Source organism: Coptis chinensis, chromosome 2, assembly GCF_015680905.1.
Source record: "Coptis chinensis isolate HL-2020 chromosome 2, ASM1568090v1, whole genome shotgun sequence".
In the NCBI taxonomy this organism is placed as follows: Eukaryota; Viridiplantae; Streptophyta; class Magnoliopsida; order Ranunculales; family Ranunculaceae; genus Coptis; species Coptis chinensis.
In genome coordinates, this window is record NC_141457.1 from 98,916,276 (window position 1) to 99,060,454 (window position 144,179).

General features: G+C 39.0%; 3 protein-coding genes and 7 long non-coding RNA genes across 17 annotated transcripts; 2 read left to right on the top strand and 8 right to left on the bottom strand.

The window, feature by feature from the left end:
• Positions 1-2,874: 2,874 nt before the first annotated feature.
• Positions 2,875-3,915, top strand: LOC147519502 (uncharacterized). Its single transcript, XM_086594139.1, has 2 exons — positions 2,875-3,322; positions 3,803-3,915. The coding sequence occupies exons 1-2, from the start codon at positions 2,875-2,877 to the stop codon at positions 3,913-3,915; spliced, it is 561 nt and encodes a 186-aa protein (XP_086450265.1).
• A 1,317-nt stretch (positions 3,916-5,232) lies between these two features.
• Positions 5,233-6,318, bottom strand: LOC147519503 (uncharacterized). The gene is made up of 3 exons (XR_015214241.1): positions 5,923-6,318; positions 5,762-5,836; positions 5,233-5,537 (listed from the first exon to the last, which is right to left on the bottom strand). It is a non-coding gene; the product is annotated as an uncharacterized LOC147519503 (long non-coding RNA).
• A 5,915-nt stretch (positions 6,319-12,233) lies between these two features.
• LOC147519504 (uncharacterized) lies at positions 12,234-12,667 on the bottom strand. The gene is made up of 3 exons (XR_015212238.1): positions 12,604-12,667; positions 12,336-12,425; positions 12,234-12,263 (listed from the first exon to the last, which is right to left on the bottom strand). It is a non-coding gene; the product is annotated as an uncharacterized LOC147519504 (long non-coding RNA).
• Positions 12,668-16,851: 4,184 nt separating this feature from the next.
• Positions 16,852-99,236, bottom strand: LOC147519505 (uncharacterized). The gene is made up of 4 exons (XR_015212239.1): positions 98,999-99,236; positions 98,113-98,202; positions 16,995-17,342; positions 16,852-16,905 (listed from the first exon to the last, which is right to left on the bottom strand). It is a non-coding gene; the product is annotated as an uncharacterized LOC147519505 (long non-coding RNA).
• Positions 39,124-41,572, bottom strand: LOC147519506 (uncharacterized). Its single transcript, XR_015212235.1, has 2 exons — positions 40,889-41,572; positions 39,124-40,785 (listed from the first exon to the last, which is right to left on the bottom strand). It is a non-coding gene; the product is annotated as an uncharacterized LOC147519506 (long non-coding RNA).
• On the bottom strand, positions 53,764-64,246 carry LOC147519507 (uncharacterized). 3 transcript variants are annotated; one of them, XR_015212236.1, is made up of 7 exons: positions 63,937-64,246; positions 63,700-63,755; positions 62,809-62,856; positions 62,161-62,194; positions 61,949-62,083; positions 61,713-61,846; positions 53,764-54,032 (listed from the first exon to the last, which is right to left on the bottom strand). XR_015212236.1 is itself a non-coding variant. In XM_086591093.1 (6 exons), the coding sequence occupies exons 1-6, from the start codon at positions 63,973-63,975 to the stop codon at positions 54,029-54,031; spliced, it is 402 nt and encodes a 133-aa protein (XP_086447219.1). In that variant the 5' UTR covers positions 63,976-64,246; the 3' UTR covers positions 53,764-54,028. The 3 variants fall into 3 exon arrangements, 1 of the variants encoding a protein (XP_086447219.1); XR_015212237.1 differs by lacking the exons at positions 63,700-63,755; positions 63,937-64,246 and adding an exon at positions 62,940-63,080; XM_086591093.1 differs by lacking the exon at positions 62,809-62,856.
• LOC147519508 (uncharacterized) lies at positions 55,482-56,756 on the bottom strand. Of its 2 annotated transcripts, none has more exons than XR_015212241.1 (3): positions 56,326-56,756; positions 55,734-56,208; positions 55,482-55,657 (listed from the first exon to the last, which is right to left on the bottom strand). It is a non-coding gene; the product is annotated as an uncharacterized LOC147519508 (long non-coding RNA). The 2 variants fall into 2 exon arrangements; XR_015212240.1 differs by having other exon boundaries at positions 55,482-55,661.
• Positions 92,437-93,054, bottom strand: LOC147519509 (uncharacterized). The gene is made up of 3 exons (XR_015214242.1): positions 92,959-93,054; positions 92,559-92,868; positions 92,437-92,472 (listed from the first exon to the last, which is right to left on the bottom strand). It is a non-coding gene; the product is annotated as an uncharacterized LOC147519509 (long non-coding RNA).
• Positions 99,237-128,197: 28,961 nt separating the features above from the next.
• On the top strand, positions 128,198-130,218 carry LOC147519510 (mitochondrial fission 1 protein A-like). 3 transcript variants are annotated; one of them, XM_086591095.1, is made up of 6 exons: positions 128,201-128,411; positions 129,066-129,100; positions 129,291-129,429; positions 129,546-129,642; positions 129,819-129,880; positions 129,947-130,218. In XM_086591095.1, exons 3-6 carry the CDS (start codon positions 129,357-129,359, stop codon positions 130,030-130,032), a joined length of 318 nt encoding a protein of 105 aa, XP_086447221.1. In that variant the 5' UTR covers positions 128,201-128,411; positions 129,066-129,100; positions 129,291-129,356; the 3' UTR covers positions 130,033-130,218. The 3 variants fall into 3 exon arrangements, with proteins under 3 accessions (XP_086447222.1, XP_086447221.1, XP_086447220.1); XM_086591096.1 differs by lacking the exon at positions 129,066-129,100 and having other exon boundaries at positions 128,198-128,411; positions 129,313-129,429; XM_086591094.1 differs by lacking the exon at positions 129,066-129,100 and having other exon boundaries at positions 128,207-128,411.
• A 521-nt stretch (positions 130,219-130,739) lies between these two features.
• Positions 130,740-132,442, bottom strand: LOC147519511 (uncharacterized). Of its 3 annotated transcripts, none has more exons than XR_015212244.1 (3): positions 132,220-132,442; positions 131,475-131,567; positions 130,740-131,386 (listed from the first exon to the last, which is right to left on the bottom strand). It is a non-coding gene; the product is annotated as an uncharacterized LOC147519511 (long non-coding RNA). The 3 variants fall into 3 exon arrangements; XR_015212243.1 differs by having other exon boundaries at positions 131,475-131,554; positions 132,220-132,432; XR_015212242.1 differs by lacking the exon at positions 132,220-132,442 and having other exon boundaries at positions 131,475-132,213.
• Positions 132,443-144,179: the final 11,737 nt, after the last annotated feature.

Genomic DNA, 144,179 nt, shown 5'->3' on the forward strand with positions numbered 1-144,179 from the left:
TGATTCAAGTATTTTTGGTTTACGCGTTATTAATTTCATGGATGTATAAGTGTCATAACGTTGTGTATCGTAAAAGACTGAAAAATCACAAAGCAGTAAATACACGTACACAAGTATATTTATAAAGGTCCTAGCCTAAGTCAAACATGCTAAAAGTCCTAGACTTATCCTAATAGACCGAATCATAATTTTAGGAAAAAGTCAAATTTTTGGGTCAACTGGTCAAAGTCAACCCTGGTCAAAGTCAAAGTCAACTATGGTCAACAGTCACAATCAACTCTGGTCAACTGTCAAAGTCAACCATGGTCAAACTCTTCTAACCCCAAAAGCCCAAAGCCTAAAGCCCATAGTCTAAACTTAAGCCAAAAATGAAAATCCAAAAGTTAAAAGATATTAGCCCACCACGATTTTGGCCCAAGCCCAAAGTCGTTTTTGCTACTGTTCATCTCCTTCCTCTCAAATTTCCACCAACGCCTCCACCACCGATGCAGCCACCACCGGCCATCGATGACTAAAACAAACCCAGCGGTTTTCATCCCCACAAAAACCCCTACACACCTATTCTAACAATTCATGATTTCGTTATACTGCAAAAATCGCATCCCACGCCATTAACAAACCTTTGGAGCTTCGATAGCTCCTCTCCAGCACCCAATCCACCACCAACACATTCAACTCAACCCAACAACAATGTCCCAACAAAATCCAAACAACAACACATTCAAACAACACATTAAAAATCGGAACGGTTTGGGTCTTGGTTGAACACCATTAATGGCTGTTTCAAGGCTTCCCCTCACCCAATCAACCCAAACACCAATTCAATACCCAACTCTTCACTACCACAACCAAACATCATCAATAAACATTCAAAGTTAACAATTCAACATTACCACAAATCAAATAAAAACCATAAAAAAAACAAATAACGGTTTGGTGCTGATGATGGCGACGCCATTAGCCACCGGTGTCCAGACTTCAACAGCTAAATGCTAGAAGTCGTCCTAGTTTATCTACTGCAGTGGTTCAAAATGGTATCTAACCATTAACAGAGTTGACAATATCGCCATTAGAGAAAACGGCATTATTGATATGATTAATCGAAACCAATAAAAGAAATATAACATATTATGACTACTCACCGTTTTAAAACCGAACAACTTCCCGAAAGCGAAACCCCGAAAGCCCGACGCTTGTCAAGCACGAAAAAGATAATCTTCCTCGTTCAAAACTTTTCAAGAAAACTCTCCCTTTTTTTTTAACCCTCATTGTGTTTTTCCCATAAACTCTCGTGAGAAAACTCTATTTTTTCTAGTTTTTTAAAACCTCCCCGAAAACAAGGGTTTTAGACTTATCTACTTACTTACGGGCTTTTATCCAAAACTACTGGATATCCTATATCTGTTTTATTTATTTATATTATTTATTATTATTATTATTAATATTATTATAGGAAAAGCAATTAAAAGACGGGGTGTTATAGTGTAGCTGCAAAAAGTTTGAGTCCTTTTGCCTTATTTGTCGTCACATATTGAAGGTATTTTATCATAATAATATACATACGATTCCTAATCAATATATACTACAGAGGTGGACTAAAGCAGTGAAGGTCGAAGTTGTAAGAGACAATGGTAGCAAACCAAATTTGTCAAATTGCAATGCAGTTCAATCAGTTCAATCTTTGCGGTACAATGAGCTATGTCATTTGGCAATGAAGCTTGTGACAAAGGGTGCAGTCAATGAAAATGGATATCTAAAAGCTAAAGATGCACTCCAAAAGGGGTTGGAAGAAGTTGAGCAGGTTGTACCAATGAAAGAAATATATCCAAGACAATGTTCGAAGTCCAAAAGATCTGGTGTTGCCACAAATGTTGAAGAAAATGATGACGAAGTATTGGTTGTTGCATCCGGATCTGAAAAAGGGAGACCAACGAACGGGACCCAACTAAAAGGCGTACTGGAACTTAAAAAGAAAAAGAAGCAAACGAGAGACAACACAAGTGCCTTCAAAAAAGATAAAGAGAAACAAGAAAGGTTTGTCATAATTCACGTACATTTTTATTTTGCCCATGTGATCGCATATATTGTATCATTTATTTCTTATCTAACATTTGTCTAACATTTTAACTTGTCTCATCTTATTTTTTTTAAGAACAAGGTGATATAAATATTGCTCAAGGACTACCTGATTTAAATGAAAGTGTTCATCCTGAAGAGAATACTATTGGAACTCAATACAGTCAAGTATGTTTATCTTTATATTATTTTATTTATTGTTGCTTAAATGTTTTACGTGCCAATACTTATATTTTGGTTTTGTATCAATGTAGTTTATACCAAATTGGAGGGCAATCACAATCAACCAACATGTGGGGACTACCTGATTAAATGAATGTGTTCATCCTGAAGATAATACTATTGGAACTCAATACAGTCAGGTATGTTTATCCCGATATCATTTTATTTGTTGTTGGGATACCTCTTTTACGTGCCAATATTTAGATTTTCATTTTGTAGCAATGTAGCTTATATCAATCTCTTTACTAATACAGACTTTCAAATTTGAGGAATATAAATTACCGCCACATAGAAGGTTGGAGTTCAGCAATAATGAATCCGTGTATTACTGGGGTTGAGTGGATCGCCTGATGACCTTGACTCATTTAGCTTTCAAGAACTTCTTGACGGAAAATTTGATTTGGAAGACTTTCAAATTGTCAGCAATAATGATGACAAGAAAAGAGAAGAGGGCAAAAGAAAATTGAAGAGAAACAGAAAAAAAAAAATATTGGGCCGGAGATAATTCTAAAAAATGAAGACCTCAAGCATAAGTGAGAAAATATTTTGAGTGACTTTAATCCTTTGATATGCGATATGATTAAAGATTTGGCTGAGGTAACCCCGGATGGGCATTGTGGTTATAGATCCATAGCTACACTGCTAGGATATACAGATGATTTAGCATGGCGGACAGTAAGGGGTCTTATGCTGGAAGAGTTGATGCAGTATGTAGATTACTATACAGAGTTGTACGATAATGACGAGTTTGAAAACCACAAAAGAAACTTAGAGTGTACCAAGTCTTCTATAATGAATGAGAAAGAATGGCTTGATCTCCCGGACATGGGTTCCTTAGTTGCAAGTGTTTTTAATGTTGTTTTTGTCACTATATCGCCACCAAAATTATGTGTTACGTACTTCCCGTTGAGGACAGGTCCAGGAGAAATGTTCCGGATAATCGTTGTTTGCCACATAAATGAAGGAACACATTTTGTGCCAATTGTGCTAAAGGATACTACTCCTCTACCTCTGGTTTGCCCAGGTTGGTAGTCTGTTAGATGGCCAGAAGCAACAATGTGGGAAACTGTTTTAAAAGGAAAGTTGGACAAGTGGGCTGGATCAGTTCCGACCAATATGCAGAAGCTACAATATGTTTATCTAGATTAGTTTTAGTTGTTGGAAAGAAAAAAAAAAATAATGCTTGCTTTATATTTCATTTATGTAGGAAGTCTTGATTTGTAGTTAAATGAGAAAACTTACGTACTTACATTTTGTTTTTATTTGTTGTTTGTTTAAAATTCAGTGAATTTGTAAATTGAGTGTTTTCACTCTAACTCTTGTATTCTTGAATTATAACGATGGTATTTTGGACAAATATGACTTGCCGATGACGTTATTATACTGTCTTGGGATGCTACTAGCTAATTAGTGTTTCTTAGCTAAAAGTGGAGGGCAAGACAACTGGAGTATCAAATGCAAACGTAATTTTCCACTTACAGTGTCTATTTGGTGTTCTCTCCAGCTCATAAGTCTGCAGGCCCTAAAATGGACATTGTTTTGGAAGAAGATGGGCAGCAGACGGGTTTCCTTGCTTCAGATGCCGATGAGTATGCTAATGCCATCCCCAACTTCTGAGGTTCCCAGTAGCAGAGAGACTTAAGATGGCAACAGCTGCAAGGAAACGTGCCAATCGGTTTTCTGAGCAAAGATTTTATGAAGATTTCAAGGATGCAATCTACCCAATAGTGTCCTCTTCCAAGTGAACAGTGGGAAAATTTTCCCATAACCTCTGAAGAGAGAAGGGGAATGCCTATCTTCCTAATAATATGAAGTCTTGTTAACCATACATAGAATGACAAAGTGAAATTTAGTTTGAAAGAAGCTGTACACATGTGACCTTAGTGTTTTACAAGAATCATATCAAAATTATCAATTCCAATAAGGATACTGCAATCTACCTAATGAGTCGGTATAGGGGGCCTTTCATTGCTAGATATCATATTTTCTGTCAGAATTATAGTTCATCTCCACAATTCATGTTATAATAACTTGAAGAAAAAAGAAAATCTCAACCTCACCTTTTAATAGTTTTTAACTACTCAGAAATGTCAAGGAAAGTTTTAACTAATGAAAAAATGGACTTAGGAAGCAGATCTGAGTGCTAGAAGAACAAGAAGATCTAAAACGGACAGTATAACTCTTAAGGAGGTGTCTAGGGCGGAAGGTCCTACTCCTAAAATCATGGAGTTGAGTGGCATAAACAACACATTGTGCTACAAATGAAAGTTAAAAGTGAAATACTGAACTCATATTTGCAAAAGAATTACACTCTTGAGAGTTCACCCCAATCACAGAGCAAAACAGTTAAACTTAAGAAGAGGAAGCTTATTATATACAGCTAGAGTAAAATCATAAGCAATTGCAGACATACTACCCCTCAAAATTTGACAGCCACTTTAAGTAAGCAGCTCCAAAATACACCCTTATTAAAGGTCTGTACAACATCGTTGGATCCCCTTTTATTTCATATTCCCCGTAGCCCATCTCAATGCAAATATTTTTAAAATTTGATGTAGTGAAAAACACATATGGAAGTATGAACATTTTGAACAGTTTCACATATCCAAATTGGGGTCAGTTCATCCATGTTCTACCTGACAAGCCATATACAGTGTGCATGGATGTATAACTCAGATTTGGAATATCAAAGAATCTATACTAGATCAAGCCAATGCAAAATTCAGACAGTCCTATGATACATGAAAGTAATACAAGATTGGAAGAAGCAAGGAAATAGATCTATTGTTATATCAAAACACAAAAAGTATGCTGTGTTTGGTTAATGGAGTCAATAAGGGGTGATGGGAAAGAAATGCATTAAAGAGAAAACATAACCACTAACAATTCAAGAAGCACAATCCCTACCTCCACGCCTTGGCTAATTAGACAATCTTTCTACAAATCATTGAAGGATCTTGGTGGACTTGAACCACCATCTCTTGAGATACATTGGAGACATAGTCCAATTCTCAAGCGCTTTTTCCATTTAAGCTAAAGATCCATTACACATAGTTGTTAAGTACATAATTGAAAGTGGCACTGAGGATACTCGGAAACAGTTATACTTTGAGAGAGGAATTGTGAGCAAGGTTCTGTGCAAGCTATAATACCTGTCGTTCCAGACAAGCCAAGTTTGAGCATTGAGGGTTTGGCTTCATTGCCATGGTTGGGAAGAAGTCCTTTAGAGCATTATATCCCTACAAATTAAACAATAACATATCGAAAATCAACTATAGAACTTCGAGAATAGTTGGAAAGTCGACTTTAACAGCTCAAACAAAAGCAATGTTAAACTTTACATTCACGATATAAGAAGACTTTGAGTAGAAATGAATCTCTACAACAATCATGAATGAAACTCAAATAAGGCATTTACCAACATTACCAGCTAGAATACAGAGCAAAAGAATAAAATGCTCACCAGGTAAGAAGATACTTGTCCAAACTGAAGCAAGTATTTTAGCGTGTTTTGGACTAGCAAGCCAGCAACAACCCCCTACAAAATCGATAATTAAACTGTGTGCCCTTATATTATAATTGCTTAGAATGCCGCAAGAAGAATAGCCAATGTCTGCATAGAACCTTGCTCACAATTCCTCTCTCAAAGTACTAATCCGAAAGTGGCGAACACTGAGTAGTATAAGCCACCCAAGCTCCACAACTAAGCAGTACAAGTCCCAATATTGCAATAACTTTACTCAAATCATAACTAGTCTTCATTAAACCTTCCAAAAAACTTGTCTCATTTCATTTGCAAGTGCCAATTCATCTCATTCCACTGTCAGCCCCTCGATTTCTTGGTGTTTAAATTGTTAGGCTTCCTCCCCCTTCTCATTAGAAGATGAAAATTTTCTCAATTGAAGAAGTGGGGTTGGTTAAAAGAGTTGAGTAATAAGATTTGAGATTGGGTTTTTGTTGGGGTGGAAAGATGAATTTGAATATTGTTCTATGTTTGAAGGAGAGAGAGAGAATGTGGAGATAAACCACACACTGAATCTTCCTAATTTGTAGCCGATTTTTTTTTGTTTTTGGATTTTATCTAACACTGTTAGTTGCCGTAAACTTTTGGGGTTAAATGAGTGGATAGGTGTCAATATAATTTTGTTAGGTGTAAAAGGCTCCTTTTTACACCCGGGCGGAGAAGATCCGGCCTCAATGAAAAATATGGTTTGGGTCTACCCTCAAACCCTCAAACCCAACCATTAATGAGGCGATGTGGTTACTATCATAAATAAAGTTGCCTTAATTGTTACTTTTACAAGTATACAGTCCTAATTAGTTGGAATTCCAAAAAATTCAGTATGGGACGGGGCGACGGGTGATAAAAATGACTAGAAATGACAATGGGTGACAATGTAAGCGTTAGTTTTAGTAGTCTTCCTACTACATTGAGGCACAACTAGGAAACCGATGTATCTGACTAAACCGATTGACCCGACCCGACCCGAGCCATACGGGTCAGTTATCCATTTAAGACAGTTTGGGTCAATTTGTGAATTTGCAAAACCGACAGTATCGGTTCGGTACTCGGTTTAGATTTGGGATAACCGAACATAACCGACCCGATCCGCAATATCTCAACGTATCATACCAATTACCAAACTACCAATTAGTAATGTATCGCAATTAGAAAAAAACTAGGGCAGAGCCGCCACCTCCCCCCACCAGTCTTCATTTCTTGCTTTCTCACCACCATTCCTCCACCACTCTTCCACAATGAAACTGTGATTTTCTTTCATCTCTTTCTTCGTTCAGAACAAGGTAAGAAGTTTAAATGGTTTTCATTGATTATGTGATTTTTTGCTTAACTGTGATTGTTGCGGTTTTGTTGTTTTGTTTGTTTGTTTGGTTTGCTTATTAGTTTTTCTTAACTGTGATTGTTTGGTTTCATTGGCTTGTTTGTTTGTTTGGTTTGCCATCACCCATTTATTTCTCTCAAAACTTCTTCTCTCCTCTAAAACTATGTTTCTTTACAAATGAATGAGAGAGTGTGTGTTGATTGGAGGGGAGTGTGTGTTATTGTGTTAGAGTGATTGGGTGGTGGTATGGTGTGAAGTTTTATGGCGGGAATACAGCACAGCTTTAATGTTGTACTATTTTTTTTCTCTTTCTCGTTGTTGCACAAATCAAATTAGCCATACTTCAATTTCTGGAAAAGAAAACATTAAGTTTTTCTGTACGTAGTGCTTTTATTTTGTCCTGTCCTGTCCTTTAAAGCTTGCCACTAGAGTTCAAATTAAATCAATCACATTACCTAATTGGCCTGTTTAAGTTTGATTATTTCGGCTAGTATAGTGAAGTAGAGAACTCATCATCATCATTCTTATCATCATTGGTCGAAAAGTTTTTGAAAATAATTGTAATGTTGGTAACATAGTGGTGGTTTTAATCAATCTCCTGAGTGTTCTTTTTTTTTGTCTCTTCAGGAAAACAATCTCATTAGAGATGGCTTCTACTGAGGTTCCTAGTGATATGGTCGATTATACTATGGCAGGTAATAAAAGAAAATCCTTCTCTTCCCCTGCTTGGGATCATTTTCATAAGATGGAGGGTTGTGATCCCAAAAATCCAAGAGTCAAATGAAATTATTGCCCTGTTAGTTATGCTTGTGCTTCGAAAGGTAGTGGAACTTCTAATATGTTGAGTCATATGAAAGTATGTAAGAAGAATCCTAACAATAAGGTGGTGGCTGATAAATCACAACAAACATTGTCTTTCAAAGATAAAGAGCTTGTTGTTGTTAGTTTTAGCTTAAAAGCTTGTAGAGATGTTTTGTCTAGAATGATTATTGTTGATGAGTTGCCGTTTAGTTTTGTGGAGGGTGAAGGATTTTGACATTTTGTGAAGGTTATACAGCCCAAGTTCACAAATTTGCCCTATCGGACTCAAGTTGGTAGGGATTGCATCGAACTTTCACTACAACAGAACAACACTTTTGTGACGGCTGGGAGGCGTCAGAATTAATATTTGTGACGCCTGGGAGGCGTTGGAATTTAGGCGTCTGTGTTGGTGTCAGAATTATTTGTGACGCCCAGGTGCCGTCACAATTTCTAATTTACTGACGCCTGTACGCCATCACTAAATATGCATTACTAACGCCTGTACGCCGTCACTAAATATGAATTACTAACGCCTGTACGCCGTCACTAAACATGCATTACTAACGCCTATACGCCGTCACTATTGAACTTTCGAATCTCCCCAAAAACTGGCGCTATAACTTGGCGCCAAAACAATTTAACGCCTCAGTACCGTCAGTAATTATAAATTTGTATTTTTTTTAAAAGGCTTACTGACGCCTGTCAGGCGTCACAAATTATTATATATTTGAAAAAAAATAATATTTGTTTTTGGTTTCCATCCTAATATTTACCTTATCCCACCTTCCCCTCCAATTTAAATGTACAAGAGAGGAATCTCATCATCTAAAACACAGACCAATACGTACGCAACAACATTTCTTCATTTACATTAAGCCACAATTAGCTGGAGCGACCACTACAAATTTCCCATAACAGCTTTACTTAATCGGTGGTCATCTACCCTCTGGGCCACCAAAGAGTCCATAGCTTAATCAGCCTTCCATATCACAATGTAGCTCGGTAACCCCAAACAACCCTTCTCTTAAAAGCTCCACTTGATGCAAATTGTTAACCAGAATAGCAAGGCTTGAGCTTTTATTGTTGTAGGACTGATGAAAAGTCAAACCACAGCAAGTGCCAAGTATCATCTGCCATTTCTCCCGAGTAAAGTAAGCGCGGATTGGATGCCATCACCAATATTCTTCTTGGTCTTGACCTTATCGAGACGAGCTTCTGGGACAACTTTGTTGAATTTTCCTCTCATGCTCTTTAAGCATTTCGTCGAGATTCCCCGGGGAGGCATTAAAGGTCGAGTAACAATTATATGAAGACATGGACATACTTGTAATGAGATTTGTAACTTCGGCATTCACATTTGGATCTCGCTGCGGCGTTGGAGTTTCTCGAATCCCTCCTCCCATATTCAGATTCACGGCCTTTAATAGAAGTAAGCTCTTTGCCTGCATAAATATCGTCCGGATTCGATGCGATGATAGAAAATAATTGCATGATAGAAAAAAATAGTAACACTTTGTGCCTTTTGTGGAAGAGGTTGCGATCCCTCCAGTTAGTGTTACGGATCTTCCTTTTCATTTTCATATTCAAAACAGGGCAGAAGAGCTTCTAGCTACCATCTAAAACCATCTATAGGGACTCTAGGAGATGCTACAAAAGCCTCACATTACATAAATGGCCTCAAATACAAGAAAAACATTTTGAAAAATGGTTTGCCACCTAAAACAAAGAGCATGAGGGAGTCTCACTTTCGACACATTAAACCCGATAGGGCTGAATAGCATTTTCGAACAAAAGAATGACATAAGCTGAAATAAATTAATTATTACATACCTTCTAGCTTCCTCATCCCGGAGTTTAGTATCAAACTCCTTGCTCGGTGGATACTTGGGCAAAGTTGATGGATCCGCAGGGGTATGGCTTTGTTGTAAAGAACTCCGACCAAACAAATGATCTTGAAGTTAGGAAAAGGAAATAGCAGAAGTATATATATTAAAACATTACTTCTCAAACCAGATGCTCCACATAGGACATAACTAAGAATTCAGTCGCAGTAGATGATCCCCGGCTTCGTGTTCTATAGCAAGTAGATTAAGGAATATTGTTGTCCATTGGCCTCAACCCAAGCATCTCCATTTGGAGCCTTTACTATCTTGTATGGAACCATTTTCATTTCTTTTTGTGTCGTGGGTCATCAAACCTTACGCCAATCGGGCAGCTTAGTCCCGGAGACCGTGTTTGTGTCGGGTTTGTTCTGGTGGCGGCTTGGCGGGAGTGCCAACGAAGTTCCCCTTTTGGTTGAAGGCTACCAGCGATGGAGTGGTTCGAGCACCTTCTGAATTTTCAATCACCTTTGCAGACTGCATACATGACAAGAACAAATAAGAAACAACCTTAACTAAGTAAACTCTTGGAGAATTGACAAGTCTCATACCTTCCCTTCCATGACAGAAACACACCTAATTGGTGGTACCCAAATCGATACCGATAATATCATTTCCAGCCAGGGCTTTGAACTGCATAAAGTCAGAAACTTAGTTATTTTATCAAAGAAACAATATAGAAATTAAAGAATAGTTGTAGTGGATATCATAACAACTCTCTCTTGTGTACTGAATGGTCTTGCTAGGCTCGCCCATTTTTGGCGAAAGTCGAATGGCCAATGAGTTCTTAACATTGCCAGCGAGGTGCAATGTTATATCTTATATCTTATATTAGATGCAAATAGAACTGTTAAACGAATGAACTGAAAGATTAAGATCTACCAAATGGTGAACGAGAGATAATGTACACGCTTCATAGGCTTCCGTGCTTTATTCCTTATTCCAACATTTGCAAGTGGCAATATTAAGTGCTCCCTCCGGTTCGCTACATTTCCTTTTTTCATCCAGACATTTCAAGACAACACACAGAGAAAATGAAGTAAGTTAGAGCAACCTCCTGGCCGGAGAGAGGCAGCCATGGCTGATGAAAGAGAGTCAACTTACCCCCTTCTGCTTCACTTGAGCTTCTTCTTACTTTGGTTGAGTTACCTACCATTACCAAGCAATCGCCTTTCCTTTGCAGCCAAGGCAGCTTTCTTGCAAATGAATCTCCCCTTCTCATCGCTCTCCCTACCTACCACGAGAAAAAGAGGTAGAAACAACGAATTATTTCTTTTTATTTGAACCTAATTCCTTCCCGGGTGGGACAATAAAATTCCTTCCTTTCTCGATCGCATCCGATCAAGAAATTGAATTTGTTATCACGCAGCGATTACAGCGAGCAATAAATGAAATAGAAGAATTGTATGCCCACCGCCCTCTCTTTCAATTGAGTGATTAGATGCGCTTTAGAGCTGTGTTGATGGAGCTACTTCTTCTTTGTGTGCCGGTGCCCACCAAAGCACAGACTCTACTCTCCCACCACCGGACTATTATACGGGCTAGTGAGACTATTCCACTTCTGATTGATGGACTTACTACTTTGGCCGATGAAAAGGAGTTAAGACCGACTCAATATCGGGATAGACAGAGGTGGCTTGATGGCTTTACCCCTTTATTGAAGGATGAAAAACCCCTTCTATTACTAAAGCATTTATGTACTTTCAGGATAGGTGGCTAAAAAGATTGGTTGAGAATAGGAAATAGCAACCTATGAACTAACAACCTATTATTATAAAATCGGTTGCTACAAAGATAGGTTGTGGAAAGGACTGGGCTTGATTGCGGTGAAAACACGCTTCACTAGTAAACCTTGCTTTTTGAAACAAAATAAGTTTTCCGGGATTCAAAATAGGAATCGGGGTTGTAGTAAGTTGGGAGTTTGACTTGCCTTTAGGCCGCCCACTATCAACTCTTATCCTCTTACGGGGAAAGAATCCGTTGTGGACATAGTAAACTGCTACTAGGAGTCGCCGCCCTTAGCCCATTCTCGACTTTAAGAAGGCCATCGAGGGTTGACCAATTCCTTATCAAGCTAAAAGCAAAAAGCGGGCTTAAGGGAATATGGATCCATTATATAATGCGGGATTAAGGGAATATCAAGAAATTATAATATACTTTCGAGATCAAAAGCTAGTTCTTGAAATAATAATGGAATCATCTGCTCAGATTTCTCACCTAAAGCCGGAGCAGGCGGTGGTACTTCAACCTCCTGCTAAGCGATTCCAACCGCCTAACTTTCTGTCTAAGTCCACCACCTGCAAAGGAGTAATAAACATTAATAACCCAAGTAACAATGAGAAGCGTTTAACAAGATGGAATGAAACCCACCAATCTCGCCAAAGCGTGCGAGCTCGGCACTGAACTTGGGCACATGCGCGTGTGTCTAGGGGACTTCTCGAAACTAAGAAGAAAACCAAAATGAGTCAATCCATAAAACCCAATTCGCAATAAGAAGGACTATTGTGAATTTTACCTCTCTTTGAGCTTGGGATCATGAATTTTAGGGCAAGGTCCTGACACACCAGATTCGGATTCACGGCCTTTAACAGAAGCTGCTCTTTGCCTGCGTAAATATCGTCCGATTCGACGCTAACATCTGTAAATGCATCATCTCTGCATAAACTTAGCCGTTCACACCTTTTCTTCAATGTAAATTTGTAATGTGTGTCAGACAGATTGAGCATACACTGGAACATAAATACATAATAATAATAATAACAAAAAGTCGACCATAGACAAACCAAGTGAACAAGAAGATTTGTCGAAGACACCGCTTTAGCTCATTCATAGTCGTGACCTCGGGATCGCGCTTGAGCATTTGTAGAGCTTGCTTGCTTAGAAAATTCAAATGCAAAATAGCATAAAGTAAATGTAAAAAACAGTTGTAGTCGCGAGTAACTTTCTAGTATAGAGAAAACGAGAGATTACGTCAAAAGTAAATTGGTAAAATATAATGGAGTGAATATAATCAACCTGAAAAGCAAATAGGTTCCATGCAATCAATCTAAACTTGTATCAAACATCTCCTTCTCTAGCTTAATTAATCTAGTCCAACGAAACTAAGCAAAATTCCTATACATTCTTCCAACAATGCCATTAATCGGTATAGTCATATAAACAGGTTCTACATCTCCATAAAAGTGTAATGCCTCCCTGTTCTTCTTTTTAACTAACTAACCAAAAGTCCAAATAAAACCACACATAATTCAAGTTCAAGTCTATAAATTCTCTTTGTATTATAATATTTTCCGTTGTGCCCTCTAATGGGTGGGCTGCTCTCATGTTGTCTTTGACACAAGCATACCAACTAAAACTTGATAAGAATATGATGGGGAATGATGATAAACCATATGGACCGATCTCAAAATTTCCACTTCGATATATACTTTAAGCTATCTTTGTTATTGTTTACAATATTTTCCACAAAGCGATCATTTCAGCGGAACCTCATACTTGAGAATAGTCTTGAGAGAAATGGAACTTTGACATTGAAAGTAAGTTCATTAACCAATTTATTCCACGTCCACAAAGATGATGTATCAAATTGAGGTCCATTTGATTTGAAAACTATAAATGGAATCCATGAGAGTTACATGAGATTCATGGTTAACCAAAAATAATTATTTCCACGTCGATACAAACATACTTGGCGCTTAAATTAGAAATTCATAGCTAACCGATACTGAGGATCGACTAGCAACCAGGTCTACTTCTTCCGGCGATTAATTGGACCAATTAAGAGTTTTCTGCGAATGATTTTCATGTCCAAAGACCGACTAACTACACCAAAGAGAAACCATCGAAGCTCTAGATTTTGAACATTGGGAGGAAAAAAAAATGTTACCTTGGTAGCTTCTTTCACTTTGAATAAATTATATAACCACCGATACTATCGGAAGTCACCAACCAATAATACACTCATCTTGAATGTCACTTAAATGCTAAAAGATATCATCTACCACTACTTAAATACCGGTTTACATTAATCCTACAATCAATGACAAGCAAATAACTTCTCAATTAATTCAATCAGAAAAAAAAGTATTTAAGACGGAATTTGGCGAGAGAATACTTACAGATTCCAAATGAGAGTAAGGAACTTGACGAGTTAACATCTCCAAGACAGTCGCGACCAAGACTCCATATATCACCGCAGCCCATAGCCATGACTCTTCCTATTGACAACCTACATTTCACAAAATGTATTATGACTTAACAAAACATTACATACATTATTCATGAATTCAAAAGGCAGATCATCCATGCATTGATTGGTATTGAACAATTAAACCCTGACTTCCCAATCAGATTGAAGTCATGACACAATTCCCGCCTAATGCAGAGTGTAAAATGGCATAAAAAAAATGCTCACCTCAAAGCCATCGAATGGAGTCCCTTTGCTAGACTTCACATCATTGAATTTGGTTGCCCTGCGAAGGTGAACAAAAAGCAATATAAGGTGACAAAGAACTACAATTGCTTAACAAGTTACAGGAAGCTAAGAAAGAAAGAAACCTTTGCCAATCCAAAATCTGCAAAGTTTCAGCGATCCACGGCATCCACCAATATATTAGCACATTTAATATCCCCGAGATGACATAAAAAGAAAAGTGTGTTAGATAGAACTTAGAAGTAGAAGGGAACGTATGACCGAAAATATTCCGGGACAAAAAATTAGTCAAATCTAAAAGAGAACTCCGGTGCTAAATAACCAAAACACTAAGGCAAGCTTAGAAATCACTTGAGAAACTGAAACCATCCCATCCTAACCATCTTTGAATGTTTAAAATGTTTAAAATATCGGTGGAAATTTCCACTTCGATATATAATATTCTTTTCCTTCACGGAGATTTACTCTAGGCGAGCATCAATGAGATTGAGTTTCTCGATTTCTCACCTAAAAAGGCTTGGAGCGGTGGTGGTACTTCAACCTCTGCTAGGCGATTCCGACCACGCCCTAACTTTCTGTCTAAGTCCATCACCTGCAAAGGAGTAATAAGCATTAATAACCCAAGTAACAATGAGAAGTTAAAACAAGATTGAATGAAACCCACCAATCTCTCGCCATGAAGCATGCGGCTTCGAACTTCGAACTTGGGCATCATGCTCGTGTCTAGGGGACTTCGAAACTAAGAAGAAAACCAAAATGAGTCAATCCATAAAACCCATTTCGCAATAAGAAGGAATATTGTGAATTTTACCTCTCTTTGAGCATGGGATCATGAATTTTAGGGCAAAGGTCCCGACACACGGATGAAATTAATTAAACACAATTATAATTCAAGAAAAAGTAATAAAATGAGTGTAACTGACCTAGATCAGTTAAATGTTGACGAACAATCAATCAATCAATCCATGGTAGTAATACCGGTAGTCACCTTTCTCTCTCCTCCTTTATCCGGCTTGAGACCCGTGAATGCAAATTTTTATGAGTTGCATTGGCGGAGTTAAAAAGGGTTAGTAAACTTCTCTAAACCTGCAAAAGTAACCACAATACATATGAACAATCAATGGCAAAGGAGCATACATACATATATAAACAAAAAGAGTCCATTCACTACTAAACATATCCATGAACAAAAGGTCCATATAAGATGCGCCAAACTAACAATAGATAAACCGTGCGTCCCTCGTACTTGAGTTCCAAATTAAAAGCGAACAAAAACAAAGCGAAATTAATCTTCATATTGCAGCTGCCTCCAAACCCAAATCAAGAAGCCTCCATCGGCTATATCTAAGTAGATACAAAATATCATCCACAGGGACCATCATACAAAGGAGCATCACCAACCAAGACATTGGTAATATAGACAACCTTTTCATCTCCCATAATATCTCTAAAATGACATTTTTGGCCGTCGGTCTTAACATACCCATTAGCCACGTGTTCACCTTTCCTCCCCATATCTTCACATTCGGGTAAGAAGTCCTAGAAGGAGGGTTCAAAGATCCATTTCGATTAATCAAATTTGGAACTTCTTTGAGTCACGAGGGACGAGGACATAAGTAGAATCAACTTGGTTGTAGGTGTAGATGGTTGGCCATTTGCGATCCATTAAGTTTCACATGTTCAAGAATACCCTATACACAGTGAACAACAACAATTACATAAATAAAAAGAAGTTACAATTATGGGAAAACAAGAAATAGCACACAAGTCATAACTTACCGCCATCATAGTCTCCATATATTCTCGTTTGGCTAGCCAAGAGGTTTCCCACTGTAGACTTCACCTCAGCTAATTCATCCTCGAGCTTCGATTTACTTGAGCTCTCTTGTTCAACTAAGCTCCTCTGCGATAGCAAGCGTTTTTGCAATTGTTTGTTGGACATGCAAGAGCTCAATCCACGAAGTCTGACTCCCTTTATCCTTCCCAAAAACTTGAGCCAATGGATCACATGTGATGTCGTAAACCACTTCACCCCATGTTCACTTGCTTCTTCACCATCTGTTCTTCAACACTTGTAACTTCGATCCTGAAATTTTTGGGGCATATACTTGAGTATGGACTGCAAGACTTAATTAAGATAAATTTTTTACAAACTCACATAGTATTCTTGGGCACGCTCCAAAACAGTCCCATCTCGATGTTTATGACCATATTTCCAACTATCCGTGCGTCTATGCTTCTTCTCTGGATTAAGCTTCATCCTACATAAACAAGTATACATAGAAAGTTATTAAGTAGTAACATAGCAAATGAAAGGAAGAGATCTGATAGTGATAATGATACATACAAGTTCCTCCAATATTCTTCCATAAGGTTTCACGCCACAAGTATGGCCAATTAAGTTCATACTTCTATTCTCGATTCTTAAAGCACATATCCTTTACTTCTTATGCATTTCTCATGGATTGCAAATGCTTCCCAATGAATTGGATCAAACCCGTTGGACATGATGAAATAGCTTCTTGCTCAGATTCACAATTCTTCAATATTTTACCTCATAAAGCATATTTCCAATATCGAAACTTAGGAGTGAACCATTTCTCTATATTTTTCCGAGCCCCATTGTTGGGTTCACATTGAGTTGGAACTCCTCCTACAAATCACATATATACATTTATATATATGCTATGACTAGTATGGTTATGGAAACAAAAATAATAATAAAATAAAATAAATAGTTACCATTAACTTTAACCAAACTTCATCTTTGAAAGAACCATCTACTTTATCCCAACTTGCATAAGAAATTGGGACAATAGCTCGTATCCAATAGCCGACTCTACTGCTCCACTTGGCACTATAAACTCCTGTGACCCTACCGTCGGCGTGCGCTATGATTGGCAGCTTACCATTACTAGATGGCAAAGTATTGTCTCCCGCTGATTTAGATGGTTGGGACACATTAGGTTGATGTGAACCTGAAGGAGACGACTGGGGCATTGTACGGTGTTGTGGGTGTTGTGAACCTGAAGGAGACGACCGGGACGCGCCACGACGTTGTGAACTTGAAGCCATTATATTAAAAACAACCTAATGATTGAAGAAAATAAAGTAAGTTCATCAAAAACTAATATAGCACAAACTTGTTACATGATAAGAGATATTGGCACAACATATAATTAATCAACCAAAACGAAAAAATAATAATAGAAAAATAGAGGTCGTTGAAGTGTACATTACCAACAACAAAAATAAAGTACATATTACAACTACTATCATTTCGCGAACTTTCTGCATCGGGGTAGCAAATTAGGCAGTCATCAAAAATAGACGGACTTCCAGGTTGGCGCTTCTAGATCATCTACGTTACTACTCAATCGAGGAGGAGGATGTATGACCACCCACCAATCAAGATTTTTCAAATCATTTGAATAGAACACTTGACTAGCCTCGGAAGCAAGAATGGTAGCTCATCAAGTTGATGATGGACACTCTTGAGCCTATTAAAGTTGACCATCACCAAATTAGAATCGGGACAAAGTTTACAACCATTAGTTTTGTCCTCAACCCTCACCCAATCGCAATAAAGACCACTTCATGGAAAGTTGTGTAGTCCAACTCTAAAATTTGCTTGATAACCCCATACCACATGGTTTTCGAATTGACCGGATTTTTGTCTTTCCTACTTGCCATAAATGATGTAATAGCCTTCATACAAACACCACTTGTTTTGAGTGACAACAATATCATCATGAGACTTGGTAGAAAAAGACAAATCCATTAATCGATACTTCTTATATGATTTAGCCTTGTGCATTGGCCCTTTAACAAACTGCCACAAGTCACCTTATGTATCTTTAGCCTTCAACAACTATACAACAAAGAAAAGAAAATTAACAAAATACAAACAAAACTAAAAGGCTCACCCTAGCTACTAGAAATGTAAAGTAAAAAATACCTTATTGTATAACCCGACAATGAATTAAATGCGAATCTCCACTTCCGACTTTGCTATTCCTCTTCCTCTACCACGGTAGTGGACCAAGTTACGATACTCACTGCAATTCATTCATGGAAGTCCATATATCGTGATTATTCATAAATTACCAAAACTAGTCAAATTCAAAGCCAGAATGAACAACCCACTTTAGAATTCATCAAGTCTTTCAACTTGTAATCGAAAAATAAGCCATCTCCGTATTTGTATCCATTGTGCGTTTCTAGCATCACAACTTTGAAGTCGAAAGCAAAGGCCCTTCATCAATGATCTCACCATTTTAAATCAAGGTAAAACTTACGAGTCAATTTTTATTTCCTCCACGTGGCATGTACTCCATGGCATATCGGATGGATTCCGGAACTATATAGGACTCTACAATTGACCCTTCAACATATCGTTTATTGCTAGGTATGTTTTACACTCTTTCATCATACGTTAGTATTGAGAAATGCAATAAGTATAAGTGTGTTGTTAATGCCTATCTTTATAAAAGAAATTGAACTAAAATATATGACATTGTTGACTTCTTTGCTCAAAAGGATACATCCACCTAGGCCACACAGTCCACAAATCAACGCTTCATCGGCTAGATGCAATTCCATAAGATGGATACTAATATCAAAAAAGATGGTGGAAGATGCTTTTCCAGGACACTGGCGCCTCTACAATCATGACTTTGGCACCTTCCATATCCCTACGACATAAAACCTTCAACACAAGATTCTAAAGAATAAGGCGATCCGTGAAAGGCTCTTCGCAAAGTCAGGGTTTTTGGAAAAGCATGTTGAAACAACCGCAAAGACATATTGCATTATAACATGATGGTCATGAGACTTCATCATGAGCAAAGAAGGTGGTTTGAACCGACAATGTTGCTTTCGGAGTTAGACGAAAAGCCGAAGGAAGTTTCAAAGTCTTTCAAAATTTGGAAAAAATGTTTTTCTCATCTGCATCTAAGACATAGGAGGCCTTTGGTTTTTCTGCTACGGGTATTTAAGTCCTCTTGCATCCACAAACTATCATGGATGCCCTTCATCTTCAAATCCTCTCTAGCAGCCTTTGTATCAGATCCTTTGTTTTTTTTCAATCTAGGATCGGATACAATATATGCTTTCGAAACATTCTTCTCATCATGCATCACATCAACACAATGTCGAACTTTATGACTTGGCCAATATAATAGCTTAAACAAAATGGACCTCCTATAAAAGCCTTTGTAACTTCAACACTATCATTAATTGCCGTGAAGTAAGTCATCATCATCACTATCATCATCATCATCTCTATCAACAACATTTACACTCCCATCAACCTTTGACCGCTTGGAACCTTTTTAGATCTTACCAAACATATTTAACGCGGTTCAACAATTTATCAACATCCGCTTTCCTTTAAGACGGACGGAGGAAGGTTAAGCTCTTGATTTTGAGAACCGTTTCCACGAAAAGTGGCGCTTCGCCCTTTGGTATATGTAGAAGCTGGTAACCGACCGGATTTTTCGGGTAGACCCGCCAGGTCGGGTGCTCGGAGCTGATTTCACCGATCCTCGATATGTGTGCTTCTTTTGGTGAACACTCTGATTAATGATGTATATGTTCGTGGTCCGATTTGTTCATGGCTTTGATTACGGTATGAATTTTGCGCCCGAAATGTATTCTTGTTCTTACATGTTATCCGCTATGATAATGATGGGAACACGCTATGTAAGTGTTTGATCTTTTAGGGACGAAGGGGCCTTTGCCCCGCAAGCTCGTGGGTTATGGTGCTCACCGGAGCCGTTCTTCGTGGTGAACCCTAGGAATATCGGTCCTCGTCTAGCGAGGGATGAAAGAGGCTATGGAGCCCGTAAGCTCTCTAGGACGCCCCGCCGGATGGGAGTTTGTTTTAGTCGCCGGTATGTAATGCTCCCGGAGAGCCGTTCTCGCTTAGTTGATTCGAAAAGTGTATGCCCCTAACTTAGCGAGATTTCGAGAGGCGATAAGCTTGTAAGCTCACGAGGCGTCTTTGCGCGTATGATGGCCGTGTTTAGCCCCCGAGGGCGTTACGCCTCGAGGCGTTCACCGCTTAGTTGAATCGAAAAGTGTATGCCCCCAACTTAGCGAGATTCGAGATTGAGCCTGTAAGCTCCCCGAGGCCCCGCGAGTATGAGCGTGTTTAGCCCCTCGGAGGCGTTCGCTCCCGGCGTTCGCCAAGCTTAGTTGATCCTAGAAGTATAGGTCCTCAACTTAGACTGGAGACCGGGCGTTGAGCCCGTAAGCTCCCGAGGCGCCCCGCTGCGATATGGAGCGTGTTTAGCCCTCGTATGCCTCGTTCCGCTCTGAGCGTTCTCGCTTTAGTTGAATCGAAAAGTGTATGCCCCCAACTTAGCGAGATTCGAGAGGCGTTGAGCTGTAAGCTCCCGAGAGCGCCTGGCGTATGAGCGTGTTTAGCCCCCGAGGGATGCTCTGAGGCGTTCACCGCTTTTAGTTGATCCTAGAAGTATAGGTCCTCAACTTAGCGAGACTCGAGAGGCGTTGAGCCCGTAAGCTCCCTCGGAAGGCGCCCCGCGTATGGCGTGGTAGTATGGAGCTTGCTGGGAGGAGCGTGGTTTGGAGATGTGAGTAGGTCCGCCATTTATGATACCATCTTGAGTTTCTTTTCATTTGAACTTTGTTGTGCTCGGGAACAGGAATTACAATCGCGTACTACAACTATTGGTAAAATTGCTTTTAGCAAGTATGTGTTCCATGGTCGCGGGCGTTAAAGATCCTTCCTTGGGTTTTAATCCACGCGGCGCTGCCAACGACGGCGTTCCACGATGTCATGCGGCCTTCCCGTATTTGGTGCTAGCTTAGCATCGTCTTGAGTTTTCTTCAATCTGAGATCCCCCGGTTGAAAGATCGTGGATGTACTTTCGTTTGTTGTAAGATCTCTTGAGGAGGACTGTTGGTAGGCTGCCACTTTCGGACGGGCCGCTAGGTCGCTACCTTTCCTCGAGGAGGTCGATCTCTCGAAAGCTAGAACCGAAGTCATTAAGGCCTGTTTGACAAGTTCGTGATCGGGTTGTCGGATTGTCATTTCGGTGGGTATGACGGCTTACGTGCCATAGCATAGGAGAATGGTGACTCGCCGGTGAGCGAAAGAAGTCGCGATGAGCGAGTATGTTCTCCGGTGATTGGAAAATGGTTTTGTTCTTTTCAATTTTTTTTTTCAAATTCTCCGAATCGGCCTTATTGGCGGCCTCGCCGTCATCCATTGCTTTGAGCGCATCGTGTGGTAGAATGCATGAACGATCTTCCATTTGGCCGTAAACTCTTTGAATCGCTTTTGCCCTTGAACTGAGCCATTATCCATCACCGGTGTATGTGGTAGGCCAAACCGGGTGATGATATGAGTCCAAATGAAATTTCGACATGTGATTCTTTGGCGTGTGCTAACGGAATTGCTTCAACCCACTTAGTGAAGTAGTTAGCGTAGCGACTAAGCGGAAGCCGGTGCTCTTTGAGGGATGAATGGTCCCATAATGTCCATGCCCCACATGTGGAACGCCAAGGACTCGCTGATGTTAATCGGTTCGGCGGGCTGGTTGTATGATGTTGTGACCAAATGTTTGGCATTTGACACATTTGAGGACATACGCTTTAGCATCGATCCGCATCACGAGGCCGAAGTACCCTTGGGAGATAAGCTTTGTGGGCTAGTGACCGACCTCCGGTGGGTTGCCGCGACTCTTCGCCGTGAATTTCAAAGAAAAATTAGTCGGCCTTGCTCTGGATTGATACATCTCGGATGGGGTCCCCGGCGGATGCGGAATAATCTGCCGTTCACCAAACAATAGCTACGTGGCTTGGTGTGGAACCTTCTTGGCTTTAGTGCGCTCCTTCCGGGAGTGTGCCGTTCCGATGAATATCTTGTATAATAGGTCGCATCCGGAGGCGACTCGTCGATCTTCAAATGAAAGGGAACAGTCGCTAATTGTCAAGACTTGGTCGCTTTGGTAGCAGGTCGGTCGACTTCGCCGATAATCGGTTGTCGAGGGATACAGTTCGGTGTCCGCGAGTGGCTAAGTATGCCAAAAGTTTATCCGCGTGGCGGTTCTCGTCACGCAAAAAAATGGTGTATCGTCGCCTCCGCTAAATGCCGGAAGCAAATTGTTAACAACTTGAAGGTATTTGGAGAGGTTACGCCCGGCTGGTAGTGTACTCTTTTGCAACCGGCGAACGACCGATTCGCGAAGTCACTAAAGATTTGATCTCCTTTACTCCGAAATGGATCGCCGCCACAAGATTCCCATTATTAGTGCGCCCGTCTCGCCGTTGTTTGACGTTCGCGAAGTCTATCCGAGGCGCCTTCTCTACCATAGCTCCTCGGGGAGACTAAGACGATTCCCATACCATCGCCTCGGGGGTTCTTTGGAACCATCGACGTAGGGACGATTGTTTGCATGCTCGCTTTCTTGGGTCGCGACCTCCATTTGACCTTCCCAATTAGGGTCGCCGACCGAAATCTGCTAGGAAGTCCGCGAACGACGACCCTTCCGTGGATATGCGCGGACGAAGTCCATGTGGTGTTCGGGCCCGACTCTTCGCCCATATTGCCATCCCAGTAGTCTTGTTTTCTTTGTGAAGAATCCTCTTCAAAGGGAGATCGCTAAGCACTTTGATTGGATGAGCACGGAAATACGGTCTGAATTTTCTTGCCGAAGTATAACAAAGCAAGGACCGCTCTTTCTATGTAAGAGTAGTTCTTCTACCGGAGTGAGGTGTCTTGCTTGTGAAGTAGATCGGCTTTTTGAATTGTGGTTCGTCCTTGAATAGGACCGAATCGATGGATAAATCGGATACCGCCGGATAGAGCCCCAAAGTTTCTCCGTCGGTTGGTTTGGCTAGGGCCGAGGAGGTGTTATGGAGGTACTCCTTGAGGGTGGCGAATGCTTTGGTGGCATTGATCGTTCCATGAGAATTGCTTCGCCTTTCTTGAGTATCCTGTAAGAACGGGTCGCATTTGTCCGGACGCCGGATATGAATCCGGTTGAGTCGCGGCGACCATACCGACAACTTTTGTCTGTTTCTTTGTTTTCATGGGTGGGCATGTCGATGAACGCCCGAATTTGGTCTGGATTTGCTTCGATACCTCGTTGCGAGGACCCGATATCCGAAATTTTCGGAGGACGCACTCAAAAAGACACTTCTCCGGTTCACCTTCATTCCGGTTCGTCGTAGTCTAGAGAACGCTGCTTTCGAGGTGAAGTGAGGTGGTCGGTTGCTTTTTTGCTTTTGACAACCATATTGTCAATGTAGACCTCCATGGTATCGCCTAACATGTCCCGGAACATGTTAGTTACTAGTCACGATAGGTAAGCCCCGCGTCTTTTAGTCCGAGCGGAGAACGTTGTAACAATAAATTCCTTGCTCGATGATAAATGATGTCTTCTCCGATCTTCTTCACTAAGTGGTATCCGATTGTACCGCTTATACGCTTCCATGAATGATAGCAAATTTCGTGCCTACAAGTCCGGTCGAATTAGTTGGTCGATTCTGGGGGGAAGCATCTTTTGGAGTTTCTTGATTGACGCGTTGGTGAAGTCGACGACAAACGGATCGCGGTCATTCTTTTTCGACCGCCACTATGTTGGCGATCCACTCACGGGTAGTCGACCTTCCGGATGAAACCGACTTGTTTGAGCTTATCTACCCTAAATCGTTGATTGCTTTTTGAAAGCGTAGTGACAATCGTCTAGGACGCCGAAACCGGTTTGGCGCCGTGGTTGACATTTAACCGGTGGTGGCATGCAACGCCAGGGTCTATACCGTACATCGATATACCAAGCGAATACATCTTTATTCATGGACAGAAAATTTACAAGTTGAGCCTTAAGTGTGGGGTCAAGGTTGGCTCCCACATAGACGAAGTTTAGGGTCGCCTTTGGTTCCCGTGTTCACTTGCGCTATCTTGAGCCTGCGGTTTGGCTTCACGCGTTCGCGAGCGCTCGGAGGATTGTTCTTTGTAGAAGTCGCGTTCTAGTGCGCCGGGTTGGTCAGAGTAGTCGAGGAACCGGACGCGTCCTCGTGGTTACGACAATAGGGTCGGCGGATCTGTTGCCGTTGGGACAACAAGAACCGGTAGTTCCCGCTTCTTTCCAGTTGGAGAGGAGGTGGTGGTGTTGTCACTGAGACTTTTGCTTGTTCGCGGATGCTTTCCAACGGGCGACCTCCGGGATTTTGCTGTTGGCACGAAATCGCCGCTTTGATAGTGGTGAGATCGGGGGGGGGTTCTGTTGCTTTTGTTGCGCTTAGTTCTCACTTGACCCACTAAATCTTCGGGCCATCGTGGTAATTGGTAGGTTCGCGGTCGACGGAGATGGGAGGTTCCGTGGTCTTGTTTTCGCGATGATCCGTTACAAATGATGGGCCCTCGAGCTGGGTTGCTTCGGTTCCATCATTCCCTTGGGCGGAGAAAACGGATGACTTGGTGCAACGTGGATGGTACGGGCTTGCAGACCGATGGATCCAACGCCGCCCCAGGATGGCGCCGGTAGGACGACTTGGTATCTAGGACGCCCGCCGTGTTGGAAGCTGACTTTGTCTTCCCGGATCCCACCGACTGAGGAGGATGATATCTCCGATTGATCGGCTCTGGAACCGTTGAATCCGAAGAGGGTGCAATGGGGTCTATGAAGACCGATTTTGGTAAGTTCATCTCTTGGATCGTGGTGGTAGAACAAAATATCGCAAGAGCTCGCCGTGGTCGATCAAAACTTCGCTTTGACGGTCCGGTCAAGCGATTTTGACGTGGACCACGAAAGTGCATCGTTATGCGGGAGGCGCAGACTTTGTTGAGGTCGGCCTCCGAGAAAGGTGATGTCTCCCCGTTCTTCGCCTCGAATCGCGTGGCACAGCCGCGGCTTGTGAAGAGAAATTGTATACTTCATGGAGGGCCGACGCTTTCTTTTTCCCCGTGAACTTGAGACGGAATCATCTTGGAGAGTGATCATGTGGATGGTTACGTCTTTATGCGCGCGCCTCGGATCACTGACGGCGATCTTGATGGATCGCGTTCGAGCCGCCCTCGGCCAGGGCTTAACTTTGAGACCTCGACGCCTCCGTCGGGTGGGGACTCCGCCAGATCCCGCGAGCCATGAGTTTGTGGCGCAGTCGCGCCGTGTATATTATTAGTGTATCGCTTTGATGTGCCCAACGATCAGTCTTGCAAGTAATGCTTGAGCCCCCCCAGACGTCGGTCTCGTGGGCAATTGGCGCGGTGAAAAGCGATGATAGAGGGCTGGTCCGGGCGATCCGTTGTTGTTGCCTTTATCTCCTCGGTCGGTAGAATCGCGCGCACACTTGATCTTTTCTAGTATGTAACTAGGAGATCGAGTGAGCGGCGAATTCCGATCATTTCTTGGTTTGGGTCCGGATGGTTGCCCCTTGTTGTCGGGTCGCTTCCTAGAGGAGGATGCTACTTCAGAAACCTCTCCCTCTTCTGGCCGCTTCTTCTTCTTCGTTTCGCTTTAAGCAAGCTTCTTCTGCAGCCTTGATATATTTATCCACTCGAATGCGCATACATACCGCCAACGCTTCGGGTTGGTCTTTCAAGAGACACTGGTTAGGGTCGGTGTTACTGGGGCGCGGCGGTTGGAAAGCCACCGCTGCAAATGATTCCTTGAGGCCGCTTTCCATGTCCAAGAGTTTCATTTTGAACCCGCTTAAGAAGGAGTCTGTAGGTTTCCTCCGCCCAGAGTGAGTTGGAAGAGTGAATTGAGATCACCCTTCTGCGTCGGTTGTGGTAATGCATCTTGGCTCGTAACGTGCCGGTAAGCCTGTTCAAGCTTCTTATGGAGTCCGGTTCGAGGGAGAAAACCAATCGAGTGGCCGTCCTTCAAGCTTCTTTGGAAAGAGCCTCGCGATCGTAGATGGTCGAACTCGGGAAATTTGAAAGGAGTGCGAGGCTTTGAGCATATCGTGCTATATGTTGGCCTGGGCATGTGCGACCGTCATATAGTGGGAACCGTGGTTGGACAAAGTCTGGAGGGGAGACCTTGTGAAGTACTTCGGCAGCAAATGGAGATGCGCGATAGGTTTTCAACATTTTCTGCACTATCATGGTGGAATCCTTCTTGACCGCATTCTTGTCGAGCCTTTGGTTTAGCTCGGTGATCTGTTGACTGACGTTGATGACGTCGTCATCTGCGGTGCCAGCGAGTGGGCTTTGTGTATCTACTTGTGCACGTAATGTGACGTTTTCTTGCCTGAGTTGGGCAATTTGTTCGTTCATTGTTCCTAGCTGGCCGGCCAAAGTGTTGAATTGAGCTTCGAGGCTTACCATGCTTCGTGGGCTTGAGAATCTTTTTGGTTTGGTTTTTGTTACTGATTAGTGTGAAAGTGGTTTGGTTTCTCAAATCGAGCCCGACGCATCGCCAATGTAAAGGTGATGTGATATTCCCTTTACACACGATCCTCACGGGACCGATATGGATGGATGGGTGAGACCGAAGTTCGCTTTTGGAGTGAATCGCCCCACGATCTTACTCGGTTCCGGGGTCGAGTAGAATCAGGTCTGGCGTAGTTCATAGGAGTGGTATTTATAGAGATTCGGAGTGTATCCTCACCCTCCACGTGTAGAGGATGTCACCAACGGGGTGTGGATCATGGGAGCACGCGGAGAAATATCTACATAGGTCTGCTGTGATGATGAGGAGTGACTGTCTGAGCAAGTAGCTTGCGGCCATGATCGATGGATCGGTCGGGATTAGTGCAAGTACTCCTTCAGCCATGATTGCTTATGGATAGGGAGTCTGTGTCACTGCCTGGTGTAGTTCGCGTGATGTTGCGATCTGTCTTTGTGGCGTGATGTTGGCTCGTGGATGCGACCTGATATCATAGGTCGGTGCATTAGTTCCACCATGCTAAGCGCGTGCTGGATAGAGAATATCACTCCCCTACAACAGGTATGTGCTTACTAAAATTTTGGAAGATGATGACTACATCCGTTGAACTACAACTTTGGTCTCTGGCATTTTCTCGCGGCTTAATTTACACTTGGCGCATAAAGCAAAGGATATACAGGGTTTGAATATGTATTTCATCCAACTTCTCTTATTCTACGTGTTTGTGTCGGTATTCAAAATTATTAACTGTTTACACTAGATAGCTCTCACAAAACGCGAAAAGTAGCCTATAAGCGTTTTCACAAATTCTATCTATTAGCCCCGCTATGCTTTAAACGATAGCATTAATGGAAAAACCCTATCAAATTTTTTTTTGGTAAAGAAAAACCCTATCAAATTGATAGGCTAATAGCACATATTACAAACATTAATTGCGTTTTGCGGAAAAAATGCTACCAAATTGATCACACATTTTACAAACGCTATGGGTACTTTAATTGTGTTTGCAATACACGCAATTGTTGGTTTGGCATTTAGAAAATGCTATTATCCAGATGCACTTTTAATGAATTCTCTTTTTAATTTACTTTTGCGAATCGCCATTAATTTTGATTTCAAAACTATAGCAATCAATAAAAAGAAATTCAATTGGATCTAGATGGATTTGAATCATCAATCTCTCACTACCTTTGCGTGACCTCTCTTTTCATTTTGAACTTATAGATCCACCAGAAAATATAATAAAAAAAAGGGTAATTTTGACTTAACCCCCCACAGATGGGTAGCGGTTTGACTAAACCCCCAATTTTTAAAATCATTTGAGTTTGCCCCCCACTCTGTTAATTTTGTGTGTAACAGACGTTAGTATTTTAGCTATTGACCATTTTACCCTTATGAAATAGATGTTGCATTGCCCCCCACATTAACACGTTAAACCTAGCTTTGCGAAAACCCCCCAAACGCGTTGCCATTATTTAATTCTTGCACTCTCTCTCAGATTTTACCTATTGACCATTTTGCCCTTTCGACAAATTTTTTTTTTTTTTTTTTTTTTTTTTTCCTTTAGTTAAAACAAATTAAGAGGTTTACTATTAGTTAGTGTAAACCCCCCAAACGTCAATATGATATTTGCATAAACCCCCCAATTTTTTAGTTAACAGTAAACAAGAAGAAGAAATCTCACAATAGTTTGATTACAGTGGGATGGTTGCACGAGTATGATTTATCAATAGTTTTGCATTCTTTGGACATCTGTGATAGCCATTAGTATGAGTCGATGACATTGGAAGAAGTTGGTAATCGACCGATGATTTCCTACGTAATTTAACCAATAATAAGTCTCGTGCACATTTGAGACCACAAATATGTAGCAGATTGATATGAAGTATGAGTTTAATCAATTTTAACTTGAGAAGATAGAAGAGGAGTGCTTGTGGGAGTATGATATATCAGCAGTTATGCACCTTTCAACAGTTATGCAATAGCCATAGCCCATAGGTCTTTATCGGCTTTGAGTCCGATGATATTGAAATCAAGTTTTCTGATCTTTGTCGATCTCTTTAAGTAATTCTAAGTGCCTACTCGTCCTAATGTTTGAAGGCCACAATAAATAGGGTTTAACATTAAGTACTCACGGGTATTTGTTTTACCTTTAAACTCTTAAAAAAAAAAACTTAAGAAGTAGTGTTCTCCTTACTTTTTGGTATTTAATTTTTAGAAAATTGTTGATCTTAATATGCATTTTTTTTTGACACTATTTGAGAAACCTTCCATTCGTGCAAGGTGAAAAAAAACACAAGAAGAGAAGAAGGTAGAGGTGTTGGTGGACAAGGACCTTGGGACCAATTATGACCGGATAGAGGTCGCAGAGATTGTTCAAGTTGCAGTCCTTCAGACTCAATACCTCCCGACTCACGGCCAAAGATGTCCAAGTGGTTCGAATGCTTGAAGGAGATGGCCTTGTTGACAAGTGGGAGGCCTCTCAACAAGATTGCCAACGTAAAACCTCTCGATATCAAGAACTGCAGCCCTAATCGCGAAAGTGCTACTACAACGAAAGTCACGACTAATCCCACTAAACATGATGATTGTGATGATACCAACATGTTTGTCATGATGATGGATGATGATGATGACCATTCATTGGATGTTCATGCAATGGAACTCTCTGGTCCAAGATGATCATACCACATGTCCTTTTTATATTTCAAAGCATTCGAAATATAAAAGGAAAGTAAAGAGTCAGTTAGCACAGTAAAAACCGGAAAAGAGAGTAAAGAGCAATTTTTTAAGTGGATAGAATGTAAAGAGTCTGAATACCGCTGACCGCCTTATGTTCAGAGCTGGAGCTTGGAGACAGGAGCATCGGAAACTAACAGTTTAAACAAAAAATCTCAAAGAAATGTTTTATGGTTGCAAAGAATCGATCTCACACTTCATCACAAGATTCTGATACATATTCCCTAGTTTGTACATAACTAGTATTTCATTTCTCATTTTTATTTGTTTATTTTGTTCAAGGGGTGCATACTAGAAGTTTGAATTGTGTGTGCTAAAAAAGAGACTGCTTTTGGTGTGTCTTAAATTTATTTATCACTTGATGTCGGTTGTGGATTCTTACATCCGCCATTTTTTTTCTAGGAATTATGAAATCCGCCATTTTTTTTTCTAGGAATCTGCCATGTTTGATGGTGGAGAAGACTTTTTCTTTACATTATTCTTCGTCGTTTACGGTTAACTAAAAAATTGGGGGGTTTATGCAAATAGCATATTGACGTTTGGGGGGTTTACACTAACTAATAGTAAACCTCTTAATTTGTTTTAACGAAAAAAAAAAAAATCCTTAATTTGTCAGAAAGGGCAAAATGGTCAATAGGTAAAATACGAGAGAGAGAGAGAGAGTGCAAGAATTAAATAATGGCAACGTTTGGGGGGTTTTCGCAAAGCTAGGTTTAACGTGTTAATGTGGGGGGCAATGCAACATCTATTTCATAAGGGTAAAATGGTCAATAGCTAAAATACCAACGTTTGTTACACACAAAATTGACGGAGTGGGGGGCAAACTCAAATGATTTTAAAAATGGGGGGTTTAGTCAAACCGCTACCCATCTGTGGGGGGTTAAGTCAAAATTACCCTAAAAAAAATTGAATTACAATGGATTTGAAGGAAAAAGAAAAACACTACATCAATTATAAACGTAAAGATTGCTTATTTATATGTGGTTATAACTGGAAGAATATAATGAGTTAGCCTGCATGTGATTATCTATGTAGAGATAACAATATATGAGTTACATAAGGAACTACTACGCATGACAGAAACATATTACATGTTGTAAGCCGGATCTAGTCAATATGAACGGTGGCCTAGTTTCATCTCAAACTTTACAATGGAACTAGCAAAAGAATTAAGAGCACTCCATCAATCTAAAGTAACCTTTAAAACAAAATTTGACAACCCATACATTCAAACTTCCTGCTGGTTAATGCTGCCAAATTCCACACTAGAAGACATAGATAATTCCACACTATTGAACCATATGTACTAATGAAATATCTAACAACTTGACGCAATTGCAGTCAACTAAGTACAAAACATATCAAAAAGATGTATACCTGAGTCATCGTTAAACATATCATAACACAATTCAGTTGAGCAGCCAACCACTTTAGCTTATCCTTTGTTAGTGAGGCTCGCACTACAAGTGATATTTAGCAATACATTCCTCCCTGAAAATAAACACGCATAAGAAAGTACGACTCTTGATATTGTTTGCTAAAAAAAATAGTTTTGAAGCGAAGATGAGTTAATAAAAATACATAGAGGAAGTTCAGTACTTTTGCAAGGTAAAGTAGGCAGCACATGATTCCTATAGAGAACCTTACTTTGTCAAGAGTCAAGACCTATGAAGAAGCGACAAAAACAAAGTTTAATGATGACATTGGAACTTGCCCGAGAAACAATTCACAAGTGGGCAGCTAAGCAATTGTATAAGTTATACACACCAAATCTTCCGATAGTAGAGTGGTGTACTTGAAATAAAGCATAAATATCGGCTACCCATGTGATTGAAAAGAATATTCCCTGTGCTAAGGCAGCAACTACAAAGCCTCATTCATTTCTAATATTTAGCACATGCTCACAAATAATAAAATCTCAAGGCACTAACAAAACTGATTTAAATGTGAAACTCATTATGAAACAACAATGACAATCAGTAATACCTTTCCCCTGTAAAAGCTATTGAACACATTATTCCCTATTGCATTTACAACGTCATTCTACATTGCTGAATTACTACCCATCTTCCACAACAATTTTGATTCCAGAGTTGCATGAGCCCACCTCCACTATTAATTATCAGAAAATAAAAATTAAATGACAATACAATTTGCAGAAAAAAAATTCCATACCTTATGAGCTTTGTCATGGATCCATAAATTTTTGGACGAGACGGAATAAGAGTGTATAGTTGAAACCATCCACACTGCCCCATCTTCCTCCTGATAAAAAGCGGTGGGTACCTTGTTGTGTAAGACCATTATACCATGTAAACGAATATCATGCCAATTGAACTGGGCTTCAATTGATAAATATTGAAATAAACAAGGAGAGAATAATAGAAGTTTATTATAAGGTTTATACATTAGTGAAGCACATGTGAGGACATAAAAAAAAAAAAAAAGTGTATATAAAAACCTCAAATATGACATGCATTCAACAACCAACCCAAATCACTCTCTCTCAGATAAGTACCTTAGAAGCTTCAATTATTGCAATTCGATCACTAGCAAACATGTTATGAAAAATTGCTTCAGATGACAACCCATTGCAATTCATTATATTCTATATTCTATCTAAAAAAAAAAAAAAAAACCCGGTCCAAAAGTAGATGTTTCTTTACCTAATAAAAGCCTAATCATTGCCGCGACAAAATGAAATTGTCTTAATATCATATCTCCTTACATAAACGTAATACCAAAAGGAAGTAAATTTAAGAAAGAAAACCTCAATACCATTATGTCTCGTGGAAATTAATTGCACTCAAGTGATTTCAAGATTACTACTTGCCTTCTCCATTTATTTATAACCCTAAACGCCAATTTCTAAAATTGTGTTTTATCTAAGTGGCTACTCGATCATACCTATACATACACTTAAGTTACAAGAGTGTCCCAATTACATAATATATTTATATAACCCCTCCCCGAAAGCTTGGACACACGCTAGCCCACTTGAATAACAATTCTTTGACTTCTTCCACTAGCTTGTGTATCTCTTTCTCTTTGTGCTAAAAATTCCTCATATTTCTCCCATTCTATAAAGACATAAAGTCCACGTAATAGCACTAGGAAAATGATTCACAAGTCACTTTGACTTGCTTAGACAAAGGACCCGCAGTTCTAAGACTTCTCTAACATTTACTGGTGGATCCCAAGGTTTATGGAATGAGAAGAAGAAATCGTTCCAAACATCACTCCCCAAGTAGAGAATTAATAAGAAGGTGATCAATGATTTCATCCACCATTTTGCAAAGTGAACAAAGGTTTGGGAGATTCATACCCATTCGATTAAGATTATCAACCATTTTGATCCTTCCCAAGTAAGCAAGCCAACAAAAGAATGCACTTTCAATGGGATGGACTCCTTCCAAACCTTTTTATGTGGGAAATTAAGGATCCTCTCTGTAGCGTCAAAATGCTGCAACGTAAACTCGTTGGCCAAGACCAAGTAAAAGAATTTTACGGTAAACCTATCTTTCTCTTGCCAAATCCACTTCCTTGAGTCCACCTCTCCAAATTCACTCCCCTCACGGTAAATGGACTCTAGGATGGTCTCAAAGTTTTCCATCTCCTAATCGTTAAGGCCTCTCCGAAGAAACACGTTCCACATAACCTATTGATTTCTTCTCTCCAAATAATCCGATTTCAAGGCTTTCTTATTCTTATTGCACACTAAGCTATAAAAATGTCACCAAATTGCTCCCTAAATGAGGTTTTTCCCTCTACCCAAACATCTTCCCAATATGAAATGGTCTCTCCGATTTCGGGTAGAAAAGTCATACTTTTCTTAAACTTGTCTCATACACTCACAATACTTCTCCAAAGAGTCCTTCCAATAGAATTTCTCGGTACCTTTTGTTTACCCCCTCTCCATACTTATCCACCACCTCTCTTCGCCATAGATGTTCATCCTCCTCTCCATATCTCCAACTCCATATCGCTAGTAAAGCTTTGTTCATGAACAAGATGTGTTTGCAACGCAACCCTCCTTCCTTAAGTAGACATAGTCTATCATGTTTAACCATGTGCATTTTAGTCTTCCCTTCCTACCCTCCATATAGGAATCTTCTAGATAGCTTCACCAAGTGCTTAGCGACACCTTTAGGTTTAGAAATCGGAAACGAAGAAAGATAGTAATTTGGGATAGGAGATAAAGTAGAGTTCACCAAGGTACATCTTTCGCATTAGAAAGACACTTCGTTTTCCATCCCGCTAATCTATTTTCAACCCTATCAATCACCTTAGCCCAAATAGCATTGGACTTGCTTCTAGCTCCCAACATAAGGCCCAAGTATAATGTAGGAAAGACATCCACTTCACAGCCTCACAACCTAACACACTAGCAATATCACCTAATCTTTTCACCATCCCTACTCTATAGATCAAGTTGATTCTAAGCCGGAGGTCAACTCAAACCAACTAAGTAAGTTTTTGAGTGCATTAGTGTTATCCATTGTCACACTTGTGAAGAACATTGTATCATCCACAAATTGGAGGTGTGAGATGGATATAGACCCCATTCTACTTGAAGCTTTAAAACCATCAATGATTCCCTCTTCCACCAACATACTTGTCATCTTACTAAGTACCTTGGTAATCATGATAAATAGGAAATGTGATAAAGGGTCACCTTGTCTCAATTGATGAGAGTGGAAAACCATGCCATAAAATGCACACAAACGATGTTCTCCACCTAGCTCCAAACCCCATCTTCTCCATAACAAAATCCAAGACATTCCCACGGATGATCGTGTAGGCTTTCATGATATCCACCTTGAGAACCATCGCCTACCGCTCAATTTTACTTTCAAATCAATTATCTCATTTGCAACCAAGAAACAACCAAGTATTTGTCTTTTTCTAACAAATGCATTTTGGAAATTCAAAATAATACATCCCACTTTTAACCTTGTAGCAAGAACTTTAGTGATGATTTTGTACAAGGATCCAAGAAAACTGATAGGTCTATAGTATTTTAACTCCTCCGGCTCCTTTCTTCAGGATTAGGGTGATAAAGGTGGTATTAAAGAGCCAATCTAGGTAGTCATCTCCATGAAACTCCTATATCACCTTCATCACATCGCGCTTTAAAAGTGTCAACACCTCTTAAAAAATGCAAGAGGAAACACGCGGAGGGTTATCATACGAAAATTGACCAAAGTGTCGCTACTAGACTTCTTGTTAGATAATTAGCGACATAGTTTGCTTCTCTATAGTTAAAATCAATTTCAACATCTATGAACCTATTATAAAACATAGCGGGCTACCCACCTTTGTAAGTGCATTATGACCACTCACTTAGCTCCGTTTAATTAGTTTCAAGAAAGGTTTTAGATTTTGAAATTTAATCTTTCCATGAAGGATGTATTCAAGCTCAGCTCCCTTTGTTTGGTTGGATTAGAACGAATTTATGAATTGCTCAAAAAATGGAGAGTAACAACTCTATTTGCAAAAGGTGTTGTCGTAATGTGGTTGCCTACTTGCGTCACCGCTTGCTCGTTAGAGCATTCCCAATGCAAGCAGCTTTGAGGGGAAATAGCAATTTGTCACTCTTGTTGAGCCAAAAACAATGGTGCAATGCAAGGGTGACAATAAAGGTAGTTTTTCACTAAATTACAATGAGAGTAGCACTTGCTACCGAGATTGTTATTGAGTTGTGAGTTTCAGATGATTTTTTTTATTCCGTCTCGTGTGTTTTTTTGAAAATTTGTTTATTTATTTTTTTGACGGGATGTTTCATACCGTCCGGCTATGATGCATGGATATGGGTACGGGAACCAATACGACGACACTGATACGGGGTACGATACGACATTTTCGAAAATCTAGGATACGGGTATGTCCATGGATACGTCCATAGTACATAAAGAAAATTGGGTTTGGAATAAGTAGATGGGCCTGCCTTTAGTCCAGTCCTATTAGCAATTAGTTAGTTTTAAATATGGCCCATTCCTATTAGAAATTAGTTGGTTTTAAGAGTTGCCCGGTCTTATTAGCAATTAGTTGGTTTTAAAAGTGGCCCATATTTGTTAAGTAGGCCCATCACTTAAGCCCTTAAACATTAAATATGTTAGAAACCCTAGCAGCTGCTCCTTCTTCACTAAGCAGCCGGAGAATTGAAAAAAACAGCAGATTTGGTGAAGAGAAAAGAGAGATCGAAGAAGAAAAAACAGACCTACGAAGACATCACCAGTTTTCTTCATCAGTAGTGATTCAAACAGATAAGTTTCTTTTTTCTCTTTCCTTTCGATCGAAATTATTAGGCAATTTTAGTATTTCTTCTTCTGATCCATCTATGTTCTATTGTGAGGGTACCTTTAGCCGTATCGGTAGCGTATCCCGCACCCGCACCCGTATCGTACCAGTGTCCAACCGGTATAACGGCAAAAGTGCCGTATCCGTGCATCATAGCCGTCCGGCGCGTTTTTTTCGGTTTTTTACATTTAGACGGAATGGAACATTCCATCCAAAATGTATAGTCACCTCTCTGCATTGGGCAACCCCTAATAGCTTTTCACCAACAAAGTATCTATGAGGGGAAATAATCCTATGTGGCGCCTATGTGGAGGTAACAAGTTGCTGTTTGCATTAGGAATGTTCTTAGGTTTAGGTGTTGTAAATTGTGGAAAATGCTAGTGTTGGTTGTCAACTTGTCAACCTGTCACAAACTCAATCTCAACAGTATAAGCCCCATTCAATAGTGTAGAACTGTAGATAGACTACTAGAAATAAGGGGGCCAGACCACAGTCCATGTTCAAATTTGCTTTGCACGAGTGACACTAAAGTAGCCCACGTACTAGCTATAGTAGAGTGAGGAACCAACGTCATAATCATAAGTGATAACTGAAAAGTCATTACCTACTTCTTGGCTTCTATTTCTTTATTAAGTTATTACACTTAATAAAGATGAACTCTAATATTATAGTATAGTATTTGCTTAGGTATAAAAGTCTATAAAATATATATATAGTATATAGTGAATGTGTGTTGTTAAATGTATATTTTATAATATATTACACTGTGTAAATATTGTGTTTTATAAATGTTAATAATAATGTCAACGTGTACACGTATACTATAAAATAGCTAATACACTGTATATACACGTGTACGTGATAATATTTATGTATATAGTGCACGTGCTTGATATATATTACACATGTACTTGATAAGTATGTAATTAAAATTTACACGTGCTTGATATATATATATTTATGTATATTACACGGATTTATGTATATTACACGTGCTTGGTATATATATATATATATATATAGTCCTTCTCTTAAAAGTAGCTACTTAAGTTAACTTTAAAATAAGTATGTAAGTAAAATTTCACCTACAAAATGAATTTAAACCTATTTTTTTTGTAGATATGACATACTCAATATTAATATCATATCTACAAAATTTCAGCTCATTTGGAAACATCTAACGTTGGCAAAAAACAATTACAAAAATTCAACATTTATGGACCGTTAGATTTCTTTTTAAAGATGACAATAATTTTTATCTATGTTAAAGGTTTCCAAATGAGCTGAAATTTTGGGAAGATAATCATTATGTTGAGTGCTTCATAACCACAAAAAAAAAAAAAAAAAAAAAAAAAAAAAAAAAAGTTTGAATTCATTTTGTAGGTGAAATTTTACTTACATACTTATTTTAAGTTAACTTCAGTAGCTACTTTTTAGAGAATTATTGTGTATATATATATATATATATACAGCCCGACTCCTAAAATGACTTTAAATAAGTACCAAATCTAAAACACCCACAACTTCACCTACAAAATGATTTATAACCAAATCTTTTGTGTATATGATCTACTAACCATAAAGAACATCTCTACAAAAATTCAACTTGTTTGACAATTTTTAACATTGGCAAAATTTGATTGCAAAAACTAGACATTTCTGGACCTTTATATATATTTTCAAAAGTGGAAAATAATTTTATCTAAGTTAGAGAATATCAAACGAGTTGAATTTTTGTAGAGATGTTCTTTATGGTTAATAGATCATATGCACAAAAGATTAGGTTATAAATCATTTTGTAGGTGAAGTTGTGGGTGTTTTTTTTTTTTTTTTTATATATATATATACAGCCCGGCTCCTAAAATGACTTTAAATAAGTACCAAATCTAAAACACCCACAACTTCACCTACAAAATGATTTATAACCTAATCTTTTGTGCATATATATATATACAGCTCGGCTCCTAAAAGGACCTTAAATAAGTACCAAATCTAAAACACCCATAACTTCACCTACAAAATGGTTTAAACCCTAATATTTTGTGCATATGATTTGCTAACTATAAAGAACATATCTACAAAAATTCAACTCGTTTGACAATTTTTAACACTGGCAAAAAATGAATGCAAAAACTAGACATTTCTTGACCTTTATATATATATTCAAAAGTGGAAAACAATTTTATCTAAATTAGAGGATATCAAACGAGTTGAATTTTTGTAGAGATGTTCTTTATGGTTAGTAGATCATATGCACAAAAAATTAGGGTTTAAATAATTTTGTAGGTGAAGTTATGTGGTGTTTTAGATTTTGGTACTTATTTAAGGTCCTTTTAGGATCTGAGGGCTCCTAAAAGGATCTTAAATAAGTAATTAAATAAAAAAAACCCACAATTTCATTTTCTACAAAATGATTTATAACCTAATCTTTTTGTGATATGATCTACTAACCATAAAGAACATCTCTACAAAAATTCAACTCGTTTGACAATTTTTAACATTGGCAAAAGATGATTGCAAAAACTAGACATTTCTAGACCTTTATATATATTTTCAAAAGTGGAAAATAATTTTATCTAAGTTAGAGGATATCAAACGAGTTGAATTTTTGTAGAGATGTTCTTTTATGGTTAGTAGATCATATCTTAAAAAAAGATTAGTTTTAAATCATTTTGTAAAGTTGTTTGGGTGTTTTAGATTTAAGACTTATTTAAAGTCCTTTTATATATATATATATATATATATATATATATATATATATATATATATATATATATATATATATATATATATATATATATATATATAATGCACATGCTTGATATATTACATGTGTATATATATATGATAATGAATAATGCAATGCTAACAACTGCGGTACACGTACGTAATTATTTTGCATGTTAAAATTTAGTGTGATATCTATTTATATAGGATGCATGTACGTATAGTTTAAGTATACATGTTTGATTTAAAATTCGAGTTAATACATGCGTACGTACAATTTATGAGATGCATGTATTTAAAATTTTTAGATAACTTCCAAAGATTATTAAAATTAGGACCATTACTTTTTATGAGAGGACAAAAATATCGGTGGGATCGAAGTGTAATTAAAAACCAACTTTTATATCAGTTGCACTAAAAACCAATTTTTATATCGGTTACATAATTAAAAACATAATTTTAATAATAATAATATATAACCCGAGAAGGAACCGAATCCCGAACTCGAAACCGACTTAATTAATGGGTATGGTTCCAGATTTTCTAAATATAAGAAAAAAACCGAAAGAATCGAGCCCGGTAGAAACCGTTAAAAATAGAACTGAACTCGAAACCGACCAATGAACACCCCTAATTGCAAAGTTAATTTGGCAATGTTAGAAATTTCAAAACAATCTTTTTTTTTTTTTTTTTTTTCCTCAATAAAAATCATTTCGTATGTTCAATCTTCAATCTAAGCCTTAGACGATAATCTACTTTGTATTTAAGAAAATAATTGAAATACAAGTCCAAAACAAAAGAACAGATTTGTCCTTTTGGAATTTGGAAGTATGAGAAAGAAAACACAGTTACCAATAAAAGTATGAGAAAGAAAACACAGCGGGCTATCAACATCTATGAACCTATTATAGACTCCCAAAACCTCGTCTGGCAGGTTCTTTGAGCTCCAAGGAGGTACCACCACTCCATCAAGATACCCAGTTTACATTTTTGAATCATTGCTTATTGTGATGTGTCGGTAGCCATACTTTTCAGCTTCAAGAAATCCAGCGTGAATAGACTCCAACTCCACACGGCCAATACGTTTGGTACTTGTGTGCCACCTCTAATTTTCCCAATTTGATCTCTAAACACTGCTTTGCATAAATCTTGTTAGTTGATAATGGATAAAATTCCCTCACAATTCAGTTCGCTAGCATTTTCATAGCCAATTTTTAAGCACCATAAAATAGAGGACAATTTGGGGGGAATGTTTGAGAAACCAAGACTACATCTAAACTTCCAAATTGACAAAAGAATGTAGATGAAAGGTGTGATGAAAGTTTCACAGAGAAGATTATGGCTATATGTTATCCAAATTAGTCTCATTTGGCGTGAGATAGGAATGCAAGCTTTCGTTAATGGCAGACAAGGGAAAGTAGATCTGGGGTTGACTAAGGTTGACCCCCGTTACTTGTGTCTGACTTCAGCTTTTAGCTTACAATGGTGGTCGTATGTCCTTGCGGCTTCCTTTGGAGGCTCTGTACCCACTCAACGACAACAAAAGGAAGCACCTTTAGCAGATGTGACCAAGACATCTAGCTCCTACTGGCAAGCTTCAACACAAGAAGCTATTGCTCAAGATCAACCAAAAGCAACGATGATAACTGAATAACAAAACAAAACTTCCTATGCAGAAATAGCGAAAAAAAAGAGGATCCACACAAGTTGAATTTGCAGAATTACCCATCCCAGGGCACAAAGGCGAGTATCCTTCAGTCAAGATCTCCATATCTGCTTATGAGAGGGTTAGATTAATGTAAATATTCCCTCGTTTTGATCTTAATATGATGTCGATTGAAGAACTGAGAGCAGAAGCTGCCTTAAAATGGAAACCGAATGGAGAATGGGTTATCACACCCATTGGTAAAGGATACCTCTTCTTAAGATTTGATAATGCTGCAAATATCACTAAGGTCTGGTGCGGTGGTCCTTGGAAATTTGAAAATCAAATCTTAAGACTAAGCAAGTGGGAAAAGAACTTTATACCAGAGACCCAAAAACAGACACATGCTTATGTTTGGATTAAATTTCCGGGTCTACCTATGGAATATTGGGAAGAAGAAACTGTTATGTCTCTTGGTAGATCAGTTGGTTACCCGATTCAAGTCGATGAAAACACACTCAAAAAGACTTACGGCTGTTATGCGAACTTTTTTTGTTGGTTACCCAGAGCAAGGTTTTGTTGAAGCTGCCACTCAGCCAGCACAGAGTTTTGGCAAACAATTCAAGTTGGGAAACTGCCAAAATTCTGTAATCACTGTAAGATAGTTGGGCATCTTGTAATCGATTGCTGAAAGCTGAAATCAGACATCGTCTTGGAGAAGAATAAAACTGTGGTAGTAGCCACTCTCCCAGGGAAGCTGAGGGGTGGAACAAGAAGAAAAATAAGAAAAAGAGAGTAGAGGAGAGCAGAAATAAATGGATGGAGGTAACTAATAAGGTCACTAATGGAAAAGCTAGTACCTCGGGTACCTATTACAGCTACTGTACCAGATGTTCCTTGTCAAGAAAATTCTATTACAGAAGTAGTTCATGAAACGGATGCTATTACTGAGGCAGAAATAGCTACTATTTAGTGGCAGCATCAGAACAGGTTACATCTTGGGTTACAAATATTCCGGATGTAATTGCTCAAGCTAGAGTGACAGAAGTTTCGCCGGAAGCTCATAACTTGGTCTCAAATACTCCATATATGATCGACAGTCAAACTAGAGATAATCTTCCTTCTCTGGTGTTAGATGTGGCCTTACCCAATGTTGATGTCGAAGATGCTATTGTTGAGGATTCAATTCTCCAATCAGAACGGGTTCTCCACATCATATTTCACCAACTAACGAGAGGCCGGCATCCGGCATCGTGCTCAACAGAAGGTAACAGATTTCATATCTTGCAAGAAACAAATTCTATTCTTTGAGCTGTTAACTGGGCTGACCTGGTTGATGAAGAAGAAGAGGAAGAAACAAATCAGCATCAAACTGAAGGGGTAGAATGGCAGGTTCAGTAGAAGAGAGGAAGCAAGCCCAAAGGGAAAGATGTGGATCCGATCCCTCTTCCACCCAGGGCTTCAGGAAGATTTAAATGAATTACATTTACTGGAAATGTAAAGGAGCGTTTTAGTTTTCTCCTGATTACAGTAGAGGAGGACGAGATGGGTTTGGATTTTGGATGTGACCGAGGTCATTTGTGGAGTTTAACCGTCTACATATCTTCTCGTTTTTCCTTTTTTGGGGGGAGAGAAGAATCAGTCCGACGTAGTTCCGGTGAGGGTGGTATTTATAGGATTAAGGAGTGGAGATCCTTGGACACGTGTACCATTTGTGTACAAATGTAGGGTAGAGATCGTGAATGAGTCTTTGGAGTGGTTTTGGTGTAAGTCGTGCTCGATTGGGAGTTGGCGGTAGAGTCCCTATTTCCCGGTGGTGGGAAATACAAATAAGATTTTGGCAATGATTACATCTGGTGGGGCGCGTTCTGTCTCTGGCAAAGTGTTCGTACTGAGGTATCTTTGTTCGTACCACCTACTTGTAAGGAGTCGCTCGCAGATCGGTCTTGGAGGTCGATGCGTTGAGGTCGCCAGTGCTTCGGCCCGCAATGTTCCTTAGTGGGGATATTGCTCCCCTAGCTCGCAGATCGGTCTTGGAGGTCGATGCGTTGAGGTCGCTTGTGCTTCGTCTGCAATGTTCCTTAGTGGGGATATTGCTCCCCTACACAGCCCCCTCTCAGTAGAATGGCTGGGTTCATGCAGGCGATCTGCTGAGAGAAGACTCAACACTTGGGTGAAGCATGAGCGAGCTATGGAGATCGTTCTGTTTGGGATGCCGCTGAGTTGGAAACTTGTAGCAAGGTGGTTTTGGCGGGAAAGAAAATTTTTGCGTGTTGCTGGCACGTGACAGAATCATAGCAGTTGGAAAGGAGTCGTGTCGCCGCGGTATTCGGAAGTCGAGGAAAAAGCAGTTCCTTGACACGCGTGTGGGCTATATCATAGGCCGTAATCATAACTTCTTAGGAGGCGAACAAAGCGGTTGTGCAAAATCAAAATTGAGGCAACCAAAAGGCATTTCGAGCTTCTTCTTCCGCAAAACGCAAGCGGTGGCTTTGCGGTGAGTGCTTCATTCTTTGTTTGCTTTTCATTTTCGCTTTGCTTTCTTCGTTCCATAGGGTTTGTTAAGTTGGTAGGTCGGTGTTAGGTTATAGGGTTTAAGGTTTGGTGATTCGAGAATAAGGTGATATTACAATGTCGGATTTCGATGACACTCGTTAAGAGGTATGCGGGAGGTTTCACCGAAATTTGTGGAGAGTATGAAGAAGAGAATGAGGATTAAGTTTGGCGGTGATGGTCGGTTGTAGTGGAAGAAGAAGTTAGGGTAGAGGAGGTTAATAGCCGATCCGGGAGGAGGATGAGGTGGCTAGTACGCGATGGTCGAGGAGAGATGATGCCGGTGGTGACCTACCCCAAGAGCATGTAGATCACCGGGTCGCCCATTTCGTTTTCGCGAAAGCGGCGTATGGGATTAATGTGCCCGACACGGAAATATCTGAACCTAGGTTGAGTGAAAATGTTAAGTAGTGGGGTACAAGCCTCGAATGGTGGAGTAATCATATGTGAAGGTCACCGGAGAGCGTTCATGCACTACCGCTCGAAATTGGTTTGTGACTTCTTGAAGTCATTGTGGGAAGTCTCCATGTCGATTCGTTGGCAACACCGGCGACTATTTAAGGTGTTCAATCATTGAATCGCGAGTGGGGAATTCCACATAGGTGTGTCCGACATAATAGAGCATTACGTAATGAGGCGGTCCGGTAATCCGAACTTTAGCTTGCAAACCATGCCGACGCGTTATAACGGTTTTGATGGTGTAAGCAATGAGGGCGACGAGGAGGCCGTTGTTGCTAGTGGGCAACTACTGTGCTAGTGGATGTAGGTTGCGAACTAGGATGTGTAGTCTAGCCGGTGGGTAGGCTTGTCTTCCTCTTGTTGTTTTAGTGGGTGAGCCACTGCTCTTCTAACTGGTTCATCTCTTTGTTTTGTTTGCAGATATTCCTGTGCGGACTCGAACTGATCGTAGGGAGATAGAAAGGTTCGCACGGTTGAGTCGGGGAACAAAAGCGAGCTAAGCTTCCAGAGTTTGCTCATTTCTTTGAGGAAAAAGGAGGTGCTGCGATCCGGGAGAAGAGAAAGGTGCAAAAGGAGCGAGCTCTAAGTCGAACGAAGCGAAGGGTGATGGAGAAGCGTACAAGTGATCTGATAACACGGGAGGACCGAGACCGGGCGCGTGGCGTCTCGAGGCGGCGTCCTGTTGTGGAGGCTGCGGGGGCTGGTAGCTCGAGCTTTCATCCCGGAGGACTGACCATTGATGCTCCTGTGGAGTTGGAGATGCAGGCTCTCCGGGGTGGGTAGGTCGGAGAAGAGGAGAAGTCGGCGGCCGGAGCCGAGGAGCTCGAATGGCTAAAAGTGGTGCGACATGCCCTGGGGGAGGGCTCTAGTGGAGGAGGTGGTGCTAGCGGTGGGCGCCGGAATCGGGCGCGTCCTGAGCAGGTCATGGACTTGGCCACCTTCGGTGCGGGATCTAGTCCGCCTCGACGAGGACGGGAACCCAGTCCGCTAGTGAAAGCGAAGGCTCCCCGTAAGGCGAGTGGAAAAGCGGCTGTGGGTGGCGATGACCTGGAGGCCCAATTTGTGTACCTAGACGAAAGCACTGAGGGCGCCGAATCAAAAGCGCGACCGACCGCAGCTGCTTCAGTCGAGTAAAAGGTAGCGCCTATTTCTTTGGAACAGATCGCCCTTGATGGGAACCGCAAGGAATTGGATGAGAAGGGACTGGCGGATACCATACGTCGGATGGAAATCGCGCAATGTCTGGTGCGTAGAATTATCGTCCGTTAGTATAGCATGTTAACCTATGTTCATTGCTTTGATCTGTTTGCATGTGTGCATTGTGGCAGCTTGTCAGCGGCTTCCAAAAGTTGAAAGAGATTGCTTGGTTATTAAAACGGATAGTGGAGTCTGTCTTTGAAGTTAACGGAAGAGTGAAAAACGCGTCGTGACGCGGCCAAGATGGGCGTGATGAGCTCGGTGGTCCGCGGAAGGCACATGAAGCTCGACTCTGTCGAAGATGCCGAAAGACACCGGGGCGAAGATCCGGGCGCGAAGCTAGAAGGAGCGGAAGGTAACGTTTGTGCCGCAACTGTGGAAATTGGGAGGCTGAACGATTATGCCCTCCACTGTAAGAAAGTTGCTCAGGACGCTACTAAAGGCGTACGACGATCTGGATGCTGACTACGGAGATCTGGAAATGGATTACAAAGCTTTGAAGGAGGAACACGACGCCGCACGCCCGTCCACTACCGCTGGAACAGTAACGAGGAGACGTCCGGTGGGGCGATTGGGTCCTCCTTGATCATGCCGTAAAACCGTGGTGTCCGGTCGAGCCGAGCTTGCGACCGATCTGGCGATGAGTTTAGAACCGACGGGATATCGATCGATCGGGAAGTGGAAGGGGATTGCTGAGGTTGATGAAGCGTTTGAGCCCGGGCGAATCGATCGTGGTGCCCATGGAGGCGAATTTGTGAATTTATTTTTGTTTCTTGCCGCCTTATATCTTTGCGGATACAATAGAACCGGGTTTCACAGGGTAACACAGGCGATTCGCTTTTCTTGTGTTGTTATACTATGCTCTTGAAGCGAAGCCGGTACCCGTGCTAATTCGGGGGTAACCATGTGATGTTACTATTTGTGTAGCCGGGTTGGATTTCGACGAGTAGTCTCGAACTTCGGCTAAACAACGACCAGTATGAGAAAGCGGTAAAACCAGTCGCCCCTGTTTTTCATCGCGGTCTTTGGCTATTTGTTTTGCTTTGTGTGCTTGACTCGTTTGTTTGATCATAATTTGTTTGTGATTAGATTGCGCGATAATAGAACGTGGTAGATGCATTCGCGGTGACCACTTCGGCTAGCGATGGTCGGTAAGCTTGGATGAAGCGTCTGCTGTTGGGTTATACCGACGAGGCGTTGTTCAATGCGATGTATTGATCGCCGCAAACCGAAGTGTTTCTTCACGTCGCGTGACACGGTAGGGAAGCGAGGGTTCAGGGGGACATAATGATGGCGGGCAGATGGCGTTTACGCGTCAAGGCAATTATGAGCCTTAGGAAAAGACGTTTCCTAAGGAATATAAACGGTTCCTCGCATACCATCAAGGTATTTGGCCATCGTTGAGTCTTTACGCTCTGTCTTCTTCGCGGCTCTACATCGCCGTGCTTTCTGCTCTTCTTGCTTCTTCACCAGGTACGTGGTTTCTTCTTTGTACATGTTATTCGTTTGAGAAATACCCGGAGTAAGCTTTAGCTGACACCGTGATATCTTTGTTGCTAGGTTAGACCATGGCTAGATGTCGCGCGTATGCGCGAGAAACGTCACCGTTGATAATGGAGAAAATGGAGTTTGAACGTTATGTGCTTGGTGATCGTGGGAAGAGGAAGGTCACTGATGGTGAGCCCAGAGTCAGAAACGACTGAAGAGGGCTAGTCGCTCCTCTGGCGGCGTTGTGTTAGAGTCGCCCATGCGCGAAAGCAGCTAAACCGCTTGTGATCTTTCGGGAGGCAACGACCGGGGCAAGATCGTCCGATCGGCTGGTGAGTGAGAGTTCTCCCTCCCGAATAGGGATGTGGGGAGCGAATTCTACCACCGGGAAGATGGGGAAGAAGCGGATGGTGAAGCCAGATCGGGTGCGGCTTCCACTTTCATAATAGCGACTAAGCGTTGAAAGGGATCGTGTTAGATGGTGATAAAGCGAGGTGGAGGACGAGGACATGGGGACAACTGGTAGGGGACGATGGATATGGCCGCTTATGGGTGAGTTCGGGACACCCTAAGGCTGTTATGCCTATTCCCAAAGGAGTGGTATTCGACTTTGCTCTTGCGGTTTCTTGCAGGGTATGATAAGTTGAAAGATGTTGTACAAAACACGAGATTGGTGATAACCCTCACGTCGGTTGCGGGGTGTATGCGCGGGCGCGCGGGGAAATTTTGACAAGAGGAGGTTTGGAAGTGATGACGACCAAGTGCGAGCGTTACTGGCGAGAATGTTGTGTTAATGACCGACGGGCGTGAGCCAGAGAGAGAATTAGCCGTGGTGATTTGCTTATGCCAAGAAATGCCGGAAGGTGGCCATGAAAGCAAAGAAGTATCGATGCCGAGGTTTGTGGTCGCGCTACGGGACGAAGTATGACGACCAAGAAAGCGATCATAGGCGATGAGCGAGGCGTAAGATGCGTGTGGTGCTAAGATCTGCCGCACACTGCGGCTTACCGGTAGCCGCCACCGAGGAGGATAAGCACGCCATAGGTGAGCTTTGATAATGTGATCGGCCGTAGTCTCGTGAGGTAGGAGTTGTAGAATCTTTTTTTTACTTATTTCTCTTATATGAGAGTTGACAATAAATTTGTGTTTTGGGGGCTTTACTGCCAGCGGTTCGCCTTTTATTTGGAGGACTGGTTTCCGCGAAAGCGGCAGTTCTATACTTTGTTTATTTTGTATGAGACGCCGATCTGGATTTTCTGGGTAATCCCAGCAGATCGGTGGGCATATCTATTGCAATGCTTGATCGAATATTGTTATTGGTTGTGTTTCGCATGCATGTTATGTGTTCTGTGTATGATGCGTGTAACTTGCGATAGTTGAGTGTCTGCTCGTGGAGAGCGTTCTCGTTTTAGTCGACCCTAGAAAGATAGGTCCTGGACGTTACAAGAATTGGAGAGGCTAAGTAGCCTGTAAGCTCCTGAGAGCTGTCTGCTCGCTGAGAGCGTTCTCGCTTTAGTCGATCCTAGAAATATAGGTCCTCGACGTTACAAGAATTGGAGAGGCTAAGTAGCCTGTAAGCTCCGAGGATACGCTTTCATTGAAGGCGTTCGCTTTAGTCGATCCTAGAAATATAGGTCTTCGACGTTACAAGAATTGGAGAGGCTAAGTAGCCTGTAAGCTCCCCGAAATCGCTCTTTCCGAGAGCATTCTCGCTTTAGTCGATCCTAGAAATATAGGTCCCTCGGCGTTACAAGAATTGGAGAGGCTAAGTAGCCCGTAAGCTCCCGGAGAATGCGCTCCGGTGAAGGCGTTCTCGCTTTAGTCGATCCTAGAAATATAGGTCTTCGACGTTACAAGAATGGAGAGGCTAAGTAGCCCTGTAAGCTCCCGAGAATATCGCGCGCTCACGAGGCGTTCTCGCTTTAGTCGATCCTAGAAATATAGGTCCTCGGCGTTACAAAAATGGAGAGGCTAAGTAGCCCTTTGTGAGCTTTACCAATACAATTAAATGGAGTAGATAGTATCGGTCGACAGACAAAACTTTTCTTACATTAATGTGAACAAAAGATTTACAACATGAATGGGCCTCGGGTAAAATTTCTTTAGTAAATAGGTATTCCAAGGTCGAGGTAACATCTTCCCTCTTGGGTTTTGATCCAAGATGCTCCATTGCCTACACGGCGGCTCCACAATGTAGGGACCTTCCCATATGGGTGCTAACTTGGAGTCGTCTTGCGTCTTTTTCAGCACTAGGTCGCCAGGCTGAAAAGACCTAGGATGAACTCGCTTGTTGTAGGAGTTTTTCAGAGTTTGCTGGTAAGATGCGAGTCTGATGGCGGCTAAGTCCCGTTTTTCTTCCAACAGGTCGACTTCTCGTGCTAACACGGAGTCGTTGAGTCCCGACTCCACAAGTTCTGAGCGAGTCGTGGTGATTGTCAGTTCGGTGGGAATTACGGCTTCCGAGCCATAACATAAGGAGAATGGTGACTCGCCGGTACTGGATCGAGCTGTGGTGCGGTGAGCCCATAGGATATTTTCCAACTGATTTGGCCATTGGCTCTTGTTCTTTTCAATCTTTTTCTTCAAATTTTCCAAGATTGCTTTATTATCGGCCCGCCCGCCATTACTCGGCGTCTTCGTGGAGTAGAGAACGATGAACGATCTTCCACTTGGCTAGAAACTCCTTCGACATTACGCCTTTGAACCGAGGCCCATTGTCCATTACTAGTGTATGTGGCAAACCAAATCTAGTGATGATGTGAGTCCGGATGAAGTTTCTAACATGTGACTCTTTGACGTGTGCTAGAGGAATGGCCTCGACCCAATTTAGTGAAATAGTCGGTCGCAGCTAGGATAAATCGGAAGCTTCGTGACTCTTTTCGTGGGATGAATGGTCCCATGATGTCCATGCCCCCATGTGAAATAATGGCGGCTCGCGCTATGCCGATCGGTTCATGGGCGGGTTGGATGATATTGTGACCAAATGTTTGACACTCTCGAGACATTTAAGGGCGTATGCCTTGGCATCGATCCGCATCAAAGGGGCGAAATATCCTTGAGAGATGGCCTTGTGGGCTAATGGCGACACGCAAGATGATTTCCGTGATTCTCCTTCGTGGATCTCGCAAAAATCAACTAACCCCGTTCGGAGTAATGCACCGAAAGCGCGGGCGGCCGGGCGGACTTCTGAACAACTTGTTCGAGTAAGCAATAACGGCGCGTTTGATACGGGACTGCTGGCCTTTGGTACGGCTCCTCGGAGCGCGGCCGTGGTCGATATAGTCAATGATGGGCTGCATCCATGTTAGACTCAACCGAAAGTGGCGGAGAGAGGAAATAGGTCGCTTATCATCAAAGTGTGCTCGACTTGGTAAGCGGTCGATCGGCGACTTCTATGAGTAGTTGTCGGGGCGCAGTCGGTCGGTCCGGGTAGCCGTAAGCTTAGATCATCTGGCGTGGACGGTTCTCCTCCCGCAAGAAATGGCGTATATGTACCTGCTTAAAAGAAGGCAATAACTGATGAACGACCTGAAGATACTTGGAAAGGTTACCTTCATGGGTAGTGTATTCTTTTGCAACCGCTTAATCGACCGATTCATGAAGTCACTAAAGACTTGGATCGCTTCGACTCCGAGCTGCAATGCCATACGAAGTCCCCTGATTAAAGCCTCGTACTCCGCCTCGTTATTGGAAGTTGCGAAGTCGATGCGGACTGACTTTTCTATCATATCCCCATCAGGTGAAACTAAGACGACTCCTATGCCGCTTCCGCCAGGGTTACTAGAGCCGTCTACAAAAAGGGACCAGATCGATTTGACACGCGCTTTTGCGTCTGGGAAGTCGGCTTCGTGGTCCCAACTGGGATCATCGACAGGGAAGTCTGCTAGGAAATCTGCGACGACCTGACCTTTCTGAGAAGTTCGCGGTACGAACTCTACGTGGTGCTCGCCGAGCTCTTCGGCCCAAACGGCCATTCGAGTAGTCTTGTTTTCTTTGTGGAGGATTTTCTTTAATGGGAGGTCGGTAAGAACTTTGATTTGATGCTACCAAAGTATGGCGAACTTCCTTCGCGGTGCGAATACAACAAAGCAAGTACGGCTTTTTCCAGGAAGGTGTAATTCTTTTCAGCTGGCGCAAGCGTCTTACTTGTGAAGTAGATCGGTTTCTCTGAGTTGTTCTCCTCTTTGAAGAGAACCGAGTGATAATTTAAATCGGATCTGCCGGATAAAGCCCCAGAGTCTCTCCGTCTATTGGCTTGGCTAAGACGGGAGGCGTAGTGAGGTACTCTTTGAGAGTAGCGAATGCATGATGGCATTGATCGTTCCACGAGAACTTCTCGCCTTTTTTAAGAAGTTGCAAGAACGGTCTACACTTATCTGACGCCCTTGATATGAATCGGTTAAGTGCAGCGACCATGCCTGACAATTTCTGTATTTGCTTCTTTGTGCGTGGGTCGGGCATGTCTAAGAACGCTTCGGATCCGTGCGGATTAAGCCGATCCCTCGAGAGACACTTGATACCCTAAAAACTTGCCGGAGGACGCTCCAAAAAGGCACTTCTCTGGGTTCAGTTTCGTGTTGCAGAATCGTGTGTTGCAGCTGATCTTATCCTCTCTAGACCCCACCGATACTGGGAGGATAATGTCACCGATGGGTCGGCTCTGGAGCCATTGAACCCATAAAAGGGGCAAATCGGGTCTACAAGGACGGACTTGGGAAGGTGCATCTCTTGCATGGTGTGGTAGAATAAGATGTCACAGGAACTGCCGGGGTCGATCAGGACGCGCTTGACTGTCCAGTCGCTAATCTTGACATGGACTACCAGTGCGTCATTATGAGGAAGGCAGACTTTGCTTAAGTCGGCCTCTGTGAAAGTGATATCACCGGCGTTGCGACCTGAATCGCATGGGGCGTGGGCTGCTTGGGAAGTGAAGTGATAGACTTCTTGGAGGGCGCCCACTCGACGTCTTTTCTCTCTGGAAGAGGTTACTGAGTCGTCCGGGAAGGTAATCATATGGATGGTTCGAGCATTGTCACGATCTGATGAGTGTTGCCTTCGGTCGTGACGAGAACGATCGCGGGAGCGTCCTCTGCTGTGAGGACGAGCTTGGACCTCTTTTTGGTGACGGCGAGGTGGAGATCGACTACGTACACGACGAGCCATTAGTTTATGACGCAGGTCGCCATCAGGAATGCTAGTGTACTGTTTTATATGACCGGCTTCTACAAGATCCTGGAGATAATGTTTGAGCCCCCAGCATGCATCGGTTTCATGGCATTTCGCTTTGTGAAAAGCGCAGAATGGCTTGCCAGGTCGGTCTAGTGGTTGCCTCACGTCTGGCCTGAAGAATGAGGCGCGCTTAATCTTATCCAGTATGCGACTGGGGGAACTTGTCAGGACGGCGAACTCTCTGCCGTTGTCTGATCGGGTGTGAGCTTTTGGTGCAAGCGACCTGGCGCGCTTCTTTCCCGCTGGGGTACGATCCGAAACCGTTGCTACTTCCTGGTTCTCGTCTAAGCCGTGGAGCTTCAAAGTTTCTTGCAACTTGATGTATTTGTCCACTCGAGCGTACAGCTCAGAGAGTGTCTCTGGGCGTTCCTTCATCAACGACCTGGAAAGGTCGGTATTACGTACTCGACAAGCGTTAGAAAATGCCAGTGTGGCGAAAGACTCTTTCAAGCCGCTTTCCATGCATAGCAGTTCGGCCTTGAACCGTCCTAGGAACTGACGAATAGTTTCGTCTTCTCTGAATGACAACTGAAAGAGTGAATCAAGATCTGCCTTTTCCGTCTGCATTTGTGGGACGCATCGGGCCGGCAAACAGATCGATAAAGTGCGCTCAAAGGTTCTGATGGAGTCCGATTCCAGTGAAAAGAACCAATCGAGAGCGCCATCCTCGGAGGACCGGCTGGAAATAATCGGCGATGATGGAGATGATCAAACTTCGGGAGAGCTGTAAAAGTGCCAAGCTTTGAATGTAGCGAGCCACATGTTGACCTGGGCACGTGCTGCCGTCGTACATGGGAAAGCGTGGCTGGATGAAGTCTTGTGGAGAGGGTTTATCGAGGACCTCTCGCGCTGTGATCCGGAGACGCGATAAGTTTTAAGCATCTTGTGCACAATCTGTGTCGAATCTTTCTTTACGGCGTTCTGATCAATCCGCTGTGATAACTCGTTGATTTGTTGATTAACGTCATTGATGCTATTGTCTGCTCCGTTACCTCCTTGTTGCTGCTGGTAGCCAGCCACTTGAGCTCGTAGAGTGGCGTTTTCCTCCCGGAGTAAGGAAATACTTTCATTCGTAACTCCCAGCTGGTGGGCAAGGTCCTGGACTTGAGCTTCGAGGCTAACCATGCTTCGTGGGCTTGAGAATTTTTGGTTTTGATCTTTGGCTACTGGTTAGTGTGAAGGTTGTTTGGTTTCTCAAGTGATCGAAACCACAGACGGCGCCAATGTAAAGGAGCGTTTTAGTTTTCTCCTGATTACAGTAGAGGAGGACGAGATGGGTTTGGATTTTGGATGTGACCGAGGTCGCTGTGAGCGAACTGCCTACGTATCTTCTCTCGTTTTTCCTTTTCTTGGGGAGAGAAGAATCAAGTCGACGTAGTTCCAGTAGGTGGTATTTATAGGATTCTGGGAGTGGAGATCCTTCAGACACGTGTACCCTTTGTGTACAAATGTAGGGTAGAGATCGTGAATGAGTGCTGGAGTGGTTTTGGTGTAAGTCGTGCTCTGATTGGGAGTTGGCGCGGTAGTCCCTATTTCCCGGTGGTGGGAAATACAAATAAGATTTTGGCAATGATTACATCTGGTGGGGCGTTGCTCGCTCTCTCGGCAAAAGTGTTAGATCGAGGTATCTTTGTTCGTACCACCTACTTGTAAGGAGTCGCCGCAGGTCGGTCTTGGAGGTCGATCGTTGAGGAGAATTTGTGCTTATTAGCCGTCCGCAATGTTCCTTAGTGGGGATATTGCTCCCCTAGCTCGCAGATCGGTCTTGGAGGTCGATGCGTTGAGGTCGCTTGTGCTTCGTCTGCAATGTTCCTTAGTGGGGATATTGCTCCCCTACAGGAAACACTTATGGTTTAGAATGGAGGCTTTATCACCTCCATGGAATGGTCATATAGATATTACTATAGATCTGATTAGTAGAGTCGAATCTAAGATATAAGGACTTGTACTTTAGGTTTTCCTAGAGTGCAAACAGATCTGAAGCTTCTTGTTTTTATGGTGGAACCCTATCCCATAGTACAAAATATCCCAATATATCACTATATTTGGGGATATTTATCCATATTTCAGAAAAAGATATATAAATATCACGATATGTTAAGAGATATATACGACTGCAAATATCGGTGATATTTTGATAATATTTGTGATATTTGGAGATATTTTGCAATATTTAGAGATGTTTAGCGATATTTTGTGTATATAACAATTTTATTTAATATTTATCATTATATTTTAAATAAATATAAATAATGTATCATGATATATAAAGAAACATCCATAATATCCACGATATTTTAGATATATCCACGATATTTACATGTGAAACAATGTCAAATATCTCCAAAGAGAGGGATATATCCACAATACATATCTAGAAATTGAGTATCGATAAATACCCATATCCTGATATTTTGTACTATGCCCTATCCTATAACTCGAGGAATTTTCTTCCTTCTTGTAACTTATATTTATACTAGGGTATGCCCGTGCGACATTTTCTTGATAAGAGTAAGCATGACGCTAACTCTATAGAAGCACTGAACTTGAACACTCTATTTTGATTTTTATTATCTTGGATATTGTTCCATTTATGGTCAAGAATGATTATTAGGCTGAGAAACTCGACATCACACTAACTTGAACCAACTAAGGGGTAATTTGGATAGAACCTCCCCATTATTTTATGACTTTCCAATGTTTTGGATCATGTTAAAAGGCTGCAAAGATAATTCTCATTCGATAAATCCAATAGTGATTTGCATAGATGCTCTAGACTCATTCATCTAAATAGACTTAAACATAGAAGAACACCAATTAAACCAAGTGAAATAAGAACAATATGAGAAACAGATACATAATCAGACTCCCACAAGTGGTTTGAATGAGGACATCAAAACAGTACCAAAGAGAGCACCCACAAAAGTACGCCAAGTACAAAAAAAAGTAGCGAAAGTACAGATAACATTGTTGACAATCATAACTCTTCCAGAAACCCCATCCTCATGCGCCAATGTCAAGGTCATTATCATAAATCCCAAGCCTTGAGGAAACTTCATCGAAGAAGTATGTAATTATCTGTTTTAAATTCGTTAAATAGAGTGAGTAGGAAATATTATATATACTAAAGGGAAGAAGAAATTGACAATTTAGAAGTGAAACAATGAACGATTGTATTCACCTCTAGACTCTTTTCTAGTTTTGGAACAAGCAAATATGTAACGCCCCAAAACTAAAACAATTACAAACCTATGACACGTGGTTTTTATAGTAAAATTTCGGCAGCATCTCCTCTGTATTTTTGACATTTCATAAATATAAACCTGTCATAACCTGAAAATCACAATCATATATTTCTCATTGGTTAATCCAGTTACTTAACCGTCTCAACAGATGCCAGAGCAGTCAAATAATTGGCTTAAAAAAATGAGATCACTTCAACATTACAAAGTATTTGAATGTCTCGACTAATGCCAGATCATCAAAACACCTCGTACAAAGTCATTACCGAAAACACAAGTAAAATACATACATCCGAGTCCCATAACTATCAAAAGGTCTACACCCTTAACAAATGATATTTACAATGTATACATATACCATATTTCCTAAAGTTTCTATTGGGATAGTTCCATAAACGCCGACTTTTCAGAACAACACTAATAAATCAAAGAACAAACAATAGCCACCAAAATGCTACCAAAGCACTAAAATACCTATAAAAGCAATTAGAACCAAATCAAAGCTCAAATCAATCAAAATTAATACTTTTCGACAAACCCAAAACCCAAAAATAGAACCCTTAATAAATAAGCAAATAAATACCTGTAGCAACACCAGAAAAAGCTCAGACTAAACCTTTACATAGAAGAAAACAAATAATTCATCTCTGGCTAAACGATTTTAAAACTAACTGAATCTTTACATGGAAAATCAAAGAGATTGAGTTATAAGAGAAGAGATGTTACCTGTTTCACTTGACCTGAGAATCAGCAGAGATCACTAAGGTATAGTGATTGGCCAAGGTCCCATTGCCACGTTCATGAATGAAAAAATTAAACAACACAATAAGTAGAGAAAGACCAGGGAAGGAAAAATGAAAAAAATGAAAAGGAACATACATGAGAATCAGCAGAAATCACTAAGTTTGAAGATATGAGAATTGAAATTTCTTCGTTCAGCTAAATACCATATAAACAGACGTCACCATTTAGTAGGAATTGAAATAGATTTGTATAGAACTATAAATTCAGGTGTTGTAATATCAAAAAGAAGAAATTAGGGGAAAAAAAAACTAACCAAGGTTCGCAAAAAGTTCTTCAACGCAATATTGACAAAATGTAATTACACACCAACTCGCAAAACCTATATAATTTGAACGAAGCAAATTAACCAAGTAAGAGCAAATACAAATGTATCAATTTGATGACTATAAATTCAATGATAAACTACTCAACACGTGACTATAAATGAAAAGAACTTACAGATTATAGTAAGACTTCTGGGTAAATAAAGTTTGGGGTGTGACTTTCCGAATTTGGAGGGAGGAGAATACTAATTCTATCTGAAGAAGTGCACCTTGATAGTGCGACATATAATTGACCGTGGCTGAAAACTTCAGTGCGAAGGTCAATCCCCACATACTTCACCGATTGTCCTTGTGACTTATTTATAGTCATTGCATAAGCAACACGCACAGGAAACTGTCTTCTTGTTATATGAAAAGGAAAATCGAAGACAGCGGTGACAAAGATATTCTTGGAATAAATGCATGATTACCCGCTTTTTCACCAGTCAAAATTCTTGCGAAAAGAATGTGAGGTCGACAGTGGACCACCATCAATCGGGTTCCATTGCATAATCCATCTTTGGGAGCAATATTTCGCAACAACATTATAGGACAACCGACTTTTAGGTTGAGACGAAACGGTGGTAGACCAGCTGGATCAAGTGAGTTTAGGTACTCATTTGGGTATTGATTAATATTGGCTGGATTCGTTGCATCCTCGTTTGGCATCTTGTCTGCAGCTAGAAATAGAGTACTTTCTCCTGGGAACATATCTAAAGCTGTTGCATTAATATTATTGACATCATCATTGCGTGCAGATAGAATTGTGCGCTCAGTTAAATATTCCGGTGTAACTGTGGTAGGTTGATTTAGCTGAGGATATGTAGTAGAAATGAGATCCTGAAGATTTGCACATCGATGAATTGTTGATGGTAGTTCAACTGTCTCGCTTGGGTCACTTCCTATCTAATTAACCAGAAAATAGTAATGAATATTAGTACGAATAAAAATAGTACAAAGAATGATGCAAATGAATATCAATATTAAGCAAAATAGTACAAAGAAAAATACATAGTTTGGTACCTCCATTAAGAAATTTGCGAACGCAATATTTGCAGAGTTTCCATTTTCTAATCGCATGTTTTGGGCAAGAGTTAGAACATGAATGTGACTCCAGAGGAAGGAAGACCGCAAGGAAGCACGCACAATCTGTTCTCGAACCCCTTTTGGTATAACTGGAAGGCATTGACGGAAGTCACCACCAAGTACAACTGTTATTCCACCAAAAGGTTTATTATTGTCGCGAGTATCCCGAAGTGTGCGATCAACTGCCTCCACACAAAACTTATTTTGCATTGGGACTTCATCCCAAATAATAAGTTTAGCTTCCCTGAATAATTCGGCGTGCATTGAATTCTTACTAAACCCACAAACAGAGGTATCAAGAATATCTAGTGGGATGCGAAAGGTCGAGTGAGCAGTACGACCGCCAGCCAATAGTAATGAAGTTATTCCAGATGAAGCATAATAACAATATGCCCCTCAGCACGACACGTAGCAGCGATTGTGTTGTAAACAAAAGTTTTGCCTGTTCCTGCTGCTCCATTAAAAAAAAAGAGTTTCCCTAGATTTTGGGAAACGGAATCTATCACTGTTTGATATGAAAAGTGTTGCTCTACATTTAGGAGAACCCTGTTGCCATGTGCTTTTGCATTTTGAGGATCAAACTGAAATTGTCGCTGGTCCCATATGAGTCGGTTTGCAACAACTAAGTTCCATCTTGTAGTTAACAGAGGCAGCGACATTAGAGGGAAATTAGCCAGTGATTTACCTGACTCTATCAAAATCTCATTTAAGAGAAATAAACCATAATCTTGCACTTCAGCAGGGGTAGGTTATGGAATGTTGAACATTGTGCGAAGCTTATGTGGAAGGTCATCACATATATTTTCCCAAAAATCATTCCACAATGTTTAGGGTTGCAAAGGATTGCACTCTGCGAGAATGACACAGAATAGTCGGTGAAGATGATATCCAGTCTGTATGACTGAAGCTTCCTATAGACATTGCACCCATTCGCTGTCATCTTCCAGAAGCCCACATGCAACACAGGCATCTTTAAAAGTTGGAAGTGGAGGACCATTACCAATCCTTTTCAGATCATCAAATGATTGAGGTCCTTTTACAACAGTTAGAAGTAAGCGCAAGTAAAATCGCTCACCGGAATTAGGACTGGCGAAATACATTCTACCAATAGCAGATTTCCCCTCTCGTATCCTTCTTGTCCAAGTTTGAGATTGTTTGTTCCAGACATAGTATTCGGGGAACTCTTGATAAGTGAGGCTTCTTGCTCTTAAATCTGATGCACAACAATCAAAGAAGGCAATCAAAGTTGACTTTTGGCGCTCCGCCCTTGATAGTATATCATGTATTGGTTCATCAGCTTTATAAACTACGCGGTGCATTCGGGGAGATGAAGTGCCAAAGCGCTAACCGTGGGAATCTCCTCATGTAGATGGAAACTTAATAATCTCCAAACCGCTTCGGTGGGCCAATGTATCTCGCATCCAAGTATTGTTGGATCTCATCCAACTCATTCAACACTATTGTTGTCATGTCATGCCCTTTAAATATATACTTGTGAATGTATTTAACACAATGGATCCCAAAGACAAACTTCGACATTAATATGGCGGTTGAACATCTTAGAAAGATAAGGATTATAAGGAACAACATCCCTGTTATCAATCAGTATGCCCCTCATTAATATATATGATCTACCATTGTCACGACGATGGTAGATAGGATATCCATCTTTATCCATGGTGGTAGCATCTGCAAAAGTCCGGGGATAGTGATGCTTGCATCTACCATTTACCATGCACGGAGAGTTAGGATTATTTAGTCCACATGGACCATGAACCATACATGTGAGGACGGTTCGAAATAACTCAGGTTCGGTTTCTGGATCAGGAAACTCTGCACATACAATGCGATCAACTTGAGCAGGTATACGGATCTTGTCGGAATGTTGGAGATATATAAGTGCATGCATATAGGGCAACCCGCGTTTTTGGAACTTAATGGTGTAGACATGTGCAATGGCAGTACCAAGCACACCTTTCTTTTTAATTTCCTTCATCAAAGCCCTTCGCTTTAGTTCAAAGACACGGGCCACGACCTCTGGTCGATGAGTTGCAGTTTAGTGCTCAGACAATGCCTCAACAACTTCGTCCCAGTGCGGATTTGTAGTCATTGTGAGAAATATATCAGGATGTTTATTGTAACGTGTGATGGCCATTGAATCCTGAAAAATTTCGAACATGTGCCTAGGGCTGCCGACACAAGATGCTGGTAAGACCACTCATTTTCCAATCTGGTTTGGGTCGAAAGCTTCAGCTGCAACATTAGTGATACCTTGATAAAGTTCAGCTCGAAGCTTGTCTTGCTGTAGCCGATAATATCTCATTTTGTTCTGTTCAGTCACTGCCCATCCATCCACCAGAAACTCTTGAAATAGTTTGTGACCGCGTAAGATTGCAGAATATTCTCCAGGGCGTTCAAATATCCGATAAGAGTAGAAATCCATCTGTGTCAATCGGTCATTAGTATTTGAACGCCTCATATCAGGTGACCACCCAAGCTCTCCATAAGGAAACATTAGCACATAATGCAAAGGCAAGTAAGCTGGATGACATTCACTGATCTGCATGAATTCTTGCCCTCCTTTAAGATATATCACAATATCCCTCATATTATCCCGCTCGCTGCCATCCCCAGGTAAAATGACAGCAATCTCATCTGCGGTTGGCAAGTTGTAACGACGTCTGTCTCTAGTAGCACTGTAATGCAAATAAGCAGGTACATTGAAGTTCTCACCATGTTGAAGAGAGGCAGATCTAAGAACATCGTATGCGTGGCGAAAAGTAGCAGAGAAACAATTATACTGGAGCATAGTTGCATGAATTATCTTCAGAACATCTGTGTTCAAATGGGGATTACGAAGTTGACGTATATCCAATGCAGCACTGGGATCATATATATAAAGCTGAGAGTAAGTTGGCTGCCGCCCAGTGTCAGGAATTAGAGATCCAGTTCTATGACGCAACTGACCATGTATAGTAAAAGGCCTTGGACCTCGTCCAGTAAAGACACGCTCATTTCCTCCAAGGCTCGTAAATGCGAAAGCTTGGTTGTATTGTCTCATGTACTTCCGAAATGACTTTGACTTGCGATCATTTCCATCATATAAAGCTTTAAGGGCTGGAGGTAATGGCCGTAATGGAGGCAATTTGACTTTCCCTTGCAAACAACAAGTCCCGAATCGAGGACGTGATAATGATGAATCTTTTAATCGTTCATCCATCCAATGGCGTGCATTACAAAATGGACACTGAACATTCATTCTCCCCAAGGAGTGTCTTCCTTGTTCAATCAGATAGTTAGAAACAATATTGTCAACTTCATCTTCATCATCACTTATGTCAGCATTATTAGCAGAAATTGGAAGGTCAAAACCATTATGGTGAAGCTCCTCACAATATTGTGCAGGATCCCCAAATGGTTGTTGTCTGCAAGAGAAATAATTGTATATATTTAGACAAAGGTGCCATTTTTTTGGTATTCCAATTTCAATAAGTGTGAAGAAGTGTATTGCGAATTTCGGTTAGTTGATGATGATGTAGAAGCTGCATTTGTCGAATGTGATGTTGGATGGACAAAGGATGAGGTAGAAGACCTACAGTTATACGTAATGCGAAGAAACTTGTGATGTTAAGTATGATCTTATGGTTTTCTTTGAAACTATAAACCAAACCACAAAGAACCAAGAGAAAGATGTAATAAACCACATACTAACCTTGCATTTTGGTGAGACGGTGTTGGTACAAAGTTCTCATTGGTTGAATGTGGAATTGCATGAGGTAAGGATACGGAAGCAGAAGAGATACATGTACTGCAATGAAACTTGCACAGGTGAGTTATATATAGATTTTGATTAAGGAAAACACTGGAGTGAAGTACTCACGTGCTGTTTTGATCTAATGAATCAGCATGGGCACTTGATGTGACACGTTCTTCGGGGAGTGTAAATAGCCTTACAGGATTAAGGAATGATAGAGATTTCCGAAGAGACTCTGAAGAAGAAAGACATCGGTATGGTGTTGCATGAGGTGTAACTGGACTATTATGTGTTTGATGCTTATCAGCTCGAAGTGGAGTTTGTGGAAGTGAATAAGAGCCATTCAATGTTGAACTCATCAGTTGGTGGTCAATGACAAGACGTGTGACTACTTGTGCACCTTGGATGGTGAAGTTTGTGCTGCCAATTAGGTTAGTGCTCCTTTCTCTTTCCTTTCGAGCACGCTGTCCTAGTATTCTATTTGTTATCTGCACCTAAGTATAAGTATAATCAACTGAATAGATTGGGAGAAAGAGAAATGCATGGATGATAGCAAAGATGGCAGTTAGTAATAAAATTAGAAAACGTGAAATGTAAAGATGGATGACCACATACAACACAGTTGGTGGGTAAATATTATACATATAAGCAGGCATTAAATGGATGTTATTAAATGGCGGTGAATTTACTATAATTATAGTGTACAAAAACACCTTTTTGACAATGCATGAGCAATTATAGTATTATTTTAATTAAAGCTCATCTTACATGAGAACCGGATGGCGGGAGAAGTGCTTGATGCTTGTTAGCTTGAAGTGGAGTTTGTGGAAGTGAAGGAGAGCCATTCAATGTTGAACCCATCAGTTAGTGGTCAATGACATGACAGTTGCCAATTAGTTTAGTGCTCCTTTCTCTTTCCCTTCGAGCACGCTGTCCTAGCATTCTATTTGTTATCTGCACCTAATTATAAGTATAATCAACCGAATAGTAAAGATATGAATGCATGGATAATAGCAAATATGGCAGTTAGTATTAAAATTAGAAAACGTGGAATGTAAAGATATAAATAAAGTAGTCAAGGATAATAAGTGATCGAAGGCCCAAAAATAAAAGCAAATTGTAAATGAATAGATGGATGACCACATGCAACATAGTTAGTGGGTAAATATTATACATATAAGCAAGCATTAAATGGCAGTGAATTTACTACGATTATAGTGTACAAAAACACCTTTTGGATAATACATGAGCAATTATAGTATTACATTTTAATTAAAGCTCATCTTACATGAGAACCGGATGGCGGGAGATGAGATAGAAGAACACTATCTGATGGGCGCTGCACATTTATAAAGCAAAAGAAGAAATAAGACAATGCAATATACATAAGCAACAGTGTAGAAAACTAATTCGCAAGTGGGGAAATGAGATTCATAAAATCAGTATATTAAAACACCTTATGGACACGATATATTAGGTCATTACATTTTTTTTAACCGGATGGCGGGAGATTAGATAGAAGACATTTATAAAACAAAAGAATAAATAAGGCAATGCAAGCAAGAAATACCTGGAAGCCAATAGGCGGTTGAAGATTGAGCCTATCTTGGGGGGCAACAAAGACATGTTTGTTTTGGTTTGAAGGTTCCTTAAAGGAGTCCATAGTAGGCGTTTTCCTTTGTCAAGAATTGGTCGCGTAGGAAGCTATAAATATTTGAAAGAGAGTTCAAAAATGTGATGTGAAACCAATAAGAGTGTTAGGACAATTTGGGTAACTCAATGTATGTTAATAGAAGTTATCAATACCTGGGGGCGAGCAGGTCGTTGAGGAGTAGGTGGCTGAAGGTAGAGTTTATCTTGAACTGGAACATAAATATTGTTTTTCTTGTTCGAAGGATCCTTATAAGGGTCCATTGGACGTTTACCCTTATCTATGGGATCCTATAGAAACAAATAGAAATAGATACTCAATAAAACCTGTAGAAACAAACATAAAAAGATAGGTGGGGATAACATACCATTGAAAGTCGAATCTGCAATGAAAAAGGGTGCCTAAAAAAAAGACAAAGTAGTAGTGATTATTTCGCATGTAAAGGTAGTAGTAATTAGGTATAAACAGAGATAAAAATTAGGTGGCAATAAATAAAACAAAGGGGATTTAAAAAATTAGAGGGTAGCTGACGGTAGTAAACCACGAACAGTGATTATTTCGCATGTAAATGTAGTAGTAATTAGGCGTAAACACAGATAAAAATTAGGTGGCAGTAAATAAAACAAAAGGGATTAAAAAAATTAGATGGTAGTAAACCACGCCGAAATTAAAAAAACAAAAAAAACAAATGAGAAATAAAAATCAGACGATAGCAAGCGGAAGTAAATTAGGTCACATATATAAAAGTACCACATATTATGACATTTAGATTTTGCAACCAATATTGACTAAATAGACCATGACTAAACTATGAATAACAACAAATAAATTAATAAACGGACCATGACTAAACATATATGAATAACAACAAATAAATTAATAAACGGACCATGACTAAAACTGTAAAGACCATGACTAAACTATACTTTACAGATTTGTGTTCTTTTAACTTTGGTTTTCTCTGTCGATTCCTCAAAAAGAATAAAAAATGACAAAACCCCATAAAAAGTCTTACTTGGTCTAAAGGTTGCACTCTCTTGGCCGATTCATTACAACCAATTCTCTGCAAAACATTTCCATAAAATGTTCAAAACTCAAAAAGAAACAAAAACTGACAAATACCACTAATAAACAACGCAAGCTTACTTGATCCATAAAATGGGTATTACTCTTTTGTTCTACGTTCTTTTTTTGCACCAAAACAATTAAGAAAACACCCCATTCACTAATACGCACGGCGGTTTCAAGAGACGATGATTCTCTTGCAAACCCGCATGGGATCGAGGAAATCTTTGAGACTGTCGATGGGCTTATGCGCTGGTTATATAGAGACCGTCGGATGGGCCTCTGTTATCTACAGACCGTGGGATGGTTCTTTGTGTTGGGCGCCCTAACGAAATTTCGGGAAGAACACATCCGCCACCTCAATCGCTTGGCAAATTGTATCTTGTGCTTCTCCAATCATCTTCTCAAATAATAGGGTGAGAGATTAAACTATGCGAGTTTGGAAGAAAGAATGGCTCTCAAGCTCGAAGAGGGTCTAGAGAAAAGAAAAGGGCATTCACTAAAATACACTTGCACATCCATTAATGATTGCAAAGGTTGCGATCTAAATAATTATCTCAAACATGTCTTGCGCGACAGAGAGAAGGTTGGTCTCGGCGTCGAGATTTCATTGCACATACACACGCGAGACGGATGGTTTCTTTCCTCGATATGAAAGCAAAACCACGGTAAAGCTCACGCCACAACTTAATCCTAAAATAAATGACCAATATTGTTTTATTACGAGAATAATTAAATTCCAGCATAGCGATCATCTTAGAATGACTTAAAGAATATAAAGTTGCACTCTCATTCACTAAAGGGACACTATTGATGTTTCTTATCAAATTAAGAGTTGTACCTGAAAGTACCATTGCTCCAATGCTCCAACATGTCACGAGATTTACTATAAATGCCCTAGAGGAATAAATCAATCATTAAGAGAATAGCAGCAGTAAATTTTAACATAATAGATTACTTATTTACAAGTGCTTGAACAATCATTAAGAGAACAATTAATGATGATCATATTCTTTATCATTAAGAGAACAGTTAAGGGATGAAGGAAAGAGAAATGGGGCTAATTTCAACAACTTACAGCAATAGTAATAACACCCTCCTTGCCAACTCTCTCCATTCCCTTGGCTAAAGAGTGTAACTTCACTAACTTGGTCACGAATTAACTTTAGGCCATTATCAAGCATCTGAAGATTTGGTCATGAATTAACTTTAAGCAAGAACTACAGTGACGGCGGCAAGAAGGATAGGGCATACATAGTTTGTTTGAAGAATAAGATCCAGTAGATCTGAGTGTTATGGCGTAAGGGAGCATACTCTTTGGGATTGGCTTATTTTGCCATGTCACAACTTAAAAAAGACAATGATAACCATTGGATGGACGCCCTACGGGCCCCACACCATTGATTTTTATTAGATAGATTAATATATTCACAAATTGAACTTAAAATAGTAATCTTATTTGGCATTTGGTTAAGGTTTATATCTTTTAGGATAACATTTTAAGTTTGACAATTTGTATGTTGTACTTTGGCATTTGCTAAACACATTTCTCCTTTTTGGAATTATATTGTAGGTAGTTGACAGTTATGAGGTAGCGTGTATGTTTGCACAAGCCCTCGATAAGGAAACTGATATAGCTTTTGAGTTATTCAAAGGTATCAATTGTTTTAATCATGGTGTAAATTATAAAATAACACAAAGTTCAAGAGTAACTGATAGAACGCTCTTTACACACGTTTATTGGTTTTTAGTTACTTATTTTCTTAAGTCCGAGGTCCACAGTCCAAAGTCCGAAGTCCACAGTCCAAAGTCCAAAGTCCAAATTCCAACGTCCAGTATAGTAAATGCGTTTTAGTCAAGTTACCTTACTACCGTGGGTTTGGTAGGATAGGTCGAGTAAGGGATCGCCCAAACCCTTAGGGCTCGGATAGGTTTCAACCGGAAATTACAACTTTAAGTGAGTAGGATTTTTAGGTTTCTTTTTAGTTGGTTTTAATTAAAATAAGCGGTAATGCAAATAAAATAAATTACTACGATTATTATATGTAGGTAAACAAAATGTAGAAAACAGGGAGAGAGTTAATCATGCTCATGCAAGAATCATTTTTTAACGGTTTTATTACTAAATCACTACATCTCTAATTGTCTGCGTTTGGGACGGCGTCGATATTGATCCCTAGTGCATGCCCACATCTCTAGGTCGCATTTCACTAGCATAAGGAGTTTCGATAATACCTCATCTACGGTATATTATTTCAGCTCCGGCACAAGTTCACATCAATTTTGGGCCGACGATTGGAGAGTCGTCGACACCAAAGAGTCGCGCGAGACATTTTAGGTCGCTAGGCTGATTCGGAGCATCGGCACTCCAACTTTATGCGTCGATCATTTTGGGAGCGGATGTTAATTCTATGCCTAATTCCTAAGTAGTGATTCTAGAATATTAACGAAGTCAATCGGATTTTTCACGGCGAGCATAACCACTCCCCGGGGGCGGGGTTAGCTCATCATCATAGAAGGAATAATAAAACTTTTGTATACATTAAGTAAATAAATGCAGGACAGAAATTAAACAAGAAAAGAAATGATCATTATTAAGGGTAAAATAACTTAATGTATTAAAAGGCTTTGAAATAAAAATGGCGGAAGGTAAGTAATCAAGAAAAAAAAAACTAAGCGTAGCTAAAGCATTAATATCTTTGAAGGAAGATATATGAAGGCCACCCCTCATATTTATAGGCATCATAGGATGACTATCCGTGATTTAATTTGCTTTTGGCCTTATGCTAATTGAATGGTTGAAACTTTGAGAATCAAAGTTTTGTTTTAACTTATTTTAACTTTTCGCTTTTTTCTTTGTTTTAAGTTTTGTTTGTTAGCTAATTTCAATTCAAACCACCGGTTTGAATTGTGCGATATCTTCTTTCTTGCCGGATGGTATCAATTTGAAACCATCATTTGCCACCTGCCTATGCTGACTCATTATGCCTTCTGGGCCCGTAGAGTGTGTCCACTTGGTGTGTCCAATGGCGGCGCTGATTTTGGCGTTTTTACGACTTTTTGTCCTTCGCAGAGTTAATTGCGGTCGCTATGGCGGCTTCACTAGCCAACGTCGGCACCTAGATTTATCGATTTGAGCTTCGGAAGTTTTACGCCTCTTTATATGTGGGGCCGATCTGACCGGTTACGTTCTTTTGGAAACCGGCTCTAGTCGGGGCTTTGTTGGGCTTCCACGGGAATTGAGTGGGAATTCCAAATATTCCCGTATTCTTGTACTTGGCGACTTCACTAGCCAACGTCGGCACCTAGATTTATCCGATTTGAGCCGGAAGTTTCTGCTTCTTTATATGTGGCCCGTTCGACCGGTTACGTTCTTTTGAAAAACCCGGCTTCCGCGGGTCGAGTGGGAAACTCAAGTATTCCGTATTCTGTACTTTGATGCATGTTTTATCACTATATTCATTTTAATTGCGGAAACACGCAAAAGTACGAAAATATAATTATTACATGATTATTAAACACATAATTGACCAAAATGCTATGTCTCCGGGGTTTAATATTACAATTTTGGGTGCTTATCACACCACCGGGGTTTAAAAACACACTTTGCTTGTCCTCCGAAGCAAAGAAGAGACATTAAAGCGATAAGTGATCAAAAATGTGTTGTCTAAGCTAAATCTCATTTCGCAGCGAGTGCGGTTGCATTGACGTATGCAACAAGGCCTTGAACCACTAGGAATTCCCTAATGGACGAGTTATAGCCTCGTGAGAGTTTTCGAGAAGATACTCACAAACTTCATTTATACTACTGGCGACTTCGATAACAAAGGCTTGTTTCTTTAATTAATCGGGTATCTAGACATCTCACTAGCAAGGGAAACAAGGATTTTATTCTTTCGAAATTCAAGTTAATATACATACAATAATCGAAACATCTATTATGAGCATGCATACAGTGATCTAATAATGAAATGTCTGAAAGCGAGGGGCGTTTACGGATCCTTTGGATAGCGTCCTTAAGTAGGTTCTCACAGGTATGTGTCGAAACACAATTTCTCTCTTATTTTTCCACTCAAGCTTTGCTATCTCCAGTGTGCAGTGGGCACACGTTTCCTCAAATACTCAATGACAGTCAGAGGAGCCGAGTTCGAGAAGTCACAACTACTACTTATTATCACACTATCCTATCCCTAATTGAGCTAGAGGTCTTTATTAGGTGTTATGGGGCTTAGGTGGTAGTGTAAAAGAAACTGGAATGGAAAATTCAAAAATGATAAGTATGAGAGAATAAGGTCTTCGAGATATTTATACTAGAGAAATCCTTTTTTTTTCTTTCCTGCTTCTAACATGGTTTCCATACTTGGATTTTTCAAGCTTTTGTATTCCCTTTTGATTTGATTTTTGGGGGAAATTCTAACCTTGATATTTCTTTTGATTTTTGGAGACATATTTCTATTTTCTTTTTCTTTTCTTCTGAAACAGGTAATTGATTTTGATTTGTGACAAGGTTTTTCTCTTCATTTTTCTGCACTTCATCCTATTTCTCATACTCATCATCTAGGTAGGCTTATTTATTTGTGGTTACTAGATGGGTAATGATTTTTATTGGTGAAGTAGAAAGGATTAATGAAAGGTTCAGTGGGCGACTAGCGGTAAATTTTGTTTTACAGGTGCGAATATTTGGCTATATCGATCCAAAGAAGGCTTAAATTCTCGCCTAGGATTTGGGTAGTGATCAAGTAAGTAGACGTGTGAACTTCTCTATTCAGAAGAACTACTCCTCTGTGTCATTACTCATATATCACACATTTTGAGGCTTTTGGTTAGATTCTTACAGGATATGGAAACTAAGTTGTCTAACCGTGGGTCCCAGAAACTTACTGCTGTATACATTTCATGATAGTCAGTGCATGAATGCTTATGAAAAGATGTAAAAACTATTGCATACGTATTAAATTAAGTTTCTAAGAACAAGTCCTAATTTTGATGCTATGGTGAGATTTCTAAATATTTTTCATCATAAAAAGAAAGCGAGAATTTGTCACTAAATCGTTTATTTAGACATTAAGTAACTATATACAACTATGCATGCCTAATTTTTGCAAAAGGTTCTCACCACCCCAAACAGTCGGACAACGTGTGTCCTCAAAGTGTTAAGAGGAAGAAAGAGTATACGAGAGGCTTTGAGTAAAAATAAAGTACGACATCTTCCACGAAATTTATTGTAACACACTATATATTATACATCATAAAAGTAGAAACAATTGTTAGAGTAGCACTTGTTGTTAGGGTCATTTATTTATTTCACATCAAAACATAAAACAAATATGTACATGCATCAACTCACATTGCTGACCTTGGCTGGGGGATAGTCCTTCCTTGCCTCGTCCACTGTAGAAATGCCATTCCTTAGCATCCGACCATTCTATCATAGCTTTCTAGACTTGGCTCCACTTCCTTTTCTTTGCATTGTCTAGATGAGCTATCATTTTATCATCATTAGGGAAAGAGCGAACTTTCTTAAGATACCTTGCGAGGCGTGTCCATGTCGAAATCGCAAGGAGCGAATTATCTTGTTTGTTGGACACATAAAGTCGACCTTTACCCGATCTTGAAAGGTGGCTGCAAACTTCGAGGAAAATCGTCCTCACTATCACGCATCTTTATGGCTGGCGGGGTGATATAGTCTTGCCGAAAAAGACCGAGCCTTCTTAAGATTCTTAATTACTAGTTTAGTAATGTCGAAGGTGGTGCGTTCTTTGGGCCAATGCATGGAATGTCTTACAGCTGCCTTTGATGCCGTGGAAAAATGCCAATCTCCCATGATGTTGAGGAAGAATAAATAACATGGCGGTTCCAACATTCATGGTCATCTTGGCTAGTGGAATAGTGAATTCGGCCATCGGCCCGATTTCGACACGTTCTTTGGCGTGGGCAAGGCCATCGCCATAGCGGGCAGCAAAATCTTCCCTAGAGTAGTCATTAAGGTCATTCTCTATCATGTATTGGATGGGGAGATCTGGTGAAGAGGAGGAAGGTCTAGAGCCATAGCCATTGTTGGCTCATAAAAAGCGTGTCGGGGTGTTACCAATACGTGTAGTGTAAACCCATTCAAAGGGAAACCACGGACGGTGGTAGATCTTCCATGTTATTATAAAAATAAGTTGCCAAACACGGGGAGTATATGCGCTCGGGTGTAGAATGAGAGAGTTCCATCCAACTTGAGTGATGTAGTCTCGAAAAGATGTCCATATCTTGGGAGAATTTAGCAAAGAATGGAAAGATTGTTACGAAATCATCTTTGGAGCTTCCATTGTGTGAAAAAAATTGTGACTGTTTAGACAAGGATAAACAACTATTAGAGCATGATGAGAATAATTAAGTAAAAACAAATTACCATACGAAAATTAAAACTAAAAAGAAAATGATAAATAATATAGAATTGCAAAATATAAATGGTTTCATTGGCCCAGTAGCGGTGAGGATCCTTTTGTGGGAGGGATCCGTTTATAAGATTTTCTATGCGATCAATCCGTTGCAGCGGACTGTTGCAATATTTTGCTTTAAATGCGGTAAATCTTGGCGTGGTTTTCCATTATGAGAGTGTGATTTGCCAAGAATTGGTTGTGGTACGTGCAAGAATTGTGCTTGTTCCTCTTCGCGTTTATTGTCCATGAGTCACGAAATTCAAGAAAATTTGGTGATAATAATGTTACGGCGTTTGAATAATGTCATCAGTCCTTGTTGAATTAAAGCGAAGCCCTTCCATGGGATTAAATACGTTGCATAATGCATTTTCATGAAAGATGTTTGTCGGTGGAACAATCTTCGTTGGCTCTGCACCGACATGGTTCTTTCAGCGTCGGGGTTCCATAATCTATTCCTACATCTTGAGTGAATGGTAAGAATGTTAGTTTGTTGAAGAGGTGTGTGAGGAGAAGTACTAGAAAAACCTCAATGTATCATGATAAGTGTCACAATGGTTGGTAAAGGGGCTGCCTTTTTCCACGCGTCGCGATCGCATTCGGAGAAATTTAATAATGCAAAAATCGTTGCGGTTAGTCTGCAACACCCGAGTAAATGGAGGAGGGTTTGGTTATTTCGGAAGTCTTAGGCGTGCCTAGGACATTATGAGCTACCCATTGGATCCACAGATAATTGGTTCTTTTGTAAAGATCTCGATAAACAATACGGTTTTCGGTTGTATTCGCCGTGAAGGATAGTTGCAAACATCGGATGCGGATATTATCGAAAGGGAATCTGAAGGTGTACTCCTTGGTTTGTAATAGGAATTTGAAGTACCTCGAGAGATGATTTCCATAATCAATTCATGTTCGCATCCGTTAGCGCGGACAAAAGAATTGTCCGTTTTGGAAATAATCGCTTTTATAAAATAACAAGACCAATTCTCACGGAATAAAATGTTTGCTTATGGTGTAAAAAGGGTACCATCCTCGACGTAATATTTCGGTGTCAAAAAAAGGATGAAAAAGACCATTTTGAAAATTTTCCATAAAATTTTGCTTCGAGCCTGAAAACTTCGGTGAGGGCCATTAAAGATGGAGTGGTGAAAAATTATTTTGGAAAAAAGGGAAGTTAAATTTTTGAGGTGTCTATCCTTGGTATAAATAGGCACCCATCCGAAAATGTAAAAGATACGTTCGAGGTGTCACGAGGGGGTAGTTAGGCCACGTGTATCTTCTAAGATATGAAAAAAGTGGGTGTAGTGTGGATGAGAAGATTGGGGCATGTGACAAGGAGTGCCTTTTTTTTTTTAAGAAAAACATAAGTAGAAAGACAAGGAAAATGTAGATATATGATTACCATAAGATGTAGAGCGTACAATGGTATGGAAACACAACATAATGATCACGATGACTTAAATACAAACCTAAATGTTAGATAGAACTATATGCCACATGAACAACATGACTATAATAAAACAACCGAGCATGAAGACTTGAGTAGCATATTCAAGCTCTTTCTTTGCTCAAACTTTTCTAGTGCATCCATGAATCTTGAACTTGGAGTGATCTAAAAACGTTTTTTAGAATAAGAAGTGTAGAGGGAAGAATAAGAAATGAGTGAATATGGAGGAAGAGTTGAACTTATTTATAGAAAGAAAATTGCCGTTTTCTGACCGTTTTCTAGATGTGGTCATGACCGTTTTCTGACCGTTTTTTAGTTGTGGTTCATGACCGTTTTTAGATGTGGTTCATTTTTGATTTTTTTTTTTTTTTTTATCGGTTTACGAGCGTGTTAATTACGTTAAAATTTGTTGTTTAAGTATGACATATAAAAATATATTTATATATATAATTTATTATTAGCAATATATGTTCCTACCTATATACTATAATATTAGATATAGCTAATATAAAACTATTTAGGAACCATCTAATATTAAGCTAGAAAGTGAAAACCGTAAATAAAATGTCGATATAATATTATACAAGACCGGAAAAAATAACTCTAGCTCTTGATGATCCTCACGGTGCTGTAGCGAGAATCCTCGGGGGCTGCGAGAAGAAGAACCGGGGAGTCTGCTGACGTCGTCGCGATCTGAGCTCCGTGGAGGCTAACTGCTCTGGATATCACCAAGAGTATCCATCACGAGCGAAAGCCCGATCTTTGGCTCGCCATGAACATTCATTTGGCCGGTTACGGCGAGTAAGCATCTTGTCTGAAATGCGATCATGGAGGCTCTCATTTCTCTTTGGAATTCACCCATCTTTGCATCATCATCGACTTCGTGGCGAGTGGTCATATCTGTCCTTAACTTCGCCCAAAGGTGCGTCTCATCGATACTGGCGAGTGTACATGTCTCGGACCATTTGTTTCTTTGCGTAGGGGCCTCTATGGGTTGGGTGATCTTACTCATGGCGGTCTCATCAAAGTATGGTGGGTGAGAGGATCCTACGCTAAGCGTGCTTTCGGCAGCCCTAGGTCTTTGTGGGTTCCCAAAGGGTCTTGTATGCATTTCTTAAACACCGGCATATTCTCATATTGTGGTATAGGGAGTAGGGGTGGTGGACAAGAAAGCCCAGATTAATCATGACTTGCGTTACTAGAGCGGCAAGGGGGCTGACCTAAGAGTGGCATGTGTGATAATATCAAAAGAAAGGTAACGATACAGAAGTTACCCTTTAAGCCCCTGGAGGATCAAAGAAGGTGGAGGAAGGTCTTGTTGATGTCGGAAGGCTTGAGGTGCCAATGGCGTTGATCCGACCATTGAGTTCTTGCTAGCTGGTTCGCGTCGCACCGCCGATATCTGGCGCATTTCCCGTCGATGTTGTACTCTCCCTCGATAAGTGTGTCGAGCATTAGGTCGTAAGTCCGTGGGTACACGGACTGCTCTTGAGTCGATGCGTGGTCGACCCGGTGGAATGCCCGTGATCGGGAGAGCAACACCGGTGTGACCGTGTCGCACCCTCGACGGTAACCCAAAAAAATGGTAAGCCATTAAAGCTTCCATTGTCGTAGAATTTCATCACCAAATCCTTAGAATAAAGCCCTCCATTGGCATATAACAAACTCTCCCATCCTCTAGACTGAATTTCATGATCAAAGAATGGAGCAAACATCCCGTTTTCAAACAAATTCCCAAAATTTTTTCCACACAAATCCGTCTGTTTCCAGCCATTGCTGATCTAAGAGGGAGGATGGCTATAGATTATTGATGAGGGGAGAATTGGGATGATCGGCGGAAGAAAATTTTGATCGGGCTGTGGAGGGGGTCGTAGCGAGAGACTGGTTTTAGTGTGGGCTGTCGTGCGAGGCCCGATTCGAGGGGCAAGATCGGTTTTAGGAAGGCGAATCGTGGAATAGTGAGCGTGTTATCGGGTTGTTTGGGTTTAAATGGACGAGAAATCGATATTTGGGTTGGGCGAAAAATTTTCGAAGCCCAAATCAAGCCTAAAGCCTGATTTAAACCTAAAATCTAAATCGCGTACCCATGACTCGTTTGGACTCGAATTGGACGAATGAGATATCAAAAGCGATCGGCACGAAAAATTCTATCAATTGTATGAGTCATTCTTGAAAGTCACAAATTTTTTTTTTTTTTTTTAAGGGTTTTATTTACATACAAAGGGAGATATCGTGAAAAAACCTTTGGATGTCGAGTCACCATCTTAAATCATAGACAATTGTCATGTCGGCTCTGGGGCGAACCCAATCCAGCCCGAATTTGTGGCTTCACCTCTATGTATTATGGGGTTAGGGGCAGGGCGGTACCATCTGGACCCGTCGCGGCGCTACTGGTCTAATAAAATTGCCCTTTTACATCGGCTATCCTCAAACCGCCCCAAAGGGACTCAAAGTAACCAATTATAGGGTTGGTGCGGTGGAATCCATTTCCGTTTGTGTTCCAAGTATGCAACATCGAGGTTTGACCACGAATCCCTTGTGCAAAACTTAATGCAAAGGGAAAAGGTAACAAAATAAACATATTTACAAGGTGAGTCTTTTAACGTCGGATCCACCAAGGCGAATCGAGTCTTTTAACGTCGATTCGACTTAATCCGAATCCCATCTGGGAGAAAGCGGTGGCGGCGAAGATTATCTGCGCGCGCTGGTGTTAGACAAAAGTATACCTTAAAGCTGGCTAGTATCGGATAGGAAGTCCGGGCCTAGGCGAGGAAGGGTGTTTGGCAATGCATACACCGACCCATCCAACCAGCAAGACGTCGTTTACGAGCAAAAGAACTACGACCATTTCCTATTAAGTGATGAGTGAGACTTACACCAAATGATTAGCTGAAGTTAGCGAGGTAGAGAGTAGAAAAGGGAAGAGAAGGAAGGAGGTGAAATTTTAGGTACCCATCGTTTACCGAAAATCACGTTTGCTCGTGTTGTAGAATACATTTATACTCCGTTTACGTAAAAAGAGTTTTTGTGGACTAATGTTCCGGGGCTTGCAACCACACACTTCAAAGAACTTTGGAGATCATAAGATAGAAGATGGCCCGGCTACCAAAATGGCGTACCCTCTATAGAAACAGGATCGAGTATGCCAAACGAAACATCTAGTCGATTGTATCTTTGGATTACGAAGAAGAGTCACATTCAACATCGGTGGCGTAATTCGTGGTAATGTTTTAGGCGTTGTCCATTGACTTGAAATTCACTGTTATCTTTTGGATTAAGCAAAGAGATTGCCCCATAATGTTTCACGGTGACCAATGAAAGGACCGGACCATTGTGTTTTCAATTTACCGGGGAAAGATGTGTAATCACGGGTTATGCTGGTAAAACTTTTTGGCCAATTTTGAAATCCTTTACATAAAATGTGCTTGTCGTGCACTCTTTTCATATTAGCTTTGTATTTTTGAGAGATCATAAGCATCACTCGAATCTCCTCCGGCTCGTTTAATTGCGGTTTTCGCTTCGCTTTGCCTCGATGATATTGTAATTGGGGCTTTTGATGGCCCAAAAGCCGCGGTGCTTAAGTTCAAGCGGATGACAAGGTTTTCCAAAAACAATGCGGTAAGGAGACATCCCTATAGGTGTCTTAAATCTTTGTTCGGTATGCCCACAAGGCATCCGATAAAGCGGAAGACCGATCCTTTCTTGATGGGTTGGCAGTTTTCTCGAATAGACTTTATCTCTCGTTGGAGACTTCCACTTGGCCACTTTCGTTTGTGGGTGGTATGGAGTAGCAACCTTGTGAGTAACTCCATATTTCTTCATTAAAATCCCAAAATTTTTGTTACAAAATGTGTACCCCATCATCGATGATAGCTTTGGGAACACCAAAGCGAGAGAAAATGTTTTCTTTTACAAATCTCACGTGATCTTATGGTCATTTGAAGCGACATCGCGAGTGCCTCAATCCATTTGGACACATAGTCTGGCGACTAAAATGTATAGAAAACCTTGAGAAATAGGGAAGGGTCCCATAAAATCAATGCCCCAAACATCAAAAATTTCCACAATTAAGATAGGATTTAGGGGCATCATATTTCGTTTGGTAATTCGACCTAGGTGTTGACAACGAATGCAAGCTACGCAATGTTAGGTGTGCATCGCGAAAAAGGGTAGGCCGATAAAAACCACATTGTAACACCTTGGCGCAGTTTTTCTTTCCCTTTGAAATGACCTCCGCAAGATTGTTCATGGCAAAAGGATAATCGTCGGTGTGTTCCCGGTCGGGAATGCGGCGACGAATGAGTTGGTCGGAACAATACTTAAAGAGGTAGGGTTCATCGAAATAATATTTTTCTGATGGATAAGAACTTTTTATGATCGGGGCGTGACCAAAAGGAGGGACTTCCTCGGTAACTAGGTAGTTAACGATATCCGGCGTACCATGGATGATGAAAATAGAGTACAAGTATTAGATGCAGGAAGGAATCACCGATAGCGGAATCACTATCGATGTCACCAACCGGCCTTGATAAATGGTGAACTCACGACATTTTTGGTTCCTTTCTTGTCTTTGATTTCGGGGTGAATTCTTGTAAAGAGAAGGATCAGCGGAACAATCGTTGTTTTCGTCCTTTTCGCGGGTAAGTACCGAATTGCGGCATGGTCGGTATATACTATGGTCGATGTTCCAACTAGGTAGAAGTGAAACTTATCAAAGCATAGACAACAGCTAGGAACTCTTTCTCGGTTGTGGTATAATTACGTTGGCGTCGTTAAAGAGTTTTACTAAGCGTAGTAAATGACAACGGGTTTGTCGTCACGTCGTTGGCCTATACCGCGGCACCAATAGCAAAGTCGCTAAGCGTCACACATTAGTTCGAATGGTTGAGACCAATCGGGGGTTGAATGATAGGGCGGTAGTCGAGGCGGTTTTAGAGTATCAAAAGCTTGTTTGCAATTGAAATTGAAGTCGAATCTGCATCCTTAAGTAGGAAGATTGGTTAAAGGGTCGAGCAACTTTAGAAAAATCTGAATGAATCTCTGTAAAACCAGTGGCCTAAAAGACCACGGATATCGAAGTATGCGTGGGAAGGTAGCGAAGAAATTTTAACAATTTTAGCTTTATCAACCTCTATCCCGTCTTTTGAAACAATATGACCTAGAACAAGTCCTTTGGTAACCATGAAATGACACTTCTCCCGATTGAGTACCAGATTTTTCTCTTCATGGCAGCGTTAATACTTTAGAAAGGTTGGATAAACAATCGTCAAAAGAATTTCCATAAATGGAAAAGTCGTCCATGAAGACTTCCATATAGCGTTCCACCATATCACTAAAATGTGAAGCATGCGGTGTTGGAAAGTGCATGGGGCATTACAAAGACCAAAAGGCATTCGATGCGTATGCAAAGGTTCAAAGGGACATGTGAAAGTTGTCTTTTCTTGATGGTGGGATCGATGACAATTTGGAAGTATCGGAATAGCCATCAAAGAAAACAGTAGTAAGCATGACCGGCTAAGCGTTCTAGCATCTGGTCAATGAATGGGAGAGGGAAGTGATCTTTACGGGTTACGGCATTAAGTTTCGCGATAGTCAATGCAAATTCTCCATTTCAAAGGAATGCAGTGGAGATGCACTCACCATTTTCATTTTGCACAACTTGAATGCGGACTTTTTGGGAACAAGCGTGGGCCGGGGACTAACCTAGTCACTATCGAGATAGGGTATATGATACCCGCATCAAGTAAGCGTAGAACTTCCTCTCTCACTACTTCCTTCATTGTGGGATTAAAGGCGTTGTGGTTCGTGATGCGTTTTGTGCCATCATCAAGATGTATCACGATCGTGCATATGCTAGGGTCTATTCCTTGATATCATCTAAGGACCATCCGATAGTGGGCGGTGTTCACGAATGACATGAATCAAAGCGTGCCTCTTCGATGCGTAGTCAAGTGAGCAGAAATTATTATAGGGTGACTACCATCGGGATCGAGATGCGCGTCTTCAAATCGGGGGTAAAGGTTTTAAATCCGGAGTTGGAGGATTGGGGATCAAGATTTCGTGAGGGATCATCTCTTCAATGGAAAAAAGCGAATCCGGTTCTTCGAATTAGTTTGCACGAAGCATTAGGGTCAAATAGTGGTCTTGACTCTAATAATGCATGGACATCCCTTATGTGCGAGTCATCGTCAAACTCCGGATTATCAAAAGAAAAATTGGTGTATCTCGTGCACGGGGAAAAGAGTTTGTGAAATAATCATGTTCGGACTATCAACCAAGCTAATCTAAGCCCTCCATTATAGGATCGGAAAGCTGTTTCATTAATTTGAACATGTTGAGTTAAATGAGAAAAGGTTCGAAAGACAATGTCATTGAACCGTCGACAATTTATGAGGCGTTGGCGGTTGCAAAGGAAAGGGCGTCCCAAGATGATAGGAATGGAGTCACAAGCTACTTGATTATCTAGAATGACAAAATCAAATTGGGTAGTAAAATCTTGGACCTTTACTATAACGTTCTCTACTATGCCTTTTGGGTACTTGATGGAAGCGATCCGCGAGTTGCGAGTCATATTGGTAGGTTTCAATTCATGAAGACCTAAGCTGCTTAAATAAGTAGTAGGGAAGTAGGTTAACTGCGGCACCTAGGTAAAAGCGCGATGGCGGTATACTTGTCTCTGGCGTGCATGAATACGGTTGGTCGACACAGGTCCTTGTACTTTACTATACCATTGGTAGTGGTAATCGAAGCTGCTTTCGATGAGGAGCGGCTTGTTGAGGTACATTAGATGCGTCGTTTGGTGGTGCACATGTCCTTCAAAAACTTGGCATGCTTGGGCAAATGCTTTTAAGCGCATCTAGGAAAGGTAAGTTTATGGTCAAATTTTTGAAGGTTTCACGGATCTCATCAAAATGTTCGTCATGTTTATTCTTTACCAAACGGGTAGGGAATGGAGCTTTTGGACGGAATCGCGTATAAGGATAAGTGGTGTCTTTTCCTAGGGACGTAGGTGTAGATTTTGATGGCACAACTTCGTCCGTTATAGGTTGCGAGGTAGGAGTTGGAAGGACGTTAGTCGTGGCTTCCGTCGATTCCTCGTCGGCATCGTATATTATTGTCGATGGTTGGCCCGAGCGAAGAGTGGTAATGGCATTTACCTCACCACGGCTTGGATTACTAGGTCTGGTGCATTGTTGAGTTCAAAGCGGTGTTAGTAGGCTTAGGGTTTGGAAGCTGCTTGGCGGGGAACCGCCCTTTTGACTTTTATCTTGAGCTAACGGTGAAGAAGGCTGTTGGATAGAAGCTAGGATTTGATTCTGTTGATTCATGTATGTCGGGGAAAGTTTCAGCCGTTTTATCGGTATGGATTAACTAAAGGGTAGCGAGGGAACTAGTTCCACGGTTATTATTCATGGGTTGATTTTGGTAGCCATATCCTTGGTTAAGCGGGAACAAGGTTGCGGTTGTTTTGGTACCCTATATTTGCGTTGTTGGGAAAATTACTTTGCCCTTGCTGAAATTGTGGAGGATTTCCTTGGCGATAGGAATTGTAGTTAGCGCAGTGGTGGTCGTCTGAGGAGCGTTGTTGCCACGAAGGAGCTTGTTGTTGGGCGGGGGGTGCCCAAGCTAAATTCGGATGTTGTCGCCAAGGTGCATTAGGGATGTTGAAAGCACAAGCCTCTTGAGGAAGGTTGGGGAGGACACTTTCGTATACCAAAAGGACAATAAGAATCGGCGTGCTTTCGGGACTTAAGCAAAGAGGGCATGGGGAAGCGTTGGCGGCCATGACTGTTTGGGTTTTTGTTCATTTACTTGTCTTGAAAGAGCATCAACCTTTTTGTTTAGGGACTTCGATTAAAGTTTTTAATTCGGATCGGGTTTGACCTCAAACATAGGCGTAACTTTGGTAGGAGTGTCTTTAGAAGATCTAGAAGAATCGGTGTTTCCCCGATGGGTGCTTCGTGAGGGCTGTTTCTCAAGAAAAGTGTATGCTTGATGGCGCCCTTGTCCATGAAACAACCGCCGTTCATGATATCTAATGTTTCCTTTTGATGGTCGGAGAGACCATTAAAGAATGAAACGGACTAATCTGGCCGGTGTCGAGTTGATGATGGGGACATTCGAGAAGTAGATCGATAAATCTGCTCCGCTTCGAAAAGGATTCACAGGAAGTCTTTGGCGAAAAGAATTGAATCTTTTGAAGCATTTACGTAGTTTTCTTACGAGTATAGAACTTTATCATGAATGCTTGAACAAGTTTGGCCCATGTGTCAATGGATTGCGGGGCTTGTCCGGTGAGCCAAACTGAAGCTTTATCGGCTAAGGTGAAGGGAAACAACCTAAGCAAGACTTGTTAGTTGGTAGCGGTCCGGATGGCGGAAAGTGGTGACTACTTGTTGCATCCGGCGAAGATGATTATCACGGTTTTCATGGTCTAAACCATGGTAAGCAGGTAACAAACCGAAAATATTTGGCGGAATCTGAAAATCACCTACAATCGCGTCGAGTTTAATCGAGGAAGCGAGGTCCCTTCTGTAAAGGCGATATAGAAATCGAAAGGGGTTTCTCACCGTTAGATTTTCTTCGACCATAATTAAAGGAGATAATGGAAAGCGGAGATGTTTGTGAGGTTGATTTATGGAGGAGGAACTATGCATAGGAGATAACATAAGCAGTTGTTTCTTATATTTTTCGGCGATGATATGTAAGTTCTAATTCCTTATGTTTACGGACCGTAGTCTCATACAAATATGAATTTTAATTTAGTGCTCATAAGGAATGAATAATGGTGGAGGTTTTAGAATTTAGGAAAGAGGGAGTTGAAACCGTCTTCACGGTATTTGCTAACTTCGGCGGGGAAGCTAGGATAGCGTGTGAATATTCAGTGACAGTCACTGAGAGAATTGAGGGAGGTTGTTCGTGCTAGCGTTTCTTAATTAGGCAACCTCATTTTTTTTTCAAGTTTCCTAAACAGCGATGGAATAGGATGATTTATGATGGTGTATTATGCGGGGTGTTATTAAGATGATTTAGATGAAATTTTTAATTACTATGATTTTTTAATTTTTAATTTTTAATTAATTAATTAATTAATTTATTTTTATTTTATAATTTACGTAATTAGTGTATTATGGGGACGTGATTACGAAATATGCAATTAAAAACGATAGATGCCAATTTAGAAACTAACTAGCATATACTAGTTTACACAGAAAGTCTACCCATGCAAATCTATATTACCTATACGTGCAACTATGTGTAAGTTATACGTGAGCTAGGGGAATGTCGAGAACGAACTCATGCAATTGAATACCGCGTACGTGAATTGATGTAACATACACATACAAAAATATTCTAAGCAGGTGGTTTGGTGCTACGCATATATCAAAATATATTCAAATCATATTAATTGTGTTACGTGAATATGTGATGACGAACCACCTTTACATGCATGCGAGTTCTCATGCCAACATACAAATATCACGAGGTAAAAACAGGTTATAACAAATAATATCCTCGACAAAGTTTGAGGAGTTTAAGAGTTTGAAACCTGGCGTCCCGCGATTCCTCGTATAGCGATCGACTACTCCCAAGCTTATGCTTACTAGAAAAACAGGACCAAAGAGCCCAAAAGAGTACTGAAAAGGAAAGTGGCACTGTGCACGAAAACCCGAGTGTTGATACTCGAGGTTAGTTTCGTGCTTACTAATTCGGGTCTCGTCGAGACTCTTTTGTCTGTTTTAGTACTTCAAATTCCTACGAATTACTTAGGCTGTGCTAATGAAAATAAACAAAACTTGGCTCACAGATATTTGTTAGTAGAAAAAAATACGGTAAATAGTTAGTATTGTAACAGAAATGGAAATTAAAAAGAGGAGGTAAGGGAGGGGTTTTTATGGATGTATTCCAGTTATTACGTTAAGTCTAGAGAGTCCCCGGTTGTGGCGCCATTTGATAAACGCTCTTTACACACGTTTATTGGTTTTCGGTTACTTATTTTCTTAAGTCCGAGGTCCCAAAGTCAAAGTCGAAGTCCAAAGTCAAAGTCAAATTCCAACGTCCGTTATAGTAAGACGTTTTAGTCAAGTTACCTTACTCACGTGGGTTTGGTAGGATAGGTCGAGTAAAGGGATCGTCCAAACCTTAGGGCTCGGATAGGTTCACTTTGGAAATTACAACTTTAAGTGAGTAGGATTTTTAGGTTTCTTTTTAGTTGGTTTTAATTAAAATAGCGGTAATGCAAATAAAATAAATTACTACGGTGATTATATGTAGGTAAACAAAATGTAGAAGAAACAGGGAGAGAGTTAATCATGCTCATGCAAGAATCATTTTTAGGTTTTATTACTAAATCACTACATCTCTAATTCGTCTCGTTTTAGAGAGCGGCGTCGAGTATTGATCCCTAGTGCATGCCCACATCTCTAGGTCGCATTTCACTAGCATAAGGAGTTTCGATAATACCTCATCTACGGTATATTATTTCAGCTCGGCACAAGTTCACATCAATTTGGGCCGAATTGAGAGAGTCGACCGACACGAAAATGTAGCGAGACATTTTCGTCGCGTGAAGCGTTTCGAGCATCGGCACTCTAACTTTGTGCGATCTCGATCATTTTGGGAGCGGATGTTAATTCTATGCCTAATTCCTAAGTAGTGATTCTAGAATATTAACGAAGTCAATCCGGTTTTCACAGCGGCAAAGATAACCCCTCCCCGGTGGGGGCGGGTTAGCTCATCATCATAGAAGGAATAATAAAACTTCTTTTGTATACATTAAGTAAATAAATGCAGGACAGAAATTAAACAAGAAAAGAAATGACTGTTATTAAAGGGTAAAAATAACTTAATGTATTAAAGTCACAAATGAAATAAAAATGGCGGAAGGTAAGTCTTGAAGAAAGAAAACTAAGCGTAGCTAAAAGCATTAATATCTTTGAAGGAAGATATATGAAGGCCACCCCTCATATTTATAGGCATCATAGGATGACTATCCGTGGTGATTTAATTTGCTTTTGGCCTTATGCTAATTGAATGGTTGAAACTTTGAGAATCAAAGTTTTTTGTTTTAACTGTTTTAACTTTTCGTCTTTTCTTTGTTTTAAGTTTTGTTTGTTAGCTAATTTCAATTCAAACCACACGGTTTGAATTGGCAGTGCGATAATCTTCTTTCTTGCGGATGGTATCAATTTGAAACCATCATTTGCCACCTGCCTATGCTAACTCATCATGTCTTACGGGCCTTGAGAGTGTGTCCACTTGGTGTCGATAAATACCGATTTTGGCGTTTTACGACTTTTGTCCTTCTTGCAGAGTTAAATTCGCCGAATTTATTATGGCTTCACTTCAAGCCAGCGTCGGCACCTAGATTTATCCGATTTGAGCTTCGGAAGTTTTCTGCCTCTTTATATGTGGGCCCGTCGCCATTTGGTTGGTTCTTTTGGAAACTTGACTCTAGTCGGGGCTTTGTTGGGCTTCGCGGGGAATTGAGTGGGAATTCCAAATATTCGTATTCTTGTACTTGGCGGCTTCACTAGCCAATAGCGTCGGCACCCTAGATTTATCCGATTTGAGCCGGAAGTTTCACGCTTCTTTATATGTGGGCCCGTTCAAGCTTTGGTTACATTCTTTTGGAAACCCGGCTTCCGCGGTCAGTGGGAAACTCAAGTATTCAGTATTCTGTACTTTGATGCATGTTTTATCACTATATTCATTTTAATTGCGGAAACCCAAAAGTCACGAAAATATATATTATTACATAATTATTAAACACATAATTGACCAAAATGAATCTTGCTATGTCTCTCGGGGTTTAATATTACAGTTTTGGGTGCTTATCAGTAACACAAACCAATAGAGGGACTCCATGTAGAATATAACATAAAGAATTGGAAAAAGAGGTAACATACTAAAAAGAAACATGTGCTCCTCTCCAAAACTACCGACGACTACCAACTACCAGTTTGATGCCACCTTCCTCTCCCTCCTATTCTCCTCACTAGGGGTGTAATACGGGGCGGGGCGGGTCAACCGCGGGTCAAATAGTAATGGGTCGGGTCGGGGCGGGTCTAGGGGATACAAACCCAATGGTCACCAACGGGGCCGGGCGGGGGTTGAAGTGTCATGTCTTAGTACCATCACCCGACCCGTTAGGTCAGCTTACGGGGCGGGTTTTGGGCGGGTCATCTGGGTTGGGTGGAAATTATCATTTTCACCCAGAAAAAACTTTCTAATTCTGCAAGTAATATATTTCCAATTCACAACATAGAGAAAAAAAATATATAATCAATCAATTAAAAATAAACAAAAATAAAAAAAACTTTAACTAAAACCCAAAACCATATCTGTAAATTTGAAATTTTTTTCTCGTGATTGATCATTTGTAAATTGATTATTTTTCATAGCATAATAAAATGAAGATGGGGGCAATAATCTATGGTACAAAACAATAAAATATAAACTAAAAGAATACGAAATTAATACAAAGATGAATGATTAATATTCTTTAAAATTCGAAAGTTGAATTTAAACTTTTGATATTTGCTCGATGTTCAAACTTGAATATTTAAAATTGATGTTGAACTCATAAGTTTGTGTTCATATCTCCCAAATTTCTACAAAAGTTAACAGAAAATATAAATAAAATATAAAAATATTAGAGTTAGAGTCTTGAAATTGTGCGGGTCAACGAGGTTGGGTCAACGGCTTTTGACACGGTGCGGGTCGGGCGGCTTGACGGGTCGGGTTTGAGCATAAAACCTACAGCCATAGCCCGACCGCGTAAAAATGGTGGCGGGGCGGGGCGGGTCTGTTTTTGGGTCGGTGCGGATTTGGGTGGCGGGTGAAGACTGGATACCCTACCGGATGATGGGTCAACGGTTTTTTTTACACCCCTACTCCTCACATTCTTTTCCTATTTTTTCACCCTTTTTACTTCTTTCCAAACCATCTTCTCCTCCTAATCACCCACCCACTCCTAATTGAATGGGTAAAACTAAATATTTCTAATCCAACTCAAACAAATAAATTTTTTTACAAAAGATATGATGTGATTCAATCTGTTGTATTTTGTTATAATGCATGGACACGCGATATTTTGAAAATAATCCGTATTGTATACGTATCCATGTGACCATGTTGGACACATATTGTATGTAATATATCCCAACTTTTGATATTTTGCCATGTCAAACACTTAATAACTTTGTCGGTTACGGACATATCTATCCATGCCAATGTAATTTAGAATTTAAGTCTTTCAATTTTGGTTTGAATAATGGAACAATAGAGATGGAGAAAAACATATTAAGGGAGAGGGAGAGAGGAGGTAGGGCGCAGTAGAGTTTGACAGCGTCTGCGCTGGTCACGGCGGGTAGTAAAGAAGATGGCCGTGGTCTCTCTTCTATCTTTTCTTAATTTTTTCTCGGTACTTTTTTTGGAACTGGCTAGTGTGGTATCAAGTTGTATTATCGATGTGGCAGCATTGTATTTGTTTGTGTTACACACTTGTCTAACACTGTTACGCTAGAACGACTCTAGCTTATATAACAGGTTAGGAAATTGGGGCCCACCGAATTGTCATAAGACTTGGATTTCTCAAAGTGGGCCATGGCCTTGACTGATCAAATCAAATCAAAGTGGGTCATACCTCTAGTCTGGTCACCCTAGGACTTAGACCGATAAGCCCTAGTCAGAAGGGCATTTTTGTTGTTTAGGACCGTATGGTCAAAGTTAACATGAAAGACAGTTTTGGTTAAAGGATTTTGGCCAATTACTTGAGTCTTGGTCCCTTCATACTGTACACATGTTTTGATCACATGCAAGCGATGCACATGCTCAAGTATGGTATTCCAGTGCTCTTTAGCCTATTATACCATGTATCCTAGAGCTAGTTTTGGGTAAGGTTCTACAATTTTAGGATCTGGATCCACGTTCCTTTATTTCTACTCTAGTAGCAACCATATGTCCATATTGAACTGGATTGTTGAAGCCCCCACACGGCTTTTTGTTACTTTTGTTTCAAAAAATATTTGTATATGCAACTGATATTTTTTTTTAGATTTGTCTGTATTGCCGTGGTTACTACAACTTCTTTCTCTCGATGATCAGCACATAATTTGAAGAATAGTTTTTGATATGCTATCTTGCGTTCTAGAGAGTCAGATTAGTACATCAGTGTTGCATAATCATATTTGTTCGTTGGATGTACCTGGGGGTGCGGACTTTTTTTATAAGAGACTATCAGTATCCTTTTTAAAAGTGTTAATTTTATTTTATTTGTTAGAGTTATTATTTAATATTATTGGCTCGTATTGTTTACATATTTTTCCTTTACACTTTTAATAGCACAAAGAAGGGACATATTTTTCCGTCACAAAAGTGCTATTCTATCCCTCTGGTTTGCTACATTTCCTTTTTTCATCCAGACATTTCAAGACAGCACAAAGAGAAAATGAAGTAAGTTTGAGCAAACAAAATGATATTCAAAAAGAAAGAGAAATTTTGGTGATCCGAGATAGAGGAGTGAACACTACTGTTGTCTTTTGATTTCGGCTGGCGGAGAGGCGCCGCGGGTCGATGAAAGAGAGTCAACTTACCCCCTTCGCCCGGCTTTGAGCTTCTTCTTACTTTGGTTGAGTTACCTACCATTACCAAGCAATCGCCTTTCTTTTTGCGACCAAAGGCAGCCAGCGCGGCGAATCTCCCCTTCTCTCTTGTCTCTCCTACCTACCACCGAGAAAAAAAAAAAGTCGATTACTATACATAGATAAAGACAAATGATACTACCTAATGCCGATTACACTCTATTTATGAAATTCTTGCAATCGAAATGCTCTAGCCTAGCTAGAGGAACGAAACACAACGAGACATGATAACGAGGATCCACGGCCGAACGAAAGATTATGTCATCATTCAAGGATTCCAGTTTCACAATGTGAAGAGCTTCAAAACTACCTCCTTTTTTGTTTTTCAACAAGGAGTTATGTGCCGCTAGGCCCTTTGGTTGAGCGCTTTCCTTCACCTTTATCGAAAAAGGGCTGGTGATGCCTTGAGCGGCTATGAGTTCCGTTTGACGAGCACACCTTCAAGAACTCACTATCAACAAACCGACATCTCCTATGCACTCAATCAAGTTTCTCGGTTCATGCACCCTCTCACCAACGGACATCTACAGCAACGATCTTACCGTATATGAAGGGTCTCTTGGACTTGGACTAACCATCACTTTCGGGGACCGTTAAACACCTTCTTTGCATTCTACGATGGCGACTTCGGATGGCTGTCCGGATAGCAAACGGTACACTATTGGCTTCTTCCTATTTATCGGAAAAACTCTTGACTTGCGTTTACAAAAGCAACCCACTCTTGACGGGTATAGGGCCCAAGCCCGAGTACAAGGTACCCCCCCTTCTACCTATTCACTCTTATGCCTTTCTTACTTCCTACCCGATCTACGGTCCCATTTCCATACCCATTTCTCCTACATTGTGAGAATGCTAGCGCTTACACACTTGCCGGCCAATCCTCATCTTCCATGCCTACTATAACCACATAGAAGTTGACTAACACTTTGTTCGTCACCTCATCGGAGCGGGAAAATTGCTCATTCGACTTCTTCGTAGCAACAATCAAGTTTAGGACATTTTCAATAAAGGATTACGAACCCGACCTTCCATCATTTGAGTGGCAAACCGGCGTCTCACGCCGCCCTTCTCTTGAGCCCTTAATCGCTTATCTGAATGGTCATCCGTTAATTAAATATGCTATTACCTTCTCTTTATAGGTAAAGAGGTGTCCATCCATCTCATGCTAGAAAACATTCACGGAATCGGTATGTCTCTGTCTCTATTGCACTTTCGCAGAGAGAGAGAGCTAGTATTGGACCCATACAAATACAAACATCCTTAGTGCAAGTGCAACAAATTGATTTCCGCTTGGGCAACACAAGTAGTAAGACAATCGGGATCTGAGGTTGACTCAATATCGGGATAGACAGAGGTGGCTTGATGGCTTTACCCCTTTATTGAAGGATGAAAAACCCTTCTATTACTAAAGCATTTATGTACTTTCGGATAGGTGGCTAAAAAGATTGGTTGAGAATAGGAAATAGCAACCTATGAAATAACAACCTATTATTATAAAATCGGTTGCTACAAAGATAGGTTGTGGAAAGGACTGGGATTCGATTGCCCGGTGAAAACACGTTTCACTAGTAAACCTTGCTTTTTTGAAACAAAATAAGTTTTCGGGGGGATTCAAAATAGGAATCGGGGTTGTAGTAAGTGGGGAGTTTGACTTGCCTTTAGGCGCCCACTATCAACTCTTATCCTCTTACGGGGAAAGAATCCGTTGTGGACATAGTAAACCTGCTACTAGGAGCCGCCCTTAGCCCATTCTTGACTTTAGAAAGTCATTGAGGGTTGACGAATTCCTTATCAAGCTAAAAGCAAACGGAAGGTACACCTTACTCATGAACAAAAATATGCAACCTACGGTAGAATATTTCTAGTGGACCTTATGCCAAAATCTATAAGATTATTAGTAAATGGTTTCATGGGTGACTAGGTCTAGTCGTCTATCCAATCTAACTAAGGAATCTTCGAGGGGTAAAACCCGACAACTCATGATAAACTATCAAGAAATTATAATATACTTTCGAGATCAAAAGCTAGTTCTTGAAATAATACAACGGAAAATATTTCCTTCACCAACGGACTCTAGCCGAGCATCAATGAGATTGAGTTTCTTCAACCGGGCATGTTAAAACGTCAATAAACTTTGCGGTGTCCTTATTGTGTTCTATAGAAAAGCGACTTTTAACAAGACCTTGGCAACAAAACAAATAAAAATCTCTTAATCCTTTTCGGTTGAAATAAATAAATAATGGAATCATCCGCCAGATTTCTCACCTAAAGTTTGGAGCGGTGGTGGTACTTCAACCTCTCCGCACAGGGCGATTCCAACCACGCCTAACTTTCTATCTAAGTCCATCACCCGCAAAGGAGTAATAAGCATTAATAACCCAAGTAACAATGAGAAGCGTTTAACAAGATGGAATGAAACCCACCAATCTCGATAAAGCGTGCAAGCTCGCCTTTGAACTTGGGCACATCGCATTGCTTGAACTTGGAACAAAGCCGCCAATGAGTTGCTCTAGACCGTGGGTTGGACACTTTAGCTTCCGGACAAGAATATGAAACTTTCATGTGATATGCTAAAGAAGAATAAGCGGAAAGTATGAATATGAAAAATCTAGCCACGGAATTCAGCAAAAATCATTATTTTGGTCTCAAAGAAAGAAGACTAAATCAGTTCAAGTAGTGAAACAAATCACAAATCACAAGACACATAGTTATTGTTTTTATGCACGAGAAAATCATCCACAGTTTCATCACTAGAAATCTTCCCTCTAACCATTGACAAGTGTCAACTTTCTATTTGTCCCACAAGCCCACATAGAATATGTTCCCACGTATAAAATTCACAACTCCGCACACACACACACACCCCTGCCCCTTTCTCTTTCTCTTTCTCTCTCTCCTTCTCTCCCCAGCTGAAATCTATATAACAATACACAGCAGTGTGGGGCCCGCAGGGCCCCCATCTGGCGGCTACAACTCTTCCTCCCATCTTATGACGTGGCGGATCCAACCTTTTTCCAACCTGGTTCATCTAACATTTGATGGAACAATCAACATTCAAAACTCTCTCTCCCAACAAAGTCAACATTAGCTGCTGGGTCTATTTATGGGCCTATTTCTCTACGGGCTTATGGGCCAACAAAGCAACATTTTCTATGAGCTTGTGCTGCGTGAAAGCCTTGTATCAAAGGTATCGCTTGGCTGGGGGTGGACGCACCGAGCGTTAGGGGTAGCACCGCCAGGTGTCGAGGCATATGTTGGGCCGTGACGCTGGGGGTGTCACACTTCCGCGTCAAGGCATAATGGGGGTTGGGGTCGCTCACCGAAGCCGGGGGTAGGTTCCAGGTGCGCCGAGACATCTTGGGCGTAGGCACGGGCATACACTAGTAAAATAATAACATTGAGCATAGTGAAAGACATGCAAATAATCGAAATAGAAGTTATATATAAGAAACCAATTCAAGTTAAGACAACCCGAGAAAAGAGGCTCTTTAATAACATTACTTTGAATCAGCTCATTTGTATACCATCTACGTCATGAGAGAGACATTGGCCCCATGCATTGGATGAATCAAGGAATGTGCAAAGATTACCAATCAAAATAAACACTCGACAATGAAACGAGAACAATCATACATGACGCTACTGGGTGACCCATACTAATAACCAAGTGCTTTAATCCATTGGGAGACATATACCACTACCAATCTAAATAAACACTAAATAACGTAAGCGAGAACAATCATACATGACGCCATTGGGTAACTATACTAATAATCAAGTGCTTTAATTCATTGGAAAATATATACCAATCACTATACTAAATTAAACATAAAGTCCCCGAGGTAAACATTGTCTTTGGATTTGCATTATATGACATATTAAGCAAATGAAATACATGGTTTTGCATTCTTTATAACTTACGTGTGTCTCCAAGAGTGACTCTGAAACTTACTTGATGGTTTTGCATGACAAGAAGTTCATTACTCAATTTTAAGCAACTCGAGGATGTATCACATCCCAAAGATGTATCATTTATTAAAATTAAATGGAATCGCGGTTGCCATCACAATATGGTTAGAATAGCCAAATTATTTCCCCGTCTTTGATACAAACATACTTGGCAGTTAAATTAGAAATTCATAGCTAACCGATCTGAGGATCGACTAGCAACCGTGTCTACTTCTTCGAGGATTAATTGGACCAATTAAGAGTTTTTGCGAATGATTTTCATGTCCAAAGACCGACTAACTACACCAAAGAGAAACCATCGAAGCTCTAGATTTTGAACATTGGGAGGAAAAAAAAATGTTACCTTGGTAGCTTCTTTCACTTTGAATAAATTATATAACCACCGATACTATCGAAGTCACCAACCAATAATACGACTCATCTTGAATGTCACTTAAATGCTAAAAGATATCATCTACCACTACTTAAATATCGGTTTACATTAATGCTACAATCAATGACAAGCAAATAACTTCTCAATTAATTCAATCGGAAAAAGTATTTAAAGCCGAATTTGGCAGAGAGAATACTTACAGATTCCAAATGAGAGTAAGGAACTTGACGAGTTAACATCTCCAAGGCAGTCGCAGCCAAGACTCCATATAGTTGCAAGCCCATAGCCATGACTCTTCCTATTGACAACCTACATTTCACAAAATGTATTATGACTTAACAAAACATTACATACATTATTCATGAATTCAAAGGCAGATCATCCATGCATTGATTGGTATTGAACAATTAAAACCGACTTCCCAATCAGATTGAAAATCTTGACAATTCCCCACCTAATGCAGAGTGTAAAATGGCATAAAAAAAAATGCTCACCTCGGGTGCCATCGAATGGAGTCCCTTTGCTAGACTTCACATCATTGAATTTGGTTGCACTCGAAGGTGAACAAAAAGCAATATAAGGTGACAAAGAACTACAATTGCTTAACAAGTTACATGAAGCTAAGAAAGAAAGAAACCTTTGCCAATCCAAAATCTGCAAGTTTCACTCGATCCCTTCGGCATCCACCAATATAGTAGCACATTTAATATCCCGAGATGACATAAAAAGAAAAGTGTGTTAGATAGAACTTAGAAGTAGAAGGGAGCGAATGACCGAAATATTCGGGACAAAAAAATTAGTCAAATCTAAAAGAGAACTCCGGTGCTAAATAACCAAAACACTAAGGCAAGCTTAGAAATCACTTGAGAAATTGAAACCATCGCATCCTAACCATGCTGAATGTTTAAAATGTTTAAAATATCAGAAGTATATACAATATTTTCCTTCACCTGAGACAGACTCTAGCTGAGCATCAATGAGATTCAGAGTTTCTCAGATTTCTCACCTAAATTTGGAGCGGTGGTGGTACTTCAACCTCCTTCGCTAGCGATTCGATTCCACGCCTAACTTTCTGTCTAAGTCCATCACCGCAAAGGAGTAATAAGCATTAATAACCCAAGTAACAATGAGAAGCGTTAAACAAGATGGAATGAAACCCACCAATCTCTCGCCAAAACTCGGTGGAGAGCTCGACTTCGAACTTGGGCACATGCGCTTATCGTGTCTAGGGACTTCGAAACTAAGAAGAAAACCAAAATGAGTCAATCCATAAAACCCATTTCGCAATAAGAAGGAATATTGTGAATTTTACCTCTCTTTGAGCATGGGATCATGAATTTTAGGGCAAGGTCGACACACGGATGAAATTAATTAAACACAATTATAATTCAAGAAAAAGTAATAAAAATGAGTGTAACTGACCTAGATCAGTTCTGGTGTTAACGAACAATCAATCAATCCATGGTAGTAATACACAGTAGTCACCTTTCTCTCTCCTCCTTTATCCGGGCTTGAGACCGGCAATGCAAATTTTTTATGAGTTGCATTGGCGGAGTTAAAAAAGGGTTAGTAAACTTCTCTAAACCTGCAAAAGTAACCACAATACATATGAACAATCAATGGCAAGGAGCATACACACATATATAAACAAAAAGAGTCCATTCACTACTAAACATATCCATGAACAAAAGGTCCATATAAGGCCGAACTAACAATAGATAAAAACTATGCGTCCCTCGTGCTTGAGTTCCAAATTAAAACGAGAACAAAACAAACGAAATTAATCTTCATATTGCAGACTGCCTCCAAATTTAAATCAAGAAGCCTCCAAAGCAGACTATATCTCGTAGATACAAAATATCATCCCGGGGACCATCATACAAAGGAGCATCACCAACCAAGACATTGGTAATATAGACAACCTTTTCATCTCCCATAATATCTCTAAAATGACATTTTTGTCGTCGGTCTTAACATACCCATTAGCCACGTGTTCACCTTTCCTCCCCAATATCTTCACATTCGGGTAAGAAGTCCTAGAAGGAGGGTTCAAAGATCCATTTCGATTAATCAAATTTGGAACTTTATTGAGTAACGAGGGCGAGGGATGAAGTAGAATCAACCGGTTGTAGGTGTAGATGGTTGGCCATTTGCCGATCCATTAAGTTTCACATGTTCAAGAATACCCTATACGGTGAACAACAACAATTACATAAATAAAAAGAAGTTACAATTATGGGAAAACAAGAAATAGCACACAAGTCATAACTTACGCCATCATAGTCTCCATATATTCGTCGTTTATTAGCCAAGAGGTTTCCCAATCTGTAGACTTCACCTCGGCTAATTCATCCTCGAAGCCGATTTACTTGTGCTCTCTTGTTCAACTAGCTCCCTCTGCGATAGCAAACGTTTTGCAATTGTTTGTTGGACATGCAAGAGCTCAATCCACGAGTCACGACTCCTTTATCCTTCCCAAAAACTTGAGCCAATGGATCACATGTGATGTCGTAAACCACTTCACCCCCATGTTCACTTGCTTCTTCAGCCATCTGTTCTTCAACACTTGTAACTCGATCCTGAAATTTTTGGGGCATATACTTGAGTATGGACTGCAAGACTTAATTAAGATAAATTTTTTTACAAACTCACATAGTATTCTTGGGCACGCTCCAAAACAGTCCCATCTCGATGTTTATGACCATATTTCCAACTATCCGTACGTACGTCTATGCTTCTTCTCTGGATTCGCTTCATCCTACATAAACAAGTATACATAGAAAGTTATTAAGTAGTAACATAGCAAATGAAAGGAAGAGATACAGTAGTGATAATGATACATACAAGTTCCTCCAATATTCTTCCATAAGGTTTCCTGCCACAAGTATGGCCAATTAAGTTCATACTTCTATTCTCAGCATTCTTAGCGCACATATCCTTTACTTCTTGTCTGTTCTCATGGATTGCAAATGCTTCCCAATGAATTGGATCAAACCCCGTTGGACATGATGAAATAGCTTCTTGCTCAGATTCACAATTCTTCAATATTTTACCTCGCAAAGCATATTTCCAATATCGAAACTTAGGAGCAAACCATTTCTCTATATTTTTTTCGAGCCCCCATTGTTGGGTTCACATTGAGTTGGAACTCCTCCTACAAATCACATATATACATTTATATATATGCTATGACTAATATGGTGATGGAAACAAAAAATAATAATAAAATAAAATAAATAGTTACCATTAACTTTAACCAAACTTCATCTTTGAAAGAACCATCTACTTTATCCCAACTTGCATAAGAAATTGGGACAATAGCTCGTATCCAATAGCCGACTTTCTTGCTCCATTTGGCACTATAAACTCCTGTGATCCTACCGTCGGCGCTTTGCTTATGATTGGCAGCTTACCATTACTAGATGGCAAAGTATTGTCTCCGCTGATTTAGATGGTTGGGACACATTAGGTTGATGTGAACCTGAACTGAGGCATTAACGGTGTTGTGAACGGAAGGAGGCATTGGGCGGTGTTGTTGTGGGTGTTGTGAACTGAAGGAGGCGACCGGGGCGCGCCCGCGACGTTGTGAACTTGAAGCCATTATATTAAAACAACCTAATAATTGAAGAAAATAAAGTAAGTTCATCAAAAACTAATATAGCACAAACTTGTTACATAATAAGAGATATTGGCACAACATATAATTAATCAACCAAAGCGAAAAAAATAATAATAGAAAAATAGAGGTCGTGGAAGTGTACATTACCAACAACAAAAAATAAAGTGCATATTACAACTACTATCATTTGCGAACTTTCTCCATCGGGGTAGCAAATTAGGGCCGGTCATCAAAAATATTTGGACTTCAGGTTGGGCTTCTAGATCATCTACGTTACTACTTTCAATCGAGGAGGAGGATGTATGACCACCCACCAATCAAGATTTTTCAAATCATTTGAATAGAACACTTGACTAGCCTCGGAAGCAAGAATGACTGGCTCATCAAGTTGATGATGGACACTCTTGAGCCTATTAAAGTTGACCATCACCAAATTAGAATCGGGACAAAGTTTACAACCATTAGTTTTGTCCTCAACCCTCACCCAATCGCAATAAAAGACCACTTCATGGAAAGTTGTGTAGTCCAACTCTAAAATTTGCTTGATAACCCCATACCACATGGTTTCTGAGTCGACCGGATTTTTGTCTTTCCTACTTGCCATAAATGATGTAATAGCCTTCATACAAACACCACTGTTTTGAGTGACAACAGTATCATCATGAGACTTGGTAGAAAAGACAAATCCATTAATGCGATACTTCTTATATGATTTAGCCTTGTGCATTGGCCCTTTAACAAACTGCCACAAGTCGCCTTGCGTATCTTTAGCCTTCAACAACTATACAACAAAGAAAAAGAAAATTAACAAAATACAAACAAAACTAAAAGGCTCACCCTAGCTACTAGAAATGTAAAAGTAAAAAAAATACCTTATTGTATAACCAAACAATGAATTAAATGCGAATCTCCCGCCGACTTTGCTATTCCTCTTCCTCTACCACACAGTAGTGGGTTGCAAGTTACGATACTCACTGCAATTCATTCATGGAAGTCCATATATACATGATTATTCATAAATTACCAAAACTAGTCAAATTCAAAGCCAGAATGAACAACCCACTTGTAGAATTCATCAAGTCTTTCAACTTGTAATCGAAAAATAAGCCATCTCCGTATTTGTATCCATTGTGCCGTTTCTAGCATCACAACTTTGAAGTCGAGCAAAGGCCCTTCATCAATGATCTCACCATTTTCGTCAAGGTAAGCTTTTACGAAGTCAATTTTTATTTCCTCCACGTGGCATGTACTCCATGGCATATCGGATGGATTCGAGAAACTATATAGGACTCTACAATTGACCCTTCAACATATCGTTTATTGCTAGGTATGTTTTTACACTCTTTTCATCGCCTATTAGTATTGAAATGCAATAAGTATAAGTGTGTTGTTAATGCCTATCTTTATAAAAGAAATTGAACTAAAATATATGACATTGTTGACTTTATTGCCAAAAAGGATACATCCACCTAGGCCACACTGAGGTCCACAAATCAACGCTTCATCGGCTAGATGCACCATAAGATGGATACTAATATCAAAAAGATGGTGGAAGATGCTTCTCCAGAACACACAATGCTTCTACAATCATGATTTTGGCACCTTCCATATCCTTACGACATAAAACCTTCGAACACAAGATTCTAAAGAATAAGCTGATCTGTTGAAAGGCTCTTCGCAAGTCGCGGTTTTTTGGAAAAGCATGTTGAAGCAACACAGGCAGCACATATTGCATTATAACATGATGGTCATGAGACTTCATCATGAGCAAAGAAGGTGGGTTGGAACCGACAATGTTGCTCAGGTTAGATGAAAAGCCCGAAGGAAGTTTCAAGTCTTTCAAAATTTGGAAAAAATGTTTTTTCTCATCTGCATCTAAGACATAGGAGGCCTTTGGTTTTTTCTGCCTACCGGTATTTAAGTCCTCTTGCATCCACAAACTACTGCGGATGCCCTTCATCTTCAAATCCTCTCTAGCAGCCACTGTATCCTTTGTTTTTTTCAGGTCTAGGATCAGATACAATATATGCTTTCGAAACATTCTTCTCATCATGCATCACATCAACACAATGTCGAACTTTATGACTTGGCCAATATAATAGCTTAAACAAAATGGACCTCTATAAAAAGCCTTTGTAACTTCAACACTACTATCATCGCCGCCGCCATTCGTCATCATCATCATCACTATCATCATCATCATCTCTATCAACAACATTTACACTCCCATCAACTCTTGACCGTTTGGAACCTTTTTAGATCTTACCGGTACATATTTAACGCGGTTCAACAATTTATCAACATCTGTTCCTTTAAGACGTGATGGAGGAAGGTTAAGCTCTTGCTCCCCATTGAAGTGCTTATTATACCTAAAGATAGAAAGTGTTAGAACTGCTTATTATACCTAACTTGATTATTTTAAAAAAAAAACAATATTTGAAGTGTTTACTATACCTAAATGGGTGATCCGGATCAAGAAACAAGCGGGTAGTTTGTGTACACAATCTTCTTACTACAAGGTAAACGCTCCGAGGGAGTGTTGTCACCACAAATAGGACATGCTTTATAACCATGTGTCACACAACCAGATAAGTTTCCTAGAGCCGGAAAATCGTGTATCCCCCACATCAACATAGCTCTCAGAGTAAAGTGTTCCCTCTTGTGCATGTCGAGCGCAGGGGACTCCTTCTCTCGAGTGATCCAACTCATCAAATAGTGGTTCAAGGAAAACATCAATATTTGTAGTGGTAGCCGGTCCGTATTAACAAAGACATCATCGAAAGTCGGATTTCATGCACAATGAAGGTGGGAGATTGTATGGCACTAATATGACAGGCCAACAAGCGTAGCCGAGTTGATTGAATGCCACGAGGATTGAAGCCATCGGTTACTGATTCGCAAGCCAAACATTACGCCCCTCGATGGCTTAATTCTGGCCATCTCTCTTTAAATTTTGTCCATTGGACTGAATCAACAGGATGTCGCATATAATCCCATGAAGGTGTTGCTCGAGCATGCCATGTCATTTCCCGTGCTAATGATGGTATCGTATACAATCGTTGGAGTCGTGGACCTAAAGGAAAAATCTCAATACTTTTTAGGCACTTTGGATTCCTTCCCTTTTTTACCCTCCACTTTATATCTAGGTGATTCGCAATGAGGACATATCGTCAAATCTTTCTTTGTCCCATAATACAAGATGCAATTATTCTCACATGCATCGATGCGCTTTGCTTTCATCCCTAGGTGCATCAACATTTTCTTCATTCTTGGCCACTTTTTCGGGTAAAGTATTTTCTTTTGGCAACCAAGTTCTTAGCATAGACAAGAGTGCGCTCACACTATTTCGGACCAACCATCTTTTGTTTCTTCAAGTCATGAAGCTCTACAACTGCAGATAGAGTTGTCAGGGGAGGACCCTCACATGAAGGGTATAATTTTTCTTCGGCTTTACTTTTGTATTCAACATACTTTTTACCCAAATCTGGTTCGGGAACAAAAGGTTGTTCAAAATCAGAAATTTGATCAGTAGCCCCTCCATACACATCACCCCTTACACCTTCATGCACGCCATAACAAGCATCAACAAGATTCTCTAACCCAAGCCCTCTATCTTCAATGTTTTCATCTTCAACTATGTCTATCACAGGATACTTCAATTGTTTTTCACCATGTAAGGATCATATAGTATCACGTTAGATCAAAACCATTTTGAATTATATGCCTCCGGACCGTCAAACACCAATCTTTTCCCATTCCGACATATTTACACAAGGACAAGGACATGTTGTCAACCCTTCATATTTTTTTGTGCCAAATCAATAAAACTAGCTACCCCTTCCCTATAGGCGGTGCTCACTTTCGGTTTGGTTCATGAATCCACTCTTTTACGAATCGGCCGTGACATTCTACCATTATGTAGATACAAAGATAAGAAAGAAAAAAGAAAGATAACTCTCGAGTTAGTTAATTTGAAGCAATCATAGATGACTTAACACTATTACTACCAAGCTCAATTACTTTGTCAGTCTTGAAAGATTTTCAATAGAGAGACTTGACAATTTTTTGATCGAGCTACTATTCTACCAACATAAATCACTATTCTACTAATAAAAATCAGGGAGACAATGACTTCAAAGTTCAAAGCACATTCATAATCAAACTATGTCAAACGTCAAAGCATTCACAAAGTAAAATAACACTATACTGTCAGTAAGAAAATTTAAGACCTGCTTTCGTAAAACATTTAGATCAGAACTTAGACCAACCTAAGTTAGGAAGCCAGAATGTTTGAATTCAAGCTACCATGACTGAAAATGGATACAAAAATGTTGGAACACTAAAACTTGGGATTCATTATACTTGAACATTTTTAGAACAAACACATATTTTAGTATTTCAAATAGAGGGTGCTCAAGATTATAGGACTAGCACCACCAGTCCACCACTATGCGTCACACAGAAAAAAAAAACAATTAACAAAAGCCAAACAAAGCCCCAATGTCCTAAATAGATATAAATATTAAACAATTCAGGCACAAATTATGAATTATGAATGGCTAGCTTCAAACAATCAAGAAAAAAAAAACATAACTTTATAACTTCAAATCCTTAAAGCTAGGATTTTTACGCAAAAACATAACTTTACAATTTCAAATATTTCAAGCTAGGATTTTACGCAAAAACATTGCCTAACTTGATATAGAGATGCTGTCAAACATAAAAATTTCAGAAAAAAAAAAAACAAATAAATAAAAAGAGCAAACATTAAGAACATACCCTCCAAAAGCCGAAAGTTATCTGTCTAAGAGAGAGACTTCCAGAGATAGACTTCAATAACCTTCTCTAGTAATCCTTTTGCCAATTTATCTATTTCAAAACATAAACCCAACTATATTACAAATAACTCAAACCATTAAAAGCAAAAATATCGTTCTATTATTACTATTATTACTATTAAGAACTCATATTACTATTATTATTATTCCCATTAGTCTTTCTTTCTTTCTTCTTCTCTTTCTCTTTGTTGTTTCCTTCTTTATATTCATTTTTCTTCTCACTGATTTTGAATATATCTCTCCAACGTTTAGAAGTTGATGATGACTCAACTTATGGCCATGGTCGACTCGGTTCTGGCCCAGTTTCTTGTTCTAGCTCTAATGGAACTGAGTTGGGTTTGGGGTCTTGGAAAATGAGGTGTAGAGGTAGAAGCACACCATCTGCTATCAACTCATCAGCAGAAAGAAGATGGGGCTGTGGACAAGAAGGGTTTCTAACCATCCAAAACTCAAACTCACGGAGAGTTAGGATCGTTACTTTTTTTTTCTCACTTGTTACTTGAAGATAAGGTTTGGGGTCGTTTTGTTTCATGTTCTTCTAAGTTTGGTTTGTCTTCCATTGTAGCAGAAGGAGAGTTGAGAGAGAGAAGAAGAGGAAAGAGATTTGGGTGGGTGTGAAGCTTCTACAGTACAATGAAATGAGATATATCGCAGTATCTGCCAAAGTTTGAGGAATTGGCACGATATTTTACCCAGCATCAAAACTCAAAAGTACAACTGAACAATTGAAGATGCTCAAAAGTACAAATAACTCAAACCTAAAATTATAAAAAGCCAACAAATAATCAAACGTGTAAAATTTTGTAATACTAAGTTCGAGACCTTACCTAGCTAGCGAGTGAAGTGAGTCTGATTTTGCGTTAGGGTTTTGAGATTGAGGCCGATAGAAAAGACGATACTGTTTAGAAGAAAGAGAGATGAGGTCGAGAAAGAGAGATGAATTTGACGCCCGCATCTCATATCACATGCCTAACACGTGTTTTAGTTGTGACGGTGTATAAAAATAACTCTAACCCCTATTTGTCGTCACTATTTTTCTATGCATTTTTAAAATAAACTAAAATACATTTATGAATTATAGTGACGCTAAAACCACAAACTGACGCCTACATGCTGTCACTTCCTTTCTGACGCCACTTTGGCGTCACAAAACCAAAAAAAACCCTGTCACAAAAACACTGTTATGGTGTAGTGTTTACATGGAGGAGAGAAGAAAGTTAAAAAGTTTTCTGCATGGTAATAGAATATGCATAACAACTGACACTTGGACATCTATTCAAAACTTAAATTACATGGTTTTGACTGCTCATTTCATCGATAGTGATTGGAACTTACAAAAAAGGATTCTGAATTTTTGTCTAGTTCCAAATCACAAAGGTGAGACTATTGGAAAGATGGTAGGGAAGTGTCTTCTTAATTGGGGTGTCCATAGTCTTTTTAGTGTAACTGTTGATAATGCAAGTTCTAATTCTGTTGCCATTGATTACTTGAAGAAAAGCAAAAAGATTGGGAAAGGCACCGTTATGGAACATAAGTATTTACATATGAGATGTTATGCTCACATCCTGAATCTTATTGTTTGTGATGGCCTAAAAGATGTTAATGATGCTATTTTTTGAGTACGTACTGCAGTGAGGTATGTGAGGTAATCTCCATCTAGGTTGGCCAGGTTCAAGGAGTGTGTGAAGGAAGAACAAATAGAGTGCACCAAACTTTTATGCTTAGATGTGGAAACTAGATGGAATGCGACATTCATGATGTTAGAAGTTGCTTAGAAGTTCCAAAGTGCCTTTGATATATTGGAGCTTGAAAACCCACAGTACACCCCTTACTTTGATGATGACAAGATCAAGGGGCCTCCAACCTTAACTGATTGGAATAGTGCTAGATTATTTGTGAAATTTCTAAGAGTTTTCTATAAGGCAACATTACGATTTTCAAGTTCTCGTTATGTTACCTTGAATAATTTCTTTAGTGAAATTCTAATTGTTCAGAAGAAATTGATTCAGTTTAATGGAAGTGAGGATGCACATTTGAGATCAATGGCGCTGCGTATATAAGCTAAATTTGATAAGTATTGGGAAATAGATAAGATTAATATTTTGTTATATGTTGGTGTTGTGCTTGATCCCCGCTTCAAGATGAAGTATGTTTCATATTCCTTCAAACAGTTGTATGAAGAAACTAAAGTTGATAATGAAACAAAGAAAGTGAAAGATGCTTTGGTTGCGTTGTATGAGTGGTATGTTGGGCACTATCCTTCTTCAAATCAGTCACCTATTGATGCGAACGTGAGCCAAACAGCAAGCCGAATGGATATTGATAATGATGAGCAAGATCCTACTATACTAGCCATCGAATTTCAGCAACACTTGCTAGAGGAAGAAAACTTACAGAATAAGTCTGAGGTTGAGAGGTTTTTGGCTGAAACTAATGAAGTTGGTGGGGATATGTTTGACATTTTGGGTTGGTGGAAGATCAACGCTTCTAGGTACCGGATCCTTTCTCTTGTTGCACATGATGTTTTGGCAGTTCTGATATCTTCCGTAGCTTCTGAGTCTGCATTTAGCACGCGGGGTGGGGGTATATTTGACCCTTTCCGTAGTTCGTTAGCTCCTAACACGGTGGAAGCCCTTATTTGTGCACAAGATTGGCTTCATTCTCCATCAATTCCAATTAATCTTCGACAGTCAATGAATGATATCGAGCAATATGATAAACTAGATGGAGGTAATAATTTGCATTGCAATGTTTAGTCTATCGTTATTTTCTTATGTTAAAATATGTACTTGTGTAGTTCGACTTACGTATGTATATGCTTGTGTTCTTTTTTGGTTTGCAGAATTATTTGGATCGACTTCTTCTGAGTCTAATGCTGAGGAGAATTGATTGGTAATTAGGTTTTTAAGTTTATTTTTTTGTGAAGTTCATTCACTATGTCTATTTGTGAACTTGAATAAGTTGGATTATTATTTTTTGTTATGAAATGCAGCTGTGCTTAGAGCTTGATGGTGTGGATAGGCAGATAGATGTGGATCATGTGGATAGCTTTTGTTTTTATAGCTGTGGCTTGTGTGGATATTTTGGCCTTTGTGGATGTTATTGGTTTTTGGTTATATAGTAAGTTATTTCTTGTTTTGGTTTATGATCCATTTTTTCTTTTCATTTTTCCGTTTTAGATTTGTTGTATGGTATTTGAATATGTATGTGATGAGTCGGTAGAAGCTAAATGAGCATTGGCTTCAATTTAATCCAATTTCTAGCCTACATGAGACTGCATTAGTGTAAGCATAGGAAGAAGAATGTCTACATTTAGTGTAATCCAATTTCACTAAGGTGGGGTTCTGATTTTTTACCTAACTATCTCTAAAAAAATTAATGTCTTCACAGATTTTGGTTTATTTGTGATGGAGCATATTTTGGGTCTTCTCAAAATTCGTGTCCGTCGAGGCATTAATCTTGTTGTTCGTGATGTCTGAAGCAGCGATCCTTATGTTGTTTAGAGAGTTAGAAAGAGTTGCAAGCCAATTTGAAGTTGGGCTTAAGTTGTTGTAGCTATTTAAACTTCTTTAGTATTATGGTGTTGGTATACTATCTGTTTTGCTCTTAATCTCTGTGGCTTGTTTACTGTATATATTTCTATCGTTAGAATCCTCTTAGGCTCTTACTGTAGGAACCGTTATTTCCAGAACGAATATTTCTACAAACCGCGAGAACCACACGCAGTGGAATTAATGGGTTCTCAAGATTTTGGATAGAGAACATACCTTTGAGAATCGGTTTAGATGTAATCTCTGAGAATCCAAGCTTTATGAGATCCGAAATTAACCCCTTGATCTTCTGTTGTATTCCTTTAGAATAGATTGGACGTTGTGTGGACAATGATCTACCAATCCCCTTCTTTCTCACAAAGCTAGATCCAATTTTGGATCTATCTTTTCTTGCCTCTTTTTCTAATTCAGTGAATAGTGAATTTCGGCCAGAGAGAGAGTACTCTATTTATAGGCTACAACAGGGACCATGAGGAGAAATTAGGGTTGGGCCTCCTGACGGGCTTGGGCTTCCCATGTTCGCCCAGAACACACGGCCCAAGTCCGTCAACAAATGGCTTATTCCACTAAAGGCCATTGTTGCACTACCGCCTAATCCCAAATTACGTGTCAGTGTTTATGGGCACCATATTATATGCTTTCGTTGATCTCCCGTGTTTAAGATATCGAATGTCCGTTGATTAAGTCAAGTTCGACAACTACATTAATCAACGTCTTATGTCCTTGAAGTAGTACCACTCAACCTCATTGTCATGTCGGAATAAATCCACCCGCGGGGTTTACATGCCAATCTTTTAGAGTTCCTCGGGGACATCACCAACCCGACTTCTTGGGCGGGACCGATTCCTTCTATAATCAACAACACACCTTACATACAATGTCATTACCCAATCCATCGAGTTTGTTGATTCACAAATGAATTTCACTCATTGATGATTTAAAGCAATGTACAATGCATGTAAGTGCCCGTTATTATATCCGGATTAGGAGGACAAGCATCCATAATAGATAGACTAAGGCGTTTGTTCTCTTATATAGTCAGTATAATGAGAAACAACCTCACTTGGTCCTGTTCAATACACACAAAGTGTACTAATGTAATCCTATAATCAAGATAGACTAATACCAGATGATACTACAACCGTACTAATGGTTTGTCCAATCCATCTAGGTTGTGAACGATTACTCATACTTTATAAGGTACTGATGATATGATCTTTTGTGTGTTCACACCATATCATCTACAACACAAAGTATTAGACATATGCATATAACTAATAACATATATAATATGCATAACATTTGCCCATATGATTCTCATTCAAAATATAAAGAATTAGAGTTAATACAAAAGTAATGCTTTTAGTATATAACCATATCACTTACCATATTATCATGTGTTGTGTGCTGTTATTATTGGAAAATAATGTTGTGCTGTGAAATGGTTAATATTTGAGACTCAGATGCTTATATCTATTCTAGGACTGGACTGTCACAGATGCTTTTTTTCTTCACTGCTTTGATGCAGCATTCACATAAGAAATAGTTGGTTTAATGGCATTAGCCATAACTAGGAGTGTAAAAAAAATGGTTGACCCATCATCCGGTAGGGTACCCGGTCTTCACCTGCCACCCAAACCCGCACCGACCCGAAAACAGATCCGCCCTGCCCCGCCACCGTTTTTACGCGGTCGGGCTATGGGTGTAGGTTCTATACTCAAACCCAACCCGTCAAGCCACTCGACCCGCACCGTGTCAAAAGCAGTTGACCTAACCCCGTTGACCCGCACAATTTCAAGACTCTAACTCTAATATTTTTGTATTTTGTTTATATTTTCTTTTAACTTTTGTAGGAATTTGAGAGATATGAACACAAACTTATGAGTTCAACATCAATTTCAAATATTCAAGTTTGAACATTAGGCAAATATCAAAAGTTCAAATTCAACTTTCGAATTTTGGAGAAGATGAATCATTCATCCTTGTATTAGTATCATATTCTTTTAGTTTATATTTTATTGTTTTGTACCATAGATCCTCGCTCCCATCTTCATTTTATTATGCTATGGAAAATAATCAATTTACAAATAGTAAATCACGAGATAAAAGTTTCAAATTTACAGATATGGTTTTAGGTTCAAGTTCAAGTTTTTATTTTTTATTTATTTTTTATTAATTGATTATATTTTTTCTCTATGTTGTGAATTGGAAATATATTACTTGCAGAATTAGATAGTTTTTTTTGGGTGAAACTAGGTTAAAATGATAATTTCCACTCGACCCGGATGATATTTCAGTAAAGGTGACCCAAACAAATTTGGGTGATGGTACTAAGACATGACACTTCAACCCGCCCCACCCCGTCGGGGACCACTGGATTTGTATTCTCTAGACCCGTCCCGCCCCGACCCATCACTGTTTGACCCGTGGTTGACCCGGCCCTCCCCGTATTACACCCTTAGCCATAACACTGCAAATTTGCAGCTCCTATAGTCCTAACCCTGACCAGATACTGCTCAATCGGAGTTCAGTTTTGCATGTCTTGATGTCCAGCAGAAGAGGGTACACCTATATGATTCTCTTCTATCGACTTGCAAGTTTTGTATCCTTTTTTCTTTGTAGTAATAGTGTATTTAGATATGCCAAGATCTCTCAAGTGTCAAACATATACTTCACACTAAAGTTGTCGTTAGCAAAGGTTGGAAAGCTTGTGATAGTTGAAGTTCAATTTTATAATGGAGGAGCAGGGTTATTTGGACCGATACACATTTTTTGGTGGTCACTTTGAAGTAAACAAAACCCATTTACTTCCTTGTCACATTTTTTTGTATCTTCCTCAGATCATTCAATCAGATTTTGCAGGTCGGGTCGGTTATAATCGGGTAAACCGACCAACAATTGGTTTTGGTCGGGCATCAGTTAGGACAGAATTTGGTTGGGTCGGTTGTGGGTCGGTCGAATCTATAGGGTCGGGTTGGTTTGGTTACAATATTGCATAAACCGACAGGATCAATTCGGTGGTCGGTTTTAGCCCAAAACCGACTTGAACCGACCATCCACACCCCTAGGCACAACAACGAATGTTTGCAAATTTGTAGTGAAATAATTCATTCTTTGTTAGATATCTATAGTGGAATAACAAATGGACAATTTCAAGTACAAATTCATATAAGGTGTATAAGGTGAAGTCATGGTTTTTGGAACTGGTTTTTTGTACTTGATTGGGTCAGACTGGTCCCGGTTTAAACTACTGGTTCAACTAAAATCCTCTGGTTCTTTGCTAAGTAAATTCTAGAATAACATTATATATTTAAATTTAATTAATAAAGTATTAAAGACCATGAATATTGAGTAGTTGAGAATGTCCCCAGGAAGCCACGTCAGCCCCCATTTTTTTCTCGAGGTGGACACCTAAGCTTTTCCAATAATTCTGTAGGAAAAAGGAAATCTACACTCTCTTTTCCCAATTTCAATTGTTCGCCGTTCTCACCCTATTAAAACCAATCAAAAAACAAAAACAAAAAACAAAATAAAAGTCCCGACTTTTCCCCCAAAAGCTTCATCTTATCTTTGTTCAGTGTTACTTCTTGACATTCCACAAAACTAACTTACTTATTTGTTGATCAACATATTTCAAATCTCTCTCTCAAAATCTCTTTGAAGAAGAAGAATATAATGATCTGAAAAATGCCAGAAAAAGAAGAAAGGTATGATTTTGTTTCTATTGACAGAGATTTGGGTACCATTGTTGTTGCTCAATTTTTGTGACGATTGATTAATTTGAGTACCATTGTTGTTGCTCAAAATTCCATCGCTTTCTTTCTTCAGAGCATACAATAAGCGATTTTTTTATAACCCATTTGCTTGAACTTGCTTGAACAATCTTTGAATTTTGGTTATTAATGTCATTCTGAATTTCTTATACATGATTGAGTCATTTATTTATTTTGTGAAGATAATAAATTTTTAGGTTAACTTGGTGTTGGATTCACTAGCCTTTAAATTCCATACTCTAGGAAGTTAAGTGATGAACCAGACATTAATTAGAATTGGAGTTTTAATTGTTAAATTAATTATTTTAGTATCGTAGAATGTATACAAACCATTAAGCTGTACCGAATATAGTTGTATTGATATTAATTTTGTTATATCGTTGTTGCCCTTGATCGTGTACATGTACATATGAAAAGATGTTCGTATACTTTACAAGGAATAGTGAGCCTGTGCAAATTATGCATTATGTTCATGATCACTTGCCAAAAAACAGTTTTTTTTTTTGGATTGTTGCTTGATAATATTGTCACCGTGCTGAATTTTATTGACAAGCTTACACAAATGAGCTAGAGAACAAGGTATCACATCTGGAAGAAGAGAACGCAAGGCTGAAGAAACAAAAGGTATGAGGTTTCTAGCCATGTGTTTTGAACCTGTGTGACCTTCTATAAAGAAAAAAAATCATATTATCTTTTCTGAGATAGGACTTTTGAGAAAGTGTTTTGTTGTATGCCAATCATGTCACTAACAAGATAGATGGTCACGGTGTAAAATCCCTCTTCCCCCACCACGCGCGCATGAACACAAAGAAAACCAAATTTATAGAAACATAGAGAGATAGGACAGAGAGATCGTAGTTTGAGTAGAGAGATTGTAGTTCAAAGGTCTAACCATGTATGTGTGGAAGGTACAGTGTGCATTGAAGATCCTGCTTTGCAAATGGAATCAGTAAGGCACTAAGCCACTAAGGTCATTTACCAATTCATCATATCCCAAAAATTATAACCACTTTGTTTGTTAGGCTCAAGTAGGTTGCGCACAAAAGAACGTATCAAACGGATTAAGACAAATTAAATAAACAAAACATACCTTCAGCCACATTAACAAACAAGGTTTGAAAATAACCCTGTTTAGTTTAATTTTAGAAACCGTGATTCTTCATACTTTCCTTATGTTGTACATAGTGCTTAAACTAAGAGTAAGTACTCCATGTCTAATGACACTTTTTTGTCGAATAGCTCAAATTGATCACTGGGAGTAAGGTGCTTTGAGGTTCTAGAGCAGAAGGCATTTCCTTGATGCATTACATCTATCACGAATGTGTCAAAGTGCAATTATCAAATTGTCGGAAAGATAGTACGAAGTTTTAGGAAAATGCTTCGATGGGTTGCATCTTTGCTAACACAAGTAAATTTGTATATTTATCCTTTCAAACAATGATTTCCAATTTTATAATATCAGAATTTAAATGCTAGTAGCTCACATAATAGGCATGGAAAACTAAACTATGAATTGAAAATCCAAGTCCCTAATAGGCATGGACAAATTAAACTTTGAATTGAAAATCCATTTTTATAAGCATGCTAGAAATTTTGTATAGTACACTAATAACATCAATAGACAATAGACAATTCGGTTTAATATAAAAAAAAAATTCTGAAATAAGATTTATGTATTATATTATTCCTTCACAACAAGGATAGAAACACTCCATTCGTTTAATCACAGTTAGCTCGATAGATAAGTTGTCTCGAAACCATAGCTCCAAGTGCACCTTTGAGGGAGTTGATCCTATTAGGGCTGAAATATAGAGGTGGTTCTTTTGCATAGACTTGACTTCCCATCTTAAAAGGTTATTTTTCAGATTGTGGTTATCATTAATCTATAAATATTCATATTCATCCACAATTTACACAAGATCAATCCTTCTCCAAAATATCCTTAAGAAGCAACATGAGCCACACTATTTTCAGTTTTTAGTTATAAGAAGAGTTGAAGAGCAACATAATTACCATGATGGAGCATTGTTGTGGATAAATTAATGCGGAAACAACGTTATCCACTACAAATAGATCAACCCTACACAAGGATTGATCTTTCTTTCTAGATAAGACTTCAACACCCTCCAAGTACTATCCCAACGCTTCTCATTAACAATTTAATAAACATATAAAGTAAAGATAATAATACAAAAGAGACCCAACCACAAGGCAAGGATATATCGTGGTTCGGGAATTTGCCTACGTCCACACTGGCGAGTTCCAAGCTTTACTAGATGTCCAGAGTAACAGATTACAAGAGCTCTCAATTCACTCACAAAGAATGAACACTCAACTCACTAAGAATTTCTCTCTTTCTTTTTTTTTTGGTTCGGTTAAGTTTTTACAGAAAAAACTTATATTTATACTGTTTCTGAAAACTTCCGAAAACAGTCGAATTCTTGCTGAAAAATGGTGGAGTGCGGGCGCGCTCTTGGCCAGGCAAAGTCTAAGCTCGTGTGTGCCTAAAGTATTGTTCGTTTGCCAAAGAGAGAGTCTTGGCGCTTCTAGTCCAGGCATACATAAGGCGGGGAGCCTTTTATACAAAGAAAGAGAAAAACCTTTTTTCTACATTCTCCACCTCGGTGAGGTTTTAACACATAAAACCGAGCCCCCCCCCACGTAGTTCGTAGGTCAAACAACGATTCTCTTCTCAAAGATCACAAGGTGCTGAAGTGGCACATCCAGCAAGAAGTACTAGTCCCGGGAACTCGCCGTCAACTGCCCCGAAGGTCATGCCCACAAAGGGCTATGCCTGCGAAGAGCCACCCACAAAGAGTGTCTTGCTCATGAAGAGCCACCCACAAAGAGTCATGCCCATGAAGAGCACGTCATGCCCACAAAGAGCTATCTTCACAGAGAGTCATGCTCACAAAGAGCAATCACGCCACGAAGGACCATGCCTACGAAAGGCATCAATCAACAATGTATGAACCTCCACCATTTGTGGAGTACCTCCAACCAATGTTGGAACTCAACTCCATAGTGAACTTTCTACAACCCATAGTTGTCTTGCCCTTAGGCAATGAAACAAATTCCCAAGTAAAAAACTTGTCACAATCTTCCACCATTTCATACATATCCACCGACCAATATTTGCAATGACCATCTCTAACAACTTCTTCAAAGTCATTTGGTTCATCACCCTCGATATTCAGTGCGTAGGCAACCAAGTCCGGTTGACCATAATGCTTCACTGGCTTATCATGCCTATACTTCATAACTTGTTTCACACTTCTCTTTGGCTTTGATCTAGCCTAAACTTGCTGCTCAAGTTGTTGTAGCTCTACTTCTTTTTAAATAGTTCTTTCATTAATAACCTCACTCTCTATAGCATTCTCTGACGCTTCCATCTCAATCACTTGAGATTCTATAGAATCACCACTATTTCCAGCCTTCTCCGGTGATAAAAGTAAAAACTATTGTTTACTCATACTTAACTAATTAAACTTAAACAGAAGTAAACGCTATAGTAATTGCATTCTAGATTATCAAAGTTATCTACTCTCTTGAATCATGCAATAAATGGAGTAGAGAATTCGTTCCACTCCTAGTCCTTTAAACGTAAGTTTCGCTAGCTTAGTCGATACTAACAAAACAGTTGAGAGTAATGATATGAAATTATACTACGATGGCAATTGAACTTAACTAAGATTGTTTAACTTATACTATGATAATAGAATATTGAAATGTGAATATGGAGAAGGGATTAGAGAGATTCGAATCCACTTGATGTATTCCTATTATGCTAGTGTCAATTATTGCAGTTCTAATCAAATAAGATTAAGTGTCGATCCCTAATTACTCATGACAATCTCTGCCAACTAATAATTAGCATGTGAGGAAGTCCAACCCATTCTCATGGCGAATTAACTATCTTTCTAAAGTGAAACTCTTTACAAGCAATAATTCTAACTAACATATCAAGTCTTCATCAAGCTTCATCAAACCCCTCTAATGGAAGTTTAGCTAGATGTCATTAGACTATCATAAACAGATATATAAGAAGAAGACATAATGAAGAATCAATAATGAACTTTTATTAATCTAATGAATACTGAAGAACAATAATTAACTAAGGTTTTAACTAATAAATAAGTTTAAAATCTAATTATCTATCTTTAATTAATTATATCTATCTAAGTCTAAGTATATTCAAAGTTATGCTTTAGTCCTCTTTATAAAAGAGAGGCTAGGTCTACATTTTCGTGCATGGGCTTTGGAGCCATATTTTGGGCATTTGAATCAAGCCCAAAACCTAATTACATAAGTCCAAAAAGGGTTTCTCTGTTAGAAATTACTGCAATAGTCTTTTCGTCCACTTCTGCTCCTCTTAGTGGGTTAAGACCTACACTGTTAGAAAGCTCTTTTCGAGCCGGTTGTTTTGACATATAATAGGCCCAATTCCGAGGTCTGAATCCAAAGATACGGCCTGCGGAAGCTTTGTTAACTTTTCTGCTCTATTTCGGCCCGCGTTGACTTTGACTTTTCAGCTTTGACTGGGATTTAAAAAGACTTTTTCTCCTTGAATCTTGGCCTTTAATCATAGAACTTCTTAGCAACCAACCTTTGCTCATTTATCTTGCAAAAGTGACATGTTTCTTCACATATTTAACTCCAATGTTTGAAATACATAAACGCATGTAAACAGTACTAACTCTTATTTATTATACACATAATTGGTCAAAATGTAATGATATTAAGGGGTTAAAACTACAGTTTTGGGATCTTATCAAACCACCCCCAAATAGCATTTTGCTTGTCCTCAAGCAAATATGAGAAATTAATATAAGTGACCAAAAATGGAGTTCTAACTAATCTCTTTTTGCCGAGTGCGATTGCATTGACTATATGCAACATGGCCTTAAACCACTAGGAATTCCCTAGTGGACGAGTTATAACCTCGTGAGAGTTTTTTTAGAGAAAGTACTCACAAACTTCATCTATACTACAACCACTAAGAAATAAAATTACTGTTTCCTATTTTATCCTCAGATATCTATACATCTCACTAGCAACGAATACAGAATAATCAAGTTGAAATCTAAGCTAATACGTGCATAATAATCAATCATCTATGAATAAACGTATATATAATGAACTATGCTATGAAATGTACTAACAGGTCCATTTCTGAAACTTTGAAATAGCGTCCTTAAGTAGGTCCTCACATATATGTCAAGACAAAAATCACTCTGATTTTTCCACTCAAGTTTCGCTCACTCCAGTGTGCAGTGGGCACACTTTACCTTACAATCTCAATGACACACAAGGAAGCTGAAGTCGATCAAACATATCTGCCACTTACTATCACACTAACCTATTCCTAATTGAGTTAGAGGTCTTTATTAGGTGTTGCGGGGATTAGGTGATGGTTTAAGAGTGAAGGAAATGGATATTCAAAAAGAACCCGTTTGAGATAATAGAGTCTTCATATTATGTAACTAGAGAAAACCTTGTTCTTTACTTTGCTTCTACACTTTGTTTCCATTCTTAGCCATTTTTTTCTTTTTCTTTTGGCTTTTGACTCCTTTGATTCTATTTTTGGAGTTCTAACTTTTTATTTTATTTTATTTTTCTTTTCTTTTCTTTGAATGGAAATTTTCTTTTCTTATTTGAAACAATTAACAAATTCTTGGTTTCAAAGGTCTTTCTCTTTCCTATTCTTCATTTCATCTTTATTCTCAGACTCATTCAAAGATGGGTAGGCTGATTTTTATTTTTATTTTGTTTTGTAAAAGGGTAAAGGATTTGTGGTTTATGAAAGGCTAAAGAAAGGCTCAGAGGGGTGACTAGCAGAAATAATTTCATATAGGTTTGAATTTCTAGCTATATCGATCCAAAAGGGGCCTAAATTCTCGCTTAGGATATGGTATAGTGATCAAACAAGTGGACGTATGATTTCTCTATTCGGAATTTACTTCTCCCTTGTGTCATTTCTCAAATATTTCACTCATATAAGGCTTTAGGCTATATTCTCACAGGATTTGTAGAATAAGTACTCTAGCATAGATTTCAGAAACTTATTGCCAAACAATCATAGATACTCATGCAATATATGTATAGAAAGATGCAATGATTATTATCTACATATTAGCCTAAAATTCTAAAAACTATTCTAATATAAGAGCTAATGTGAAATATTTAGACTAATATCATCATAGAGAAAGAAACAATACAAATATTCCTAAGTGTATAACATAAACTTTTTATTTATATTTATGATTTTTTAATTTTTTTTGTTATAAAACAAATGCATATTATACATATATTATCCTAATAGGTGCCTTAATTTACGTGTGTTTCTATGCCACCCCCAAACAAGAACATGCTTTGTCCTTAAAATATTAAAATAAGGTTAGGAAATACCATTGAAATGCGTGAAACTTGAAGAACACCTCATATCCCGCATTTGCTCGTCGTCCTCCTCCTCAATAAAGAATTGAGGTTCCTTGGCATCCTGCCACGCTATGATAATTTACCAGGCCTCACGCTATTTATCATCTACAATTGCTAACCAGTCAAGCGCCACTTGGTCGGATGGGGTGTAAGGGGAAACCCAATTAGGTTGTAGCCTCCACCCTGGCCAAGTCATTGCACGGAATGATCGTATAATGCAGTTGGTAGGTCGCACAGTGTCAACCCCAACCCAATCCGTGAAACGAGCACAAAAATCCGAAAAGAAACATAACATTATTCGACAAACTAAGACAGGCATAAGAAGATACTTATGCCTCATACTATGATCGAGCTCAAGCTAAACTAGAAACTAAGGTCCGGGGAAGGTCATAGAGCATACGTCCCGTGGCTAAAGCAAGGAAGACGCTGCAAGTGGCGTCATTCACAGAAGAAAAATGTCATTCCCCTAATATGTTTAGCATGATAAAAAAAACATCACTGTGCCTACGTTAAGGGACAAGCAACCAAGGGCTATGTTACCCTTAGTCCTCAATACGGAAAATTCCTGCCCCATAAGCCTCATGCAAAAACTCATAGGTGTAGACATACATATTATCTACCCAATAGCTCCATGGGTCTTGAACTTCGGAAGGCATAGATAGTCCAAGGGCAAACGCCAATAAGAACTTGGTTATATCCATGGTTTCATCCTCAATGGTGACGAAGAACACCTCCTCTTCATCAGGTCTTTCAAAGAACGTACAATGCTCATAAAAATAAGTTGCAAATGTAGGAGAATATAATTCATTAGGGCTAGAATGAAAATGGCAATCATCTACATATGACTCCTTGAGATTGCACCAAACATCACTTGCTAATTCTAGAGACACCAAAATAGCAACATTCTCACATAACTCAATCATAATCAAACCAGCAATAAATTCGACAACAAAATACGTGGATGTGATTATAGGCATTTCTAAATAATTAATTCCACCCCCAAACAAGTTGAAAGGGTGGAATTCACGATACAACACATAGCATATGACGAAAACTAAAATAACTTCAAATTAAATTAAAATGAAATAACGATTACATAATCCAAATATTAACTACTTAACTAACAATTCATAAACAAAATCTACGAAAAATAAGAAAACTAGTCTTAACACAACAAAATTACAACAAAAACTACTAGCCACGCGATGAGGATGGGCCAGAGTCGTCCGTCCTGCGCCGACGACGCTCATACCTCACAGAGGTATTCGAAGGAGAACCCCCATCAGGTGGCAAGCATCGAAGAACTTTGACTTGGAACTTCCTCTGTCCCTCTATATATGCGTTCATGGATTCCTCACACTCCTTATCTCGTAGGACTATGGTTTCCATGTTAACCTGGAGCGCCCAGTTACTAGCACTGAGGTCTTCAAAATTTTGATGGATGTTCACCTGCCTAGGCCGCAGATCTTCACAAATGGTATTAAGAGAACGCAGGCCACGATGAAGCAATGTCATGCGTTCTATATCAGAAGTAGCCTTTTCTAAGGCATTGGCCTCAAAACATGTCGTGTCTTCCTCATCATCATCACTCAACTCAGTCTCAACACACTTATCCTCGGGCACTGTCCACTTCCTCTGAATACAATCTTTATAAATCTTTGCATTTGCATTCAACTTCAACATAATCTGCTGAGTTTTCGGAACAGCTCCAAATTGCAACATGATATTAGTAATCAAAACCGGGAAGAGTGTAATATATATTCCAACGCTTCTAAGCTCAGCAATCAAAAAGTCGAGGATGTAAAACTCATATCTCTTCTCTTGAAGGACCCAAAGGATGTGCAGACCAGATGAGCCGATATCACTGACTTTCGAGGTGCCAATGATGTTCTTACCAAGCCACTGAGTTATAGCTAGCTGGTTTGTTCTCAGAGACGACTATCAAAGACAATGCGATTTCGCATTGTTCTGTCTTTCCAATACAGTCTTTTTTTAATTAATGCCTCGATTCCACCCTACTGCGATTCCTGCGTTGTGATTACGAGGTTGTAATTTGGATCAACACCAAGAATCCTAGACAACATAGCTCTACACACTTCTCTCCTCGTACCATTCACTTTCACAAAAATCTTTCTACCCTCAATCTCCCTCTTCTTATAGAAATTCAACACCAAATCGGTATGATAAAAAAATCATTCACCGAATACCATAACCCTATCCACCTACTAATCATCTCAGTATCATAAAAGGGAGAAAATTGTTTAGAAACAAAAGCTTGTTTCGAAAGAATTTTTTCGGTTTTGGGAAGCCATTGGGGTTTGGAATTCGAATTTGGGTGGATTGCAAGGTGGGGAGAAGTTCTAATTGAACTCTATTTGAAACAAATTGGAGTAGGTGCGTGGTTTTTTTTTGGATTTTTTTAGATTTTTTTTTTTATGGTTCGATTTGTTCTTGGAGGCAAGGAGAAGATGAAGAATGCGAAAAGGTTTAAACGCGTGGGTTTAACCTGTTGGGCCCAAACCCAGAACAAAGTCGAAAATACCAATTCCGTCCTATGTCGCGTGAAATTAAAACTAAAATTCCCGAATCGTTAACGGTCCGATTTTTGCGAATGAGCTATGAAAACGATCATCAAATAGAGTAAAATCCAATGATCTATAAAAAAACTCAAATCTAGCTGTGGTTGACATGTAAGAAAATGGAAAATTCCTGAAAGTACGTGCATGACATTAGTTATGTGTGCATAAAGAATCTAAATTCATAGATAGTGTCAACCTTAATCAAAATAAGACTAAATGGCATAAACAACAAGAATAGGAAGTTGAGCGAACAAGAATGGAAAGACCAACACCCCACCCCTAAACAAATTTTGAAAACATGGTTTAGAAAATTTGTTTAAACACGTGGGTCTTTTAAAGTCAGATTCCCGAGACTTGCTAGATTACATATTTTATGGTTTTAAAATTTTCTAAATTTTTATGAATAAGTTTTAAAATAAGGGAAAACAATAAAGTAATCAAGACAGAATTCACACCATAGAGAAACATGACTCAAAAACCGAGAAAACATGCAAGAGTGGAAAATATAAATTATGTTAAACGTGGACTTAGGATGGACTTAGGAGAGCCCGGATCTGAATGGTGCATACAACCACACACTCTAAATTGGAGAATCTCCACTTTATTCATTTAATGGTGCAATTTACAATAAACCAAAATATGGAAATGAAAGGAAACTTAGCCACACTAACAACAAAGCCCATATTCGTTTCTTATCAAAGAGATAATTATCCTGAGAGTTATAAAGGACATGAGATCTCCACTTTATTCTGGGGAAATACCAAACTATTTTTCATTGAAATCGACTTGATCCCACGACAATTTTAATCGTTGGACATTAACCATCATTTTTTAAAAGCTTTTTTTCAACACTTGGTGTTTATTATTCTTGAGATTTAACAAGGTGATCCACATTTGGGGACATTAATTAACTTGAAATCGCTTTTAATGATTTGGCCAAATTATTCTTGAGATTTAACAAGGTGATTGCCCCGTAAAGGGTGACTTCAGTAACTATAAAAGGACCAAACCATCGGGTTTTAAATTTTCCAGGGAAAATGTGCAAACGGGAGTTATAAAGCAAGACCTTTTGACCAACCACAAACTCCTTATGCAAAATTTGTTTATCATGAACACGTTTCATGTTAACTTTATAATATTTCGCGAGATCATAAGAATCACTACGGATTTCTTCAAGCTTATTTAATTGCAATTTGCGTCTAACACCTGCCTCATCATAATTGAAGTTAAGGTTTTTTATAGCCCACATAGCACGGTGCTCTAATTTAACGGACAAGTGACAAGGTTTTTATAACACCCCGTCTTTTTATTTTGTTTTCCTAATATAATAATAATAATAATAATAATAATAATAATAGATAAAGCAAAAGATATGATAACTATCAGCTTAGGGATAAAAGTCCTGTAAGTAAATAGATAAGTGTTATCCTTGTTTTTCGGTGAGTTTTAAAAAAAAAAAAAAAAAAAACTAAAAGGGGATTCTCACGTAGAGTTTTTTTGGGAAAAACACAGCGAGAGTTTTAGAAAAAAAAGAGTTTTACTGAAAGAAGAAAAGGTTTTGAATAGAAAGATTGTCTTTTTTCACGCGACAGTCGACTTCGGTCTTTCGGGATTTTTCCGCTTTCGGAAAGCTGTTCGGTTTATAACTGTGAGTAGATACTTTCAACGATATAAAATGTTACATTTTGATAAAATTCTAAAACACTGATTACTGTGGAATCATCGTTTTTTTTGTCAACTGTAAAAGTCAGAAATGTGGTTGTATATGCGTGTGATTGTTAGAACTAAATGGTATAAAACAAAGAAATACATAAGATTGTTAACGCAGAAGAACAGATATACTATAACCTCGTAAGATTGATTTTTTTTAGTTTAACCAGGAATGAAATCGAGTTTCCTTTTAATGATATAGTTAATTGTTCTTATATGGACTCAAAACTTATTGATTGCCGCGAGTGTAAACTGTTTTGCCTGATGAAGTGATATCTTTGTTTTCTTTTACTGTCGATTGAATTGAAGGGTGGTATTTTCCTTGGTTGTTGGTTGTTGTCTGGTGAATAATAGATGAGTTGTTGTTGTCGGGGAATGTTTGGTAGTGGTGGAATCGAGGTATGAGCGCTGTGAAGCTCTGAGCAGCCATTAATGGCAGCAATATCGCGAGTTTTAAGAAGTTGGGGAAATCGTGTTTTCTTTGTATGGTTAGATGGGGTTTTTAGTAGAGAGGAAAACCGCTGGAGTTAAAGTGGCGGATTAGTGGCGGCTGGTGGTGATTGATTGGTGGTGGAGGCGCTGGATAGAGGAAGATGAACAGTACCGGATTTTTTTGTTGGGCTTGGGCCGAACTAAAAAATGTGGGCTTGGGTGTTTAATTTTTGAAATTTCATTTTGGGCTTAAGTGTTAGTCTTTAGACCCTAGTCTTTGGGCTTTTGGGTTAGAGGAATTTAGGTCTGGTTGACTGCTGTTGACCTGGCTGGTTGACTTTGACCAGTTGACCCAGTTTGACTTTTAACTCGGATTATGATTCGGTCTATTAGGATAGGTCTAGGGCTATTAGCATGCTTGGCTTTAGGCTAAGACTTTTCTATATATACGTGTGTACGTGTATTAACTACTATGTGATATTTCAGTATTTTATGATATGCAATGCTATGACACTTAGACATCCATATAATTAATAGCGCGTAAACCAAAAATACAAGAAACAAGATACTCCTTCATTCTCTGAAATAATATATGATATAAAGTTCAATAATGAGTAAACAAATTTACCTCACTCTTTTGGATGTCTCCACGCATCAAGTTTTGGAAATAAGACTTATGACTGAAGATGTCATGTGATAGGTGGGCATTTATTGAATGTGTCATAAATGGCCCGTTAGTGTTATAGTTAGGTATTCATTGAATGTGTCATTAATGGCCCGGGTATTCATTGAATATGCCATGAATGACTAGATTGTTTGGACTGCCCTAGAGAGGAACTAAGGTATTCGCCTTTCGGGTTAGTTGTATCCATTGATTGTACTATGTACAGGTGTGTTTGGACTTACATTTGAATATCTATAGGATATCTACATGTGTTATATAAAATTTCTAACTTTCTTTTGCAGGAGGGTAGGACTTAATAATATTTTGTGCAAGGACGCGGTCCTACCCTTATCTAGAAGTGGATATCGGTAAGTTTTAATTCAGTTACCTAGTTATTAAAACTAGTTATGATAATGAGTTAATAGAATGAAAGTCTTGCTTGGGAAGAAACTATGCCGGGTGAAATGACGGAACTACCTGTCTTCCAAGCTGAAAATGATTAAGTTATGGGAAAATATATAAAGTGATTGTTTAAATAATTAAAGTATGATATTGTTTTATGTGGTTAGTCTACTCATACAAGCAAATTCAATTTTGCTTACCCATGTTTGCTTTGTTTTGGCAACGTAGGTGTGTTTTTGGGAACATAGGTGGAAGGCAGTGGAACCGTGACGTTTGATTTGGATTTGTTTCTGGAGCAGTCCGGGAGTTTTTTTTTAATAGGTCTGATCTTTTTGGAAGGATGTAATAACGTAGTTTACTTTTTTAGTAGGACATGAGAATAAGATGTTGAAGACTTTTATTCTTAGAGTTTGTTACATGTTTTGTTTGGACGGATGATAGCTTAATAAAGTGATGGTGGAAAATTCTTGGGTTTATGCTTTTATGATTTGGGTTTTAGGTTTTGGCATGTATTGTATCTACCCCGTCATAGCCTGGGTTTTTAGACAATAACATAGCGATGTTTGAGATATTTATATTTCAAATATTCATTATGTAATTGTTTAAAAATTCGGGCTGTGACAGTTTTCCAAACACAAGTCTAAAGGGAGACATACCTATAGGAGTTTTAAAAGCAGTCCGATATGCCCATAAGGCATCAGTAAGACGCTTAGATCAATCTTTCCTATCAGGATTTAGTGTTGTTTCTAATATTTTCTTTATTTCCCTATTAGAGACTTCTACCTAGCCACTAGTTTGTGGATGATAAGGAGTTGCCACCTTGTGAGTAACTCCATACTTTTTAACTAAAGAAGCAACAACTTTGTTGCAAAAATGCGTTCCACCATCACTGATGATGGCTTTAGGAATGCCAAACCGACACAAAATATATTCCTTAATAAAATACACAACTGTCTTATGGTCATTGCTACGGCAAGCCATGGCCTCTATCCATTTTGAAACGTAGTCTACGACAACAATAATATAAACAAAACCGTGGGAAACAGGAAAATGACCCATGAAGTCAATGCCCCAGACATCAAAAATTTCTACCATCAAAATGGGATTTAAAGGCATCATATTACGTTTAGTAATACGCCCAAGTTGTTGGCAACGAACACACGTCTTGCAATGAACTTGGGCATCTTTAAACAGGATAGGCCAATAAAAACCATACTGAAGAACTTTAGCCACCGTTTTCATACCACTAAAATGGCCACCACACTCTTTGTCATGGCAGAAGAATAACACCTCATTATATTCCCATTAGGGAATACAATGATGAATAATCTGATCCGCACAATACTTAAAAAGGTAGGGCTCATCCCAGTTGTATAACTTAACTCTGGCCAAAAACCTCTTACGTTCATTTCTGGTCCAAATATCATGAATAATATCAAAAGCTAAGTAGTTCACAATGTCAGCATACCATGGTGCAGAAAAAATAGCATAAAGATGCTCATCAGGAAAAGAATCCGGTATGGACTCTGAATCACTATCACTGTCATTGGTAAGTCTAGATAAGTGATCTGTAACCACATTGTCTACCCCTCGTTTATCCTTAATTTCTAGGGTAAACTCTTGCAGGAGAAGAATCCATTGGATCAATCTCTGTTTAGCATCCCTCTTAGCAAGAAGGTACCTAAGAGCTGCATGGTCGGTGTAGACAAACGTCTTAGAACCAACCAAATAAGGGCGAACTTTATCTAAAGCATAAACCACAGCTAAAAATTCTTTTTCAGTAGTAGTGTAATTTCATTGAGCATCATTTAAAGTTTTACTAGCATAATAAATTACAATCGACTTATCATCTAGTTTTTGTCCTAACACAGCACCAACATCATAATCGCTAGCGTCGCACATAAGCTCAAAATGTTTAGACCAATTGGGAGGCTGTATAATCAGTGCAGATGTTAAAGCGGCTTTTAAAGTTGCAAAAGCCTGCTTGCAGTCAAAATTGAAATCAAAGATGACATCCTTTAAAAGCAGATTAGTTAAAGGCCTAGCTATTTTCAAAAAATCCTTGATAAAATGCCTATAGAAACCTGCATAGCCTAAAAAGGCTCTAATATCACGGACAGTCCGTGGTATAGGTAAAGACGCTATCTTATCCAATTTAGCCTTATCTACTTTTATGCCATCACTAGATACAATATGACCTAGCACTATCCCTTTCTTAACTATAAAATGACACTTCTCCCAATATAAAACAGATTTTTCTTCTCATATCGTGTCAACACCTGAAAAAGGTTAGACATGCACTTACTAAAAGAGTTTCCATAGATAGAAAAACCATCCATGAAAACTTCCATAAAGCGCTCCACTATGTCACTACAAATATGAAACATACACCGCTGGAAGGTACCAGGAGCATTACAGAGACCAAAATGCATCTGTTTATATGCATATGTTCCAAAAGGACATGTGAAGGTAGTCTTGTCTTGGCCATCAAAATCAATAATGATCTAAAAATAGCCAGAATAGCCATCTAAAAAACAATAATAAACATGACTAGCTAGACGTTCGAGTATATGATCTATAAAAGGTAAGGGAAAGTGATCTTTTCGTGTCATGGCGTTTAAGCGTCTGTAATCAATTCATATCCTCCATTTCATAGGAACACACATGGAAACATATTCTCCCGTAGCATTACGAACAATGGTAACCCCCGATTTCTTAGGGACTACGTGGATAGGACTTACCCATTCACTATCGGAAATGGGATATACGATCCCCGCATCGAGTAACTGTAAGACTTCCTCCCTGACCACCTCTTTCATGGCAGGGTTCAACTGACGCTGAGGTTCGCATGAAGTTTTCACATTATCCTCTAAATGTATGTGATGCATACATACACCAGGTTCAATCCCTTTAATGTCGTCTAGGGACCAACCGATCGTGGAACGATGTTCCCTAATCACTCTAATCAAACGGGCCTCTTCATCAGCAGATAACTTAGAAGATATGATCACCAGATGACTACAATCTGTATCAAGCTGGATATATTTTAACTCAGCAAGAAGAGGTTTAAGCACAGGGGTGGGAGGAATTGGCAAAAAAGATTCCAGAGGATTCTCGTCTTGAGTAGTGAAGGCCTGTTTAGGTAAGAGGTCTTCAAACTCGGAAGGTAGAGCGTCAAAAGGATCTAAGATAGGGGTAGAATCGAAAAGGGCGTTGACTTCCTCTAAGTAGGAGTCATCATCGAAGTCGAAACTACCGAAAGAAAGGAATTGGTGCATCTGATTTTCTGGAAACGTATTGTTGAAATAATCTTGAGCTTAGATCTCGATCATGCTAACTTCCCCATCTATAGACTAATATGGTAACTATTTCATCATCTTGAAAACATTTACCTCAACAGAAAGATGATCAAAGGACATGGACATCGAACCATTGCGGCAGTTTATGAACGCATTGGCAGTTGCCAAGAAAGGATGCCCTAAAATGATAGGAACAGAGTCATTAGCGACTTCTGTGTCTAGGATAACGAAGTCTGTTGGGTAGTAAAAATCTTGAACCTTAACCAGCACATTTTCAACAACACCCTTAGGATACTTAATAGACATATCCGTTAATTGCAACGTCATTTTAGTAGGTTGCATCTCTTGTAGACCTATTTGCTTATATAAATAATAAGGGAGTAAGTTAACACTCGCCCCAAGGTCTAATAGCACAGTCGTCGTATGGGTATCCCCCAAGATGCATTATACAGTAGGACGACCAGGGTCCTTGTACTTAACGATTCCATTATGATCAAATAGAGTTGGGAACTGTTCAGTTAAAAAAGCGTTTTTTGGTATATTGGTCTTCCGCCTAGTAGTGCACAACTCTTTTAGAAACTTAGCATGTTGTGGCAACTTTTTAATAGCTTCAAGAAAAGATAGGTTAATCGTTAGATTTTTAAAAACTTCCCTAATCTCATCAAAGTTAGTATCCTTGTGTAACATGGCTAGTCTCTGGGGAAACGGTAGGTTCTCTCTATATTTAGCATATGGATCAATATGAGTTTTAACCTTGGTCGTTTTCCTCTTGGGTTGAGGTTTAACTGGTACCTCTAAAGGAGTATGATCATTAGTTAATACTTCGGTATCTAGTAAAATATCAGGTGTAGGGACCACTGGTGGGGTAACAACAGGCATCGTTACGGCATTATCGACCACTCTGCCAGAACGGAGAGTGGTGATGGCATGTAGCTCACCTACAATGATATTTTCATTACTAGGATTACCGGTTACTTCAAAGGCTGTGTTTGGCATTTTAGGATTAGGTACGGCTTGACCTGGAAACACACCTTTTGGTGGGGCTTTCTCTTGGGCTAACTGCTGGGTCAAATAATTAATGGATTGTAAAACCTGTTGGTTAGATTAAGTCATGGATTGGAAAAGTTGTTGGCTAACCTGTATGAAGTCGTCGAGACGATTTGGTTGTGAAGGTGTAGTGGTCACAGGTGGTGTGATTGGAACTATCTCACGTTGATTATTAACGGGTGGGTTGTGATAGTTATTAGTAACCGGAACGATACCTTTATTAGCATTATAATTATTATAATTACCTTGTCCTTGTCATTGTCCTTGTCCTTGTCCTTGTCCTTGTCTCGGTGGATTTTGATTATAATTTGGCGCTTGCCTAACATTTTGATTATTAAACCCTGGAGGTGTAACGTGATGATTATTTTTCCAGCCAAAGTTGGGATGTTGTCTCCAAGGCGCGTTAGCTAGGTTCACTATTAATGGAATAAACATTGTCCGGTTGAGCAGATGGTTGTTCATAGACTAGAGAACAATAGGAGTCTAGATGTTCAAGGCTGTAGCAGAAATTACATGGAAGAGTGTTGACGTTCATGATAAGAGTAGGTTGTTATTGGACAGAAATGGCTTTTATCTTTTTAGTGAGAGATTCGATTAAAGTTTTAAACTCAGGATCAGATTTAACTTCAAAGTTTTAAGCCTTAACTGTGGAAGAAGAATTACTGGAGCAGGGGATGTCATTACCCCCCAGTTATTTTGACATTTAGATTGATCTTCCAAAAACCTATAAGCCTCATAGGCACCTTTACTAAGGAAGCTACCCCTAGTCATTATGTCAAGAACCTCTTTATGGTGATGTAAAAGCCACGAACAAGCGTGTCTTTCGCAAGGTTATGATGTGGACACTTAATGAGAAGATTAGTTAACCGATTCCAGGCCTCTGAAAAGGATTCATGAGGATTCTGGCAGAAGAAATGAATCTTTTGAAGCATTTCATCTGTCTTTAGCGGTGGGTAAAACTGTTCCATGAATAATTGAACAAGTTTGGCCCATGAGTCCACAGAATTAGGTGCTTGGGCAGTTAACCAAGATGTCGCTTTATCAGCGAAGGTGAAAGGAAACACCCTCAATTTAATTTTCTCTGAACCAACAGTAGGATGATGAAATGTGGTAAAAATTTGTTCTATCTTACGCATATGCTGATAAGGTTTCTCATGGTCTAACCCATGAAAAACTGGTAACAAATTAAATATATTCGGGGGGATTCAAAAATCCCCCACTGGGTCTGCAAGAATGATGCAAGACTTAGGGCTATCGTTAAGGGCTTTATAAAAATCAGAGAGAGGAGTCTCTGTTTCATCAGCCATTTATGCAGGTGTAGTGTGTGGTATTCTAGATAGGCGTGTGCGTTGACGTTTACGATAAATAATTGAAGATGGTTTACTAGTATCGGACCTTAGTCTCATACAAGGTTAAGGCCAATATAAAGCAAAGTACGAACAAACAGTCAAACAACCCTGATATGCTAGAAAAAATCCTCTAACAGGAGAGGCGAGGAGCAGAAGAAGGAGTACTTGAATGCCTCCTTGCTACGCGTTTGAATAGCGTCTTGTATATGCGATCATAGTGTATTCACGATGTTAGAAACACTGAATAACTTAAACGAAATTAGTTGGAAACTAACTTGTGAAAATCGGGCAAATTCAGAATTGGGCGCGGGCGTGCTTGGAAGTAGGCTTAAAAGGGCGCGTGCGCGCTCTTGCCTGAACCAATGTCCAATGTTTTTAAGGCGCGCGTGCTCTCGAGATAGCATACGATGGGTACGGGCGCGCTCCATGTAGATTTCTGAAAAAATAATTTCTGAGCTAAACAAACACAGTCAAAACCAAACAAGGGTGGGTGGGTTTTAATGGGATTTTGGTAGGGACGAAAAATCTAAAAGGAAATGAATTTAAACAGAACTAAGATGGCAGTGACGCCATTTGATAAAAGTAAAAACTATTGTTTACTCTTACTTAACTAATTAAACTTAAACAGAAGTAAACGTTATAGTAATTTCATTCTAGATTATCAAAGTTATCTACTCTCTTGAATCATGCAATAAATGGAGTAGAGAATTCGTTCTACTCCTAGTCCTTTAAACGTAAGTTTCTGCTAGCTTAGTCGATACTAACAAAACAGTTAAGAGTAATGATTTGAAATTATACTACGATGACAATTGAACTTAACTAAGATTGTTTAACTTATACTATGATAATAGAATATTGAAATGTGAATATGGAGAAGGGATTAGAGAGATTCGAATCCACTTGATGTATTCCTAATATGCTAGTGTCGATTATTGCAGTTCTAATCAAATAAAATTAAGTGTCGATCCCTAATTACTCATAACAATCTCTGCCAACTAATAATTAGCATGTGAGGAAGTCCAACTCATTCTTATGGCGAATCAACTATCCTTCTAGAGTGAAACTCTTTACAAACAATAATTCTAACTAACATATCAAGTCTTCATCTACCTTCATCAAACCCCTCTAATGGAGGTTTAGCTAGATGTCATTAGACTATCATAAACAGATATATAAGAAGAAGACATAATGAAGAATCAATATTGAACTTTTATTAATCTAATGAACACTGAAGAACAATAATTAACTAAGGTTTTAACTAATAACTAAGTCTAAAATCTAATTATCTATCTCTAATTAATTATATCTATCTAAGTCTAAGTATATTCAGAGTTATGCTTTAGTCTGGCCTCTTTATAAAAGAGAGGCTAGGTCTACATTTTCGTGCATGGGCATTGGAGCCATGTTTTGGGCCTTTGAATCAAGCCCAAAACCTAATTATATAAGTCCAAAAAGGGTTTTTCTCCTAAAAATTACTGCAATAGCCTTTTTGTCTACTTGTGCTTCTCTGATTGGGTCAAGGCCTAGACCATTAGAAAGCCCTTTCTGAGCCGGTCGTTTTGACATATAATAGGCCCAATTCCGAGGTCTGAGTCCAAAGATACGGCCTACAAAAGTTTTGTTGACTTTGACTTTTCAGCTTTGACCAGGCTTTAAAAAGGTTTTTTCTCCTTGAATCTTGGCCTTTAATCATAGAACTTTTTAGCAACCAACCTTCGTTCCTTTATCTCGCACAAGTGATATGTTTCTTTACATATTTGACTCAAATGTCTGAAATACATAAACGCGCATAAACAGGACTAACTCTTATTTATTATATACATAGTTGGTCTAAATGTAATGATATTAAGGGTTAAAACTACAATTTTGGGCTTTTATCATCCGGCCTACTAAAATGTAGCACCGAAGTCTCATCAAAGGTAACCTCACTGCTGACCAGGAACTTGTGGTTCTCAAGACACCATAATCCGTATCCCTTTTCTCCCTTTGCATAGCCCAAGAATATAGCTTTCTTAGCTTTAGGATCAAGCTTACTATCCTTCATATAGTAGTAAGCACTAGATCCAAACACGCGCAAAGTATCATAATCAGCTGGTTTCCCTATCCACACCTCATAAAGTGTCTTGCAGTCTATCGCCGGAACTGGTGATCTATTATACAAGTAACACCCCATGGCCACTGCATCTACCCAGAACTCTTTGCCAAGATTGGCATTGGAAAGCAAACACCTAGCTTTCTCGAGGCAACGTCGCGATTCATTCTTTTGCTAACCCATTCTCTGCGGTACCCCTCATTTGTCCGATTGTCTTGCAATACCCATTTTATATTTAACTCCTTGAAAATACCATAAGTATACTCAATACCATTATCAGACCTCAAAGTCTTCACCTTTCTTTCTGTGTGTTTCTCAACCATTGCCTTCCACATTTTAAATGTCTCGAAAACTTCATCCTTGGACTTCAAGATATATACCCACACATAGCGTGTATAATCATCGATGAAAGAGACATAATATCGGTTACCTCCCTTAGAAGCCACTCTATAGGGCCCCCAAACATCCGTATGCACATAATCCAAGATGCGTCTCGTCTTATGATTGCTTGTATTGAACTTGACTCTGCACTGCTTGCCATAGACACAATGCTCGCAGAATTCCATACTTGGTTTCTCCAAGCCTTTCAGTACCCCTCGCTTGCACAACTCAGACAATCCCTTTTGGCTCATATGCCCAAGGCGCATATGCCATAATTTTGTGCACTCAGAATCATCACCACATGTACCCACTGCTACATCGTCTATCACTGTACTACCCAACAAAGTATACAAGTTTCCATGTCTTTGACCCTTCATAATGAATAAAGAGCCACTAAGGATCTTTAGGACTCTACCATTTTCCACAAACTTGTGGCCTTTGGAATCTAAGGTACCAAGAGAAATAAGGTTCTTCTTTAGCTCAAGAACATGCCTCACATCGGTTAAAGTCCTCACTACACCATCATGCATCTTGACCTGTATAGTTCTAATTCCTACCGTCTTACAAGCAACATCATTACCCATCAAAACAGAACCTCCACTCAAGTTCTCATAGGTAGCAAACCACTTCCTATTTGGACACATGTGGTAGGAACACCCGGAATCAAGAATCCAATTTTCGGTCATGTGGTCGCCTTGTGTAGACACCGAAAGACTTACATCATCCCCATCGAAGCCGGAAGCAAGACTTGCTTCACTAACATCCTCATTCTCAAACTTACCACTCATCTTGTTACTTTTTTTCAGGTTAGGGCAATCACATAGATAATACCCATTTTCTTTGCAATTGTAGCACCGTACATGTTTTAAAGGCTTCTTCGAACTACCCTTCCATTTGCTTGTGGAAGTCATCTCATTCGACATCACCCTCGCCGTCTTTTCTTTTGCTTATTTATCAAACTTCTCTACTTCAAATCTAGTATTTGACATCTTAGGAGCTTTTTTTTCAAGTCATACACAATAACCCAAAAAAATATCTCACTCAGGAATTTTATCGAACACCTTGTCTACACAAATTTTGAGCACTATGGTTCTTCACCAAAACTCAAAATCCTAGATCGTATACCTTGCTCTGATACCAATTGTTGTGGATAAATCAATGCAAAAACAACGTTATCCACTACAAATAGATCAACCTTACACAAGGATTGATCTTTCTTTCTTAGACAAGACTTCAACACCCTCCAAGTACTATCCCAACGCTTCTCATTAACAATTTAACAAACATATAGAGTAAAGATAATAACACAAAATAGAACCAACCATAAGACAAGGATATATCGTGGTTCGGCAATTTGCCTACGTCCATACTGGCGAGTTCCAAGCTTTACAAGATGTCCAGAGTAACAGATTACAAGAGCTCTCAATTCACTCACAAAGAATGAACACTCAACTCACTAAGAATTTCTCTCTTTCTTTTTTTTGGTTCGGTTAAGTTTTTACAGAAAAAACTTATATTTATACTGTTTTTGAAAACTTTCAAAAACAATCGAATTCGTGCTGAAAAATGATGGAGCGCGGGCGCGCTCTTGGCCAGGCAAAGTCTAAGCTCGTGTGCACCTAAAGTACTATTCATTTGCAAAAAAGAGGGGGGACGCGCCCTAGTAGGGCATACATAATAAGGGCTTTTATAACGAGAAAAATAGAAAAAAACACCTTTTTTCTCTACAAGAATAATTAGGATTGGACTCTTAATAAAATATACTTTTCCAAGGAGATTTTGGGCATGCCTCTATAGTCATTGGTGCTACCTAAGCACGGGGACTGTACTAATACTACTATAATAGTATATGAACTTAATTCATTATTGCGAGATAGAGGTGTGGAACGAAAAAAAAGCCCCTGTGATGCAAAAAATAGCAGTTTATTTCTGGTCAAAAAATATTTCTTCTTTTTTTATTTTCCCTTTGCTTGGAAAGAAAAGATACGTATCTAAAATACTTTAAAGAAAGAATGCTGTTATCTCTGGTCCACCAAGCGATATTTTAATATTTTTTTTATGTAACTCTTGGTCTCTTCAACCATTTTATTTGGACGGAATTGCCCATATCCATTTGATTAAATTACAAAACACCCAATCAAAATATTAAAGTAAATTTGTAATTCTAATAAAGACAATTATGTCATTTAAACTCAAATAACAACTACTAAACATCATGTGCGGAGCACATGCATCATGCTAGTATATATATATATACAGGCCGGATAGGTTGACAGCCAAATTTCCAACAGCATCCAAACAGCAAAATTTCGGCCGTTGGATATTCTTAGAGATCTAAATATAATCAACACACCGAAATATCAAATAATATTACGAAGGGTTTTGTCTCTCCTATTCCTCTCTCCAATGTCCTCCAAATCCAAACCAACACTTCCAAATTCAACACCTCCAACTTTCTCTCACGAAGAACCATCCACCCTAGTTTCTTTTGCGTTTGTCCATGGCTGTTGCGACGAGTAACGGGTAAGAAATCTCTCTCTATTGAAGCTACATATTATTGTATTTGTTGATTTTGAACCTATTACTTCTCCAAGTCATTGTTGCAATTAAAAGTTATAAGAAACCCTAGATGCAACACGAAAATTGGGGTTAATTTTCAATACTCTCTACTTTTTTTAGAATTGAATGGTGAAATTCATGTTGAATTTTGCATAAATATAGTGTTTTTCTTGGCAAATCTTTAAATCGATCCCTCTTGAATTTGCAAAAAAATTATGTTGTTTGTTTTCAACAGTACGTAAATTTATGATTTAGTCAATTTGGGTATGATTATTCATGTTTGACTTATTCTCAATTTGGGTATGATTATTATTCAATTTGGGTATGATTATTCTCAATTTAGTCAATTTGGGTATGACTTGTATGGTTGATTGATTCTAGTGTTTCTCATATATGTTGAAACAAGTTTGTCGGGTTTTCGGCATGTTTAGTACCTAATATTGTTATTGTTGAGAAACCCATTTGTTTGAAAGAGATGATTGGTTTAAAACTTGAGTGTTTCGGAGATAAAAATATGTTTCGATCTGTGCACCACTATCTTACCCTAGTAATGGTCATACTGGTAACATCTTTGATCCGTGATTCATTTATACCACTTTCTCTGTAACTTGTTTTTAGGCTCTTGTAAAAGCTAAAAGGGTGCGTTCAATCGGGTAATAATTATTAATTGGTTTGGTTGATGTCTTGATTACAATTTTATTTTTAATGACATTTTCCCTTTAGAAAATTGTTACGGAAAAAAAAATTTCCTTGACCTTTTTTCACTGCTTTCCTTTGCTGCATTATAGGAGTACCTTTTTCTATTTTCCTTTTGGCTGTGTTGACCTTTGTAGTGGTTAATAGGGTTGCGATAGAGAAATTGCAGAGGCTGCAAATGGTACCTCAGATGAAATTAAGAAAGAGAGCATCATGAGGTTATCGTGGGCGCTTGTTCACTCTAAACAACCAGAAGATGTGCAACGCGGGCTCGCCATGCTTGAAGGTTTATCATATAAGCACTACTCCATCTCATTTATTGGCATTCATAGTGTTGGGATGTTTGTGCCGATCTAATCTTCCTTTCGATCATGTTATGACTGACCAACTTGGTTTTTCCAGATTCTTTGGTCAGTCCAGGTAGTCCGCTACAAAAGAGGGAGAAGCTTTATCTTATGGCAGTTAGGAATTTCAGGAGTGTTGACTATTCGAGGAGTAGGTAGCTACTGGAACAAAGCTTGGAGTTTCTCTTTTTAATTTATTCACTTTAGGTGCTGCACAAAATGATGCAGCTAGAATACTCCTATTGTAGGTTTAGGATGAGAAACTTTAAGCTTGACCTATTTACTTTATTCTTCCCGGTTGTAATAACCTTTCATGGACTCAACTTTCCAGATCGCACCTGATTGGAGGCAGGCCCTGCCTGAAGAAGACAGTTGAAGACAAAATAGCTGAAGGTAAACTTATAATTACTAATTTACTCTATAATGGGCACAGTTCTGAGAGCAATCTTTTTGTTGCAGATGGTGCGATCGGCATAGGCATTGCTACAACTGCTGCAAGGCTTGTGGTTGGTGGAATTGTTGCAGCACTGGCTCGCAAGAAATGATTTGTCACCCTCCGCATTCACTGTGCATATTAACATGATTAGCAAAACCCGTGTGGTTATCTTTTGGATATGTTTTCAGTGACTTGTTATCATAAGCACTCGACTCTAGTTTGCATTAGGTTTGTAACAAAAAAGATTATATAGATTTGGGGAATGGAACATATAACATTTTATGCTCTTTTATTAGGCTTTTCTTGTTCCTTTTCCTCTCTCTCTCAAATATGTTTGAATTTAAATGATAAATGGAACTTTGGGGTATAAGTTCCCAGTTAAAGGCACATCAGTTCATTCTGCTGTGAAAATGTCCAATTTGCAAAGTTCATGTTTTTTTACTCGCAATTTGCAATTTTCAAAGTTCTATATACAGAGAAAAGTCATGTTTTTTTACTCGCAACATCTGTGACGGTGCATGATCCCACGGATTGTGCTACTATTTCAAAGTAGGCCTTGGAACAGAGGGTCGAAATATATAGAATACTGCTGCACTAGCCACATGCATGGTTTGACATCTTCCCTCTTTCACTTGAGCTACTCAGTTTGAGGCAACAGGGCATTATGTTTAGCAAGAGTTTCAAAACTCAATGCAAATAATATTTACCATCTGTTACTTGAAAATGCTTTTTTGCCCTTTCAAGATCATAAAATATTGCCTTTTAAGGACGTTCTAAGCCGGAAAGAGTCCTCATTATGGCACAAACGAGCAAGGATAAAGAAAACTTAAGGATTATTTTACTTATACCAGCAACAATTTTTAGAATGCAAAATGCACTAACATTGGATGACAAGAAACCTCTGTATCAAATACAAAATGAAACAGAACCACTGTAATTGAGTAGGGTTTAACAGACAAAACAAAACAACAGCCTAGAAAGCAAAATACTCAACCTCATCGATAGCCTACATAAAGCAAACGAAAGCCAAGCGATGAGGTTGGATGCCAACTGAGTTATTTTCTATAGGAGAACTAATGCTCTTCACTCACCAAGTAAGGTAAGGAGGAAGGCTTTGTAATCCCCAGATGTCTCCTTGGCAATTGATTTGGCAAGAGTGACAATGTTTCTCTTGAAGTACATCTCCTTGATCTCCTTCAGATCCTCCTTGAGGGCATCTTCATCAGTTCCCACCTTTGTAAGCGCGTTGCGAACCACCTTTGACAGACCACAACATAAAATTGTAACTTCAACTTAATAGTTGGAATAGATATCCAAAACTATTCTTAAGACGTTTTTTCGTAATTCCAATTGAAGGTCTTCCCTTCAATTGCATCCTGAAGAATCTTGACCTCAGAGGATGCCACATTTGGCTTTACCTCATTCCTATCATACCTGTATATGCCTACTAGAGCGACAAGTATCTGCAGAACAAACATGATAGTTTATACATTTAGGCTGCTTACTAAAATGTTAGTGGCATCTTAACAGTCTATTAATAGAATAACATACCTTGTGAATGTCACCTGAAGTATGTGAAGCCATATTGTCTAGATAAAAAACTATTAGAGTTTGAGGAAAACTTCAAACACCTAAAAGAAATTTCTGCCAAGCGTAAGATGAAGAAACGTAATCAATGAGTTTAGGACAGGTACACATTATCTTTATTTTTTTCTTTTTTGACATGGTTCCTTCTAGCAAGAACTGTTACTGCTATTATATTTTGTAAATCAGCACACACACTCACACCACTCACGTAGCACACCAGCAGCGTTAGCGCAACACATCACCACCACTCCACCACACCCACCGCACCACCTAACTGCACACACTACACACTACATTACCACACCATGCACACCACTCTACCACCAGCACCACACACAACACTACTCACACACCACGCATACCAACCATACAAGTCAAGCATGAATAATCATACCCAAATTGACTAAATAAATCTACGCACTGTCGAAAACAAACAACATAAAACTTTTGCAAATTCAAGAGAGATCGATTTAAAGATTTGCCAAGAAGAACACTATATTTATGCAAAATTCAACATGAATTTCACCATTCAATGCTAAAAAAAGTAGATAGTGTTGGAAATTAACCCCAATTTTTGTGTTGCATCTAGGGGTTCTTATAACTTTTAATTGCAACAATGACTTGGAGAAGTAATAGGTTCAAAATCAACAAATACAATAATATGTAGCTTCAATTTCACATTTAAAACTGATAGAGAGAGATTTCTTACCCGTTACTCGTCGCAACAGCCATGGACAAACGCAAAAGAAACTAGGGTGGATGGTTCTTCGTGAGAGAAAGTTGGAGGTGTTGAATTTGGAAGTGTTAGTTTGGATTTGGAGGAAATTAGAGAGAGGAATAGGAGAGAGAAAGAGTGAGAAAACCCTTCGTAAGATTATTTGATATTTTGGTGTGTTGATTATATTTAGATCTCTAAGAATATCCAACGGCCGAAATTTTGCTGTTTAGATGCTGTTGGAAATTTGGCTGTCAACCTATCTGTCCCGATATATATATATATATATATAGCAGTCTCTTTTCGGGCTCATTGGGGCTATCCACGTTAGCAAGGGGATTAAGAAAAAATTGGAGAAAAAACTGGCCAAGGGATTAAGTCCCACGGGTGTTACGAAAAGTTAGGAGAAAAAAAAAAGGAAAACTGCAATATTAGACAAAAGTAATAACCCACAAAAGTTAAACCCTGAAGGTTTCCTAATCTAAATCATACGCTTCATCAAAAAACCCTTTGTTCTGTTAGACTCACACGGTCACCTTCCGGACTCCAGAGTCTACAACGTAGCTCCTCAACTCATTCAAACTGCTCTCACTTCCAATGCTCTCCACTTTGTCGTCACTGGTGTTTCTGAGGTATCCACTATTTCTTTTTTTTTACATTTTCTTTAACACTTTTGTTATTATTAATAAGTTTCGTTCAACTTCTTTAGAACAACTTTTTGTGAAACTGAAAGTGGTTAGGGTTCCAAATCCCAGCTAATTCTATAGAGAGCTAACTCATTATTGGCAGATAACAATAACATAATCAGTTTGTGTGTTATTGGATTGATGAGGAAGCAAAAAAGAATTTCCAACGAGCAAACTAACTAACTAACTAAGAATTTAGAAAGATGGAAGATATTGCGAGATTGGTTTGATGCCGGTTGTGTTTTTATTAGTTTTTGCCTTTTTGGTCATCTCAATATATAGTCGAGAGTTTGAGACTCTAATTTATTGATGTTTATCTACAGTTTGCCAATCTAATTGAACTAGTTGAGAAGAGGATGAGAAATGTGGAAGACAACATTAAGGTAATTCACATTTTTAGCATAAAGGAATTACTGTCTCAGTTTGCTTTCATATTTAGATTACGTCAAATGTTTGGATACTGTTTTCTTGCAAGTCTTTGTTACAAGCTGCCTCATGCATGAACTCTGTTCATGTAGTAATTGAATTTGTTTGCAGAAAGATTGGCATTTGATTAAGCAAATGGGTGAACAATGTACTATTTTCTTCTCTCTCATTTCTCTCAAGTAAAGTAGTAAGGAACATTGAGTTTCTCTCACCATTAAATTTGGTTCGAAAGCATATCGCATTGCTTATTCCGTGCTTTCTCAGGTATATCGTACACTGTATCTCAATTAGGCCGAAAATAATTCTCACATTTTGTCTTCACTGCTTAAATCTATCTATCAAAATTATTATGTATTACTTTGTGAGGCTTTGTAACTGAATTTCAGAAGATTGGTACTAATTTAGGTGAAGTAATTAAATTACAGTTTGGCGTATGTAATTGTTTAATACATTATCTACACCATCTATTTTCGTTTGCTAGATAATGAAAGAAGACATGGGCAGGGGTCCATGAAGCATGTCGATTGCGCACATTGAAGGTACAAAGACATTTTTGAACTACTTCGATCTCTTTTTTTTATTTGCAAGTGGTCCAATTGTATAATAAATGGTTTGGCAAAAAATGCAGTCTTTCAATTCCGGAGGTATGACACATTTGATTCTTACTTAACGACTCCAAACAATGCACATTTCTCTATCACTTCTCAACTCATAGTGTTTAATTATGCGGTTTACACTGTCCTAACACTTTTAATGGTCTTGGTTGCTTTGTTGTTGTGTTATAATTGGCCGATTTTGTTGCATGTTCTCACATTGTGGTTTGTGTGACTTCCATTTATTTCTTAATATCTATGAGTTACCTTTTAGATTCAGAACAATGTGAAAATGATATGTTCAACCCTTCACATTGTGTATAAGAAGTTTAGAGTGCATTTAATTCACTGCAACTTCTTCCAAATTAGTTTTAGTTAACATTTTCCATTTAAACCCAATAATAATAGTCATTATAAATTTATACAACAATCAAATAAGTTGATGGCTCTTCTTATTTACTTCTTCATAGTGTAGAACATATTTGTTTGTGCAAATAATACAATTTGACATGAATTTGCATCTTTTTGGTGGGCTATTTTTCTCATTTTTGTTATGCTAGGATCATACTCTCAAGAGGAAACCGTTGATTCCTTCGTATCTAACTCTTAAGGTTTAATGGGATGAGGTCCATTGATGAGGAAACCATGACCAACAAGGATGTTGTAAATGGATCTTATTATGAGGAGTTGAAGTCTAGGCATGAAGGTATGTCCATTTAATTGCACTTGAGATTTTGTAAACACTTGATATTGTATCATTTGGGACATGATATTATTATGAGGATAATCCGCTTTGGTTCTACAATATTTTTTTCAGCTTCTTCTCGGTTTCAATTGAAGTGATCCAATCTTAGAAACACCATGGATAACCATTTAATATCTTTTTGTAATGCACTTTATAAGTCCCAGTGGCAACAACCATATTTTACGGGTTTCAGGTTCTTCTTTATTAATACATTTCAGCCCGACTAACATAGAATCTCATTATTAGCTAATTAAATATGGCTATACATTTCCAAGGAATGGGGTACTTGCTTTGCTGCAACATAATTATGTTGTTATTGCTATATAATTTTAATTGACGTAAGCTTACTATTTTAAGTGTATTATATATTTACATACACATTAATTGCGTGATCCAAGTAAATGCAAAATGATTGATATGCCCTTGATTCCAGTGACATGATATTGGAATAGCATTGTTGTAATGCCTCAACCACAATGGTGTAGGATTAGAAATTAATTATGAGAATTCTGAAAACCATCGAACAATAGAAACGCCTTCAGTTCTCCATTTGAGAGTAGCAGGGGCCAGGGGGTTATACCACTTATAGTTTGCTTTGGGGCTAGAATTTTGTATCATGGTGCTTGAATGGTGGTACCTGTTAGTAGTATACTAAAAAGCAATGCTTTGAGTATAAGTGGGAGATTGTGATAGGGTTATATACTAAAATCATTACTTTTGTATTAACTTTAATTCTTTATATTTTGAATGAGAATCATATAGGCAAATGTTATGCATAGTATATATGTTATTAGTTATATACATGCGTCTAATACTTTATGTTGTAGATGATATGGTGTGTGGTGACACACAGAAGATCATATCATAAGTACCTTATAAAGTATAAGTAAACCTTCACAACCTAAATGGATTGGACAAACCATTAGTACGGTTATAATATAATCTGGTATTAGTCTATCTTGACTATATGATTACACTAGTACACTTTATGTGTATTGAACAGGACCAAGTGAGGTTGTTTCTCTTTATACTGACTATATAAGAGAACAAACAACTCTGTTATTATGAATGTTTGTCCTCTTAAGTCGGATATAATAATGGGCACTTACGTGCATTGTACATTGTTTTAAATCATCAATGAGTGAGATTCATTTGTGAATCAACAAACTCGATGGATTCGGTAAAGACATTGTATATAAGGTGTGCTGTTGATTATAGAAGGAATTCATGACCCGCAGAAAATTGGGTTGATGATGTCCTCTTGAGGAGCTCATAAGGATTGTCATGTAAATCCTGCAGGTGGATTTAATCCGACATGACAATGAGGTTGAGTGGTACTACTCAAGGACATAAGAAGTTGATTAATGTAGTTGTCAGTAACTTGACTTAATCAACGGGCATTCAATATCTTAAACACGGGGAGATCAACAAGCATATAATATGGAACCCATAAACGTAACACGTAATTTGGGATTAGGGCGGTAGTGCAACAATGACCTTTAGTGGAATAAGCCATTTGTTGACAGACTTGGGCCGTGTGTTCTGGGCGAACATGGGAAGGCCAAGCCCGTCAGGAGACCTAACCCTGATTTCTCCTCATGGTCCATGTTGTAGCCTATAAATAGAAACCCTTTTTTCTCTTGTCGTTTTTACTAAGGATTGCTCAAGAAAAGTCAGATCCAAATCGGTTCCAACTTTGTGAGTGAGAGAGGCCAGGGGAGAAAGAAAGGGCTGGAAGATCGTTGCCGACACAACGTCCATTCTAAGGATAAGAATACAACAGAAGATCAAGAGGTTGCTGATTTGTAGAATTCGGATTCTCATAGTTATCACAGCTGATCTAAAGGTATGTTTATAAACCAAACCGTGACACCCCTTATTCCGTTACGCGTGGGTTTTCGCAGTTTGCAAACGGCGACCATAATGGTTCCTACAGTACCATCATGAGATGGGGTTACTGCTAGAGATTAGACTATTTTAAAGTTGAACAACTGTTTCACTCTTTAATTTTTAATTTTTTTTACTTTTTTTCGGGAATAAAGCTGTTGAACCTTGACATCCACTTACTTACTTTGACATCCGACTATCAAGAGTGAATCAGCATGTATGTTTTAACTAGGGAATCGAAGATATCTCATGTCAAGTAAATTAATGAAAATAATCCTTACGGAGATTTGTATTGCTTACACGCATTTTTGGTGTATCATGCATGTGACAGGAAAGGAAAGGGGAGTTAGCATCTAATGTGGCCCTCTATGATGACCTTAGCTAAATAGTGTATCTATGTCTTGCCCTCTATGACTTATCATTTTGTTAGAAAAGTCATAGTATATTTTGTAAAAACTAAGCCATTCCACAGATATCTACGTTTCTATACTATTAGCCTATCAATGAGCTAAATAGCAGGTTTACATTATTTATTGCACTTAAGATTTCAGAAGATTTTCATGCTACATACTTGAATAATTAGAGTCTAATGTCTGACTTCATAGTTCATACATATACTTATCATGTTGTATGCATATTAGGTAGATTAAATGTAAGGAAATAAGGCATGAAATTTCGATCATTGGTATCTTCATGCTTCAGGGACATCGTATTTTCATTGAATTCACCCACACATTAGAACTATAATATCTTAGTCTGAATGCGTTTTTCCTTTCGAATTCATTGCTTCAAGTTGCGATTAATGTGCATGGGTGACAATCCCATATCCATATCAGTTTGAAATTCAGTTAAACTTTAGTTCCACGACTAAAATTGTTTGTGATGATATCAATTAAAAGTTTGTTTCTTCGACGAAATGCACATTCACTTGGGTAGCCTTTGACTTTCGCATATCTAAATTAGACTTGCATAATAGAAACTATTTGCATTTGGTATGCCATCTTTTTCTTTTTCTTCTTAATTATGATTAGATTTTTTGTGTGATTTTGATGTGGTGCATTATTGTCTATACAAATAACTTGTTAAAGAGGTTGTATACCTATGAGTCACTACTAGCCAAGATTATAACACTGTCATCCTTGCTATAATGTTGTCTTTGTGGTAGACCGGCCAACATTGATTGTAGTTGATGTAGCTAAACTTCTTATCTTGAATATTTAGGTGTGGGTGGTTGGGATGGTGCTTTCACAAACAACATGTTCTTTCCTTTCTAAGGTTTCATGGACACATGTTTTGCTTTTCCCAGCATTGTCATTATTGCTCTTCTAGAGCAGTATTTAATGTAGTGTTTTCTTTTTTTTCCATTTATAACGTTGGTAACATCAACCTTTTATGGATAGGATTTGTTTTGTAGCATAGGATGGGGATTTTCAAGTTGGGTTTTAAGGGTGTGGTCTTTACTGTATTGTGAGCAAAGGTAGAATGTATTGGAATTGCTTTTATGGAATATTTAGGTATATTTATGTGTGTTTTTGAGATCAGATTTTAGATATTGAGTTATGGCCATCTTAGTTTTTCGTCTATTTATTGGAGTTTGAGAGGAGTTGTTGACAAGTGATTGAGTCTCTCACATGTTCTCTCCTTTTTGCACAATGAGTTGAATGTGACTATATGTTTTGTTGTATAGCATAACACATGAAATTATTTGGTCCAATGTAACTTTTGGATTTAGTTAATTCCATATTCTTTCTTTTTGTGGCAATTTCATTTGAATCTAGGTAATCATGCATGCTATTTTTCAAGCATGACATGGACATATTCATCTTAGATGGAATGTTAAGGTAGTAGTAAAACCACTATACCACACACGTTGAAGAGGCTTACAAAGTCATTGCCTAAGGTACTAGATTTCCTCAAGACGAGGATAATCTTATGTACAATTAATGTCTTGGGTGGATATATAGTTTTCGTTGACGGTAAATACACCTATAAAATTTGACTACATCTGAAGTGTATATAGTTTTTAAATTTCATATTGATTCCTTTAGGTTTGAACGACTTGATATTGTGCTCTCCATATGCTTATGTTGTGTTCTTTAATTTGCTTATCTATTTGTTGATAAATAATCATAAAAAACTATAGAGAATGCTGACAGAATGGCAAGGAAACTGCACTATTGCCCATAAGCAAATTTGGATGCGGAATGGGGAAAAAAAATATTGCTAGACTGCAACTACATTTATAATCCATAAGGTAAGAAATTGTGTACATGTGCACATATGAATATCGAAATGCGTGGTTTGCGAGCAAACCATCTTAGGTTTGGAGATCACTTTGAAGTACATGTACTTCACTGTTTAGTATTAGCTCCTTTGTATTTCCTTCACTTTATTTGTATTTTTTTTTAAAATTCAAGAGAAAATAGAATATCATTAGTGCCTTCCATTGCAAATGTAGTTGAATGAAATGAGATATTACTACAGTATTATCTCTTAAGAAGTATTATATTCCTGCCTTTTTATGTTTTCCTCTTTTGGTAATAGTTCCTGAGTATTATTTCTAAAAAAAAATCCTTCAATGCAGGTCTCCCAAAGGATGTGCTGATTACACCAGTGCAATGCAAGGCTTTGTGGAAGCAGTTCAAAGTTGAAATTGTATATACAAAACATATGGTGCACACCACTTTTTTGGTTCGGAAAAAAAAAAATGAAATGATAATCGTTTATTGAAAATTTGATTGTCAATAGTACTTTTACTCTATAAATCAATTTCAAGGAGGAAGCAAATTTTCAGACAGCAACGGCAGTACCAGCCCCAACACAAACACAACTTCCAATGCCGATTCCAATACCTCTATCGCCAAACTTGACGGTAATGTGAGAGGTGTAACAGTCCAGTGAATATATTTGATAATAGTATGCCAAAGCACTAAAGTCTGAACCAGCCACCACCAAAATCAAAATAGACAACTCCTAAACATACACAATAAATGCATCATTTTAGACTGTTAGATGAAAACAATATATGCACTAAGTAGCAGTCAAAGGTCTAACATATATCAATTTATTAACTGTGCTTATATTTCTAGCAGAACTACATTGAACTAGCTTCAAAGAATAATTAACTGGAAATTAGAAAATTGATGCAAATGCATTAAATTAACCTCAAATAATAATTAACGAGAAATTCTTGATGTAACTGCATAAAACAAATCTCAAAAAATAATTAACGAGAAATCGAAAAATGAATGCAAATATATCGAACTAATATAAAATAATAATTAACGGGATTTGGATACAGGATGCAAATGCAACAAACTAATATCTAAGAATAATTAATGGGAAATAAAAAACTGAATACAACAACATCGAACTAACCTTAAAAAATAATTAACGGAAAATCGAAAACTGGATGCAAAGACACCGAACTAACCTCAAAGAATAATTAAGGGGAAATCGGCAGCTGGAAGCAAATGCATTAAACTAACCTCAATGAATAATTAACAGGAAATCGACAACTAGATGCAAATGCATCAAACTAGCCACAAAGAATAATTAATTAGAAATTGAAAACTAGGTGCAACTGCATTGAACTAACCTCAAAGAAATAGAGTGGGTTTGGGCCGGATTCTCACTCAAAGCTCTTTACCATATCCGGATTCAGATATCCATATCCATTAGAAAACACCAAAAAAATATATTATTTTAATGATTTTCATATATAAATGTAAGATATAAATTAATTTTTAAACTTTAAAATATGAATTTTGTTAAAATGGTTTGGGTTTCCGGATATTTGGGTCGGATAAATTGGATTCGGATTAAATGAATTCGGATATGGGTTTTGCCGCAATTTCTGTGCCATGGCATTTTGCTTGCAAAACACTTCGACATTGAAAAATCTTATATGCAGCCTTCCATCAGCATTTGTCAATGAACAAGACTCTTATGCTATACAAAAGTTTTGAAAGTAACTCGGCCTAAAACAACAAGTGCAACAACACATTCAAAACAATTAACAGAATTTTTGACAAAAATAACTGTGAATTCAGACATACTATTCTTTCTGCAAGCAGCCAACAAACTAATTCTAAAGCCTAATACACTTGATAATTAAACCAATATTTTTCTTTTAAAACATTTGTCATCAACTATTAATGTTGCATGCCCAGCAATGGTCGGGCTAATTAGCTAGTTTAATGTAAAGGTTGAGAAAAAAATTACCGAGTTGAACCGATATTTGAACCATTTTTCAACCGAGTTATACTTGAAACGCAGAGTTTACCGGTCCGGTTCTATGTTAAACCAATTCAACATACAAAAATCAACCCGAGGAGCTCTGATTCTGCCGAGTCGTAAACCATGGGTGAAGTAGATTTAAATGAGATTTGTTTTAAAAAAAAAAAAAATTATAACACGATATTAACAAAAAAAAAAGGGCTTCAACGCCTCTTCAGCTCTTCTCATTCATGTGTTCGTGTCAGACAACTGATGTTACCTTCCCAGGTACAAGCCCACCATTAAAACTTGGCCCATCCAAATTCCACATCAACAAATCCGGCTCACATCATATCCATACGACAAAGGCTCGCCTACAAATGATCAACATCAAACACAAATCTCAACCGGCAAACGCTCATTTGCTACAAAACTCCCTACGTTCGTTCACTATCTCAAGTCCTATAAAATCCAACACTGAATCCCCCGACACACATCTCCAATAACTAGATTTTTTTTTTTTTTTTTTTTTTTAAACTTTCCCGATAACGGTTTTTCATAGTGAGATATCAGGCTTTTAGGATTTCTTTTCCAGTCTCCCTATGAGGCCATGCGGGTATTATGGATGGAGTTTTTTTGACAGGGTATCGGCCGTATGGCCGTATGCATTACATAGACAAATGGCTGAATCTATTGGCCAAAAACAAAGCCTCCACAACATAGAAGAGTGACATGAAAATAGAAGTACGAATTGCATTCGCGTCACTTTAAGATGTCAGGTTAGCAACTAATTTATACGGTTCCATTAATTTCTAAGCAATGTCATTGTATGTAAAAACACGGAATTTCTGAAAATACAGTAGAACAAAAATGAAATAAGTCATATATAGAACACAGATGTCTTGTGTACAACTAGAAATTGTAGAGTACCACTGGCCCCGGGCCACCACACTGAACGAGAGGTCTTAAGTTTGAGTGCGGCGTCGAGGGTCCTCAGCTAGGACAGTTAGTTTGAGCAAAGCAGGCATGGGTGGAGACGTGGAGTGCATGCCTAGCCTTGAACTATGGGCTAGTTAAAGCACCTTAAAGTCCTGACGTGGTGTTGCGACTTGCGCCGTTGAGCAATTGAGTTGCCTAACAAAAAAAATTCCTGACATGATTTTTTTCCTATAATGTCCTGTTTTATGTATCCTCAATAGTCAATCCTTATTACAAAACATTTTGGGTGTTAATATATTCACCATAAGCAAATGATATGCTCACCAAAAATATGGTGAATTACCCATTATATCCCCTTATCTTTTATCCAGTATCACCTCCATTTTCTCTCTCTGAATTGAATTGAAGACGTACTCTTTTGGATACATTTTAACCATTTCAACAACCAAAAGGAGAAATTGGTAGCCTAACCATGAACAAAAGCAGTTCATAACCTGCATAAAAAAATTAAGAAATTCGAACTCGTTTAGTGGCCATTATTTCTGAATGGACTACTAAGGAATCTGATTGCAAAAAACAAAACCCGGCGAAATGGTAAATCCGTGCTATTTCTCTTCAAAGTTCTACTTGAAGACGAAATGAAATATATGCACTCTGAAAGAACAACGCTTAAACTATTAAATAAGCTAAAGGTGATTTGTTGTTGTTCTATTAACTTTGGATCGGAAGAATAGTGCTATTAGAGAAGTGATTGGACTTGTGAATTTAAATGAATGTATAGGTGAAGATTTCTTTTTTGTATTATAGGCATGTCCCCATGTGCATGAGTTTTTATCTTCCCACCATTAAAGCCCGAGATCAGTTGTTGTTTTTCTCGTTTAAGAATTTTTCGTTTCAAAAGCTACGATGTAAGAGGAGTGGTGGAGGTGTTAACTCGGTACGATTTGGATATTCAGAAATAGGAGTGGCAGTGGTCATCAGGTAATGGGGGTATAATAGGTAAATTGAACTTTTTGCGGTGAACTTATAATTCTATACGGGTGTATATATTAGCACCCAACATTTTTTCTTTCATAAGTTCACACTTAAAATTAAAAGGGAAAATATTCGAAGGCAATATATATGAATGGTTATTGTTTGTCTCATTTTCAACCATTTGATAAGAATCAAATACTAATAATACAGAAACATCAGAAAATGAACAATGTCATACAATAAACTGTTAACACAAATTTACTTAAATCCGACGCACACTTAAATCGAGTCCTAATTCAACAACTGTGGAAAACACGCACATGCTCTCCTCTTACTTCATGATTATGAAGTTAATGGCCTATACCAGGGCTATGACCAGGAGCTGTAGGTCCTATATCATCTGTACTTGCATCAATACGAGTGTAACGATAATATTGGCTTGATATATCGGTACTAAGTTTTCTATGCCTCTGAAGATCTTTATAAACGTATGTTCTCTGCATTGAACCTTCTGTTTCGGCATGCAAAGGAATTGTTCCTATCCTGACCCTCACTTGGCTTGTAGATCTTTCGACATGGGGATGATAATCTGAAGGAAGAGCCAAGGACACAAAAGCTATAGAGAGAAACGCAGATACAATCAGAAGAATATACTTGGCCATGGTTTGGAGAATGAGCTCATGGGGTAACTTACTTCTGTATTTATAGTAATCAGTACCCAAGCATGAACTACATATTAATCAACTGCTGTATAGGTCCACTTCTAAAGAAATAGCTAGAACTATAATAGTGAGTAGCTCCTTAGCTCCAGTTCAAAAGGTCTAATAACAAATTTGCTGGACACTAAAATTTATAATTAGCAAGCTCAACTGACTGTAAGCACTAAGCAGTAACCAGCAAACGACAGCGCGTGCTACAACTTGCAAAAAATTGTATTAAGCCAACCCACGAGTCATTGTCTCATGTATGACGAACTCTAAATTGGATTCGAGCAATATAACAAACCTACAAAACCTTTGGACAGCCTTTGACTAATAGTTAAATTAATAGCTTAAAGAAGGGTCAAGTTGGTTGATTTTTTGTAACCTTGTACTTAACTAAATGATCACCACAGATGTGCACTTTGGTTCAAATTAAAAGTGCATGCTGTAGCTTTCAAGCACTTAAGATTTTGCACCGCAGCTTTAGATCTCATATAAACAATGGTTTACTCCGGAGTAGACTACTAGAGTAATCACTTTTTTGTATTTTATTTGTACTCGACAAAAAGGAATTTATGGTTTATACTTAGTGCATCTGAGTTTCTCCTTTTTGCAAAGCTGGAGACTATATACGTTAAAAGGGGGAAAATTAATATATCAGTGCCAACAGAGAACATGCCACTGAAAGTGCGTTGGTGTGCCCAACTTATATGAACTCCAATGAGTGTGGAAGATCAATCATATTTAGTTCTGTCATCTGTGGCTTGGGTCAATTTGTTTGCTC

Bases quoted from the DNA above. Each gene is read 5' to 3' on its own strand.
- LOC147519507 (XM_086591093.1), bottom strand. From the start codon at position 63,975: ATGGAGAGAGTTGGCAAGGAGGGTGTTATTACTATTGCT. The intron at 62,195-63,699 runs GTACAACTCTTA...TCTTTTTTTTAG, and splicing joins TGGAGCAATGGTACTTTCAG to GCACCCTTTTTCATTGCAGA. The intron at 62,084-62,160 runs GTATGTTATCCC...TTGTTTCTATAG, and splicing joins TGCAGATTCGACTTTCAATG to GATCCCATAGATAAGGGTAA.
- LOC147519502 (XM_086594139.1), top strand. From the start codon at position 2,875: ATGATTAAAGATTTGGCTGAGGTAACCCCGGATGGGCATTGTGGTTAT. The intron at 3,323-3,802 runs GTTGGTAGTCTG...TGTTCTCTCCAG, and splicing joins TCTACCTCTGGTTTGCCCAG to CTCATAAGTCTGCAGGCCCT.
- LOC147519510 (XM_086591096.1), top strand. From the start codon at position 129,357: ATGAGGTTATCGTGGGCGCTTGTTCACTCTAAACAACCAGAAGATGTG. The intron at 129,430-129,545 runs GTTTATCATATA...TGGTTTTTCCAG, and splicing joins CGGGCTCGCCATGCTTGAAG to ATTCTTTGGTCAGTCCAGGT. The intron at 129,643-129,818 runs GTAGCTACTGGA...TCAACTTTCCAG, and splicing joins GTTGACTATTCGAGGAGTAG to ATCGCACCTGATTGGAGGCA.